Below are 143,649 nucleotides of genomic sequence, written 5' to 3'. Positions count from 1 at the left end.
GGATTTTCTTTTCACATATGAAAAGTTAAGTGTCGGGGCATCAGACAGTCAGGAGAGTGTATTAGTGACACAATGGTAGTGTATTGAAGCCAGCTTGTCTCTGTGGGATTTGTTGGATCTTACAGGTAGAACAAAGACCATGTTATGGTACCCAAATCTGTACTTTCAACTAGACTGTAAATAAGTGTGTCCTGTAAATATCTACTGGTTGAATAGAATTTTTCTAAGTCCTTGTGATGGAGCTTGGGACATTGATATTTCTGGGATCCCTTCAGATACAAAAGGAAGATTTTTTTGGTTATCGTTATAATGTCCCTCCTTTAGATATGCATTTATTTCCATTAAAAACATATTTGCTAATCTGAGCTGGAACCCTTTTAATACAAAATGCGAATGAAATCTTGGAAAGCAGTGGGAGACCTCAGGACTCTGCAGTGAAAGGATTGAACTCTGCCATACACAGCCTCTTATGAATAAAGTTAGCCTTCTAAAGATAAAAGAAAATTCAATTACAAAGCAAGAAGGAGGGTGAAGGGGTGTAATTAAAACACATAATCCTAAAAACAACATGAACAGTGCTTTTTCATGTTATACTCAAAGCAGTCTGCTTTGTGTGTGCAGTTGCTGTTGCTTAAGATTATTGATTTAGTTTCCTAGGGGAAACACTTTTTGAGAGGATGCGAAAAGGATGACGTCTGTTGGTGTAACTGGCAGCATGATTCCACGCAAGCATTGTATTTGTGGGCAGCTCGGTGGAGAGTTTTCCTTTGCAGCTTGCTAATATTTCTTTAAAAAAAAAGGGGGGGCAGAAAATGAAGTGTTGCTTCTGCTTTTTTCTTGCGCTAATGGCAATTGTCATATCAGACAGAGGATGAGTGCTTCAGACAGCAGGAGAAACCAAAGGCAGCATGGGGCCAGCTTGTTCTCTCCTGTTACATCTACACTAGCGGTTGCTTCCCAAAGTTTAGTAGTTTGGACCCTGATTCTCAAAGTGTTTGGAGTCCAACTCCCATTGAAGCAATCAGTGTTGGTGCCTAAAACCTTAGATAGGATATATGGCCTGAGGTCCACATTAATCTGGGAACCTGAAAAATCTCTTCAGAGTTTTGTGATAAATGCTAAGGCTGTGTTGTAGTAAATACATATCTGTTCTGTGTCACTGTTTCTCTGCTAATTAGCTCTAATGGCAGGAGTTGGGTTAGAGCACCTGTCTTCTTGGTAGTGAAGCATTCCCTGGCTGGAGCTAGAAGCATTTCATTATCAGGACTGGCTTTTATGATAAAAATATTCTGATTCCATCTAGCAGCGTGAAGTTGTACATACACACACTGACCTGTTCACCACAGCTCTGTGTTGGAAATGAGTACCTGTCGGCATGCACGAGTAATTGAAGTTGACAGGCTGTCCCTCTTTTGGACCTCATTCCTTCAGGAACTGCAGCTGTTTTGATTTCACAAATATGGATGACATCTGATTTGATGGCGAGGAAGAAGCTGTGGGGAAGAAAAGGTGGGAGGGAGCTGGCAAAAGAAAAATGAAGATGAGTATAGAGATCAGGATTGAACGTGAACTTCACAGAGATTTCGGAATGTCTTTTGCGTGCTCTTCTCTTATGCTCTTAATACTATTCAAAAACCCATCTCTTTCCCAGTACTCTGGAGTTAAGTATTACAATTTCCTTGGGTTATTTAATACTTTAGACTGATAGCTTGATAAAATATTAGTACCATTATTTCATGAGTTATTTTGTGCAAAAAATTTCTCTGTGAAGGAAATATTTTGAATTATTGTAAAGAAAGAGTGCCAATTTCTTGTAGTAGTTGATGTGCATATCTTATTCTCTGCTCAAATATTGTGTGCAAGTTTATAGAAAAATTGCTGCTTGTATTGAGTGAACTTAGTGTAAAAAAAAAAAAAGGCAATGCAAGTTTTGTAATGGATTTTCTTAGTCAAAAAACATTCTTCCCTTGTTTAGTCTTTTGCCTGGTATACCTGATGCCCTGTTTGGCTGCTTTTGTAAAAATAGCTTGTGCTGTCAGTTTAGTTCCTTTGATAAAACTAATAATTAAAAAATACACAATTAGAAACTAAAAGCAGCTATGCTTTTCAGCTGGAGAAAGCAAGTGTGTAATCACACTGCTCGTATGAACAGGTTCCTGGAATCAGATTGCAACCAGTGCATTTACATTTTGAATCTATAAAAAAGGCATAATCCTTTCAGAAAAAGTCACTGAAAGACCTGTTTCTGCAAGAGATGAGCATGCTTGTTTTCTCCTGATCTGGTAGAAAATACAAGTGGAGGAACCTAAACATGTTAATAGTATTTTTCATGAGTTGAAATACTTGTGTGTGACTCAGATTCTTCCCTGAGGACACGTTTCCTGGCGGCTCGCATTGGACAGAGAAGTCCCAGGCTTCAGTTTGAAACTGGCATTTCCCAAACGTATGTCTTGCATTGGAAGTTTCACAGTAGCTTTTAAATGACTTTAAGTGACTGTAGTCTTTTGAGGAACTTAATCTATAATGGGTTTAGTAATTAGCTGTTGGCAATGTGATGGTGTTGCTGGGGAATGGAGCTGGGGTTGGGGGGAAGGTCTTTATGGTGGCTAAACCAACTTTTGGGATGGATTGAATTAATGGTGGAACTGCAGTGCAAATATTTGGGTCTTGAAGACTGTAAGAGTGGTTTTCATGTATTTCATTAAATACCTTAGGGAGAAAGTTGAATATTGGCAGAGAACCACAGCAAGGGGAAGGTAGAGACTTCTAAAAATAAAATATAGAACAAAATTTCCCTGAGTTTAGCAAGTCTCGTGTAATGCTGAATGTTGAAAATCTTTGTGAATCATTGTAATAGCTTGGGACGTTGCTATAGTGTACTATTGTATTGTACAAATGTATTCTAGATGTTTCTGATGCTTCCTCATACAAAAAGTTACAGGGCTCAACAGTTTTCACATGCTGTAGGTGCCAAAGAAGTGTAGAGAATGACCTACAGAACAGATTGAATACAAGGCAGTCGTACATACTCTCAGTTTGCGCACAACAGAAATCTGCCATTTTTACCATTGCCACTTTTATGAGAGTTAGGTACTTTTATAAAAAAACCTAAAGCACCAACACTCTGTCTTACCTTTCCTGCATGTTTGTATCTTCCCATTTTTGACAGTGGGTTGTTAAATCTGAAGACTAGTTATTATTGCCACTGCAATTCTGGGGATAGACTTCTGCCAGCACTTGCTTTCAGTAGTTGTTTTGTTTTCTTAAGCGTTAGGGTGGTTCTGTAACGAACATGCATGTATGTGTTTGCAGGCTGTAGATGTACATTTGAGATGGCTCCCTTGATTGACTTGGTCATAAAATACCTCCTCTGCCAACAGGCTGAATTATTTCATACGCTACTAATATGAAGTTACACAGGGTCCCCAAATGTGCGTGATACTTCTCTTTATCTGCTGTCGAAAGTTTGCTTCAGAGAAGCAAGTGGAAGTTAGTTAATGGAAAGTAAGCCTAATTTCAGTTCATCCACCTGAAAAACTTGAGGAAGGGTGGCCTGAGATTTGGAAGAATTTAAAAAAAAATTATAAACTGCAAAGGCATTGCCTTAACTCTGCTGCAAATATGCTAATACAGAGTTGATCCTTATGGCTTGTTATCCTGTTCCCTTCAATAACCCATCAACTGTAAACCAATAACTTTTAGCAAGATTATTTTAACTTGGACTTTATTTAAACTTCTCTGTATTGTTATTCCCTTACATCAGTCAGTAAGGCTTCATGTGTGGCTGTTCCTTAGCCTGATTTTATCAAAATAACCCAGTTTTAGAAATTGTTTTAAGCCTAAAAAGGTAGTTTTGACAGTCCTCTATAGGAAGCTGCAGTGATAAGTAACATTCTCTGATAATTTTTCGTTATATATTTGTTAACTTTTGTTTAAAAAGCAGAGTGAGCTTAGGCTAAAAGGCTTCCCATCGACGTAGACACTATAATCTTGCTAGATAGATAAAATTTAACATTGGAAAACCAAGCCTTTGCCGGTTTACCTCTATATTCTCTTAGCACCCTCTCCCCTGCGAAATGACAAAGCCTTTGCAGACTTTATATAAATAAAAAAAGGCTGAAACCATTTGTCCCGTCATGAAAATAACACAAAGTCTACAGTAACATTAGTTCAGAGTTGCAGCAGATAAGAGGTGTAATGTGCCTTCTGGGTTTTTGTGGCTTGCCTATCAGGTTTTAAAAACTGAAATGGTATATTGAGTTAGAATAGAGACAAGATCTTATCTACCTGAATACAAGAACCCCTTAAAAATTATACGGAGTGACATGAGGAAAATTAGAGAGTTCATGTTTGCTCGTTCATGCTATCAGTATGCTTTTGGGCAAGAGATGAAGAGTGTTACAGTGAATACAATGGCTGGAAGAAAGATTTTGAATCTTGATCAGAGGAAGGGGAGGTACTAGTGCATGGAAGGACCTCGGCTGTATCTCTGCTTGTCAGGGTTGTGTTGGGGAGTCTTGTGGCCCAGAAATAACAGTATGCCATAGTGAGAAGACCTGGAATGGAGCGGCCTTGGTTTAATGTGCACATAATGCACAAAATGTAATGATCCATTTTCATTACCTGCCAACTCTTTGTTGCTTGAAGACCTTCCATAACAATCTTTACCTTGTGAGAACAAAAAAAGAAAAACATTAAGAAAAATTCTTGGGTTTGGCTGTTGCAGCTTTTCAGTCATTGTTCTAGGGATGTAATTGCAGCGAACATATTTGCCTCTTCTAGTTAAAGCAGAAGGGAAGCATATCTAATTTTTATTCATGTCAGTTAAGCCTGGTTTCTGGCCAACATGAAGAATGCAAGGAGCACATGCGGGCTGTTGTTACTGCCTCATGGTACCTGCCTTACTTCATATTAGGCCGTTATACAGACATCACTTCAATGGTTTTTGACCTTCCAGCTTGAGCTGCCGTCATGCTGGCAGACTGGAGCTTCTTCACGTGCAATGATTTCTCTCTCTATCAAAACTGGTTTAGTAACAGGTTTCCTCTTACACCTTATCTCTGCTCGCCCTTGCTTACCGTGCAGTTCAGCTACAACGGCAGGGGGTGTTCTAAACCTGCATTAAGTGTACATGCAAAATACTTACGCTGATCAAACTGTGGACCAGTTCCTAGGTGAGCTTTAATGTCTTGCAAATCCCTTGAGCCATCCAGCTTTCTCAACATAAACGTGTCAGGTGGCCTTTTCAGCTACTTGACCATGACTGATGATTAGTGTGCGGAAACTTGTATGCTGTGCAAAATTTCTATCTTCCCTTTACTTGATTACAGTTTCTCCCTAGCCATGAGGTTTCCTGTTCTTCTGATGGTGTCTGATTCTCCTCCTAAATTTATATAATCTATTTCTCTGATGTTGTCATTATATATATATCTAAAAAGCTGAAAGATATTTCACTGAGCAGGTGAAAAGCTAGATATTAGGTCTTCTTTAATCTGATATCTAAGGCAAAGCTGTTGATAAATATGTTTTAATAATTTAATAAACATTTTAAGGTTTATCAGTATTACATTTTAATAACTGAGATGTCCAACAGAAAGTTCTGATTGCCTAAGTGCTCCCTGGAGGTCATGTAGAAAAATTGGATAGAAATTTTGAATAAGGAAGGTGTGGTATGAATTACTATAGCGGGATTTCTAAGAAGTGCTGACATGTTCCACATGCTTTAAGCTGCGCTGAAATGTGGTTGTTTTGACCAACCTGAGATCTGCAGTTCCTCCAACTTTTGATTAAATTTTGATTTCCCGTGTGACATGACATCATCATGATGACATGCTGCTGGGCTTCTCTTGCAAGGTCTCGTTCACTCTGTGGCAGAAGTGGCCTGTATGGATTAGCTTTGGTCATGGGAGTCTGCACTGTAGATGGAGATGCTTTTAAAATGAATTAATCTCTTTTAGCTTTCCCTTTTAAAAAATGACCCTTATTATTGTCTCTTTGCAAGAATACCCTTTTTTAGTAAAAGGTTGGTACTGCAAATTACAGTAGTGTTATACAGCAGCAGCACTTCAGGTATTATCACAGAAGTCCCCCGTGACCTTGCACACCTGAGCTGAATTCTCTGTTTTCTATTTGTGTTAGAAGGAGAAGGCTGTTGTGAAGTACAAGTACAATACAAACCAGCGGTAGGCACCTGTCCTCTCTTGGGACATCTGATACAGTTGTTCAGCAATTTACAGTAATATTCTGAGTCTCTAGTAAGTAGAAATTTGATGTGAAGACTCAGATTGTACCTGGGGCATTACCCAGCTCTGCCACCAGATGATTTGACTTCTTTCACAGTTTGCCAGTACACGGTGTAAAGAGTTGCTTCAAATGGGATGCTCGGAAAGCTGCCAGATGTTGTTTTGCTGTCTGCAGACAACACTCCCATATTAAGGCTTTAGCTTGGTGCATCAGAGAAGAAAAAGTACATGCTGTTAAAGTAGGATGTTATTTTCAGCTTTACTGTTTAAAACAGAAGATCTGGAGTGGGAGCCTGGAATCCCATATTGCTAAAACAGTGAAGCGGCAGTGAAGAGTAAGCCCAATTTCTCATTTCCTCTTAACAACTCCCCAAGAGCATTTGATTTCACTAGTTTTTCTTTAGATACTGATAGTGGATTAATTTAGTTATATTATAAATTAATAAGCCTTCATGGCATTTAGCGTAACTCCTACTTTATTTATTCTGATTGCATTTATTGTCTTTAACGTCAGTGCTGCTATAAATTGTTGAAACTAATTTTGTGTGTCCTCTGCCGACAATCTCTTGACAACAAAGTACTACAGGCTGTGCTATAGTGATGACTAAAAATCACTATAATAGAATTGGGATTTTTTTTTTTTTTTTTGGTAGGCATCTATTTAAGATCAAGAGGATGTTTCTGAAAGACACTGTCATTTATGTGCCTTTTGGGTAGTTGTGAATTCTTGGTAATAGATGTTTATGATGTGATCTCTCTGTCTTAACTGACTGTAAATGCACCAGCTATGAAAAAATTAACTTGGGGTTTTGCATTATAAGAAAATGTACTGAGAGCAGAGGCAGACAGCCAGTGTGTGGTTTACTCAAATTGAGAGCATGCCCAATATTGTGCAGTATTGCTAATCTAATCTAAGTTGTCTGTGTTCAGTGACAACTAAAACCAGAACTCATTACACTTTTAGTAATTTGAATTAAAAGAATGAGAAGATTTTATGTTTGCTGAGCAGTTCTGTGGCAGTGCTGGATGTAACCACCTGACTGCTCTGCATTGTACTCTGGCTTGCGGATCAGTTAAACGGAAGCCGGTCATACGCACGCTGCTGAGGCGTCGATGGCATTAGACACGTGGCATTACCACTACTTGCTCGGTTTTATTTGTGTTTGTGGTGACAGTAATGGACGTGACTCTGGAGCGGGGAGGTCAGGCAACTTAAGAGCGGCTCTGAATTTTAACTTAAAGTCCTGAGCAGCATTTGGCTCTAACTTCTTTGATCCCCAGCTGCCTCCTAGGAAGGCAGTGGCCTTTTGGGAAAGCTTTTCTGATCAGCCTCACCTACATATCTGCAGGCAGTGGAACTACCTGGAAACAGCCAGCCTGAGAAAAAAGCCAATGGTAAATTCCAGATTTCCTCATTTTTCTCACCGTGTTGTCGCCCACTTGGGAGAAAGGAAGGATTGCATCCCTCTCTCTGTATTTAGAGGCAGCACTTTCTCTCGGACCTTTCTAATTTGTATTATTTTTGTCTTTTCTCCTGGGTAAGAAGGAAGCCAAGACAAAGTAGACAAACTGGCTGATACACTGTGCGGTTTCATTTCCTTGCTTTTAGAGGAGAATAGTGCTAGGAAAGCAGCACGCTGCAGGAAAGATGGACTATCGCACTCCCATCTCTAGAGCTTGGCCGCATCTAGCAGGCAGCCATCATCTTGCTGCTCTCTAGAGGCAGCAGTCTATCTTGATATGCTGGGCAATAGGAGACCTTTGAACTCGTCATTTACTGCTCTTTAGATCTGTTCTACCTGTGTTACTCTAAGCTCAGGAGAAATCGTATGTGTTCACCAGTCCAAACCAAATCTGGCACCGTAAACCAAAGGCAAATGGAGTAAGCCTCAACTAAAATAAAAGAGCGGTTGCCCAAGGAGAACTATTAAAACACACAAAACAACTTTATCTTGTGTCCTGAGCAATGAGTGAAATGGCCAGGCTGAAGAACCGTCAACTTTCTCAGGTTGAACAACTGGTGCTGTTTGTGCCAGGAGCTGGGAGGCAGCCTGGCTGTGGCTGCTGCGTGGCGTCACAAATTCAGACCACTGATTGCTATGTCTGTGCCAGTCCTTTGGTTTACCAAATGGTTTTTCTGCTTAGCTGGAGCAGAAGGGTCACAGACGATGCTTAAAGGCTGATGGCATTCCCCAGTTGGGGGCTTACTGCTGTGGTGGTCCTGTTGTGATGGATCTGGCATCTTCAACGTAATGTATACTGTGGTTTTCAGGTAGAAGCAAGTAGATTTTTCCTTTTCTGAGTAATCAGCTCCACGAATCTGGTCCAGCTGACTGCATCATGCAGAACAGATGTCCAAAGCTTTTGATAGTTCTAGATAAAGAGTTATTTCCCATTCTTTTCAGCGAGTGCTAAGAGGAGAAAGGAAGATATCCACCGAGCCTAAATCAATAAAAAGTAACACTCAATTATCTTGACAATGGACACTTTTTTTTCATCTGAAGAAAACTTTAGAGGACAGGCGCTCTGTTCTTGACAGTGACTGATGGAAGCAGCTCAGAATCTAAACTGTAAACTGGCTCTCATATTGATTAAAATGTATTTGTGTACCTTGGTGGGGGAGAAGGGAAAAGTTTGATCTGGTAAGCACAGATGAATTTTCATATGATGCTACTGTATGAATGAAACAACTGTTTTCAATATATTTTTGTTTCAGTTTGTATTCGTGGTCCACGGTAAATGAAGTTGTGGTACCTTTAAAAGCAGCTGAAGTAAAGATTTTCATTTAACACAAGAAGCTGAAGTATGTTTCTCCTCTTAACAGTTTTTTTTTTTCCTCCCTTGGAACCAGCATAGTTACTGTTGGATATAAGTTCACTTGAGTTTCGGAGGTACCAGACTGTGCTATAGTGTAAACACAGCTGCTATCGAGTAAAATAGCTTCAGTCTTCTCTAAAGTATACAAGTTCAGTGTTAGTGTAATAATAGATGCTTATTTTATTAACTGTTAGTCTGCCTGTTGGCTTTCTTGGCAAACTAAAACGATGAAGTACACCATATGCCTGGCCTTCCATTAATTGATAAAGGATGCACATGGAGAGTACTGCTGTAGCTTAATTGAGAAAACCTACATCTTCTGGTCACCCAAAGGAATGAATGGAGGGATTCTTTCCTCAGATTGTAGTATGGAAAGAGTACATGTAATGATGTGCAAGCCATGTTATTTATGCTGGTTAAGTTAGTTTATATAACATGCCTGAATGTTGGGTACAGTTGCATGTGCTTTGAATACCAGCATAGGTAAGGTCATCTTGTGTTCAACACTAAATGGGAAACTGGTCAGGAGCAATTAATCAAGTACTAGTGAATGCTGATAGACATAACCCCTCCAAGTGCTTGTCAGTACCACTGTCATCAGGGAAGCAGAGGTAACCATCATCTATATAGAACTTCTAATTTTTTTTTTTTTTGTCGCTGTATGAATGCTTCTATTTCCTGTCGATCTTTTCCCAATTGATGTAAGTTTTCTTTATTTTTTGGCTTATCAAGGACAACTTACCTAATACATAAGTTAAACGGCATAATGATACAACTTGGCTGATGAATGCAAACCCCTGCATGGCTGGTACAGTCTAGAAGCAAACATCTTTTTAAGATACGTTTCCTTGTTCCATGTTGAGGTTGAGCCGTGAGGAGCTGTCATTCTCAAGGAAAGCCTGACCTTTTCTTCCAGGTTCCTCCCCTTTCTGTAACATCAAAGGTTCTCATAGCACATGTTGAGGCAAGAACTTATTTGGACATTAACTGTTAGTGCTTTGATTTTTGCTCTCTTCATTGTTGCTCGCTTGTTTGTGGAGGCATGGTGCAGGTGGAAGATTTTTTGTGGTGCAGACCCAGGGTCGGCATGATGTCCAGTGTTTCTTCACTGAATCCAGGTGCGGAGGTGAACAAAGCAATGACACGAGTGTTGGGGTAGTTTGAATTGGAAGCGTGAGACAGCTCTGCATTTTCACTTCTCTTCACACACTGAAACTCTAAACTCTCTGTTTCATCTTCATCTGAAAGTGAGTGCTAGAATGAAATAAAATTTAGGAGAGGAAGAGGACAGCTCTGAAGAATTTACATTTATTCCAGTTTTCTCCCTCATGCTGATTTCTAAGAGGCAAACTCCCTCTCCTGCTCTTTTCCCCTTTTCTCCTCTTCATAAGCCATCCTTTTCGAGTGCTGGTGCTCAAGAGCTGAAAGCATGAATCGCACTGAGCACGTCCCCAGCCTCGTGGGTTCCCCTAAGCCAGCATAAAGCCATGATGCGTACAACCAATTTGGGCCAGAAACAGCCAGTAGATTTTTTTTTTCTTCTCAGTAACTGAATTTTATCACAGTAACTGACATACTAATGAACCAACTTGTAATTAACGTCAATGAAAATTTAACTCAGTTGTTATTTAAATAATGCAATAATCTCAGTAGCAGCATGTGTGGGGTTTTGTACCATCATGTAGTGAAGACAGAGTGTGGAAAGTTAAAACAGTAAAAATCATTGAAAGCTGACAATTTAGGAGGCTGTGAGAAATACTTACAGTGTTTATTGTAGTAATGAATGCTGTAGAGTTCATGGATGCAGGAAATGAATAAGCTCTTTGGGATGTTGGTCTCAGAGCCTTTTCTCACATCACAGAGGTACGGTGCGATGGATTTGTTTGACTGAAGCGAAGAAAAGCTTCTGGTCCTGAAAGAAACTGAGTAGGTGGACTGGAGGTGGCTGTTGTGTGGGGAAGAGCAAGAGGTTTTGTTTGCTCTTTGTTTTTGCAAAGAGTTTGACAGAATGAGACCTGTATAGGCAACCTGATTTTATTTGTTTTTATTTGTTTTTATTTTATTTTTTCCCTACTTTGTTTAGATCTACAAAGTGCTCACTTTCACCCTGAAGTGCCAGTAAGTGGGCCTTGTAGGGCAGGAATTTTAAATGTAGAAGAGATTTGCTACAACACTGTGTTGTAGGTCAGTAAAATAAATTACCAAGTCTTTTGCTAAAGCATGTGATTTGCTTGGTCCCCAACTCCTTCATGGAAATCTCTGGACCAACTAGTTAAGGTTCGTAAGAGAAAATTTTGTTCCTGAAGCAACTGCATATTTTCTAGGTGTTTATTCTTTCTTTTACCTTTTGTTTCTGTGATCCTTAGGACAACATTGCAGTGATTGCTTTTACTGACTCCCCGTTTTCCCTTTTCCTTCTCTGGCTCCCCCTCTCCCCAATTCTGTGTGTACCAAGGGAAAGAGCCTAACACACTTTCCTTCTTGAGGCTTTTCTTATCAAATTTAAGCTTTTCAGGCATGATACTTCTTTAATATATATGATATAATGCTTTTGCGGTCAGGGAATTGAGTGGTGCTAAAAATGATCTTTTTCTTGTTGTCTGAGCAATATTCTGTTGTTCCCATTTTTGAATCCAAGGAGCACTAAGGACGAGACAGTGCTATTTCAAAAGCAATAGTCAATCTCCACAATCAAAAACGTTGAAAAAGTAACTAGTACCACTAAATGAGCACATGCAGAAGATAATGTTTAAAATCCCATGGTCTGGAAAGAAAAACTGCTCAGAATCTGCCTTGCTCAAGATTTCAGAGTAAGGTTCGAACAAGAAAAGCTCCTGATCTCCCTTACCCGTTGCGTTTACAGCATATGAAGTGCAAATGTACGTTTTTGTATGTTCTGGCCTTCAGCACTGCATTGCTCTGCAAAGCTGCAAGAGCGTTCATTTGTGGGTTTTTTTTTTTAACTAAAGTGCTTTCTTAGTAATACCAGGTCCAAAGCTGCCATATAGACAGGCTCACAGGTGTTAATTTAGCCTTCCAGTTTGTGAATACATCTTTTTGACCTGCTTGGTACAAGCCCAGTCTTCGTGGGGTCCTCCACAAGTTGGTCCTCTTTCTCCTTTGGAAATCCTAGCTCCAGTATAAAGGCTGGTTTGCTGTGATGTCTGATCTCCCTTGCCTCCGCAGCAGTGTTTTCCTCTCCTCATTTTGATAGCTTGCATTTTAGAGAGCTACAAGTTAAAATCTTGTTTTGCTTGGAAGGTGAGGAGCCTTGATGCAGTTCACTGCCATGATAGCCTTACTGTGGCTCATCAGTGTCTTCACCTTTGCCTTCTTGCCTTGAGCACTTAGACTTTGAAAAAATAACCTGTCCTCCTGTGGCCTCCTTTACCTTCACTCCAAGAATTAAAATTAATATGACTCTGGGAATTGGTGGACACTTCTTAAAGTGCAAGGTGCCATTTTTCTGTGGAAAAGAAATAGCTTGCACAGATCATCTACAGCACAAAGCCATGAAATAAGTTCTGCAAAATTAAAATTCAGGTGGGGGTTATGCAGATTGCCTTATTTGAATATTTAAATCTTCTGTAGCTTTTTGATGACTGCTTTATCATTGTTTTCCATATATATGCAATGATGCTCATTTACAGCCTTCCCCAATCAGTTATACAGCAAATACCACTGCTATAAATAAAATGTCATTTGCAGGAGACAGAGTTTTGTAAGTTAAATGAGGAAGAAATGTTCCCTTTGAAGAAATGTTAGCCGTGATCAGTTGGTCAGGATTTTCTCTACAGGATTATTAAAAAGAGTGGTTGAAATGTGCATTTTCCATCCCCCTTCTTCCCTGATACTGGCCAAGGAGTACTTTGGGGTTTTGGGTAGTGTTTCAGAAAGATTGTCCAAAAGGGGAAAAAAAAAAAAAAAAAAAAAGTCTCTGGATGTTGTCTCATGTTGCAGCGCAGTCAACGTAGTGGCTGGCTCTCAAAAAGCAGCAGTGCTGCTTGTCACCGTCCTTGGCCGTGCAGTCGCACCCTCCTCTCTGCAATGGCTGCTGTTTTAATCCTGCAGTCAGCTGTTTCTTCTCTTCAACGGAAAACTAATAGCTGTTGGGGTTTTTTTTCCCCCCTCGTTCTTTTCTTGATCACATCATGCTTTGGCTTGTTTGGTGCTTCTGCACTGTCTACTAAATAATTCAGATATTTCTGTCTAGTTATTCAGTATTACTGGCTTTGCTGTTAGCATTTGAGCAGTGTCAGTAAACTCATATTTGTCACCATTGGGGAAAATACACTTATTTTTGCTGTTACAATCTGAAGCCCCAGTAGTATCTGACAGATACACCACTTTAGCAGCTCATACAGCCACACATTAGACTGCTGAGCTGCTTCTGATCCTGGTTCCACCATGGGCTTTCCTGCACCTGCAGGGAAATCACGTAACCTCGTCTGCAGTTTTATCATTTCTCTTGTGGGAGTGATAGATCCTGCACTAGGCTGGTGAATCTTGTTGAATCAGTTTTAAAGTAACTTAGATTAGATTAGTTCGAGGTGATTATACTCAAGACTTCCTACTTCTGCAGGGACCGTGATATTTCATCAGCGACACTGTCTTTGGAAGATACAGAGCAGCTCAGGTCAGAATGCATCTTACGGTAACAGCACTGTAGTTGTTTAAGAGCGCACAAGAAACCTATGAAACAGGTTGGGGATCAAAGTAAAGCTCTGACTGCCAAACTCAAACTGCAGAGGGCTTTTTTTGAACAGTTGGTGGAAGTTAGGATGTAGGATAACCTGCCCTCAACACTCATTTTGTTAAGGGATCTTTAAATATGCATTGTAGGAAGTTGAATTTTGCCTCATCTAGGATTTCTGACTTGATGTGGCAATTTTTACTCAAATAGTTGAGACAGAAAGCGAGTATATTTAATAAAAATGGAATTAGAAGTTTTTATATTCACATTTGGAGACTTGAGCAAAGGGACATAGCCTTTGAGACACATTCCCCATTGGCTCCCATGCATGGTAGAATCGTGGTTTTGTTTTTGGCTTCCCCTCTGTTGTAAGATGGTAATTCACAGTCATGTTTTTGCTTTTAAATTAGGGAATGCCTGTGAGTCGAAATCGCTGTAGTCCTGTCAAGGTCTAACATTTGGATGGTATACAGGTAGCATGCTTTGAATTGATGCTTGAGCTGGTCTACCAGGGGGAAGGAGAAGAGAACATGTCCTTATGGAAGAAGTAAAACCTGCTACTATTTATTTTTCTGTGCTACTGGTGTTTCTGTACTGTGCTAGTAGTGGGCTTTGTGAAGAGTGGGTCAGTCACAGGTTGCAGGAGCTGCAAGGAGGAGGACGGGGGTGTCCTCACTGCTCGTTGGCCCCAAGCTGACTTAGTGCAGGGCACCGAGAGCTCTCCTTGCAGTGAACTGCAGGGGAAGATGATACCTTCGTGTTCAACTGCTACATACGTCTGCTCCATCCTGTGATGCTGATCCTCTTTCTCCTTGTGTAGTATCATCATGAAATCAGTGACGCTGCACGTGAGGCAGCGCGTGCTTTGCTGGGCCCCAGGGAGGAACAGCAGTGGCTGGAAGGAGGAGTGGAGGTGCAGCCCCTGCTCAGAGCCTGTCCTGCGCTGCGGACCAGGAGGGGTACGTGCACGCTGCTGGCTCCGAGGAGTAGGTGGGGAGAGGGGGATGCGGAGCGGGACTGTTGCAGATGCTGTGGTAGTGCCGGCACCTGCTGTCTGCAGTGCTATTTGGTAGTGTTTCAGTACTTCTGTGGTAATGAGACATCGCCTTTCACGGTAATGAAACAGTGAGATTAAGCTATGAAAATAAAAACCTGAGGCATAGAAGTCCTGAAGTGATGCTGTACTCTGAAACATAGTTTTGTGAAGAAAATGACACAACAGGCCTGGAGTCCTGACTCTTGAAAGTTTGTAGTCTCATTTACTCTCTGGTTTCATCTGAAATGAAAAACTGCTTATTAGCATTTCTGAAAGCAAGGCCTGAGCACTGATGGTCTTGATGATGAGGTGGCTTTGTAGGGTGTGTGAAATGAGTGTTGGGTGTGGTTGTCACTTTTTAAAATCCTTCCGTTTATCACTTCCCAAATGTATTAGCTCCAGCACTTGAATTCACTTGGTAGGTTGAGGCTTACTTCTTGATAGTAGGTAGCACAGAGTCCTTGCTAGGGAAAATGATACTCGGTTTCACTTACCAAAGACAACTTCTACAGCCACAGGCTTTCCCCATTTCATTTCCCTGTTCTGTGACCTGCACTGGCTACCCAGGAGTAAGTTAATTTCTTCATAAGGAAAATTAGGAGTTCTGAGTCTGTTTTGATCCAACTCTATGTGTTGCGATGAGTGCTTTTGATAAAACTGTGTCCTGTTTACTTCTGCAGCTTTTATTTGCAATTGTGGACTTTTTTAGTGCCACTGCTTGTTAAAATAGGTTTTCTGTCTGTTAGACAGCGGTTTGATTCGTGGTTGCATCTGTCTATATACACTATAAGTTCAAGTATCATTAGCGTGCATAAAAACAAATACAGATTTTTCATTCAGTTTTTTTTTAAATTGAAATTATTTGAACTTGAATTATTTAAATTGAAATTATATGGTACCAAACCTACAAACTTTGAAACCGGGTATTTTCCATCTTAATTTTCACTCTAGCCTGCCATTGACAATTTGACTAACAGGGGTTAGTTGTTTGCTCAGGGAAGAAAGCCTGACATTCCATGTCTGTAAAGAAGTATGAATGAGATGCCATTCCCTTTGTTGTCCCCTAATATCAGTGCCAATATTTTAAAAATAGGAACCTAAGGTTAGACCAGCAAGTCTATTTTTAAACCCAAATCTAGGAGATAGGCTATAATTTCACAAGTGATGTGCACTTAAGAGCACCAGTTGAGTTGGAGATGTGTGGGAGTTGCTGCTTGCTCTAGGAAAATGGGATCTATAAGTAGATGTCAATGTGTTGATAAATAGGTTTAGCTCCTAACCTTTAAACTTCTGTATTGGTGGGGTGGAGACTATCCTTGTTGGGAATAAATGTCCTTGATGTTAAGCTGGGCTTTATTGTGGGTCTCAAATGTCTGGAGGTGGTGTGAGCCCTCTCTGGCTGATGGAGTCTGAGTTTGTCCTGTGGTTGTGTTGGCATTCGAGGGAGGGTTGCCCTTTCTGTGTGTAGCTTGTGGTTTAGGAGCTCTTCTGAGAAATGGGTGTAATATATTACATTTTTCTGTATCATGTACTATTTCAATGACATGACAAAGAAAGGAAACAAGTATGAGTATGCTTTTACATATTAAAAGTATTTTATATGATTGACTTTTTTTTAATGTCATATTTGCACAGTACCTTCCTTCCCCCTCCACAGCTTCCCCTTTAATTGTTGTATTGTCTGCAGTGGTGACATCCATTAGGTGGTTCTCTGGAATAGGAGTTCAATTTCAAAAAAGGATTTGGAAGATAGTACAGGGTTTTTTCCCTTTACATGGCTTGAGTGCTGAGCCAAGTTGAGTGTCCCGCTCAGTTTTTATTCAAAGACTTTCCTATAACGTATGCACAGAATATGAGTCGTCAGAGAGGACTTGTTTGAATAAATCGAGCCTCATAGCAGTGTTATGGAGCTATTTATTGTAACTTCATTAAGACTGCATTGACCTTCATACTTTATCTGCAGGACTGACATCCTTCATGCATTGGAATTAGTTTCCAAATCTGGTGTTCTAACAGATGAATTTTTGCAGATTTATCCAGTAATATTTACATTTCAGACACAGATGAATTTGTGTCTTTGTTAATTGCCTAAAATATATATACAATGAATGTACTTTTTGGTTTAAAACACTTTTCTCTCACATAGTGGATAGCTGAGTATTGTATCCTTAATTATGTTCATGCATTGGTGCTTTGTCTTCTACCACTTAGCAATGGAAGTGCTCTTCCTTGAGACCATGGAAAGGGCATGATTTTCTTTTTTCTTTTGGAGCTAATAGTTGTTAAGTGCTTATGCAGTCCGCTTTGCCACCTATAGCTCTCCACAGGTTGCTCTCTAGGGCTCTGTACTGCAGATCTCAAATCTTGGCATTGGCTCAGAGTTGTCTCTTGAACAGCATCCGAGCGAGTTCTGTGCATTTTTGTTTCAAACCAGAAGAACGAGACTGGTGGTGACTGACAAAAAGTTTAGTCATTTCACTTAAAAAGCCTAAACGAGGATACTGTACCCATTTATGTAAAGTAGTTACTGTGAGGAAGCTGAGAAACCAGATATTTCGTAGTGCTGTTTGTGGTGGTGTACATTCCACTTAAGGCTGCTCAAACTAAGTTTAAAGGGTCCCTTAATCTCATAGCTGTTACGTTGCTGCTGGCGGTTTAACTCTTGCGTATCACTTTCTGTTGGGCAGCCATCTGTATTGCGTCATTATGTCATGTGGGATTCAATACTTAAATGCGCTAGTGATTCAGAAGTAGAGGCAGGAATCATTTTCTTTCCATTTGAGCGCTCTATTTTCTCTCACTGTGAATTATGCTACACGTTGCTGGCAGAATATTTACTTGTTCATGCTGCCTGTCTTTATACAGAGGATAAGAAGTTACTGAGCTGTTGTCTGAGACTTGGGAGCAGCAGGAACTTCACATTCTTCCTTCATCTTCTTATCCAACTTGTAACTTTAGGCAATTGTATTTGGGCTATAGGATACATAATAAAAAGTTGACAATCCAAACAGAGCAGTCTGTTCTGTCCAGTTTCTTTATTTGGCTAATAACCCCCAATATTCTTGTAGTCTGTATGCCATAGAAAGTAGATGGAGAAAGCAGAGTAACACTGGAGATTTTGCATTTAAAAAACAAAACCAAACCTGAATGACTTGGCAAAAAACGCCACTTTCTTAAATGTTGAAGAATCAAATTAAGCAATTCTTAATAGCTTCTATTTGCAACCAGTTATATATACAAAGGAACTTTTTGGGACACCCTGTTGCATGTTGTTCCCCTGTCAAGTAAATGCTCTGGCTGTCTGGCTGTCCAGTGGCATCTGAATTAGCTGGGAATGGAGCTGGGACTTCTACATTCTCACCGGGACTTAACGTGTAGTCTCATGGAAATTGCTTTACCAGCTGGGTAGTGCTGCACAAGTTGTAAAGACAGATCTTGTAATTTGTTGGGCTGGACCTGAGTGTTTCAACATTTATTAACCAGGTTTTCCAGTTTTAGGTGTGTTACGTGTATAGTCAGGCATATCCAGGCGGTAAGTCAAGTTCTGGAAGCAACTGGACTTCAGGCAGGGGTTGGGATTGGAAAACTGGCATAACCTAAATGAAAGAAGATAAATGCCACATACTGTATGAGCAGAATTGTGTTAAACAGGTTATTGTTTGTTGTTTTTTCTATGACGTACAAGTAGCTCTAATAAAAGGTTGAGTTAAAGGTATGAGTATTGGTGCCATTTTGTGACAAAACGGATTCTCCTTTTCTCTGGTAAATATTTTTATGCTAATAAAAATGCACATTCACAGACAACATTTCCACATTTTCAAGGCAGAAAGGATTGCCAGGCTGTAACCTTTCAGTCTGCTGCAAGGTTTTTGTTTATTTGTCTGTGTAATGCCAGCAACTTGCTGTATTTAACCTGACGTGAGGGGCTCTGACATAAGTTCACCAGTGAAGCAAGCTGTGTCTGCATCAGCTGTGTGCTGGGCAGGCGGTGACGGGACCCTGCACCCATCCCACAGCTGGCTGTGGTGACCCAACCGCCTCTGTCTGCAGGCTGGGATGCTGCAAATGCATTCCCTTTGCTGCAGGCAGGGTAAGGGCTCTGCTAGAGGGACAAGGAGTGCAGCTGGGGTGCCGCTATGTAAGTGCATTATATGGATACCTGTCTGAGTCCTGAAGGTGTCTGTGCATGAAGAAGCAATGATTTACAAGTCTGTAAATAACTTTGGGGTTTGCTGGTTCAGTGCGAACAGAGCAGTGTGTGCTGGTGTTTTGCCCGCTTTGTTTGTGGGCATTGGGTAAACCCCGGGAAGCTGTCATAAACAGAGACACTTTTTTTAATAAACCCTTGGAATTAAAAAAAAAAATGTTTATTATTGCAATGGACTGCAGTGGTGCAGGCTGGCTAACCTCCCCTGCAGAGGTGCTTGCAGTCCTGTAGTTACTTCCATTTGGAAGGTGTGGAGCGTGCTCCGGAGCCACTTACTGTAAGCCTGGGTTGCTGTTGATGGTTACATTCTGGATTCTCCACAGCAGATCCTTTGCCCCTTTTATATTTTCTGCGAATGTCTTTGGAAATGTAAGAACATAAGGTGTGTTCTTTAAATGCAGTTCTCCTGAGGAGTCTCAGTGTTGCTGTTGCAATGGGAGGGATGAACAACTTAAGAGTTCTCTTCTGCTAAAATGGATTTAATGGAAGTAGCAGGGAAACGGAAGGGTGGAACTGTTATGAGTACTAGTCCATGAGCAGAGATTGCAGTGCAGGTGTGATAGAGAAATATAGTAAGTTTTAATAATTAATCTAACTATGGTGATAATAGTTCCTATTTGCATTTATATACATACATAATCTTCATGTTCAATGGGTTTTGTTCTCAGAGGCCAGACAGAAGCTGTTCAGATAAGAACACTCGAGCATGCTCTTGGCAGGCAAAAAGATGAAAGGGATTGCAGGAATCCTGTGTCATGTCTCCAGGAAAGCTTCCTTTGCAAGGAGCAGGAGTCTAGTGTTAAGACGAACACAATTTTTGTCCTTGCAAGGACAAAGCCCAAGTAAGTTGACAAGAGTAGAGATTTGGTAGAGAGAGATGAGCGGGGTTGAAACTTTAGAAATTTTGACCGCTTTTGATGAACTAACAATTTCTCACGAAGAATAGTTGGTTGTTGGTTACTACTGTGATCCTTGGAACTACGGCTTACATAGCTTGTAACTATGTAAGGTGAAGTCTGCAGCCAGAGCTGCTGAGGAAGGGTCGGTCCCCAGGACGGTGCCCCTGTGCCCTGTTACGAAAGAACAAAATTGTACGATTTGACTGTAAGAGACAGGTCAGAGGGGTGATAGCAAAATGTGGTAAACTCAGACTAGATTTGGTTACAGTTGGTCTAGCAACTGCAAATATGTGGAAACATAGCTGCCCGTTATTTATTTTTTAAATATAGGAACAATATAGGAAGGTTTTGCTTTTGTTTTGGAGCACCCAATATGCTATCAGGATGGCCTAAATGTTGGTGATCATACCTACAATAAAAGGCGATTCAATGATCTGTTTATCTTTGATAAATCCTTACAGAAGCAAGCAAATAAGCTGCTGTTTACAGACCCACTGTTCCATACATGTGTGTAAAAGTAATGCTTTAAAGAACTGCGGGTCAGCCAAGTTTGTTCTCCACGTTGGACAGGATAATTCCTTTGGCAGCTGTGATTTTAATGAAATCGATAGTATTTTTATTACTTTGTTCTAGAAGCATCAAACTTTATTTTGCCTATCTGTAGTCTACTTTCTGGGCTGTCTTGGAAAGATTTGGAGTGTGCTCACAGTGCTGAGCCAAGGCCTTTGTGACAGGTAGTTTTCTTTCCTGCAGAAGCAACTGAAATTGATTTTTGCTTGTCACAGAACAGCGGTTAAAATGGCTTGAAAAATTGGAATTCCAGCATAAATTGGAGATTATGAGAAGTCTTCCACTTTGTCTTTTGTTTGTGGAGGGTCAGATACTAGGAAGGCGTATGCTTGTGAAGTACTTACTTTGTTTATACAACTGAAAGTTAGAAAATACCTTAAGTGTTATCCAGGCTTCCAACTGTTAGTGACTAAATAAGAGAAGACAAAATTACAAGAAAGGTCTTAAACCCTATTTTGACTCTAAAAGGCTTAGAGAACTAGGAGCTTGCAGGAAGTATGGGAGTCTGGAGACGCTTTCTTGGAAAAGTAGGACCTCTGCCAAGGGCTCCAGCAGGGAGAACAACAGGGGGATGGGGCAAGAGGGAAGGGTGTAAAGTAGGTATGTATAATACTTTGCTTCCCAAGAAAATAATTTGAATATCCTGCCTGACAGCTGTGTACTGTCCTTCTGGTGCTGTGGGTACGGAAGAACAGTTAATGGGCACTTAGAGCAGCGTTGATGTGGTTGTTGAATCACAAAACACGAGAAGCGAGAGTCATACCTCATGTGGCAGGTTAGACAGAGGCTGGTTTTGTGCCTGCTCTGCTCTTGCACGGTGTGAATGGAGTTAAAAAATCCTCGAGTGGGGGAGAGGAGAGCGAGCAAAGCATTGGTGGCTTGCACGCTCCTGCGGCAGTGCGGCTTTGTGGGGTTTTGGTGAGTTGCTTATCCAAGTGTAGCAGAAGTGATCATGCACACATTTTCTGATCTGTGAATTTTAAACAGTTCCTTACCATCACAGATATTAAAGATTCTTACACTGAATGCTGTTCTGAATATTTGTTTGCTTTTGCCTCTCTCAGTCCTGATTTCAAGGGTGAGATTTTTGTCAAAGGAGGCAAATATCTGCCATTGCGCCCTGATGGAGATGGTTGCTGATTTGCTATGGCAGGTAATCAGCTGTATCCTTCCACTGAGTTGGCAGCAGTGTCTAGCCAGAGTCTCTGACATTTTCCCCCAAAAGGATATGGCTGTTTTAAGGAAATGTACTGACCCTAATATGAGGAGTTTGGGTGTTTCTGTACGGCAAGTGCATTGCTACAAAAGAGTGAATGAAACTTGCACTAAATAGCTTGAAAGTTAATTTTCTCCGGTGCTGTGGATTTTGGTTCTGATTGAGAAGTTTGCTTACTAGGTATCTTACTTTTTTTGTGCTGAAAATACTAAGTAATGGTGCTCCAAACTACTGTGATACAAAGCTCACCAGTATAGCTGTAATGGATTTCATAAAAATGTTTATGAGGAGTCAAGTACTACACATTGTAAGTGGACCTAAAGTAAAGTTGGTTCCTACCTGAATAGTTTATTACGTTGGGTTCTGTTTGTGCTATAGATTATTTTATTTTTTTCCAAATAAATTCTACTGGAATTTAAAACACTTCAACTTAATTTGTCATCCTAGACAGTCCTTTTTATTCTTTTACTTTCTTCTATCAGTGACAGGTCGGCAGAGACTCAGTCAGGCCGGGCGGAGTCTCTTTGTCCTTGGAGAGGGTGCAAATGTGTGTTCCAAAGGCCTGATGTTCTCCGCCTGGCTTATCTCCTAGGGTAAAGGACCCCGCGCAACTGCATTTTGGCTAGCTTAGATGTGCTTATATGTTGATAAGGTGTGTGGCCTGCAAGTACCCAGTCGCACACAAATCTTGATTCAAACATGCTCCCCTTCTCCCCTGGAGCCACTATCTCATTTTCTTGCAGCAAAAGGGGCAGCTGATGCCTATATTCATGATTAACTGTAGTGCTGTTAGATTAAGAAAAAGGTTAAGAAAAGGTTGAAGTTGTCTTTCGCAGGCTGTGAAAATTGTTTATTTCTGCAGTAATAATAAAAGCAGAGGGCAAGTGAGCATCTGGAACTGGCTGCAGGTTGTAACTGCAATTGTGTGTGGCAGCGTCAGGAGCAAGGCTTGAGAGGGTCTGTGCTCCTGCGTTTCAGAGCTCCGTCCACTGCAATGGCAAGATTGGGCCCACTGGCATGTAGCGTTGGTGCAGAGTCTTCTCTCTGTGAAGGAAAAGTCTTTCCTTCCAGCTAATTTTGTCGTAAGAGTTCTAATCTTAACTACAGAAGAGCTTTTATGATGAACTTGTGCATTAGTAAGATGAATTTGGAATATTCGCTGAAAGGGTCACTGAGTTAAAATGTACGAGGAAGCACAGAACGACTGGTTGTTTCCTGTTTATAACTGTACACTGGGAAAGAGTTGCTGCTGGGTGCTCATCTGTACCTGTTTTGTACTTCGCATTGTTGTTTCTGAATGTTTTTCAGACAGAAGTTTGTAGTAGAGGGGTGCTTTTGTATTGAATAGTTTTTCTTTCTGAAATGCCAACAAGAATCTCCACTGCAAACACTGGACCTGATTAGAAGATGTGCCGAACAGGGCACTGTTCGTGCCATAACTAAGTCCTCCAATAAAGAATTTGTTACAAAAAGTCTTTAGCTGAAGTGCATGTACCATCTCCCCTCATAGGGAACACATAATTAGTATTTCCTTGAAGTGAAAAAGCACAGGTATATGTGTGAATGGGCATAGGGACCAGGAGGACATCTGCCCCGTCTCCTCCCGCTTCCAGGGTATGGTCCAAGAATAACAAAAAGGGCCTTTACCTTTCCTTGTTAGCAGTAGATTTATCTCGGTATTCGGTGGCAGAGTTGTAGGTTTCAGGCACTGAAGAACCCCTTCCCTACTCTGACAGACCTCTGCAACAGGTTTTCTGCCTGCCTGTGCAGAGTGAAGCTCTATATGGTAGACACAGGGTTTTGAAATAGATTTTACTGGATGCCTTTGCATGAAGGAATTTGCTGAAACCTGATCCTTTCTGTAGCTTCTTCCCCAGTCCGTAGGGGTGTCTCCTGTCCCCATTGTCTCATGTGCCTTTGTTTTAAAATAATATTAAGCCTCAGACACCATCTGATTTACTTTAATTCAACATCCAACTTATGTTTGATTTCTTTTCATATTCAAGTGAGCCATCTGGCTTTAATGAACTGTAACTGTTTTTAATGCTGCCTCCAGTTGCTAACATCTGAATATTTCATGTGCTGAAAGGAGGTTTGAAATGCAGAAGTGAGACTGAAGAGTCCAAAGTATTTCCAAATCATCTCTGTACCAGCAGCACTTGTGCTCCCCTCCCCTTGAGATTTATCAAAAGATAATCTTTGGGGTGCCAAACTGTAAGCATCAGCCGTGGTGGGTGCTAATTACAAGTACTCTCAATTTTGTGTATGTGAAACACCAGAGCTGCTTATGAAATCCTGAATAACTACCCAACTTGACTTGAGCAGAATATCAATCAACTTCAACAGGAGCTGCCAGTATTTGGCATCTTTTAAATAAACAGCCTCTTTGGTGTTTGGTTTTGGGTTGTTTTGGGTTTTTTTGGGGGGGGCGGGGGGGGTGTGTGTCTTAAGGATTTCCGTGTTGCAAAAAAAGATGAAGTTAGTTTTACATCACCTGGTTTAGTTATGGAAGTTAATTGAGAGCTGAATCCCATAAACTGAAAATATCTTAATTGCAATTAAATTCTGAGGGTACTTTACCAGGGCTACACTATTAGAAACCAGTGGCATATCCCCAGATTTGTTGGACTACATGCTTTGCTCGGCGTTTTTCACAGCATTGCCTTTGTTTTGGCTTAGCAGTGTGACAGCTGGTAGACTTACGATAGGCCATTACCAAGAAATATTTTGATTAATGATTAAAAAGTATTTTGTTGGTTAGTTCTTCCCTGTGTGCCAAGCATCGTGCAGGTTGCCAGTGACGTCATCTTCCAGCATTACTTCATAAAGGATAGAATAAGTGGAAGCTTAGACCGGCAGTCTGTCTACAGGAGGAAAGCCTTCAGACGGGGTAGGCTGGGAACGTGCGGTTGCGTTAGCTTACCCTGCACTGCCTTGTCCTGAGAGCATGGAAGAAGTACGTAAGGAAACAATGGAGATTGATAGAGATTGGTACCTGTGCTTAATTTCTCAGTAACTTTCTCATAGAGACAGAGCTGAATTGGGAGTTAAGTTGTGACCTTGTAAGTATATGCTGAGCACAGTCTTCTTGAGCTGGAGAGGAGCAGGTTAGAAGCAGTATAGCAGAAATTGGCAGCTGAGTTCCCTTCCACACGCGTTCCTGAAGCTATAATGAATAAAATCATATTAATGTCTTCTACACAGTAGATTTTTGTGTCATTAAGCTACCATTCAATAGGAGCTCTTAATGATACTTCTTGCTACTCTTAAAAATTTTTATTCTCTCATGTAATGAAAATTTTTAAAGTTGGCTGTATTTTTGATTGTACTTGAGAATTTCGTATATCATTGAGCACTGTTGGTGTATATTTCTTTAATTCTATTCGAGTTTGTTGTTTTATTTGTGTGTGAAGGAAGCTACCAGTGTTGTGTAAAGGAGATTTCAGCCAGGCTTTTCAGTGCTTTGCACTGCGATTCCCTAAAATTCATGCCAAAAACTGTAGCTCAGTCTACAGTACAACTTTGGCATCTCACTTTCAGTTGAAGTGTAACTCGAGTTTGGTTTGACTTGTGTGATATTGCCAGCTAGCAAGCCTGGATGGTCCACAGACGTGCTCAGGACATTTGCAGCCTGCTACGCAGCATTTTACAATTAAGCCATGGAAATCCTCCACAAAACGGAATTATGGTACTTTGGGAAGGTTTGGGGGTTTTTTGTTTTCCCTTTTTTTTTCTTTCCAAGTTCTCTGTGTCTAAACGGTGGAGGCATGTCTTGATTAACTTGCTTTGCATGGGGACCGTGGGAGCCTAAAGATACCGCTGTCAGCAGGGACAGTGACACTGCCCTTTCCGGTCCCAGCCACGGGTGTCCGCCCAGCCCTCATGCCTGGGATTACGGGAGCTGCCTTCTCTGTTCACTCTGAGAGACCGCTGAGGAACTGGGCAGGCCAGCTGGCAGAAGCAGAGTCTCCCACCTAAATTTCCCTGTAATAGAACTACTTCTTCAAAATACTTCAATTTTTAACAAATAGACAGATTTTCAAAGGAAAAAACATTTAGTTAGAATTTTTCAGACCAGCTGTAGTTCACAGCCCGCTTATTTGAATGACAATACAAATGCAACTGCAGCCTGCATAAAGCTGCTTACAGTCTGCTTGCAGTTGTGGTGGGATGGAAGGTGCTCTTTCAGAGAGAGAAGAGCTGGATAGTGTCTTAGTCATTTGTAGTTACCGTGTGTCCAGTCCAGTTATACCTTCAGAAGTGAAATCATGGTTGCACCTTTAGAAGCAGTGTCGTATTGGAAAATCTCTCATTTGTGATACTCATTTTGAAGTAAGATTTTTGTGTTTCCATCTGCTAGGCAACTTGCATTTCTTACAGATTTGTCCATGCTGTAGTAGAAAAAAAACCACTTAAAATAGGTTGGTTTCTTTAACCTTAAAAAAACATAGAAAGATCCTCCTGCAAAACCTCTCTAAGGATTATCGGGTAGTCTCCATAGACACTATAGGTATACAAAACTCAAAAGAATGTAAGACTTTTCAAATGTGTAGGGCTTCCCTTTTTTAAACCATAGTTATTCAAAATGTGTTTAGGTGAGAAGTGCAGCCTGTGTTTTTTAAAAGCTGATTTTTAGTCCTCTACATTATTTCTGGTATCTCGCTTAAAAAGAAAAAACAGATGCTTCCCAGACATTCAACAAGAATGCAAAGGGTATTTGAAGATTATCTTTTTTTAACAGGAATTTTTAAGCCAATAATCTTGTTTTTGGGGCCCCCTCATGCTCCATCTCATTGATTTATATAAAGTTGTCAGTCAAGTGGGATATTAATAAACAAACATGTAACCTTGGCTTTTATTTACTATACAACTTTGCTTTAGTGGAGAATTTTGTAAGGGAAAAACACTCGTAGTGCATTGCCAGTGCAGTGAACTAGTGGGCTTGCTTTAGACCTGTCGTCCCTTGGTTTCTGCCATTAATAATGAAATACTGATTTAATTGCTCATAGGAATAGTTTTGAAAGTTATGGCTTCTCATCACAAAATGTCTAGGAGTGTATTTCTGCTCTCTTTGGTTTTTTTTTTTTTTAACCTGGTAGGTTTTTTCTTTTTTTAACCTGGTAGGTTAAAAAAAAGGTTATTTTCCCCTGATACACATTGGGGCAGGAATACCTTCAGCTTGCACAACTATAAAACGCTCTGTGTGTGCACGTGTATGTGTGTAGTAAAACGAAGGTGTGAAAACCAGCCAGTTTCAGGGCATTTTCTTTACGTACGCCATTCTCAGATGTTCTGCAGGGCAATAGTTTCTGGTTTGGGGTAACGGAATAAGACGTTAAACGGTTCAACCGTCTACATTTGTACAGCCTCTGTATTTGTAGGGTGGGTTTGTCAAAACAGACTGCAAAATTTTCTTGTCGCGCTGTCCCCAAAACAATTCAGGGCTCTATTGGCAGAGGTGAGTATTAAGAGAGTAGAGAGGGACTATGTCCCTTGGTGATGAAGGTGATGCCTAAGAAATTTGGTGAGTGGAAGGACTATGTGTTAGGGGTAGGCTGGAGTTCTATCACTTGCTTGTTTTTTCTCATACCACAGGATCATAATTTTAATGTAATGTAGTTAGGAGCAGTCCTCTGCTGTTGTACAGGACTGCTTCTCCCTGAAGAACCATTGGCATGGGTGAAGTCAGTACAGACATCTTTTAAGTAAACAGAATGACAGGTGACTGTGCCTGTACTGAGTGTCTTAAAATATGTTTTACCAGCTAATACACAGTAAAATGAACTGCCATATAAAGCAAAGAAAATTGTAAGACTGGTAAAATATTATAAAATGAAATTAAAATAAAGTACATATCTTGATTGTATCTTGGTATACAGAGTATTAATTGTTTTTTTCCACTATAAGAGACAACATTTTGATAATAATTGAACTACTGTGTCATAGCAGAACAGTTTCGCTGGTGTCTTCAAGTCCTATTAAAGTGATGAAATGATGGCTCCTTGGTTGAATTGTTAAGAATCTAGTAAGTTTAAAATGTATACGTATATTTAAACTTGTCTTATAGCCATTAAAGACCAGAGTTACAAAGTGCCTGAAGGCTTGTGGAAAGCAAATGGCTGAAGTATTAGAAACCCACAGCCTGAGCAGATGTTTTGTAAGGCTTATCGTGCTCCTTCTTTGCCAGTATCAGTTTGGCTTTCTTGTCTTTAGACATTTTCATTGGTCCAGGTGACAAAGGAGCTGGATTCTTGTTTTGTCTGGTTCCTAAGCCATGACTTGGTTAGTTCCTTGCTTCTTTAGCCTTGTGAAGGGTTGAAGGAGCTTTTGAGAGGGGTGGATTTGTTAGGGGGCTGAAGAGATGATGAAAGTCAGCTTTATAACTGACTGATTTAGGGAATTTTTTTTTTTGTAGAATCAGTTTGGTCTGCAGATCAGGGGTGTGGAATAGCTAAACAAACATAAACGCAGTGAGATGCCCTTGTTTGCTTTAAAGTTTTTGGCTTATTGCTGGAGTAATGTTTTTAATGTATCTTAGAAGTATTTAAAATCTGAGAAAGATTTTCTTATCAGTTGTTCCTTTCAGGTTTTTTTCAGGATCCCTTCTTGAATGTCCTGGCTGCCAGTAGAATTGAAGGCAGGAGGCAACTCATGACCACCAAACTGTGACAGCCTCGGATTCCCCTGCTTCTGGCTGCTCGAAATAACCACTGGGCTACTGTGGAGATGAATGGAGAACAGCAGTATGATGCAGGTAGTAGTCCAGCTGAGCTCCCTGGCTAATGATTCTCAAAAAACTTGGCAAGCAAGGTGGAACAAAGATGAGCACAGTGGATGTTTCATAGTGCACGTGTCTGATGCTGTGTACTGTATACAGGGGGAAACTCAAATTTCGGTGACTGTGGGTTAGATTCTGGCTACAGGGCTTATGTTTGTTATTGCTGTATTTCAAAAGCAGGGTTTATCATTGGCTTAAAAGAGAACAAAATCTGACCTATCTTAGTAATTGTGTTTTTAAGAAGCTGTGTCTTTCTTCTTTGTGGTACCACTATGAGATGGGCTTATGAAAAGCTCAGTGGCTTTTCACTACTATTTTAAGGTACTTGTCTGTCAAAGTGGTTAATATTATCTTGTTCTGTCCTTGTGTTCATCTTGTTCTTAATATTTTCACAAGGTTGTGCTGCTGGTTTAAAAAGTCAGATAACTGAAGTTGTTTGCTGCCATTGTAATCTGTCCTGTTTTTCTGATGTGCCTTGCTGTGCCCGCTTTGATAGGCTTGGGATATCAACTCCTAACCTGCTGTAGAGTGGTATATTATGATAAATTAGCTCAGGTTTTGGTTCACCTTGAAACACCAGGCTAGGAAGAGTGTTGGTCTGGGATGGCTGGGGATACTAACAGCTTTCTGAAACAGTTCTAGGATTGTACACTTTTATGGGGGTAGGGACCATCTGTTTTTCTGACTTGCCTGCCATGCTTTGCTCCTTTTCCTTGAGGAGGTCCCTACACTATGGTGTTGGTACAGTTAATATAAAGTAAATTTTAATTTGTACTTACCAGTGTAAACAACTGGATTAGTATTTTATCTGAGTATTCCTTTCCTTTGGTACTTGTCGAACAAGCAGCTCTTCTCATAGGACAATTCACTATTGGTAGTTTTTGTACCTTTACTTTATGAAAGTCTAATTGCTGTCAGTGTTACTGAAGAAATGTTAAACATTATTTTAATCTACAGTGCTTTTAGCAGAATGCTATCATGTGCTTTATGATGCTGAAATATGCTTTTTGATTATTAATTATAGCCAATCAGTCGAGTTGCTGTCAATGTTATATTCTCAAATAAGCAAGAAAAAGCAGCATGCAGACGTATGCAGAATGTCTCCAGGCACATGCAAATACTGTTTCCTCTGCTAGTGGAAACTGCTAACTTCTGTCACATAGTGTAAGAAAGAGAAAAGGCTTTGAGCAGCTGAGAAGAATGGTAAGGAGATGTATACATGGTCAGCAATGGGGTGTTCACAGGCTGATAGCATATCCCTCTGTACTAAAACCTTTATTGACATTTTTCCATCTTCCTCAAAAAGTATCAGAGGTCACACAGTCTTCTCTATGTGCTTTTGGAATAGCTAGGAAGGGTTTGATACTGTCTTGAAATTACTCGACAGCTATTTTCCTCAGCATCCTTTTTGTGCCTGGTTTGAGTACAGGTGGCTGTGAAGAGCAAACAGTAACCAGAGAGCTTTACTTGCTGAGTTCAAAGACAGTTTCCAGCAAATGCTACCCATGTAAGCATAAGCACATTGGTTTTGTTGTGCCTTCTGATATTGTTCCTGAAGTGCTTTGAGTTAGACCAGTCCCAACCACTACTGGAACATTCCCTTCATATTCTTTGATTGGTACCATTTTTTCCACTTGATTTTTAGCAGTTTTTGGAGATTCTCCTCTGTCTTTTTGGTTTTTACATACAGGCTCTCTGCCTACAAGAACCCAGATAGTGGTCAAGGTTGTTGGTTGTGCTGCTCTCCTGCACTATGAGGGGAAAAGACAACTTTCATTCTTGTCACAGTCTTTCTCAGCTGCTGAAATTCCAACTTGTCTTTATTAATTCATGGCCTTGCAGCTGGTATAGATGGAAAAGATTAACTGTTATTAAAATCAGATTGAAATATATCTAAGTTTCAGGGTGAGAAACCTGTAGGTTAGCCTTAATTGAAGGTCTTGCAGACTTCAATGTGATGTACTTAAATGTCCAATATGACAGTCCTCAACTAAATCACATTAAAGATGCATGAAAATTATTTGCAGTGAGAAATTAACTCGAATCCAAAGATCAAAACAGTCTGGTGTAGACTGTTTCCATTGCAGGTATTTTTAAGGGCTAATGTCCTTAATATTTCACTACCTTCTTGTGTCCAAATGGTACAAATCAGTATTCTTTCTCTTCCTGTATGTATCGGAGAGCAGCAGGACATAATTCATGGTAAAATTCAGAAAGGAAGAGTTAGTGTTCACAATAATGCTAGTAGAAATAGTGATAAATGGGAAGTGATATACCTACCTAGGAAAGTTCTAATCTTACAGACAATTGTCTCACCTCCAGAGTGGATAAGCGTTCTCCGCAGAACCTCTGTAGGACACTTCTTAGATTTTACTTGAGAAAATGGTAGCTTGATTTGAAAGCTTTACTGACAAAAACTAGTTGTATGGTGAGGCCACAGAGATGAGAATCGCATCTAGTTTCTTTCCCTGTCTTTGCCAAAGTTGTGCTTTGCCACTGAGCTAATGTGTGGCTCAGTCATCCTGTCTAATATAGAAAAATATGTCTCCATATAGTAGAAAGCTGAATTCATTTAGGACTTGTAGCAATTAAGGATATGGGGAGAAAGAGAACGTACCTATATGTACACCGATGCAGCATTAGATTAATAAATTGTGCTTTAGGATTAAATGGATTAAATATGGTTTTGCTTGTTGTCATCTGTCATACAAATTTGCAAGTTTTCTCACAGTAGTGAGAATTTCTGGTGTAAATATCTGAGGTTTTATTGAGTAGTTTGAACTCGGACTGATCAGGACGTTTAATACAGACATATGGCCCCTCAGGAATGTAGCTTCATTAAACTGGTCCTCTGTGTATCCTGGGATCTGCTAACCCGTGAGGATGGTGCTATGCGATAGAGTCTTGCAAAAAATACCAACAGACTAGATCAAAGGCTTGATTTAAACAGGGCCTGCTCTGCTGCAACTATCCTGCCAATAAAACCAGAAAAGTGATTGGATTCTGACTCTCAAAGATTTCCAGCTAGTGTGAGCCTTACCAGAGAGATGGTCCTTCGCCACACTCTTGGAGTGTTTCTGCATTCAGACGTCAAAAAATAGATACTTGATTTCTGAGATTTTTCATGGTTTATGTAGTCCTACTGCATGCCACAATTAAAAAACTAATTTACTGCTCTCACTATGAAACCTCATACAGCATTTTTGCTTGGAGCTTTATTCAATGAGCTTTTCATGTTCCACATTGATTCAGTAAGTGCTGCGCTAAATAACGTGGAATGCTGTGGCAGGGCCGTACATGAGAAGCAGCAGATAGATTTGTTAAATCCTATCGCTAAGCACAGCCCTCAACTGTGTCAGTCTCCTAAAGGAAGGAAAGCACGTGAACTCTGCAGCTCTACGTGCTCAGTGGTTGAAGTGCGAGGCTGATCACCTCGTCTCATTTAATTATAAAACCTTAGTAAAGTGTAAATGCAAGCCGAGTTGAACTCTTATGAATGAACGGAACAGCAAAAGTTTTGGGTGCTTTTTTAAAAAGTTTAAAAAAAATCCCTCTGACTCAACAAAACTCCCTAAAATAAAGCAGGAAGAGTATTAAATTTGCAAGGAGTGTTGGACAGGAATTTGTGATTTTTCTTATTTTTTCTATGAAAAGTGAGTTGCAAGAGAGCCTCTGGGTGTGCTGGTGAGATTTGGGCACTGTACAGAACAAAGCAATCCAAGCCCTTCTCACCACAGCGCAGACCTGGAAGGAAACAGCTCTTTTGGATATGGAAACATACAGGCTGCAGAGACCACGGATGAGTGGAGTGACAAAGGACCTGTGGTAACTCTGATCCAGTTGGGAACTGGTTTTAACTGTAGTTGGAGGCAAAAGGGTAGCTGGAGCAGCATGCAAACTGGCTTTCTCAGGAGCTCCTTGTAGCAATTAAGTGGCAACATAAGTTACTAATTGACCCTTTCAGTGTGTTAAGTGACCTGTGCCTCATTTAAGGAGCTTAACTGCCCCTTAGACAGTTATCTGATGATAACACGTTATTGAAGACTCGGTGCTGCAAGCGGCTTGGTAAAGAGCACGGCTGGAAAGCCTCAAGATCCGTGTAGTATTCCCAGGACGAGCTGCTTGGCTTTCAAACTTGTTAAAAAGCACAGAGCAGTCATGTTGCTTTATGTTTCTCTTCAAACAGGAATGCGTTAGACATTGCAAGCAGTGCTTTTTACATACAAAGTGCTTTTTGGAGTTGGATGAAAGTGGGATGATTGCTGCTGTTTAGCAACTGGGTGCTTTTAGTTGGGAAAGGGTGAGCTGGCTTTCTCTAGGCAGGAGAAAAATCAAGCAAAGTTCGCTCTTGGTTTTGACTAATCATAGGTGTTATGTTCAAGATGATGTTTCTTCCCACTTTGGTTCTGCAGCTGTAGACTTAAGCATTTTTATGGTTATATTAAAGTAAAATACTGTTTTAATGAGTTAAGAAATCTTAATCTGTTTTAACAACGTTTTGCAATGAAATTATATTTTTCTTAGAATGACTTGCAGCCAAAGCTTTTGATCAACTCCTCTCTAATTTGCAAACAGTGGTGGTCTGTGCCTTAACCTCTTTACTCCCTCAAAATTTTTGTAAATAAAATTACTTACTTCTGCCCTTCTCCAGGTCTATTTCTTCAGTACGGTAAAAATCATCCCCTAAAAGTGATGGTGATATTAAAGCTCTGAACTTTTTTGAGCTCTGAGGCTTATGAAAGGCTAATATAACCAACTGTGGTTGTTTAAAAATAGCAAAATGAAATTGGGTTTGGGAGAATTAAGAGCTGCCTTTAAAACAGATACTGTCATCAGCAAGCAAAAGCTAACTGAATATACATTTCTAAATTTTGGGAAATGATAATGCCTACAATTACAATGAAAAGTCAAAGATGAGCTTAACAATCAGTTAAGATAAAATGAACCTACTTTACGCTCAAGACTTGTAGGTTTTTTAGACGATTTTAACATAGCTCAGACTTTTGGGCAAATATTTGCCCCTCTCTATTTGAGAACTAAGAACTGCTGTGAAGCATACTCAGCAGGTTGTGAGCATGTCCACGCATCTGATAAGGGCATGTAATAGTACTTCATTCATTTTTTTCTGGACATGTAATGTTTCCTACTCAAGCTATTACTCCTTGAAAGAACAGTTACCACCTGTCCTAAGAAAGGCTGAGTGTGTAGGAAATGTTGGTGTCCTATAACCTTTGCTGAGCTCTCCCCGTGCTTGTGATACACAGAGATTTCTCTGTTTTCAAATACAAACAAGGTATCAGGTTTCCTGGTACTGAGAGATGGAAGTCTCTCATATTCATTCATAAAGACAGCTATGGTGCAGACGGTAGAATCAGTCTAAAAGTAAAAATGAAAAGCTTTACTTTTATGCCATGTCACTGCCATCCTGTTTTGCTGCTGAACCTGAAGCTGTAGTCTGTATGTTGAGGTTAAAAATGCCGCTTACATGAGGTGGGACCCTCCGTGGTTATCCCACACTGTGCCTGCAGGAAAAATATAGTGTGGCTGTGTACTGAACTAAATAGGGGACCTGGAATCCAGCCTGTGTTGGTTGTGGTGTTTTTTCAGCAGAGTGGGTTACATGTTGGAGAAAACGAGGAATAGGAGGGGAGCGGGGAAGTGAGCCAACAACTGAAGGGGAGACCGGGGCTGGGGACAGGCTTGACAATAATAATAGAAAATCTGACTGATTTGTAGTGTGGCTCACTACAGCTGCTTGCTTCCCTAACAGCCTGAGTGAGTTTTTGAACTGTGGCTTGAGTGGTTTTAGCACATTTTTGCTTTAAATGCATCCAGAAATGAGATTTTCTTGGTCTAAAGAAGCTGTTACACCTTATGAGCTGGGGTTTTTTTAAGTGACTAATTTGAGTGTTCTTGATTTCAGTTGTGTCTCGAGCTGTTTTCTTTAGAACTACTCTGAATCCTTCTCTGTGCTTTTGGTGTTTTATAACACCTAAATAAATACTAACTTAAAAAAGAGGAGACTCATATTTCAATTTTTTTTTTTTTTCAGTCTTTCTTTTCAAACCTCTTACTATTGGTATTGCTGTTTCCTGGATGGTTTTTAATTTTATACACTGACAGTCCGGTGTGCCCAGAGTTTTGAGTCTCTTATATTTGTTGATACAAATACAGAACTTTTCTGCTTATGTTCTCCTCTCACAAATTGTAAACAATTTATGCTTAACCAAAATCCTCAGGATCTCACTATTTTTCAGATGAGATCCAGCTTAAAGTGCCCTTCACATGCAAAGAAAGGCTAAATAGTGTTGTCTGTGTGTTGAAATGTGTAACTGAAGTTCACTGCACACTTGCATACTCAGTCATCTGGAATTGAAGCAGGTTTTGCTGTAGTTCTTAGTAGCCTGAAACTTAAGCCAACAGGTTGCTAAATAGGAGGTGTTTGGCTTCTCTTCCAGATGCTGGTTCCAGTGTGGAAGAACTGGAATTCAATTGGGATGAGTATCTAGAAGACACAGGAGCAACTGCAGCCCCCCATGGATCTTTTAAACATGTGAGTAAGGGAGTGTATGTTTACTTACCATCTCCTACATTGTTTTTTTGATACACTGAATGTTTAGGGTTTCTTTGAATGAGTTGATGCTTTCAAATCTGGAAGACTAACTAGAATCACGTTTCTTAGAGTAAAGAGAAATGAGGAATTTCACCTTTTTATTATTGTTTCTCGTCTTCCTCTCGGTATGTAGGACAGGGTAATCCCATCCAGAAGTGCTGAAAGTTAAGGGGCTCCTAGTCTTTTCTGCACCAGAAGATAAGCTTGATTTTTCTCATGAAGCCCAAACTGACCAGTCTCGTTCTTCTTTTGGTGATTGCTACTGGACAACTGCTATGGAGGAGCTAGCTTAGGAAGTTGGCGGCATAGTTCTTGAACAGCAGAATTCAAATGTGCTCTCAAAGAAGGTTTTAATGGTGGCTCTCAAGGAGGCCAAGGAGAAAATAATAGCTCTGCCAAACACTTGACTGTAGTAGTTAGAAAACTGATTAGGATAATTGTCAATCACAGTTTTAATGGATAGGATGAAGTCTTGATAAGCCCTTGTCTTTGCCCTTGGATATCTTTAATCAAATGTTTGTTGGTAAAATCCTGGCATGCACTGTCCTGTTGGGTGAGATCAGAATGTGAAGTCTGCCTTCTTGTACTGGGTCATCAGTGAAGGTAAGCTGTATAGAGCTGGTTTCCAAACCTCTTGGATCTCTTCCAACAATTGAAACACGTTCCAGACTGCCAGCCTGTATCCTTATCCAACTCTGTATTAAAGTTACTGTTTAATAGTCTTTCAAAGACTGGCTGTGGGTCTTTTACCATGGCAGTGAGGGTAGTGACTTGTGTGTGGCACATTGCTTGGAAAGCACTCCATGGTGCTAAGGCTTTTGGGTCCAGTGTCACCACTTTCAGTACAGGAGACTTAAATCAGCAGGAAAACAAACTGAGGTCTGTTCCTGAAGAATCACAAAGCATTTTGAGTCCAAAGGTAACCTGCAGAAGTGCAAACCATTAAAGAATCTGTTAAAATATGGCAGTTGTGTTGGTAGTAAAGATACACAGTAAATGTGGACTTTGCAGAGGCTCTTCCATACACTGGGATGTAATTGTAAGCTTTTTGTTCAAAATAAGCATTTAGGTATCTCATTTCTGAAGGGGAGAGGCCTATGCTTGCTTTGTTTTTCCTTAGTGTACTAAGGCTCTAGCAGGAGCAAGCTTACTCAGAGTGGTGGTGTCCATGCAACCCACACTGAGGGAGCAGTATGGAATCGGAGTGATGGCATTTTGCAGTAGTGCAGGGAGCGGTCTGTCTGGTTCTCTGGTGTGGTTTACCTTACTTGATCTCTGTTAAAGAAGCTTGCTGTCATAGCTCGGACATTATACAAACTAATTGTAATGCCAGCTTTACAGTGGTGGCCAACTGAATTAACATTGCAGCTATATTTTGTTAATCGGCAGGAGACACGCTTTCAATGACTTTGTTACCCCTGCACTGCACTCTTTGCCCACTCAGTGGTGTCAAACAACAGGTCTGATTGCTGTGGCCGTGGTCAGTAAAAATACAGCTAGGTTTAAAAAAAAAATCCACATTTCTTATTGTTGTTATTCCCTACGCGTGTAGAAGACGGTGCAGTTTTGCTGGTGCAAGTAACATTGTCGTGGAGAGTGCTTTAGTGAGCAGGTGTGGGCAAAGCCGAGCCGTGTCGCCCAGTCCTTTTCTGCTGCAGTGGGTGCCCTCTTGTGGGCAGCGTGGCGGAGGAGCTGCGCTCGGTGAGCTTGGCTGGCCACGCTCCGCACCCCGGCACGGGGAGCTGGCCTGGGGACTTGGGGTGCCAGGAGCGCTGCGCAGGCGGTCATGAATGAGCATGAGAATAGATGCCTGTGTGTTCAGAAGGGGAACCGGCAGGCGTTTGCTAGCAGAGTTCCCTTAGAATTTGTCAGGAGGCCAGTTTTGATGTTCTCTGTAATAAGCTTGGCATAAAATTTTGGAACGTTAATGCTGACGGCGAATTGACAAGCAGGGAGAGGAGCATATTTACAGCAGTGTCACATCACCTAGATCTTGCTGTTAATAGAAATTCAATAGTGCAAGGTCACATGCTTAGGATTTCTGCTGTTCATTAGAAGGTAAGGGTTTGGAAAAGGTAGAGGAGGAGAACCTCAGTGCCTCTGGGACAGCCTGTCTATGTTATGAAGCCCTAAAAAAATGTTAGTGTGATTCCAAGATACATCAGGTGGGAGATTTTCAGTGGAGAGCCTACAGGCACTGCTGTCTCCGTGCTAGCAACTGGTGGTCCCTCCGGCTGGAATCTGTGCAGTGCTAGTTGCTTGACTTGAAGAATGGCTTATTTTTGTAATCTACCATCAGGAGAGCTAAGGGGGAACTACTTTTGTACTCTCGAAAAAACGGGGGGGGGGACACACGACGACACACACTAAGCTGAAGAATAATATTGGCACAAGAGCAAATGGACATGTATAAATAAATAAATAAATTAGTACAAATAAATTTTAGATGGAAGCTTAAGGTTTTCGTTTGGTTCTTTTTAAATATTGGAGTAGTGAGACTGTGACCAGCCTCCCATTATGAGTGGTGGGTGAGAAATACCTAACCCATGTTGTAGGAGGGTACATGGTCAGGTTAAGAAAGTGTAATCCATGATTACACAGTCTGTGTTAGCAAAGAACTAGACTTGCTGATGGGAGAGAGAACTTTTTTATATTTATATGCTTATATTAATTCTGAAAGTTTTGCTCTTACTATGAGCAAGCTGCATTGGAAAATGTAAGCTACTTCCTCAAATTAAGCGTGTTCTAATGTTAAATTTGTTTGCATTTTAAAAATTAAACAATATTGAGATCAAAGTGACTGTTTTGCCTACAATCTAGCAGGAAAAACAGCTTACCGAAAACCTGGAGTTGCACTGAATGCCAACGTTGTCATCCCCCCCCTAAGTCTTAAATACACTTTCTCTAGAATTGTTGAATGCTCTTTTTTAATTCCTTTCTGCAACTTATATATGTGTGTAACCATATATTAAAAATAAGTTAGTGTTCAGCATCATCTGAACACATGTATTTGCTGTGTGTTCTTGCATGCTCTTAATACTTCTTGTCCGTTCTTTATCATTATCTCCTTCTGAGCTGAAGCGGATCCCCAGGTCTGACCTGTGACATGGCACAAAGCGGAGGGATAGTGCTCGATGGGGAGGAGAGAGAGGCTGGGGGACAGAGCTGCCTAAGCAGTGCTGTCACTAACTGCTCGTGGCCATCTCAGCTTGCCATATGTGCAGCAGGAAGCTGCCACTCTCAGACCCACTGCTCCAAAGAAAATACTCTCGGAGCTTCCACAGCATCTCCTGCTAGCCAGTCTGCTCAGGGAGCCAGCCTAAAGAAACAAAGTTTTGTGCTTTAAACCAGTTAGTGGTGTCGTCTTGCCCAGCTGCCAGGAGAGGGGGCTAACTTCTTGGTCTCTGCTGTATCCACCGGGGGACATAAATTGCAGTGTTAGAAAAACGCACCTGACTTCAGGGAAAGCTCCATCTGTTGCTGTTGGTTTCGTTGAATGCAGCTCTCTCCACTGTGAGGCATTGCCGAAAGTTGGGGTACAGAGAGCTGCACAGATTTCCCAATTCCTCAGGCTTTGTGTCGAGCTCATGGCTTTTCTCTCGGGAATCAGAATATGAAGTCTTTAGTAATATGTTTTCCCAAGACAACTATCTTTTTGAAGAGGTGACCTCTGTAATACCACTTCAAAACACCTGCAGGTATTGGGTCCTGCTGATTTTGTTTTTAAGAAGGGGTTTCTCTAAGTGAAGGATATTAACCTAAAGGATGTGGACAGTTAACAGAGGCATATGCTTTTCTTTCTGATGTGGTTCTCTTAGTTTTATTTTTAGCAAACCAGTATGTGCTGGCTGATGAGACTATAATAGCTATGGCAGTTACTGAACCATCAGCGCAGAACTGGTAATAAATAACCCAGAAAATATCTACTGCATCTACATCATACTGAAAGCCTTTCTTGCAGTTGATTCAAAGAGGAAATGGAACTTGGGACCACTTAAGAAAGAAAACACCAGTTACATTCAGCTGAGAACAGGGGAGCAACATGTTAGATTTTTAATTAAGACTGAGGCCGTGGAATTAAGCATAGCTCAGAAACATACTGTAGCGAGAGCAGAACAGGGTCCTTCTGCTCTTTCAGGAATGTTTGAGCTGGGGGAAGTTAGGGATATGAGAAACTTAATGTTTTGCCTTCTCTTTTTAAGTTTCAGCATCTGAGTACTGTGCAGTCAGATTCCTCACCTGCACACAACACACAAACGCACACACAGAGCGCACACAGTATTTGGCGCTTTATTGTTGTCAAAGCCTGAGTTCACTGAAGAACACATACTGTTTATGTTCTATGCAATTTATGTAATAATGCTACATACAGAATTATTTGGGTTCTTGCATAGAAACATTAAAAATCCTTATTCTGCAATTTGTAGATATCTGTGACTTCTTAAATGAGCATGGTGGAAGAGACAGTGATATCGTTATCTAAAGCACATGTATGTACTTTAAACAGGCTCTTTGTCCAAAGAGGTTGAACGACATAGTTTAACACAAAAAGTCAAAGTTGTGTTGCTGAGTTTGACCTTTAGTTTTGCCTAGCTTGACAGCCCAGCTGTGAGTTGGAAAGCTTTTCAGTGATGGGTAAGGTATTGTGCAGGGTAGGAAGATGAATTGCAAGATATTGATTTAAGGTTGAAAAGATACTCAGAAATGCAAAGGAGATTTCATTAATGATGATTCTGTGTACATTCCAGTTTGGGTCACATAACGTGATGAAGTTGTTTCTCTGAAGAGACTGGACGGCATTTGGCTTGAGGTTTTTTGTTAATGAACATGTCTAAATTGTTCCACAAAGTTTCTGAGAGGTGCTCAAATGTGATGATCTTCTTCATCTTCAGGTGGATACAAGTTTGCAGAATGGTTTTGCCCCTGGTATGAAGCTAGAAGTTGCTGTCAAGTCTGACCAAAACACCTACTGGGTAGCCACCATCATTACTACCTGTGGGCAGCTGCTCCTGTTGCGCTACGATGGTTACGGGGAAGACCGCAAGGCTGACTTTTGGTGTGATATCATGACAGCTGATTTACACCCCATCGGCTGGTGTGAGCAGAACAAGAAGATTCTCAAAGTGCCTGAAGGTATTGGCTCCATATGCAGAAGCGGGGAGTACATACAAAAGTATGCTTTTGTCCTTTCTAAGCCTGGCAGATTATCTTCATAATTGCTGTTATGCGCAGGTGATGTTGCTGTGATAAGAAGTTGAGGTTGTCTGCCATGTTTTTCTGAAATCCCATGACTTACAGTAGGAGATTGCTCTTTCACCAGAGGGGAGTTAGCTTAATTTCAGAACTGGACTTATTTTTACAGAGACTTGTGGTTATCTTAATCATCACCCACCAAATTCTACTGCTTTGTCATTTCCTTTAAAGATTTTGTTGTTGTTTTGTTTCTTCTTTTAAGGTGTTACTGGTGATTGTGTGGCAGATTCTTGTGATTTAGGCAGCACAAGAGTGTGGTAATGTCTTGTTGTCTGAATAATCTTTAACTGGCAGGAAGAACCACAATCTTTCTTCTTCACTTTTCACTTAGGTATCAAGGACAAGATACCTGACCAGGAGGAATTCCTTCAGCGGGTGCTGAAAGGAGCATGCAGTGCTCCTGCTAATCTGCTGGAGGGGGTAAGTGCTGCAATGTGCTGCATCTTGGGTGTTGTCTTGATTTTCCCCTTTGTCATTAAGGGAACTCCTATTCAGATTGTCAGTTCAATTCCTTTTTTAAGTTTAGGGAGCTTTGTGATATGCTGCTGACCTTAAAGTTCCACTCTCTAGTGTTTCCTATTTACAGTATTTAATTTTGATAGTGGTGTCCTGAAACATGTCTGTCACTGCAGGTTTGGGCTGTTTATTAATCCTATCAAAAGAAAGACCTTTTTCAAACTCCCTTAGGTTTCAGTTTTCCTTCTATTCTGTTCCTCCTTCATACAGCTCTAAGGAAATAATCCTTTATTTATCTAGCTTTCCTGTTGTCCCCTTTCTCAGTTGACTCCTTTCGCCTTTTTTTGTTTTTTTAACACTAATGGGCAGGTTATTGTTTCACTTAAATCTTGCATCTTTGCTAGTGAAGAACCAAATTTTTATCCCCTCCTCTGCACTTAAGACAATATTTGCACCTCATATCAGTGTCTGGTTGTAAAGTACAGAACATATTTTTTTTTGAAAATGCCGCTCATGTCATCTTTACAACTAACATTTTTATCTTTGTATGTTTTCTGTCTAGTCATCTTTGTATGCTAGATGACTCAGTTTTAGAAAGATTATGCATGTTTCCTTCAAACCTTGAATATATAAGTGATAATGCTTCTGAAAATGATGATGAGGAGTTAAGTGAAATGTGTGACTATCTACAGGCAGTGCAGAAGCTCTGATGCAAGCACCAGCGATTCTAAACATTGTCATTTCTGTTGTCTTGTGTTAGTAAGGGACCTGTATCTCTTTACTTCTGTATTCATACTTTATTTATGCAAGAAGAATGTGTATAAAGAAGTGGAAGTACGGGATTTGTTTTGTTCTGTTGTACAGAATAATTTGTGTTCTTTTTGTAGCTTCACAGAGGGAAAAATCCATTGGATCTCATTGCGCCAGGCTCCCGACTAGAACTGCAAAATGTCCGGGATTCCCTGGAAGCCTGGATAGTTAATGTGGTAGAAAATGTTGGTGGGAGACTTAAATTGCGATACGAAGGGCTGGAGGATTCTGACAAATTTGACCAATGGCTATTCTACTTGGACCCTTTCCTTCATCAAGTGGGATGGGCAGCTCAACATGGATATAGCCTGCAACCACCTTTAGGTACTTCAAAACATACATCTTTTATATGGTGATCAGAGGCTAGAGAATACTGCTACTGCTTTAGTGCTCTAAATCTGCCTTCTGGATGCATATGGTGGTCACGTAATCAGTGTGTGATCTTGACAAATATTGTACCTAGTAAAATGTAAGTGAAAACACCAGTAAATAGTCCTACAAGACTTTTCACCCACTCATTCAAAAGTTGCTAAATGGTTTTGCCTGTCAAAACTTTCCACCTGTTTGTGGAAGGGAGGAACTGAGGAAGGGATTGCCTTCATGGTTATTTTGGTAGGTTTGTATTCCTGGGGGGGAATAGTCATCTGGTTTTCAAGTACTGCTCAACAGGAGCCTTTGCAGTTGTGGCTCCAAGTCCACTGGGCTAATTAAGGCACTGTCTGAAGAGGTATTACGTAGCTATGAAAATGTCCTTTAAAAATGGGTGCCCAGGGAACGAGTGCGTGGAAGCGGAGGCAGAGGGTGGGACAGATGACCATGTTTTCCAGGCATGTACATGTCAGGGTGGGTCATCAAAGAAGTGGGGCATAAAATGGCTGAAACACAAATGAATTGCTTATGAGCTGAGCAGTGATGTAACGTTTCCTGATAAGGGGAAACCTTGGGATAAAACTGGAAAATGTTGAGCATTTACCCTAAAGCCTTTCTGCAAAGGCAGGTGTACATCTAAGGTTCTGGCACGCTCTGTGCTATTAGTTGGGGAAGTTCAGGTTATTTAGAACAGTTGTTTTTGTTGTGGTTTTTTTTTAATGTTTTCCCCTTACGGCAAGAAGAAATTGTGCTGAGGAAACCAAACCAATTTCTGTGGAAATGACTGAGCGTACTGCTTTTTCTAGTGCTTGACCGATCTCTGCTGAAATCAGGATTGTGAAAAGGGAGATGCCAAATTGCTGACAGAAACTAGATGGGTGGATTCCACAGCACTATTTAAGTGAATAATGTCTTTTAAAAATATTAGTTAGCTACTGGATTTGTTTCCTTTTTATGTTTATGTAAGAGCTTTGATATACTCACAGGGGTCCTTCGTGCGTGATGGCACTGGTACAAGTAGTTCCTCTTCTATGAGAGAGGTGTGTGGTCTGTAATCACAGATGCTAAAAGAGTAACTTACGCAGCTAGGACAGACTTGTGGAACATTTCTTGAACTTTCCGCTTGCTTAAGCATAAAACAAGCTAGCATTATCCAGCTGGGGATTTGTTTTCTGGTCATTCGTTTCTCCAGAAGTTTTCCTCAGTGCTGATGTGATCTCTGTTTTCTCAGAAAAACTAGACTGGGCGGCATATGGGTGATACAGTGTTGCTTAACTTTAGTCCCTTTTTGTAACACATCCAAATGTCGAAGAAAACAGCAAGTTTTTAAGAAGGAAGGTATTTGCACAGATTCTGAACAGATATGAATTTAGCAGTTGGAGGAGCACAAATTAAACTTTTGGCTTTATTGCTATGTGTTCTGAAGGAAAAGAAGGAGGAAGATGACTTCATTCACTGTTTTCCTTTGGTTTTACTCAAGCCATTAGGTCCTTGAAGAGCGAAGCAGATTGGCAAGAGATCCTGAAGAAGGTGAAAGAGGAGGAAGAGGAGTCATCAGTTCCTACAGATGTCTTTAAGGTAAAGACACAATATGTGTAGTTTAATGCTGTGGATGATATCATGAAAATGGTATGTTCCTAAGAAATGATTCAGGGAAGTCAGTTACTGTTGCTTAAAATTCTTTCCCTGTTTTGGTTTGGTTTTTTTAATTTTTTTTTCGTTTCTCCCTCTAGTTTAAAAAAGCAAGAATAATAAAAAACAATCATACTATTATACAATTCTTGTTAAGTTAGACAATGCACCCATCACAAGTATGTGAGCCATTAGTTGTCATACTGGGAATAATTCCTGGTTCTGATCCTTTATAATGGCATCTCCAGTTGTTCACCAGCTGGTCTTGCGGATTACTGTCCGTCTAGAGGAGTGCAGGGTTACTACAGTCCCTCTAATTGTGTGAGTACATTGAAAAGCTTAATGTGTGTAACATCTAATCTGTAACCTGATATAGCTGCACATGGTGTATAAGGTGTCCTGTTATATCCTGAGTGTTAGCAAATATTACTAATTAGTCTGAATTTAAATATATATGAATTGAAATTAAAAAAAAAAAATCTTGACACATTTTGAGAAGTAAGAATGTAAATTTAGTCCTTCAAGTTCTTAGTTCATTTTTCTCAGCTTCGTTTGGACCCATAAGCAGAATAGAAGAGGAGGTGCTGTTGCTCTTGAATGTGTTGGGTCATGTACAGATCAGGATATACATAATTCTGGAGCAGGAGCCCTGTTTTGCAGGTTTTTGTTAGGCTGAAAATGGAGACTTTTTAATAGTTATCTTTTAGTGTAGCTCATGATGAGTGCTAAAGGTTAGGGGAAAAAACCCCAACATTTCTATTGACTTACCAGACCACCCTGTATTGTGAAATCTTGCTTCTGTGTGGAGAATGTCAGAGGAGGAAATCTTGGGGACTCAATTTCCTAGAACTCATAGAAAGCTGTTAGTCTCAGAGGACATAGTTGGCCTTTTCTCTTCATTATAGAGAGGTTGCTGGTACTCTGACATGTTGATTTCTTAGAATGAACTAATAAAAACTCAAGTTATTCTCTTTAGTTGAATTAGGTAAGGTACGTCTTTTTTTGATGGAGAAAGGCAGGTAATGACACTGATACATGATTTTTCAGGATAAACCTGTGATTGGAGTGCATTCGTTCTCTGAAGGCATGAAGTTAGAGGCTGTGGACCCAATGGCTCCTTTTGTAATCTCTCCTGCTACAGTTCTCAAGGTACCAGGGTTCTTTAACTTGTCCTGCTAAGATTCAATTCTATTGCTACTTCTGTTCTTAAATGCTCAGGAAATTCTCATTAACTGATTATCTTAAAATCTTTAACTAGTTTTCAAATTAAGTATTTCATATGTTTCCCTTAGGGGAGAGGTTGCTGTGAAAAATAACTGCTGATGGTGAAGCCATTGGATTTGAATGGAGAGGAAAAGTTCCATAAAGATACAAGCTCAAAAGATCAAATGGCTAAAATTGTCAAACCCAGATTTTTAAAATTAGATATAATCCCTCATAATCTGAGTATCCAGTTGAAGATAGATTTGGGGGTTTTGTTTTTGCAGAAGTTATGTCATTACAATGTACAAGCTCTGATGTTTAGGTCGCTTGATTTTCAAACAAGGGCCTGCACATGAGTTTAAAAGTTGAAATGAAAACTCTCCAACATAATCAGGTTTTGAGCAACTTCTATCTTCCTGTGTTAGTAAGCATGTGAAAGGTTCTAAAGAGACCTAGACTACTTGATGTAGTAAACCAAAATCTTACTGTACAACATAAAACCAGGACATATTTTAAAATCTTTTTTTGGTGTATTTTTCAGGAACTGTTGCTTTTTCTTTAGAACAGATAGTCTCTCAATATAATATCTTACATTTTGATGATCTCTCTCTTTTAAACTCTTAACATACAGTTTCTTCAAATAAGATGCTCGCTTATTACTAAAAGGCGCAACCAGTTCCGAGCAAAGCAAAATCATTTACTATTCTTGATATTTTCTTGTCCTGCTTCTAGTTACTTCAGGAGCGTAGTGGTTTTACTTGTGACAGTCCATCCTGGGACACAGTTCAGCCTTGTTGAAATAAGCAGTTTGTTATTACAGAATGGTAGTAAGACCGCAAACTAATTTCTCTGCATTTTTCATAAGAAAATTTCATCTAGCACTTGATCACCTTATTTTTGAAGTGCTCGTACATTACCTTTTATTATTTATTTTTGTTAAGTTTCCAGATAATGCAGAGGAGTCTGCTGGCTTATGAATCCCATAGAGTCTCTTTTAATTTTTTTTTTTTTTTACCCCTCACAGTATTTCAAGGTAAGGTGTTTTTTTCATGCAGTGTTGCTGTTTAATAAAGTTATGAAAATGGGGAACAGGGAGCAGTAGATCAGAATCTGCTACTTACAAGACCACATGGTTCTCTTTTGTCTAACTACAGGTATACAATGAAAAATATTTCATGATAGAAATTGATGACTTGAGACCAGACCGTACAACGAGCCAGTCTTACATTTGTCATGTCAACAGTGCTGGTATTTTCCCTGTGCAGTGGAGTCTGAAGAATGGCTTGCATCTCAGTCCCCCACCAGGTATGTTTGTGCAAGCTTGTCATGCTCGCTCTCTTTGAAGGAAGTAGATTGCCAATCCCCAGAGCGCTATGTTTAGGACAACGCTTTTGCAAAAGAATTGCATGTAGTAGCACAAGCAAAGAACAAGAAAGATCAAATTCTGAGAAACAGGAGCTTTGAGTTAGTGAAACTGAAGTTTCCTGGGTACGTGCCTGGATTTGAGAAGATGACGGTGGCTGGGGATGCTGGTCATCCATAAAATCCTGAACACTTGAACGAATGGAGTATGTGTTCCAGGGCTGAAGGCGATGTTGATTTCAGCATTAATTAACATGATATCAGAAGCCTATAGTCTTTGCATTGGATTTTTGCTTCTGGTCAGAATGGAACATTGTTATCCAACATTTTATAATATTTTTAGAATATCTTATCACTTAGAAGTTAATGAAGTATTTTTTTTTCCACGGATCTATCAGGCAAGGTAGCAGATTGCTGAAATGTTGCTTCAGGACATAAGGGAATAGGGGAGTGATCCTCAGCTACTGAAATATTCATTAATTTTCTCAAAATGGAAATGTCAATGCTATTGTAAGATCAGGCAGTCAGTACTCTTATTCACCACCACAGAATTCGGAATGTTTTGTTTTAGCTGCTCATGACATCAGAGGAGCAAAGACCGTTGGATGTTTGTCTCTTGCCTTTCCTTGGGTAAGGTACAAAACATGGCTTTGCTTGACCCAGCTTTACCTAGAATTTTGCATGTGAAAGATGAAATCTCACTTTCTAGACATGTGACTGGAGCTGATAAAGATTTTAAGCTTCTCTTCTCATAGTCCCCCTGGAAATGGTAGGCATTCTGAATTGTGTGAGATCTCAAGAGCGCTACTGGCACTGATAAAACTGAGAAAAATAAATAGGTCCTTCTGTAGTTAGGCCCTCTCTGAGGGGTAGTTGAACTTCATGTTTTTAGATTGTCATGCTAATACTATATTCTTAGACTAGGATTAAAATTTTGTTTGATTTCTTAAACCCTTGTCACAGGCGTCCCTTGTAGGGGAGTGTTTCCAAGGTACTACTGGAATAACTGTTGCAGTTGTCTTCTTGCGAATATACTGCCAGCCTCAAACTATCACGGCAGCACACTTCTGCACCTGGTTCCCTTCAGCTGCTTGCTTTTTATTATATCACAGGGAAGCGAAGTATTTCCTCCAAGAAAAATTTAATTTGTCTTTTTCTTGGAAAGATGTTCTGTCTCTTGATGGACTCCATGTTAAGACTCTTCCCTTCAAACATGTATGCAGATTTACAGCTGTTAGCAAACTTGATGAGCCTCTTAGGACGTTTAACTGCTTTCTTTAATGACTTAGTGTTTAACATGTTTTTGAGAGAGTAATATGTTGGTATTATGCACATTTTGAGTGCTCTATTTTAAAAAAAATAAAAGACGTTTCAGAGCTGACGTGACATCAATGAAGGAATCTTGCAGAAACTTTTTCCTGAATTTCATCCGTACCCTGTGAAAAGGGTGCAAACGCTTCCCCGTGTTTCGATTGCTGCCCTTGTCTGCTTAGCAGATGTACTTTATTCACACTTCAGGTTGCTCTCTGTGAAGTCGCTTTTAGTTTGATGCCATTTCAAGTCAAAAATGGGAATCAAGGTGGGGCAGTGCCCAAAGCCCCTCTGCAATGAAAATAAGGAGGGTATCTCAAATACGTGAGAACCATGCTGTGGACTGACCTCAGATGGCTCAGTGAAGCCCTAGTCAGCTGAAAAACTTGAGTGACCCAAACAGATTTCAGTGATCTGTACTTCATGTCAGTTTGAAATGAGTCTCATGCTGTTAAACTAACCCCTTTGCTTTTTCTTCACCTAGGTTATCCTGGGCAGGACTTTGATTGGGCAGACTACCTCAAACAATGTGGTGCTGAGGCAGCTCCCCAGAGCTGCTTCCCTTCGGTAAGATTCTCTTGCAGACAATCTCTCTTCTGTTATGTGAATGACACTCTTGATTCCAGGGAGAAGAACCTTTTGCATGTTTTTGACTTAAATTACCTTTCCAAGTAGAATAGAATAGAATAGTTCAGTTGGAAGGGGCCTACAATGATTATCTAGTCCAACTGCCTGACCTCTTCAGGGCTGACCAAAAGTTAAAGCATATTATTAAAGGCATTGTCCAAATGCCTCTTAAACACTGACAGGGATGGGGCATCGACCACCTCTTTAGGAAGCCTGTTCCAGTGTTTGACCACCCTCTCGGTAAAGAAATGCTTCCTAATGTCAAGTCTGAACCTCCCCTGACACAGCTTTGAACCGTGCCCACGCGACCTATCATTGGATACCAGGGAGAAGAGCTCAGCACCTCCCTCCCCACTTCCCCTCCTCAGGAAGCTGTAGAGAGTGATGAGGTTGCCTCTCAGCCTCCTTTTCTCCAGTCTTGACAAACCCAGAGTCCTTAGCTGCTCCTCAGAGGACATTCCTTCCAGCCCCTTCACCAGCTTTGTTGCCCTCCTCTGGACACATTTGAGTACCTTAACACCTTACCTGTGATAACTGAGGAAACAGAAGAGTTAAGAGAGTACAAATATATGTGAACTGAAGTAGGTGCATGCCAGTTCCCTAGATAAGGAAGTGGTGGACCAAATGCTTCAGTTGTGATAAAGGAGATCGAAAATAAAGGGTTGTTTTGTGAAATTGAGATGTATAAGAGTCTGTGGAATAGTCACAAAGCAGCATCAATCCATTGCACTCCTGTAATTGTGGAAACAGGGCCTTTTAATAGACCTTATTTTCATTTACTTAGTGTACTCTTTCAATCTTCCTTCCTTTCAGCTTGAAAAACTCATTCCATCGTATTAATCAATACCAAGTCATCTTAAATTAGTACCAAATAATCATTTTACATTAATCAGTGCCTGAAGTACTTGCTAGATTTTGGGCTTTTGTTGGTTCAGTGACCCTATTGCTGTCTCCCGAAGCACAATACCTTGTCAAGCAGAAAAGGGTACTATTAACACATGCCTTCCAGTTCCATTTACAATACTTGGACTATTGCAGTGCTTAGGGGAAGAAATTAAAATGAATAATTACCATTTTTTGAAGAGGGTGTTGCTGGCTATGAATTCTTGTTGCCCTTGTTCTGTCTTGTAAGCTGTGGCATCTTAAAACAGGTCATTGAATTTATTATCCCTTTTCTGAGAAGAGTTGATCACTGTAGGCTAGTTCTAGAATTCGTAATGTATTGATCCTGTACTTATGTTGCAGAGTGGCTCTGGGAGGAAGAGTCCTCTGTCTGGCTGTTACTTCTTAATTCAAGAGCTTCAGAGCTGGATAAATATCCATTCTTATGTTTTAGGAATTTTTTTATAAATGTGGACTAAATTGGTGAATGAAGTAAAATCCTCTTTATTCAAAAAATGTAAAATGAAAAGAAAGCTTCCTTTGCTGTCTGCCAGAACTCATTTGGATGAGGCAGGAATGTTATTTGCATACATAAAGTGGATTTCCAAGCTAACATAATAGAATAGAGAGCCTGGTCAGACTATTTGTCAGAGTTATCACTTAGGTAGCAAGCAGCAGAGAATTCCTGGTTGCTTAGAATGCACTCAATCCTTTCAGTGAGTTTCAGCATCCTTATTTTTGAGTACAAACATGTTCTTTTCGAGGTCTGTCTATAGAGCCTTTTTTAACTTAAATTCTTTGTGGTTCGTAATATATCTTACTTGTATTCAATGCAGTAATTATCTGAAATCTTCTCTGACTGCATGAGTATCTTTCTATGTTACTCAGACACTGAGACTTTTGTGTGCTGCTCCTGTTCATGGCTATTCATATCGTATACTGGATATATAGATGGTAGTTTACTGAAGTATTCTGTCTTTTTCCTAGTTAACTTCTGACCATGGATTTAAAGAGAATATGAAACTTGAGGCTGTGAACCCCGTTGATCCTGAAGATGTTTGCATTGCTACAGTCACCAAGTTGAAAGATTCGTACCTCTGGCTTCAGCTGGAGGGTAAGCCTGATGTGGGAGCGGAAAGTAGCACTTGCATCGATTCTTCTGTAGTACCATCATCAAACCTGAAGAGTATCTGGAGCAAACTCACTGCCTGCTGCATATGGGCAGCAAATCACCATTTCCTCGATGAAAACACGGCAAAAACCCATTTGCATTGTCTGTTTCCCAGTTAGCCTTGGATGGCAGTGCTTATTTAAGCCAGGCAAAATGGCATTTGTGCATTGCAGTGTGTCAGTGCTAGGCTAGTGCACTGTGCGAAGTGCTGATCAGTCTCTTTTAGAAGGCAAGGGCCTCGTAACATTTTTACAAATGAGTGACTTGCATTGTGAGCAAGCTTTGATGAGACCTAGGAAGAAAACTTTTAGAGAGGTTCTTCATTAAGATAGAATAGGCTTATGTCAGCCGTTCTCCATTATAATCCCATTTCTTGATTGGAAGTACATCAGCATGCACTTACTATGCACTGTGCATCTCTGCTAAACTGTGGATGGCAAATTCCCATCTCCAGCCTTTAGGAGGAAGCAAATGAGGTCAGGAAAGAATCTGGTCAATAAAAGGGGATGAATAAACAATTGATATTGTGTTCCAGCTATGCCATAAGTATAAGTAGCTTCACTGGCAAACATATAGCAAGCATTAACCAAATGAGGTTTTTTATTTTTATGAGTTGTTTCAATTTTTGCTTCTCTAAACTGAACAGGCTCCAAGAAGCCCGTCCCTGACTGTATAGTGAGCGTGGAATCAATGAATATATTTCCAGTGGGTTGGTGTGAGACGAATGGATATCAGCTCAGACCTCCTCGCAAAGCAATAGGTATCAGTTCTGTTCTATTTGCAGTGGTTAGCTGGGTTGATAGAGATGGCGAGACCTTCAAGAGCAGACTACTGCAGAATTATTGCTGGCACCACTGAATTTGGAAACATTCACTATGTACAGAGAATGCCTTGTGCAACTGTTCCCCTGGCTGTTAGGTCCAGTTGGAATCCATACAACAACTCCAAAACAGGCAGTGTTGGCTTGAGACCCTTGGATGCTGTATGAGTGCCTGGAAATGATGCATTAGTCACAATAAAGAAATCATATCTGTGTGTATGCACACACACCCATGCTATGCATATACTTTTGTCTGAGCTGTTCTTGCCATGTGTCTGACCCCAATACTGATTTTACACTTGCACTTGTGCAAGTGAAATTAATGCCGTGACAAAACAGTGTTGAGTGTGTATACGTTTTGGAGTTGAAGTAAAGGGGACTAGCTTTCTAAATGGGCCAGATGGTTATGATCCCTTAATGACAACATGTTGAAAAGTAAATCCTACCTGTTTTAACTACACTAGTAAGTAGCATAAGATAGTGTCTTCTCTCAACTGGTTAGTGAACTCTGTTTATTAAAGTTTAATGGGAGTTGGAGAAACTGAAGAACTTTCTGAATGTTTATTAAGACAGTAAAATTGTAAGATTGGAATGAGCTGTCATTTGCTGGAAGTCAAAGCAAGAGAAACTTCTCTGAGACATGTCTGCACTGCCAAGGACAGAGGAGGAAGCGGGGGGAACCTGATTAGAGAAAAGATGTTTTAAAAAAAAATCCAGAAGTTTGTTGGGGACAAAGCCTGAAATTGCTGAAGAGGCACGTGTTGCGTTACCTTATTTAATATTATTACCTGATTGTGAAAGCCAGAATTAGCAAGTGGACCCATCACCTGGTTGACTTTCTTAGTTGCAACAGTGTTTTCCTCCATAGCAATTGGCTTAAGTCATATATGTTTCCAACCGGCTAATTTCATTCCATTTCAAAGTAAAACAGTGTTGAAGTTCCGTGTGCCAGTACAATGGCGAGTTAGGCCTATGAACCTAACCTTTGGTTAGGTTTCAGCACCTTTGGGTGCTGAAAAGGAAAGCACATAATTCCTTTTTGGCTGATATTACAGGTAGTTTAGGGGCTATGATGCAAAGAAAGATGCACAAAAGGTGAGATTTCCTAGAAGACTGGGGATACGCATGCCTGATTTAATGAGTTTTTAGTGAAAGTTGAAGTAAACCTTGTGGGTTACTTCAAATTACATGGGCCACCATGTCTCTAGTGCAGACGGATCAGCTATCTAACACTGTGGTGACTTTGAACATAGATTCTTTTTGGCATACAACTTAGAGAAAATGAGTCTAGTGTATATATTGTACTAGAAGTTGCATTTATTTGCCTCCCATACTTTGCTGTTTATATTTTCTTTTTCTTCCTTTTAGTAAACAAGCAGAAAAAAATTGCAGTAGTTCAACCAGAGAAACAGTACGTAACGGTTTTTTGCTTTTATTTTTTGTTGAGGTTTGGGTTTTTTTTTCTTTTTCTAATTGGTAAATCATGTTGTCTTAGGGGAGATTTAGCTTTACAGAAGTGCTATACTGAGGGTTGAGAGATTCCACAATCCATTTATCTTAATGCTGGTAGTTCCTGTTGGTGTTGAAAAAGACCTCTTGCGCTGCTTTAGTAGGAGATAGAAAGCATGGAATTTGTTTTTTAACAATGCTAGTGCAACTCAGCTGAATTATTGAATAGGTCAAGTCATTGAAGTTCTGGGATTGAAATTGTTGATCTTTAATTTTTAAAAGACTGCATTTTCTGTGAGTATTGGAGTACATTTAAGAAAAACTAGCCTGATCTTAAGACTGTGTTTGTAAGTTTGTGCTTGTGCCTTTATTTAAATGGTGATTAATAGGGAAAATTACTGGATTCCCTTTTGGTTGTATTCTCTTCTCAGATAATACAGTTTCTGTAATGTAAACATGCTTAGAAAACGTGGCTGCCTTAACATGTAGCTGTGATTTTGCACAGCTGATTGGAAAATTTGGCTTTAGTGTGAGTCATTTAGTAGATGAACTTCTAGTTGTTCCTTCCCAGATTAAATTTAGCCCAGACTAGCCAAAAAGGAGAGTTCTTCTAATATCCACAATTTGCCTATAAACTCTGTGTCGTGCATATGAAACTCCTTCATGTGAGCCTGCTCAAAAATGCTCAGTAGAATGCCTGACAGTTGGTTTTGTTGACTCTTACAGCTTTACAAACACCAGATCTGTCAGTAGTCCTGCCAATGTTTTCATTGCTCTTAAAATACTGAGCAGACTGTTCTTCCATGTTTTGTAACTGGAATTCTTACCAGAGTACTTGACTCATTTTGGTTGTATTTTGTTTAAAATCCATCTTTTTCAAAATGCCTAAGGTAAGACTGTACACTGCCTTGTGCCATGAAACGTGAGATGAAGTTAAAAGGAGGCAGAAAATGTCAACTGTTGTAGGTGGCTTTGTGTGGTGTGTTTATCAGCATGGTAGCCCATATACTTCAAGCGAGGAAGGATTGCTGCTAGCTGTAGGAGTACAGTAGTCCTTGCCAAACTGAATTTGATAGTCCTTGCATGTTATTATTGTGAAACAGGACGTATAAAAAGCAGATTAATAAGGCTGGACCTGGAGAAAAAAAAAAAATTAATGGTTGGGTTTTAGTAACTGAGAGGTGACTATCCTTACCATCCGTCCGTTTTCCCAATCTTCTTCTTTTCATTTCAGAATTCTGTCTTCAAGGACAGTTCATGATGGACTAAAGAACCAGGAACTGAACTCTTCTGACTCAGGTATTGATCAGAGAGGGCAAGCTAATAAAGACAAAATCCTGTAACAGTTCAGCTGCCTCATTGTTCAGCTGCTCAACACTCTTCTGTTAGGAGAGGGAAGAGGAGGAAGGGGTTTGAAGATTTTCATCCCTTGATGATTTGTTGAACTTCAAAAAAGACTGAAACAAACAAAAACACATTACTTGTGTCCTGCAATTGATATGTGCATTAAACCTGGAAATTAGATTTTTGCGCCAGAACATTCCACCCCCCCCAGCAGAGGATATGTGGAGCCAAATGTGTACTGTGATCTATGCAGATGATTTTTTATTGTCACTTGTTCTGTTTAATAATGTTGGGAGAAACATAACAGGCGCGCTGCATCTGTGCTCTTGAGTTGTTAGATTCTAGCTTTGGGAAGCAGGTTTGTCTGTTTTTTATGGTAACTTCATCAACATGATAAACAAAAGCAATTCAAACAGTAAACTGCTTTGTGTGCCAGATGGTGAAATCTAATAATTTTCTAAACTGTTGCAAGAATGAATATGATGAATAAGTACATCTGCTGGTGAAACAGGCATACAGATCTATCTGTTTGGCAACAAAATGCCTCTTCTGCTGTTTTCTGTACAGTGAAATGCACATCTGAAGCTGCACCAAATGCAAGCTTTGTAGAAATGATTCGTGCTTGTTTAGCATTTTAATTGGCTTTTAATAGAGTCATAATGTAAATTTGACTTCATTTATTTATCTGCCCGTTATCAACTACTGAATGTAATGTCTTTAAGTGGTAGTGTTGCTCAATCAAGAAAAACTACAACACTGCTAGAGTAAAACAATTTTGTATTTATATATAAGTATCTTGCAATACATATTATACATAACTTTAATTTTGAGCAGCATTGAACCATTTAATAGGTTTAGAAAACTTCATGTCACTTCATCAAAGGGCACTTCATCAGTTGCTGCATCTTTTGTTTGTTGATTGAGGGAAAAGAGTCTAAAAATGCAAAGCAATGCGATATTGCAGTTTAGGATAAACAGTGGAGAATGACTTTACCAGCTTCTCTGGTGGCAGAAGTTTAGGGGAGGGAGAATTGTGTGACTGGAAAATTTATCCAGAATTGCTGTGTAGGAAGTGCTTCTGCTACCAAAACGTTGGGATTGTCTTCTTGCCTGTTCTCACTGGTGTAATACCATGAAGCATGAGACAAGCCCGGAAGAAATGTTTCTTTTCTCATAAATGACCAATTTATTTCCTATAGTTTGACAATTTGCAAGTATGTGTGTGAAGTATGAAGAATATTTTGGCAACATCGAATAACTAATGCTGTCATTGCAAATGTGACACTGAAGCTACCCCAAATTAATGTCATTCAAGACTGTTTCCCCTCCTTTTTTACAGCAGGCAAAATATTACATATTGCAAGAAGTCATTCTTTGCTGGGGAGGTTGTAGTGTGTGATGTAAATCTTTGCTTTCTTATTTCTCAGTGGTAATTAATGGAAAGTACTGCTGCCCAAAGATCTACTTCAACCACCGGTGCTTCTCAGGGCCTTACCTTAACAAAGGCAGGATTGCAGAGCTTCCTCAGTCTGTGGGACCTGGGAACTGCGTCCTTGTTCTGAAAGAGGTGAGGTGGTTGTACATAGTGGACCTGCATATAGCAGTGTATCATAAACGCTAGCGTGTCTCTCTAATTATAGATGGGTAATTAATAAATTTAAGCTGATAATGAGTAAAGAGGGTTTTTTCCATAAAATCAAGTATAAATCATGGACTGTTTCATGAATGGCTGGAAAGAGTAAAAGCCTGTCATTTATCTGAGTTACAGTCAGCCTTCTACTGCTAAACTTTATTTTAGGTTAAAACAGAGTAACCTGTAATTTCCACAATCAAAGGAGTTAGTATCTTTTTATAGCTGTAATAAATGCTTCAATTTTAATTAACAGAATTTAGCTTCAGATAATCCCAAAATTCCTTTACAGTTTGCACTGTTGATGTTAAAACAGAGGAAATCCAGATTTTCTTGGTAGAAATGGCAAACTATTTTCGGTAATTGGAAAATTAAAAGAATTCTCTGTCGTTTGTAAGTTGGATATGATTTGCAAAGATCAGATGAAACTGTGGTTTTGCTTTCTAACATAACTGAGGGAGGGGAAGAGGGAGGAAGAGGCCATTCTTTAATGCCAAAGAGCCTCTTCTCCAGAAGGTGTTTCACAGCAAATTTACAGATACTTCAATGCAATAATTATTTTTCTGAAATCTCCAAAAAGGTCATGGGGTGGTGGTTATCTGACCTGAGAGGCTGAAAGTTTCCCAAGGCATAACTATATGTGTACACTTGAGCTCTCATGAAACGATCACTTTAAATGCAGGAATTGGCTCAACATCTCTGGAATTTTTACCTTCCTTAGCACGTATCATAACTGGGAGAGACCTTAAGAAAGACTTTCTGGCAGACATGCTGTAAAACAAGAGGCCGGTGGACAAGAGTCAAGCTGATTATTGAAAAAGTTCCATTTTTGCATACAGAAAAGTACCCCATCCTTTCTGCAGGTTTCAGTACTGTGATGTAAGCACTCCAAAAAAGCAGGTTGGAAATTCTGTGGCAGCCTCATTTAACCTTGAAGGTTTAACCTGCTTCACTGCCTGAAAGCATAAAGTATGCACAAATCCTGCTGATGTACGGATGCTGAGTGTTGCTAAAAGTTCAACCAATATGCTTAGTTGTATTCATTTCAATTATTACTCTTGCTCAATGTATGAATCCTAGAGTGAGGTTGGTACTTGCATTATATTTAATACTCTTCTCTTGAACTGTGGACTTCTGGACTGCTACCATAGTAGGAATGAAGCTGCACGTTTGTTATGTCAAGGTTCTGATGCACCCAATTTGGCAATGATTTGGAATCAGCACATACTGAAAATAAGAAATACAGTTTGAATGCACATTTTGTACTATCCCTTACTAACTTCAGGTTCTTCACAACTTTGAGTTACTTTACAGCACCAGAGAAATTCTCATTTTATTATAGTACAGGCCTTATCATGGTTCATGAAAGCAAAACAGAGGAGAGCTTAAGATTCTGCAGTATGGTTTCGTAGCAAGTAGAGGGTTGGCAGACAGTAAAATCCTGCAGCATTTTTTGGCGCATCTTCACATGTCAAACAATCTCTAAGATAATCACTTAGATTTACCAAGGTATGCAAGTTTTGTAGTATTCAGCCCCAGGGTTTAATTTAGTGATGTATAATTCAAGGGCAATGACTTGGAAACTTCTAGATACACTCATGACTCTGCAGACAAATTCTGAAGGTTTGGCAAGGCCCAAAGTGTCGACTGCTCTCAGTTTTCATTTTGGCAGTATCAGGAGGTATCTGTAATCCTGGTGTGAATGAGTGCTTTGATGCTAGATAATTTGGATGAATAGAAGTTAATTTCCTATTCTACCCTGGCACTTTAAAACAGATTTATTGTACAAATAACTTAAACATATTTTCTCCTCTTCCCTCTCGCGCTGTAGGTTCTCACTTTATTGATCAATGCAGCTTACAAACCTAGCCGTGTCCTGCGAGAACTGCAGTTGGATGAAGAGGCTGCATGGCATGGGCATGGAGAGACCCTAAAAGCCAAGTAAATTCTTGTCCTGTTCCCTGCTTAGTTGATCCCAATAGCAATGTCCTCTGCAGTCTATGCTTTAACTTCTCATATTTCAGAGAAGGAAAAATTGCTTATAGCATATCAAGATGCTGACAGCCATTAAACTTCCAAACCTTTATAAACTTCTTTATGAATGTCTGGTGAAGTGCATCTGATTTTAATGCTCCTTAATATGCCAGGTGTGCTCTGCTACTGGCGTATAAGCAGCTAGTGGTCAAGTAAAAATGGTATGGTACTTGTACAACATAGCATATACACTGGCAGACCTGCAGGTGAGGTTTAAGATAATTTAATTCACCTGAAGATAATTGTCAGTATTTTAAAGCAGAAGCACATACTGCTTAGGAAGCTTCTCAGACTTCTGTGGCATTTCCACAAAAATTTCTCAGTGGAAGAAGATTCCTCTGAAATTAAGTTATAGCAGTGCTCTGAGATGGCCTGGCATGAAAGTCTTTCTACAACAGCCTACCCTAAAGCACTCCCTAGTTTTCCTGCTGAGCTTTTTGGGTTGGAGCTTCTTTGCAAGATTATTTTGTGGCTAGGAAAAAAGCAGTGATCATATTTGCATATATTTGATAATTCCAGATATTCCTTCATAGTCTAGTGATGGTCATGTAATTAGGTCACTGTGTTTGCATACTAGAGATTAGATTTTCCCAATGTGCCATAGCACAGTTTCCTACATAGTTTTGAACATGTCAGTAATTCTTGTGCTGGATCAGTTTCATGTGTAAAAAGACACCTTTCCATGTATTGAAGGATTGCTCTGGATTTGGACAATAGGAAGATCATATGAAAGGTTAATGTAAATAGAAGATGTGGCTGAAGAACAGAGAAAAAAAAATTTTTTTTGGTTTCACTGAAGTTGCTGTGTGCTTTCTTTTGTCACAGTAGTGACACCAGGGGTATCTGGACTGTGATGATACAGCTCTTTTTTTCAATGCATTGACTAGATACTTGCAGGCCTGAGACATTCCTAATAGATATCAGCACATGCCAGTAGCCGTGCTGGGAGAACAAAGCAGAAATGATGAATGACTCTGGCAGATATTTCACAGTGCGGCTCTGTCAGCGTCATGGCAAGGCTGATGAACAAAAAGAAATCTTTTCTTAATTTAAATCAAACAGGAGCAATGTGTGGAGTCATGGCAAGTGACTGTCCTGATGAATTGTTCAGCAATTAGATGAAAGCTGATTGGAAATGTGACAGTAGTTCATTTGTTTGCCATAGTATGTGCATAGAATGGCTCACTGAAAGCTGTCTGCTGTTACCTTTATTAGCTGAATTGGTGCACTCTGTCTTTGTTTTAGGGACCAGCTGTCCACATCACAGTGGACACTTCTGCAGTCCCATAAAAACAAAGAAAGAACAAACCATCTGTGAACAAAGAAAACAAAACATCTAAACTCCGGGATAGTCCTTTCAGATGGTATTTTACAGTCGCTGGCAGGGCAGTGTTGCTGCGTTTGATACTGCAGGCATCTCTCTGGTGCTGGCTTTTTTTCTTTGCTTGAGGATCTGTCATAAGAGACAGGACTACCTGTTTCCTGGACTTGTCAGTCCATAAAGTTCCTCATTGCTCAGATTTTCTCTCTGTTTGATCTCAAAGCAGTATTCTAGTACACCTCTGAATGAAGTACTTTTATCCTGATAATTAGGGGGTTCCTGAATTATGACCATATTTTCAATACCAGGTACAAAGGGAAGAGCTACCGTGCAACTGTGGAAGTTGTGAGGACAGCAGATCGGGTGGCAGATTTCTGTAGAAAAACATGCATCAAGCTGGAATGTTGTCCAAACCTCTTCGGCCCTCAGATGGTGCTGGATAAGTGTTCAGAGAACTGCTCTGTCCTGACAAAGACTAAATACAGTGAGTAGGTCACTGATCTCAAACCAAGGTGGGGCTTGGGGTGTTATATTCTGGTTTCTTCTGGCTTCGGCTCCAGAAGGAATCCAAAATACATTGCTTTGCTTATACAAGGAGCAGCTCAAGCTCTACATACACAGGGCTACAAAATATCCATGTGCCAGTGTGTAGGGGAGAAAAAATTAATTCTATATTAAGTGGTAGAAGCATGGCTTAACTTTTTGTTGTGTGCTTAAAGCTTTATCTTCTTAAGACAACTTTGGGGACAAGAACTGACTCTAATATTGTAATTTAAGTGGCATTGTAGTTGCTTTCTGCAGTTTTAAAAAAACCAATTTGTTGTGGAACAAAATAAAACGCCTTCAAGCTCTTTTCTTAGCTTTTAGGTTTTTTAGGTTTTTAGGGTTTTTTTAAACTAACTTTAACCATTTGACACTGTGAGAACAAACAGTGCATTAAGGCCACGTTTAAAAACTACAGAACATCACAAAAATATAGACATACTCATTTTGAAGTTTTGCAGAATTGGGATTTCTATTGGGAAGTGTCCTTCTACTGATCTTCCAGTCCTGATGACGGACAAACATAACGAGTGACATTGGAGGTGCATTTCAACATGGTGCTCCTTTCTTCTGTCCTGGTAGCACACTATTATGGAAAGCGGAAAAACAAGCGGATAGGTAGGCCTCCGGGTGGCCACAGTAACCTGGAAGTAGCCATGAAGAAACCAAATAAAAGACGGAAGAGACGAAAACATTTTTTTGTTCATAAGAAAAAACGTTCTTCCGCTTCAGTGGATAACACTCCAGCTGGATCTCCTCAGGTATGAGACTGCCAACAACTTTAATAGATACGATATGTGATCTTTGACCAGCTTCATTTGAAACCACAAACTGTTAGTTCCTTGTAACCTCAGGTTACAGCTGACAAATGGGTGGCAATTGTAGCTTTTGTCCTAAACTTCCCATTTTTTTTATTTAATCACTTTTTTCTTTTTTTCCCCCCTACCTCTTCAGGGCAGTGGGGGAGAAGAGGAGGATGACCAGGACGAGGTAGATGAAGAATCTCTGACTGAGGATAGCACCTCAGAGCACCAAGACGAATTGCTTGAGGAATCAGAGGTATCAGAGAAGAAATCACTGTCATCCTCTCCTACACAGAGTGAACTGTCTCATTCCCTGGCTCAGGACCGAGACAAGCGGAAGAGGAAGCTCAGGACCTTTTCCTTTTCTGATGATGAAAATAAACCTCCTTCGCCAAAGGTAACTTCGAATGTAGATTTCTGTTCTAGCTTGCTCACTGTTGGGCAAGCACAAATATCTTGGGAGTATTAACCATCATACATGTGTTCTTATAAAATACTTTGTTACACCATAAAGGGCATTGTGAAGACACTACAGAATAATTAAAAATCATGATTTTTATTACAGTCGTATTACAGGACTGTAATAAAGACTGAACAGAAAGCTGTAGATAGAATGGTGAGCTTTCCGTTTCCCAGCTGTTAACGTTCCTCTTGGTTCAACTGGAGCAGTGATGTGGTGTCGACCAAATCCTGGTTTTAGATCCCTGCTTACTGGCTCTAACGGTGTTATAGCCTCCACCCTCAGCACAATGCTGTTCTGCACATCTCTGCTAACCAAGAAACCTCTACAATTTGAGCTCTCATTAGAGCTTTATTTGGCAGCTGAATGTTTGAGTGGGGGGGAGTAGAGGGCAGTGTTGGTCCATTGCATATGTAATATTTTGGGAATTCTTTTTGTGCTGGGTGGCTTGTCTAGGACATAAAGATGGAAGTTGCTGAAAAGCTGCAGCTGGACAGTAACCCTCTGGAATGGAGCGTGGCTGACGTTGTACGATTCCTCAAATCCACGGACTGTGCACCACTGGCGAGAATTTTCCTTGATCAGGTATCATTTTCTGTCTGTTAAAATGTTGAATCTGTCACTTTGCTTCTTATCCTCTAATGAATCACAAAAAGAAGCTAGTTTAAATTTTATAATAGGGTTTTGAGGAAACAAACGCATGCACAACCTTCTGCAGTTTGGGAGAGGAGAGTTAAGGGAATGACCAGAAGTTTTCAGGTTTCTTAGTACTCGGTGGAGAACGTTTTGGTCTGTGGGGCATCTGAATCCCAAAACTATAGAGAATGCCTACAACCAAGCACCATGAAGACAGGAGCCTGTTTTCTAGGAGATAGAGTTTTGCCACTTGTGTTGACTTTTCCAAATGATAAATATTTTCTATTTTGCAGACTAACTGCAGGTATCACTGTGTTGTACAGCTGCATAACAAGTGACCATTTTTGTGTTAAAATATGACAACTAGAGTACAAACATGAGTCAGGTTAGCATTGTACTTGCATCTTGGCTAAAATTTGCCATAAAAAACCATAGTCCATCAAAACTGTAGTAGTAGAACTAATGATGAGTATGGTTTGTGGTAGATGTTCCAGAAGATGTACTTTTCCTTGTAGAACCTCTGTTTCTGTAGAAAGATGCAGAGGTTAGGTAAAATGACTTTCTGCTTGAAATTTCCTTGGTTACTATTGTTAGGTTGATTTTTTACAATAGCATCTCATGAGATTCTGTTCCATAGCCAGTGAATTTGAGCTGACATTTAAGAAAGGAGTTAATTTGTTGTGAGAAAGAGAGATTTTTAAGCTGCCTGGAGTAGCGTGAAAGAAACGTCTAATTCACAAACAGTCATGAATGTGAAATTACAGCAAGTCAAACCTGAAGGAGCGGGGAAAATAAAAACGCAAAGTCACTATGGAGTTTTTGTCTTCTGACAGGAAATTGATGGCCAGGCACTGCTGCTGCTAACCCTGCCCACCGTTCAGGAGTGTATGGACTTGAAGCTTGGGCCAGCTATTAAACTTTGCCATCACATTGAGAGGGTCAAACTTGCCTTTTACCAGCAGTTTGCTAACTGAGGAGCAGCCAAGTTGAAGTGGACCTTTGAAGCACAACTACAAAAACATGCTCCTTTCTCTCTAGCAAGGAAAGCCAAATGAAGTTAAACTGAGGTCCTGGTGACCTAAGAGCATCTGTCAGCCTCAGTTTTTCATTTTGACAAAAGAAAGACAACATCTGGAGCAAAATGCCAATGCAAACACAGGGGCTACTCTACCAGCTGCCAGCTCGGGAACACAATAGTCTCTTGCTCTATGGTTCCCTTTTTTTTAATGTATTTTTTAATGATTACAGAAAAGTCTCCTCTGGTGGGAAATGACATTTCAATAGTTCTGTTGGCACGGAACTTTAAAAGGAGAAACGGATCCTGTTTACGTTAGCATGTGGGCTGCCAGAAATAACCTTTTTCTGTTCCTGATGATTCACAGAATCCCCTTCCCTCCCTGTGGACAAACACTTGCTTTACCACAGCACTGGCTTTGGAATGTGCTCTTTGCACATTCGTGTGTTAATGTTGAGTTTTTTAATGAATTTGTTCATTGTTAGGACAACAACGTGGCCACAGGGTTCTGAATGTACAGTATAGCAAGAGTGTGGTTCCTTTTGGGGTTATTTTGTTTGTCATTTTGTTTCATTGTTGTTGGGGTTTTGTTTTGTTTTGTTTTTACTACCTCTGTAGCCTGAACAGTAGAAGTGATGAACTAAAAAGGGAGGGAACTACTTCTTCTGGACAAATCGTCTGTAGCTGCACAGCAGTCTCTCTTCTGTAGGCATGTCAGGAGTACAAACCAATATCAGCATACAGAGCTTCTGTTCCAAAGCTTTAGCTGAAACCTGTGTAGACTTAACCTGGATATTACCTTTTTCTCAGATGTCAGAAAACTTAATTATTTTGCACTTCTCTTACAGACAGGCTGTAGGAAAAAAGGAAGGAAAGAGAAAGTGCCTCTGCATTTTCTATATTTTGGTTGTCAGATAATTTTTTTTTTAATTGTGTGAAGTTATTTCCTTTTTCTTATAGCAAACAATTGGGCCATGTACACAGAGCCTGTCAGCAGACTTTTGCTTTGCTGCCTGAACATCTTTTTAGAGAATACACTAAGGAAACGGCGATCAATAGAGGACTGCAACTTAGCTCTGCCAGTGTTTGCATACTGGAAACTATCTTATGAGCATGACTTTGTGTTTTTAACTATTTACAGCTGCTCAGGATCAGACTTGATGAAAATGTGGGCGATTGGGAAGGGGGTTCGTGTGCTTTTTTTAGAGAAAAGGAAAAGGACCAGAGGGACATCTAGTTCCATCAGTAGACCCACAGTAGGATGAACTGCTGATTTTAATTTTCCAGGGTAATAAAACCCAATCAGCCACTTGCTGTAGACCTGTGCTTTACACTTTAAGTAACAGGGCTTACATTACTTTCCATTAAAGATGTGGGGAAACTTGCATCAGGCTCAAGATCTGCATCAAATAAGCATTAGGTTTCAGATGGCTTGCATTCATTCACTCTGCCTGTTCTCAGAGTATTTGGAGGAGCACAGCCAAGAGCTTTACGTGTGCAGCCCTGGTCCTTTACCTCCTACTCATTTTTTTGCAGAAAGCCCCTGGCATACTAAGGCGCTTGAGGTAGGAAGGTGCTCACTGCAGGAATTTGTTTAGGAAAGATGCAGTTGCTGGTTTCTGATAAACACTGGTTACTCTGGTCAAATGAATTGATTCAAGCATCTCTTAGGCCTAATGTGCTCGGTTACTCTGGTGCTGTGAGCTGTAGGATTCAGTGAGGAGGTAGTCTGTAAACTAAGAGCTGAGTTTGCACAGTCTGTGTCTGTATCTGCCACATAGGTGTTGAGGGAGAGCTACCTCCAATGAACACTGTTTAGAGTAAGCAAAGCTAAATAACTGGGGTTTATTTCTTTTGCCCCTTAGAATAACTGCCTAGTCAAGGCAGAACTATTTACAGAAGTGCTAAAATCAGTTGGGTTTTTTCTATTCCAGAAGCAAAATGTAAATGTCAGACAGACTGTTTACTAGCTGAGTATTCTTGAGGGAGGGAGGGCAGTGTGTAGCTAGGACAATTTTTTTCTCCCAAGTGTAAGCAGAGTCTGAAAACGTAATTAAATTGAAATCAAAGTGCCCCTTCTTCCTCACACCAGATACGTGGCCAATAAATGGATGTTTTGGCTCTTCATAGTGTGCTTAGGTCATCCGCCTGTACTCCATTCCCTTAGGACAAGCTCAGTGATAAGCCATTAGGCCTGAAAAAATTTTTGAAAGAAACACTGCTGCTTTGCTGTCAGCGTCTTGAGAAATTTGACCAGCAGAGAACTTCTGGGCTGGAAGATGATGCTTTTGGATCATATCTGTCATTCTTCAGAGTTTCCAGAATTCTATTGCACTGATGCCCAGCAGAATTGACCTGTATAACCAAGAGATATTGCTTCCACCTTTCCCCATGGACAGATAGATGTCTTTTTAAGTAGTTGTCAGGAGAGAACAGAGCTTAAAGGGTAATTTAGTGAACCTGTTAACATGGTGCCTAGGGTTTTAAATACAAATGTCATACTTCTTTTTCTCAGTAAATAAAGCAGTCAGCAATTTCAGAGGTTAGTGGCATACTTACTGGTCACCTTTGGCATGTTTTATAGGCTGGATTTTTCTGCCTTGTTTTGGGAGGCACTGGCAGTCTGGTCCCAATGGGATCTATTTTTGTTGAGATTTTCAAAAGGGATGTTTTCATTATTTGTGAAATGTTTTTATGCTGCACACGGGTACTGTACACTCTGTTTCCTGGAAAAAATGCACTCTGTTTTATTGCTGGATTTAAAAGGGATAATTGGGGCTTTATCTTGATGGATGGTGTTTCTACTTGACTCTGTTTCAAATTCCTCTTTCTTTATGCGTGGCAGATGACACAACTGCACTTATATTTGTTCATCTTATTCCAACTTGACTTGAAATCAGCTCACGCACTGCTTTAGTTGCTCTGTTTCTTCAAAACTGGATTTTGGGTAGCTGATGGCTGAATCTTGGCTTTGGGTGACACCGATGTTTCACCAGCAGGAGTTGCTGGGACTGCAGTAATTTAGGCTTCAGGGATTTGTGCTGTCGTCTACCACATCATTCACCATAAGATACGACAAAGCTGGAGTCCAGGAAAAAGGCAATGATGTCTTGCAAATGCCTTCAGTACAAGCAAATGAGCCCTCCACTGGGCCTCGTGTACTGTTTATGTGGATGGTAAAAGGAGATTACCCTTGGCTGACCGATTGGGGGTTTGTATTCTTGCTTGTCTTATTTTCATATGCATTGTACAGTCTTGATTTTGCACATCATAGCTTTAGAAACCTGGTGGTGCCTCCATATGGCACTCGTACTGTGCTAAGCTTAGCCTTGTTAGGCAGATTTTGTTGAGTTACTATAGCGTGCTTTCTGCACCAACACAAGGATTCCATAATAGAGAAATATTTGACCTCCAAAAATGTCATGGAAGGTTAATGTGGTAGAATTATCCCCCAAAGCATGAGCAACTTGCTGTCCGTCCTAAACTGAAAGCAATCCTTCCAGAAGAGGAGAGGTACAGCACTGATCTTGATGCATGAAGACTACTTTTTTCTAATGCTAAACATTTCTGAAAGTTGCTCTTTGAGGAATGAAATAAAAGGCAGATTCATTTGTGTGTTGTATAGAACTCCAGGAGTGTTTGCAGTCTCTCCTGGGATGAATGGAAACAGTACATACAGAGTTCGAGAGTGGTTGTTAAGATTACTTTCTCTTGTCACAACTTTCAGCAGTATTTTGTCGTTGCTTTAGGATTTGCTAGTGTTTATTCTTGATTCCAATGATGCTTTAAAGGAGGGAAGGAGTATTTAGCTGTAGGTCCATAGAAGTGTAAATATTTTTACAGTTGATGGGACTGAGCACTCCATTCTTCTGTATAAAGTACAAAGACTTGGTACATTGTTAGCAAAAGGCAAAGTGGCTTGCGAGATTTTTTGAATGTAATGGAATAGACTTCAAAACTATCAAGCTCAAATTGGAGACTGGATACCTTTGGACCAAATCTGTTGTTGGAGGAGAAGTTACTAGATGAAGTAGCCTTACCAGAAAGCCAAAAATACGATGATCCTATACATAGCTACTCCTTAACCAGTCCTGTCACATAGTGGCAGACTGGTTACTGCCTACTGTGAGCTCAAATTACCTAAAAGTAACTAAGCACAAAGACATAGGCTCTGTCAGGAGACTTCAAATGTTGGCTGAAGGCTCCATTTTAAAGGGATTGTGTGCTGAACCCCATTTCAGAGTGCTGCCGACCTTCCCCAAACATGCATGTAGCCTTGTTTTCAAAGGCAGCCTTTTGGGTGAAGGATTAGAATAGGACTTTGGAACACCAAATACAACAAGCCTCTTTTATTGTTACGTGTTTTTCTAAAAAAAAAAAAAAAAAAAATCTGTATGAAATATAGCAAAAAGGAGTTAAGGTTAGTGACACTTTGTCTCCATGGTCATTTCTAGCTTCCTCAACATCACATCTGTTGTTCTGAAATGCACCAGACATATAAATGGACTTTTTGATGAGAAGACAAAGTTATTCTATTAGGTGCAAAGCCAGCAGTGTTTGGCTCAGCTTTAAGCCATGGAAGCGAGCAGGTCTTGCGCTGACAAAATTCAGAGGCAGTAGGTGTAACTGACTTAGCACAAACATGGGCACAGAGCCTGTGGAAGTCCTCTAGCCTTGCACAGTTCAAGAGGAACAGGCCTTCTGCTTGAGACACGGGGACGGCTCACTCAAGTTGCGTGAATGAACAAGGAGGTCCGGGCACAAATGAATTCCTGCCCACTCTGAAAGCTGTTGAGCACCAGTTTCCAAGAAACCTCGTGGAAAAAAAAATTCTGGAGGTGTCATGTTTCTCCTCTCCTCTTTCATTTCTTTTTTTTTTTTTATTTCTGTTTTTAAAATAAATTTTAAATAATCTTTGTAGACAATCAGAGGTCTTCTAGGAGACTCTACCCTAAAGGGTACCTGCTCTCCACCTGTGGGCCTCTTTCTTATACTAACTCGTTGGAACTGATGCACTTTTCCTGTATTTTGCCTTTTTTAATTAGCTGCTTGTTCTTAAACAAAGATTTAAATGCATATTATGTTGTGTCCGTTCTGCTTGTTGTTTTATCTTTCTTTAACTTTTAAAATATATATACATATGCAGTGAGACTGAAGTACTACATGGAAGAGAAACATGCACAAGAAAATATGCCTATTAAGTCCCACCATTGTTTGAGCAGGTGTAACAATTTAATCAGAGGATTTTTTAAAAAATATTTTGGATGGATATTTTGCTTGTTTTGTCTGTAAATAGTGTACATAAGTTTGTGGTATATGACAGTTTTAAGTGGTTGTAAGAAAATTAAAAAAGATACTTAAACCGTTACTGATGGCTTTGGTGTTAATGTAATGATAAATACTACTGCTTACCATGAGCAATTTTCCATCTTACAAAAGTGTGGGGAAAACTGTATAGCACGTTCCATTACTTGCATGGAAGGTAAACGCAGACCACGTAAATAGCACCTGGACGGGCTTCACGTTAAGACCTTGATTGGGTTGTATACAGTTCCCTCAGATGCAGGAGTCCTACTTATGTAAGCCTTCTCTAAGGTAACAGATTTTGTTTCACAGGATGCTGAAGCTAATATACAGGAGCCGAGGACAGAACCTGCGAATCAGCGTAATTTATTGCTTTATTTGAACATAAGGAGCTGCTTGGTACGATCCAAAGCAAACCTTGCAGAATGCTGCTGCTCCTTCTGGATGGTTTTGTAAAGGTTTATGTTATCCCAGCAAGTCGAAATTTTTAAAAGAGCTGCCTTTGCTTTCTCTGAATAACGTGAGGGTCCACAGGATGTTTCAGAAACAGGTCAGCCTTGTAAAGTTCTTGTTTCCTTACTTGGCATTTGAACAGATTGTACTTGTGTGCTCCTCAGCACTTGTTTCTTGGCTGCACTTCGGTTGTCTTGAACTAATTTTATACTGGGTGCAGAAATTGCATAGGAGTGGGATGAAACTGATTTGCTTAACGCTGTCTTTAGACATCTATAAATATGTAGGATTTAACGTAAATCTTTTACTTGCCTTCACAGAGCATTGTCTACTTGAGAGAAATCTGAAGCCTTGTGAGTAGCACGTATTAGGAGGCAGTGTCTTGTTGTCTGCCACAGGTTTCAGAAGGGCTTATAGGCGTCATGAGGAGCTGAAAACCCTTGAAGAAGTATTTTGGGGGAATGATCTATTTAAAGCATGGAATATGGAGCAACATGAGGTATAAGCCTTTCAAGTTATGTTTCCAGATTCATGTCTGAAACATAAATTTTGTGTGTAAAAAGCATTAGGTAAATCTTTAACCAGTATAAGTGTCCAGGTCAGGTATGTGTGTGGAACATCTAATGTTCAGCAGCAGCTGTGAAAGCTTAAAAACTACTCTCGGGCCACAGGTAAGTCGGTCAGGTCCACGTTTGAAGTGCAGTGCTTGATGCTGTGATCCCTGTGTGGAAGGGGGAGAACAAGCCTACTTTGGTCCTTGCCCTTTTCTTTTAGGTAACTCTATTTGCATTCCTGAACTCCTGCTTTTGATACAGCTCAAAGCAGAGGAGCATTGACTTGGGGTGCAGAGGCACTGGACAGTGCATTTTGGCTGTGTGCTCTGTAAGTCAGAAAATTGAGAGCATTTCTTTTTCTAGCTGCAACTTCCAGACGTTTATGGCTGTCCTGGTTTCGGCTGGGACAGAGTTAACTCTCTTAGTAGCTGGTACGGTGCTGTGTTTTGGATTTAGTGTGGAATAATGTTGATAACACTCTGATGTTTTAGTTGTTGCCAAGTAGCGCTTATCTTAAGCCAAGGACTTTTCAGTTTCCCATGCTCTGCCAGCAAGCAGGTGTGCAAGAAGCTGGGAGGGAGCAGAGCCGGGGCAGCTGACCGAACTAGCCAAAGGGGTATTCCATACCATGGAACGTCATGAGTATATAAACTGGGGGGAGTTAGCCGGGAGGGGCGGATCGCGGCTCTGGCATCGGTCAGCGGGTGGTGAGCAACTGCATTGTGCATCACTGTGGTTTTTTTTCCTCCCCCCCCTCCTTTTTTTTGTTATATTCTTTTCATTATTATATTTCATTATTACTGTTGTTAGTATTATTTTACTTTAGTTACTAAACTGTTCTTCTCTCAACCCATGAGTTTTACTTTTTTTCCTTTCCTCCTCCTCACCCCACTGGGAGGAGGGAGGGGGAAGCGGCTGCACGGTGCTTCGTTGCTGGCTGGGGTTAAACCATGACAATGGCGCGGCCTAAATATCAGAGAAATCATTGCTGTGTGCCAGTACTGTTCAGCATCGCCTGCCGGGAAGGACGGTCACGTAGGTGGGTTTGCAGATAGATGCAACAAACGTCATTATTTGAACAACTATTGCTTCATGTGCTCGGCTTGGTTTTCTGATAGACTTAAACATGTTGTACTTTCTGGGTCGTACTTGTAAGTGAATTCATATTTAGACTGAGATTTTAATTATTTAAAGAAATTCAAGAGTGTAAGAAAAAACTACAATGCAACGTGACCTAGGCTGGTCCCGCAGTAAAACTAAGAATCTAAACTTGAGTGCAGTTCTGCCTTGTGATTAAGAGGGTACGGTGTGATGGGGTCAGTCAGACTCACTGCTCAACAAGTAGATTTTCTAAACGAAAGTGCTGACGTGTTACGTTTTATCCATTGTGCCATTGGTTGCCCTTTTAAAAGAACAAACATTTTTGCTAAAGAGTACAGGTCATAATTTTTTCTTTCTAGTTTGATGTCAAACTCGCCTGACGTGTGGGTCTGAGCTGTGGCTGTTGGGCAAGCAGCACCTCGGATGGGTGCAGTTCCGACCCAGGGTCTCGCCTGTTAGGGCTGCGGTGCAATTCAGACATCCGTTTGGATGCTGGAGCCGAGTAGCGGTTTGCGGCTGCCCGGAGTATTCAGACGCTCTGGTGAATGAAGCCCCGGCGCGCCAGGAGCTGCCTGGCTGGCTGCCGGCCCTTACCCAACAGCAGCCCGGAGCCTGGGGGAGTGTTAATGGGACTGAAGTCAGTGTTTTGACCGAAGCCCGCGACAGCTCTCCTCTCCCTCCTCTCGCAAAGCTGCGCGGCGGGAAGGAACCCTCTTCTGGTGCCGTTGCCGGCCAGAGCGTTTGGTTTGGGGATTGTGCTGGTTTTCCCTTGAGGGGGAGCCGGCCGTGGAAGACGGCCAGACGCCTCCCGTCCTCCTCCGGCCGGTGCCACCCCCCTGGCCCTGGTGCGGCCTGACCCGCTGTGGCCTGCCGGCCGCCGACCCCGCTGCTCCGGCGCAGGCAGAAACGGCAGCGCGCGGGGAGGGGGGGGGGGGGGGGGGGGGGGGGGTGTGGCTCCGCAGGGGGCGGGGCTCGGCCAATGGGAGAGCGGCGCGGTCCGTGACGCGACGGGGCGGGCGGCTCGGCGCAGGAAGCGGGGCGGGGGGCGTGGCCTCGCCCGCCGGTCGCGACGTCGTCGTCGCCGCCGCCGCCGCCATGCGCCGCTGAGGCGGGCGCTGGCCGGGCCTCGCCATGGGGGCGCCGCTGCCCAACGGCAGCCTCGGCCTCACCGACAGCCCCCGCAGCCGGGCGGGGGGGCGGCGGCGGCGGCTGGGCCGGGAGACCGCGGCTGCGAGAACGGGGCCCTCATGGACAGCTTCGGCATCTTTCTGCAGGGGCTCCTGGGCGTCGTGGCCTTCAGCACCCTCATGCGTGAGTGGCGGCGGGGGCGGGCCGCGGTCTCCGGGCCTCGCCGGCTCCGCGCGGCCTGGCAGCGGCGGGCGGGCCGCGGCCGGACGGGTCCCTTTCTCCTCGAGGGGCTCGGGCTTGGTTAATGGTGCCGCGACCTCGCTGCAGCGTCCCGAGGCCGTCCCGGGAAGAGCGTCGTGCTGTCCCGGGCTCCCGGCCGAGCCGGGCCGTGAAGGGCCGCGGCGGCCTCGGGGAAGTGCAGCCGCGTCCGGGGCTTTGTTGGTGCCAGGCGAGCTGAAGCGGGGCCGTGAGGTGAGGCTGCGGGACACGGCCCGGCAGCTCGGGGAGGCCTCCCCGCTGTTCGCCGCGCTCCCCTGGCGGGGTCTGTGCCCCTGCAGGGCTGGAGTGGGGCGCTAGCAGCAGCCGTGCTGCCTGAGGGAGCAGCTGACAGGCTTCGAAGGCAGATGTTCAGGATGAACAGCGTTGCTTCTGAGAGACTGTGTTTCAAGTACTTCAGGCAAATGCACTTTCTGAAACTTGCTTTCCTAATATTTGCACCCATGCTGATACGGTTTGTCACTTTGGGGGTGGGCATGTATTCTGCTTTGAATACAACCGGCAAGATGTGGTGGTGTGTGCAGAGTCACTTGGGTTTAGAATATACAAAAGAAGAGGGTTAGGCTGTATCAGTTTTACTGCGAGTGTACCTTGTCATATTATCAATAGCAAAGTAAGACACACTTGTTTAAGTCACAGTGCACTATGCCACACTTGCTTAGAGCGCTATACCTTGGACTTGGAGCAGCCGGTGAGTTCATGTGGCTGTTTACAGCAGCTCAGCTGATGAGCAGTAACTTGTTATGCTGCTCATTTAAGTTTGGTAGAAAGGCTGGAGGCCATAATGACTCCAACCCTGCCTGCTCTGAGGGAATCACAACAACATGGAACAGTTCTGGTAGATTTTTCTCTTTATCCCATACTGTAGTTAGCGTCCTTTCGGTTGAGGAGTGAAAAAGAAGCCTGGTGCCATTACTCAGCTGACCATGGAGTTGCTGTTAACACAGTGTGGGGGAGGGAGAAGGGAACGTCAGCTACAAGTATTTTACAGTTTGACTGATCTAAAGACCAAGATCCTGTTTATGTTAGAATTTTTCATGCTAGCATCATACTATTATGGTTAAGTCAGAAGTTTGCTAACACGCTGTATTTGCATACTTTAGCGTTTCAGTCACAGTTAACAATTGTATTGCTCTTATAAAAGCCATGTATGTAGCATTCATCATTATGTTACTGAATGACAACGGTAGTCACTGGTGTAACATTTGGTCAGTCTGAGCATCCTCATAATTAGATGTTTTAGCAGTTTCCAAACAAAAGTACCTCTCTAAGAAGATGATGTGTACACATTGTTGGTTTTAGAATTAGGAGCTACAAATAGATAATTCTTATGGATTGTGCATCAAAAGATGAAGAACTACAGATGTTCTTTGTCAGGATAGTATCTTTTTTCTGGAAAAGGTATCACTTCCTTTATGCATTTTACAGTAATACTGCAATACTCAGTGAAGACAAGAAAAAGTGAATACAAGAAGTATGGACTAGGAAATAAAAGCCTAGTTGTTAGCTGCACTTCCTAACTTTGGTTAGATATTTTTAAACCGTGATCTATTAGAAGGAGACTGTCAATGAAATGCTTACAGTTGTGGAAGAAGGGAGTGGAAGGAAGGTAGCCAGTACTTGCAATGGTACTGGTGAGAAAAGGAATCTGTTTCCAAAGGAGGTGAGAGCAAAAAAGTAGCAACTTGTCATGCTTACAAGTGCTTACCTTTAAAAACGGGAAGGATAGGTATGTTTGTCCCAGTTTTGGCAGCCACGTTCTCTTCCGCTTTATTTTGGGCCTCTCCCCTAGCAGGAGGAGAAGCCGGGCCCACCCCGTGGACCAGTTATACTGATAAAAGAGCAGTTGTCTCTCGGTTAAGTGCTGTGCTGTGCTGGAGGGGTGGTTCTGTTCTGCCTGCTAGTTTTATCTGAATGTTTCTGTCCTTTTTATATCATATGCAAAACATCTGGTGTGTTGTTCCAAAACCTTTAAAAGTTGCCTCAACAAGTAGGACTTCTTGTGTTCCACGTGACAGATCTGATATGACAGAGAAGCAGGAACTTGTGGCTGAGAACGGGAGGGAGAGCGTGACCTCTCCTAAGCAGTCGCCTCGGCACCTACACAGTTGTTCCTGTCCCTGAGCTGCTGTAGCAGAAGGGATGACACAATTTCTGGAGCTGGATCACAGAACCGATACAGCAAGAAAAATAACCAGGGAGAGGTGGTTATTTTTAAGCTGGAGTATTTCTGTGCTCTGGTCCTCTAGCTGTCTGGCACAACAGAGGGGGTAGCGCTGAGGGAGAAACAAGTGGCTGTAGGCAGGGACTGCTTGAGAAGTGGCACCGCTCTCAGGTCAGAGGTGGGCCTCCCTTTTGAACAGCATTAATTCTCTGTATGCAGCTGTATCACTTCTCCAGCTCTCCTCAGAGAACTGAAGACACATGACTGGCTGGTATTTAAATTTAACTAAGGAGATACTCTAATACTTTGGTTGTGATTAATGGTGCAGAACCCTCTGTAGAAAAAGAAATTAAAGTAACTGCAACATTGTACAATTGCTCTTTATGCACAGAGGCTGTTTCCCTTTGAAAAATATTTGATTTGGCAGGTAAAGAATAAGATTTTTTGGTAAGTGGCTAAATCAAAGCTTGACCCGGACTTGCTCTTTTCTAGATAAATCTTGCCATGCTTAAGTTCAGTGGAACAAAGAAAATTTTTTTCATTTTTTTTCTGGTTGTAGTAACTAGCTGTAAGAGGAGGAGGACCTTTTCTGTCCCTCATTAGTAGATGTTCATCTACAAATGACTGAAGGAGTATCGTTAAAGCAAAATGGTTAAAATGTGACACTGCGGCTTGCCACCTTCTTGTGTGTGCACCTGTCCAATTGCTGTGCAGTTATGCTGTCAACTGACCTGCCAGTGACATCGGTTGAACTTCATCTTTTAAGGGCTAAACTGTGGTTAAATGTCAGGTTTGTAATTTGTTGAAGGTGTGGAGACTCTGACAGAGAGTCACTGATTGCTGTGACTATTTTCTAATACTTCAAATATTTTCTAATACTTCAAAGAAAGGTTTTTACCCCAGTCATATTATCAGCCTATTTTGTGTGTCCCCTCACTACTAATTCTGCACAACCAAGAAGTGACAGAGACAATTTCTCACTTTGAGTTGACAAAATGATCATTTGACATTTAATCTGAAGTGTCCTTTTCTCTGTAGCTTTTGCCTCTTTGTTCTGTCACACAGGGAATGAAGGAACAGTTTAACTTACTGTCTTACCTCACAGTAGCTTTTTAAAGGATTGGCTTTGTTCTATTGTCTTCAGATTCAAATATACAACCTGTTGTAAACCCCTAATCTTTTTCTCATAGAAGATAGTTTAGTTGTCATCTATCCTGGGCTTATACAGGAGACTCCCTGACCCCCTTAACCAAAGAGTAGAAGTTTGCATTTGTTTTTATTGCTGGAAGTCATTCAAGGCCCCCCAAATCATATCCTCCCGCTCTCCATGTAAAGCATTGTCCACAGACTAGAGAAGTGAGGTCCTCTTCTGTTGTCTGAATCAGTAGTGAATACACTTAATACTATCAGAGCCCACCAGTGTGTTGTCTTTAATCACTGTGAATTAATCTTTACTGCTCTGAGTTCAGCTCTCTGCTGCGAGAGGCGTGTTGAAACAGTTTCGCCCAGACACTGCAGATGTTCTAGTACATCTGAAGTTGTACTGAAGTTGGGCTAGATGACTTCTGTTGCTTCTCACCTGACCACAGGCTCTAACTCCCTATCAAAGGGAACTAACTGATTAAAAACTACCCTTTTTGGCAAATCTGCTTGGACTGGCAGCCCTTTTGGATTCTGACCGCTAATTCTCAAGTCTATTGGCCTGCTCTTTTTGAAGTCTGTTGCTTAATTTTGCTCTTGTCCCTCCTGCTTAAGTATGCATTATTTTCCACCCTAGTTTATTTAAGCTAAGCCACTTCATAACAGGAAGTCTTAATGGGTTTCCCTTGATGGCAGAGATGTGTGTTTATGCTTCAGGTCAGTAAGCCAAAGATAGTATTTTTTCAAAGTTTGCCATTATAACGTTTGTATCTTGTTTCATGGGGATCTCGATTTAAAATAACAGGTTTGCTTCTTAGGTGTTTGGGGGTTTTTGGTGCAATAGTTAGGTGTTTTATTACTGATGCCACAAAACTGGTTTGAAATATTTTTGTGTAAAATGATGTGTTTTGTCAGTAATCCCAAGCACCTTCTGAGCGTTCTCTGGTTAGGCTTTTATTGGTAATGAATGATTAGAGAGGGGTGGTACAACAGTATTGCCACACGTGTACAATGTAGGCATAGTTGTAAATAATACCGTTTTTATTAGCCAAACCTGCAGAAAGGTATGGAGGAAAAAACCCATTGCCAATCCCTTTACGCTGTCTGACACAAACTCTTTCAAGTACTTCATCTTGAATATGTAGTTTATTTACTGAGCTTGTTTGTCAGAAGATTGATACCTTATCAGAGTGTGGCTATGTTTGTTTTGGGATACTTAGGAACAGCTAAGAAATTAGATGTGAGTCATATTAATGAATTATTGACATAGAAGAGTCATTTGATCCTCTGCAGGTAGAAGGTTTGTGTCCGTCTGTGGAGAATACATATATATATATATATATATGTATATGCAGTAAAGGAGACCAAAGTACATGGGACTTACTTTTTTACAGCTTTATTGCAGTTTGTGTCTGTATTCACACTGAGAAGGGTAAAAGCTTCTCTGTTAACAAAAGTGAAATTACTGGGTACAGGCACGGTGGATAAGCGAGTAGGTAGGTTTGCCATTGAGAGTCACAGCTAAAAAAAAAATTAATATAATTTCTTTTATCATAATTGTTTCTGTTCTTTAAGGTCCTCTCTTTGCTTACAGTGTCATGAAGGAAGTACCTCAAAAACTGCATACTTAAAGTCCGTTTACTTTACAGCAAGATTTTTCCCACCTGATAAGCCATGCAAGGAAAATGAATGTTTATTTGTATAATAAGCTATCTTAGCAGGTAGTTTAGTAGAATTAAAAATGCTTTAGCAAAAATATGCTTTTCAGAGGAATGATTTCATATTTTCGTCAAGATAGGGGAGTATTATTATGGGGAATAATGTTCTAGGGAGCAGGGAATTGAGAAGAAATTAAGTCATTTCAGTGGCCTTTCAAAAAAAAAAAAGCTTAAAGAAAACTATTAGATACAAAAGAACTAAAGCATATGATTTTCAGTTGTTTTCCACAGAAGTTTTCTTTCTGCTTGAGCAGATTTAAAAAATGAGAAAACGGCGGGGGGTTGACTTTGATACCCTGTACTATCAGCAGTGGAATACAGGCTTCTGAGTAGCAGTAACAGGTTTATTCTACATGGCAGTTTCGTAAGGTGTAGGGCAGTGGCCTGCTAACAAGGTGGTGGTTTATTAATAAAAGCATTATTTAAAAAGACTTGATATTATCTCGACTTGATAATATCCCATCCTTGTATGTATTCACTCTGAGTGACGCAGTACATGTTCACGTGAATTGCTGAGGACCACCTCGGAAATGTTCTTTGTGCGACTGATTTTAAAGCTTTGCTCGTACAGAAGTTTCAAATCACAAATAGGATATTTTATATTTATGAAAATACGAACAGTATACACAGTGGATCACACTTGGTAGAACGCACTTTATTCTTTTTCCTAGAACCCTTCACAAGTGCAAATTCCGGGTGAATTGCCAGATATATGCAGAACTTGCATTCCAATGTGTATTTGGGGATTACCTAGTATTAGGCAGTCTGAAATGACTTTAAGGACCACTTTCAGGTATCATAGCAATGGGGATGAATCCCTCTTAGGGTGAAGGAAGACTAGTAAGATATGCTATTGAACTACCCTAAAAAGCAAGATCTGGGGAGGGAGCGAAGGGAGAGCAAAACTTTAAAAAGGAGGAGGTGAAAAAAAAAACAACACGGAAGTAGCAGGACTTTTTCATCGGAAAGCAAGCGGGTTGCTGGGCTGCGGGGCGGGCACCCGGCGCGGTCCTGCCCCGGGGTGCAGGCGAGCCCCCGGGGGGGGGGGGAAGGACGCCGGGCGGGGGAGGACGACCCTGGGGAGGGAGGACCCTGGACAGCTCCGCCGCGCCTGCCGGCGGTGAGCGGCGAGCGCCCCGCGCCCCCGGCTGCGGGCAGCGCTGGCGGCCAAACCTCGTCCAGCCTCACCTTGCCCGGGGGAGCTTTCCCTTGGATTCAGGGTTGGGTTTTAGTTAAGTATTGCATATGTAAAGTAAACAATATTCTTACCTGACAGTCAGTCTGCAGGCTTGGCTGACTGGCTGGCTGACGTGAAGGGGTGATGCAATCCCCTCCTGTCTGGCTGGGGGTCAAGGAGGAAACAGGATGGGGTGATGATAGTAGAAAGAAGGTGTTTTATCCTCTTGCTCCTTTGGGCCCGATCCATGGTAATTAGTAATGATCAGTATCTTAGTGGGCTATAGTAGCTATTATTCTGCAGGTTAAGTGTCTGCTTGTGGCTGCAGAACTCGGAAAAGCCCTGTGAGGTCACTTTGGTCACGGCCAAGTAAATTATGCCTTACAATGATAAACTGTTTTGTTATCCCCAGATGGTGAGGTATCGCTTGCATCTATGTTACATGGCCGCTTCTTGTTTGTTTTAAATAAATCATCAGTCCTTTCAGTGTCTCTGACATCCTTATCTGTGTTTGAGACAAAAATGAGAGATGCACTATGAGCCATAGCAGAGGGGGGAAAAAAAATGCAACCACATGGGTAAATTAGCTAAGTAAATTGCTTTCTTTTACTGTGCTAACATTGTAGTACTCTTTAATATATGAAATATCTAGTTGGGATAAATTCTGTTCATTGCGAGCTCTCCAGAAAAAGGCAAATCTTGCTGACAAATTTCATGTTGTACAAAAGAGAGTAATAACAGTGTTGGGAACTGCTCAGCTGATCCTTTAAGTGAAGCAAATAACCTGAAATGAATGTAGGAATAACAATTTTGGAATTGTTTTCTATTTTGAAAACAGAAGACCAATCTTGTTTTGTAGCATAGGTGTGTGTCTGCATTTACTGACAATAGGAGAAACATGTTTTCATAATGTTTAGTCCTGCTTAAACTACATTTCCTTGGGTTTTTGATTAAAACTGCTTGCAAGATGTCTGATTCTTTGTTGGATATAGATTGTAATAGCACTTTATTGGGTGGCTTAATGTCCTGATCATGTCAGGTCATTAATATTTTAGTGTCACTAAATGCAGCAACTATTCTTGAAATGCCATGCCAGGAAAAGTTAAGGGGGGAAAAAAAAAGGTACCAAGTTAGACAAATAATCTGAAATCTGTAAGGAAGTTGCACTTTTCATTAACAGTTGTCTGATGACCTTCTTTGTCTTGTTGGCTCAGAACATATTGCATTTTCTTATTACTCAGCTGATTGCTGGATATAATTGTACTCCAGATAATAAGATTGTTCTAAGTATAATTATGCATGTCATTCACGTTATGAAATGTTTAGGGAAAAGGATAAGTTATGGTGACATTTGTAAACTATTAAAATGATAAATTATCCAGAAACTCTGAAGCTGTGTTTAATTAGAACTAACTTCTGGACTGTTAGCTAGGCTGTTGTTTAACTGTAAACTGCATAATGAATGTGTTCTTGACTAGTGTTTTATAATTAAATTTGTAAGGAGCTGATTTGTACAAATACGCAGTGTGCATTTTTGTGTTCTGCAGTGATATTTCATGGTTAATGAAGTTTGCATTCTTAAACTGGTATTTAACAAGGTCTTATCTGTGTGGATTTTGTTTGATGAAATGAAAAATCAGGTCTGCTTTCTCATGCCTGCTGGTAGGAAATGCTTCGCATTCTCAAAGATTTCTTGATCACAGCAAAATGTGTTCCCTACGAAACTTTGTGTGTTAAATTTCACTGGCGGACTGAATATAAGCTTGGAGCTTGCATGAGACTGCCTTTGCAGGTGGTATGATACAGAGATGAAATTTTAGGGTTTAATCAGGAATAATTAAACTTGTTTGTACTGTTGCTCAAGATACTGAAGACCTGTTTTTCTACCACTGACCCTGAATCACACATTTTATATACATTTGTTGTCATAACCTCGTACATATGTTATCATATGTAATGAATGTTGAGGATGAAAATGTGCTAAAATGGATTCACAGTTCAAATTCCTCATAGCTTGCATTCATGGTTCAGATTCGTAGTTCCAGGTATAAGTTAGTTCACAGGCTGAGCTAAAGTAGGGAAAAGTCATCCCAAGGAAGGTACTAAACTTGTTTTTTCTATTGTTCATGATGTTTTTTTCTCTAGATGCTGCTATTTTTTTTAATAATCAAATGTTTTTGTAACTTGAAATGCTTTGACTTTGGTCATCTTAACTTCTGTCATATTTTTGGCTACCCCAGATTCTAAGACCAGTCATTCCTCCTCTTGTAGTGATTAATATGTGCTGGCTCACCTGAGAGAAGAGGAACACAGTACTACGTTTCCTTATTTTATCTCGTCATAGGGCATTAAATAATGCTCAGGAGGACTTGGGAAGCAGCTGGCCTGTAAGCTGCAAAGTGCTCAGGATGTGAAGATTTGCGACAAGTTTATTTGTATACCTCTTCTGTTTGAGAGGTCTCTCCATTGCTGTGCTCCGCTGACACTGTTGAAAGAGATGAACTGATGGAAGCAACTAGAAATTGTCGGTGAGAGGTGTACTAGAGAGAGGAGTTCCTGAATTTTTAAGAGTTTCAAATGTAACACTAAGTTTTATAGGACTGACGTCAGTTTGGTAACTGGTAAAACTTAAGAAATCATTGTCCTGGGCTTGAATGCTCAGAACTTGGCCAAATACTGTTTTTTAGGGTTCATCTTAGCGATTTTGGACAGGCTAGCCAGTCATCTTGAATGAGTACTTACAGAAACAAACTTTGCTTGCTTTTTGTTGTTCTTCTCTAGTTATTTTTTTTCCATTTGTCAAAAATACAGATTTTTTTCCATGGATCAAAAATGACCTTAAAATTATAAACAACTATTCACAACTAACAACATATATCCTCTGTCTCTAATAATTTTTGAAGATAGGTTCTAAAATTTTAATTCCTTTTTAGAACAATTGCTCTTACTTTATTACTTGTGCTGGAAAAGCTACTATGCAACGTCTTCCAGCATACCTTTCTTATTTTGAGGCGGATGGTGTGACTAGCAGCATGTATTTTATATGCACAGGGTTTTAATGCTTTCTTTGCAAGCTAATTGTAATGTTAGAAGATGAAATGGTCTAAGGAGCTTTAAAATTAAACGGGGAAAAAAAACCCACCCTCCTCCATCTGATCTTAAAAACTGGAGCTTTCTTATGGCAGTATGTTTTTAGTGCTGGCATTAGGTTTTGGTGTTGTGAAGCTTTTATGAAACTTACACAAATGTTAAGTATGAAGCTTCATCATTAAAAAGAATGCTCATGCACATGGAAATTATTACGTGTTTTCATCTTGATTTCAGAAATTTAATTTATGCAGTGAATACCTAGTTGTTAGATACGTTGTATGAAAGAAGTCTGCATAATTGGCCGTTGACTCTCCTTTCATGATATTTGGTTGTGTATAAAGAGAATGTATGAAAGTGGGTTGTGTATCTTTTGTTCTTTTTAAAAGAGTTGGTGTTACGTGAAATGTGTCTTGCTTGCGATTCAATGCTTTGATAGATTCAGCAGCCTAGGAAGAATGAACCTGGTAAGCAAAGCTATTTAGAATTTAAATGGACTCTAAACATGTAGTGTATGTCTGCCTTTGGCCTCCTTAATTTAATATATTTGCTGTTTATCATTTTCTACAAATGGAAACAGTTTTCCTTTTACATTCTTTTATATTTTGGGTTTGCTTTCTGCTTTTAAAACTGCTACAGTTACTAGCTTAATTAATATTTTAATGAATGATGAGTGAGTTTGTAGCTGTGCTTTGGCAGTTCTGTCAGTTCCCAAGAGCTGATTTAAAACAACCGGCTTGAATGACTTAAAGTTCATTGATACCTGTTGTCGTACTAATAACGTTAGGAAAGCTTCATGTATTATTGAGTGATCTTGTGAATGCTGTACGTGAAAATGGTGTTGTGAATCATAAATTGCTGCTTAGTGCACATTAATATGGATTGATTGTTTGTTTTGCGCTAAATAATTCATGCTTCCCAAATGGTTCTTATTTTTAATAGAAAAAAAAATCCACTTGAACACAGCAGACTGTATTTTTCAGCTCTTACTAGGTGTATGTATCACATGGTAGGAATGGTATGTCTGTTTCTCTAGCAACCTATTTTTTTTGGTAGTTGTTTAATAACACCTGGCTCAGAGTATAAAAGTGTTTGCAAGAGGACTGTGTATTAAACTTCTAAAGCCAATCTTACAGGCACTTTTAGTACTGGAAGCTCAGATTTTCTTTGCTTTAACTATTTCATACCTGTTGAAGAAACAGAGTAGCGTATGCTTCTGTCTCTGAAAGTGCTGGGAAATTGTGATTTATTATGACCTTTCAAATAGAGCACACCTTGACCAAACAGTGCTACGTATGCTAAATGCAAAGATAACAAATGCCTGTCTCTAAGATCAAATCTTGTCTCATAACTTTAATATTTGGACAAATATTTCCTAAGCTACTTGTGCTGTTTACCGTAGAGTTCTTAAAGCAGTTACTTGCAACCCTTTATTTTTAGTATTGCTATAGTGTTGGCATGTCTTTCAGGAAGTAAAGGGCTGAATGCTCTTGTTTACATAGTGCATATTACATGCACTTTCTGACTTCTGAAGTGCTGCTCTCTCTGGGGAGATAGCAAATAGGTTAGCAATTGAGAGTGAGAACTTGTGTCTAATTCTTTGTCTGCTGAGTTAGTTTAGCTATTTTAAAAGTAAGCTTTACCTTTAAAAAAAAAAGGAAAAAAGCTCAATTACAGTGGCTATTGATGTGGTATGTCTGGGCTGCATGCTCTACTAAGACACATTTGTTTCCTTTATTGACAGCCATGTTAATGCTTCTGTCAGAACCACACTATCATGTGCTACCAGGATGCATGAGATCAGCCTTGGTGAAATTGTCTTAGACTGAGTTGTATGTGACAGGTAATATGACTTATTTGTGTCTCCTCCAGCCAATCTTTACAAGCTAAGCATTTGGAAAATTTTTTTTTTAGCTTAAAATATGTATGTGTTAGGAATAAAAAGCTCACTAATCTCATGTAACACATTTGGCTGCACTTCCTGAAGAAGCAACATTGTCTGTTTTATTCCAAAGCTCAGGTAGCAGTTGTTTGGTTTGGTTTGGTTTTTTGGTTTGTTTTTTTTCCTGATAGTGATTTGTCCTCTACTCCCCTGCACTGTGAAGGGGAGCTTCACTTTGTGATAGACATTGCCTTAGCTATCACAAAACCTTTGTAGGGACAAAGCTTACAGGTATGTTTTTAGCTGGGTGTGGAAGCAGGTAGGAAGTAAATGTTTTTACAGAGGTAACTTCCAATAACTGTAATTCTCCAGTGTTTATCCAGCAAGCACTGCTGCCCATTTGATAAATTATGTGAAATCCAGTGTTGGCACATCATTTTCCATCATCTTATGTCATCTGTGTTGAGACAAAAGAGTCCTGGTCATGAGATAGCTGGGCTTGGCTGATGCTTGGCACTAGTGTATTTAACTTTGCAGTAAAACAAAGTCCCTCGTTCTCTGCTCTAACAAGAGTGCCAGTCAAACCTGTTTAACTGTCGCAAAGTTTTTGCTGCCTAAAAACTGTAGCCACATTATTCTAACTGCTGCCATTGCACCAAAGAGACTGGGATAAGATCTGCAGTTTTGCAGGTACCACATGGCTGTCCAGACACTGCATCGTTAGTCTTACGATGTCACTGAAGAACTAACTAGCTGGGTCATTAAACTGTGTCCAGCATATCTATAAAGTTTCTCCCTGGGTGACCATCTTTAATGGACAAGTTCTTAATTACACACGTATCTCTACAGAACCATTGAGGCCAAGGACGCAGTGGAATTAAGAAAAGAGGCAGGGTACTTGCATGGCTAATGCTGTTTTCTGTCTTACAGAAGTTTTAAAAATCCTTTTTGCAGGGGAGCAAAGCTGGTGAGCTCATGCACTTCATAGTATGTCAGTCTTTAACATCAACTAGAAAAAATTTTCCTTTGAGTGAGTTATTCCATAACTTTCTTCATCATGAAGAAACCATGGTTCCTGGTATCTTTCTCCAATGCAGCTGTATCACTGAATGTAGCTGGAAATCAGTTGCTCTAGTCTAGTATAATTTCTGCTTTAGTATAATTGGTGTCCAAGAGCGTTGACAGTCTAAGTCATTAAGCAAAAATATAATGAAGAATTTTGGGGTTCTTATGTAGGGAAATAAGCAGTAGACTTTCAGAGTGTTCTGTATTTGAGCATCTCAGTTGTAGTTAATGGGGCACAGGACAAGAAGGAAGAATTGCAGTAGGGCAAAAGTTTAATTACCAAGAACATAGTGCATTTTCTTTTTTGTCTGGAGAAATGAGCAGCAAGCCAAAAACACTGGTTCTCTTGGTTTTTTGCAATCACATTTATTATGTCTCTTTAAACACACGCACACACTCCGTGTTCGTATTTTTTTTTTGAAACTATGAATATAGGGAGATGCTGAGCTCATAGGTGTCTCAAAAGCTTTTGGCAATCAAGTGATGTGTGGTTTATGCACTTGCATACCTTTTTGTAAGGCATCATTTTAGCCCATTCTCATTAGGCATGTTGTTTCTTGCGAAGTTAATTTAAAAAGGAAAAATTCTATTTTGGGGAAATCTGTAATTTTTTATTCCCTCTTTGCTGCTACCAAGAAAATAATGGGGGGATAAAGTGAAACTGCAAGACAAGCCTCTTAAAAGCTTTGCTTTAGTGGGAAAGAGAGGTAAGTTCAAACGTATGATAAAGATCACAGGTAACATAAAATTCACCAATAGTTCTCATTCCATGGTGGCGTGAATTTTCAGGAATTATTAGTGTGCATGTGCCTATTTGTAGCAGACATGGTTCGCACTGTTGTGGGAAAAGTGTTGATACTAACAAGCAGAACGGTGGTTTTGACAGTCTTCCTAAATAGAATTTTAAAAAATTGAAGTCTGGCCTGCATATGTAGTTGATTTTACAAGTTTTTTACAGGGTTAGAAATTGCAGGATCAAATTTATGATGCATATGTTCTCCTGATAACCAAATGTTCTGAAAATAGTTCAGTTGTCTGAGAGTAGCCATATGAAATTCTGCATCCGATTCCGAGTTTGTGATGCTAATGCTTGGTTTAACTCTTCAGCTGTTACTCCATACATAGTTAGCAAAACAGCGTTCTACTGGAAACTTTAATACTTGTCTTGAATGTTGGAAACAATGTGAATTAATATCAAAGTAACCCTGCAGATCACAACAGTCTTGCACTATGAGGGCTGTGTTGGAGGGTCTGTCTGGTTGCAACACGTTATTCAGGAAGCCCAGCAAAGCCAACCTGCTGGAGGAGATTCAGCACTCTCGTGATGTGACACTGTATGGAAGCTCAAACTGCAGCAGACTTCTCACTATTAAATTCTGTGCATATATACGTGTGTGTGCGTATGGGTTTTAGTTAGCCATACTTTGGTCCTTGCTAATTGGCTCAAATCTTGGAGCTTTTAAGCATCATGTCACAGAAAGATGATTTTTAGACTTACAGACCAATTTTTGTTGGAAGGGGCCCCAAATGTCACCTGCTCCCACCTCCTGCTCAGAGCAGGGCCAGCCTATGTCCCCTTGCTCGGAGCATCATCCAGGTGAATTTTCAAGGTCTGTGAGACTGAAGTCACTGCACCCTCTCTGGGCAACTTTTTGCAGAGTTTAATTACTCTCACTGGAAATTTTTTTACTTCTGTCATGCTGGAATTTCCCTGGCTGCACTTGTGGCTGTTTCCTCATGCCCGTTGCCTGTGCACCTGCAAGAAGGGTCTGATTCTGTCCTCGCTGACACTGCCCACGCGTGTTAATAGGTTTACATGTGTGATGTGCGAATGTGATCTTATCCTCGCTAACCTTTCCTCCTTTTGGTTTTCTTCTTCTGTTTGGCTAGCTCAGCTGTCGCTTTGCTGAGGTCTGACAGAAATGTGTAGGAGGTTTATGAAATGCAACATTTTGTCACATGCTTTGTCTTTGACCTATTTTTGAAAAAGTCTTGAGAAGCACTGGAAATACAGGTGAAATACCCAATTCTCTCCTCAGAAGAGTAGTGTTATTGTAGTACAGCTGCAGAGGACATCGAACATGTTGAATATTCTTTAGCTTATTTTCCTTTTTTTGAATTTCAAATTAATGAGCTAGAGAAATCTTCTTAGATCTTTACTGGAATCAGAAAGATGCTTATTGTGAACTGCCAGAACGTGTGTCTAAGAAATGCAATAATACGTGATATGTAGACACATTTCAAACTTGAGTTGGGCCTGTTTTGTGCTGCTACAAGAGCAGCCATCGGGGAAACTTGGAGTTCTTAAATGCATGTTGAAGTTACTTCACATCAGCAAAATATTTCCTGTGCGACTTCTTGAGGAGGTGAAGGAGGGAGAGGAGGAAAGGCTGAATTTCAAGTACAGATTCAAGTGTTGCTTTTCATATTGACACTTTGGAGAGGTTTTACTTGGTTTCTTGTCTCTTCTTATATATGGCCTTTATTCTTACCTATGAGTCTTCAGTTTTCTGAAATACTGATTGCAAAACTCCTGTGTTAAAGTAACTGTTAGAAAACCTTCCACAGTACTCTGGCATGAATTATTCCTAGATTTTCAGTGAAATGGGAAGACAATTTAATGAACTTGAATTTTGCATTAGTGATACTCTGCCTTATATGCTTATCTATTATCTGTCCATCTGGCAGCTCACATGCTTGTTGGCAGAAGTGCTTTTATTTCCTTTCCTGAAAAATTCTGGCATTGAATGTGTAAACAAGCAGCACTTCTTTCTTCATTTATAATTCAGCATGAAATTCTGAACATTATTAGTTAATTAATATTAAATATGGTGAATTCTTGCTAGTGCGAGTGTAACGCTCCGAATTGAAGCATATGGCATGGTACCACCTCCTCACCGTGAGAAGCTGGCAGATTGAGATCCATCTGTCAGCTGACACACGCACCAGTGCACGTCTCTGAGTTTGTGGTGAGGCACTGCAGACTGCCAAGAGAAACTGTGAGCGAGGCTGAGAGCATGTACAATCGTGACATATTTTGGGGGAGGGCAAGTGGAAGAATTGCTTTCCCCTCCCCAATTTGATAGATGCTTAAAAAATTTACAGAATCTTTATTTGAAAAAATGTGCTGGCTTTTGGTTGCAAAATTAAGTTGTTAATAGCAAACATGCTACGGACCCTGAGCTTACCAGTGTGGTTATCTACAGCCTGTTGGGTTTTTGCTCAGTTTACTTATTGGGAAGGCCCCAGCTGTCTACAGCCATACAGAAAACACGCTCCCTTGCTAGGGGAGAAGTTAAATTGCTCTCGGCTTGAACCACTCTGATGTGATAGTATATTGTGCTGGGTAGGCAGCGTAACCCGGACACTGCATCAGGGGTATGTAGGAAAATACCTGGCAATATCTGTGTATGTCAGAAATAAGTGATGTTCACAGACATAGAGCTGCAAGAAACTAGGCTGAGAAAACAACCCTGTTTCATATGGATCTACTGGGCTTTCAAGTGTACAGGTACATATTCATCAGGTAGCAACTCCTAAAGCATTTAAACAGATTGTCTCATTTCATTTGGGGGGGTTTGTGGCGTGATCAGCCATTTAATACATTCCCGAAAGACATCTGTAGAGGCTTTCAAAGTTAACTCTCCTGTTTAATGTTAACTCAAATGAAATGTTATGTTTTCAGAATTGGCTAGAGAAACATGGACTTGCTGAAGTCTTTTTCTCAGTATGGATACAATTTGAAATGGTGTTAGTTGAATTGGTTTTGAATATCCTCTTCCAAAATGATTTTTTTGTGAATACCTTAGAGAAAGAAATGAATCCACAGGTTTATACAACTTCTTCATAGTAACAATAGACAAAAGCCTAAGCTTGGAATTCCTCCCCTCCCCCCAAAGTATGCACATCTTACCAGTTTAATTTCTATTTTGTCTGCAGAAAAGCATCTTTCACAAACTTCACAGTAATTTCTGTTTCTTGCATTTTTTTTGTGATGCTTTGTGGCTTCCTGTTGTTGTGGAAAAGTTGATACTAATTAGTCCATAGTAATCCATAGTGTGACTGGGGAGGACTTGTCATAAACAGCAGACTAGTTAACTTAGCTGGGTGTTGCTCATTTTTAACAGAAGTTTTATTTTTATGGCATGCTGTTCACAGAGAGAACTGCTGGCAAATGTTGCTATTACAAATTTAGTGTAAATGTACGGTTTTTTCCTCTTGTCACTTTTTAATTTCTAATGGTCGTATTATATGGAGGTGAAACACAGTTTCTCTCTCTGCTGTCAGAAGCAATGACAGACAGGAAAATGGCAAGTTGTTAGCTTGGTGCTCCCTGCAAATGCTGCCCCTCCACCTTGGAGGTGAATTTTTATTTGTTTGTTTATTTTAAAGCATCCGGGTAATTATATTAATGCTGTATTGTATGAGGATGGTTGGCTTTGGGGAAAATTGCCTTACTTGTGAAAAAGTTGCGATTGGTTCCTAAACCAAAATGTGTTTTAAAGGCTTGTAAGCTAGGTAAGCATAACTTATATACAGCTTCCTATTTGAAACTTAAATTCATCGCTAATACCTGGAGAAGGAGGTTAAAATACCTGTTGATGTTTTGCCTGACCTATACCTGCTATGGTTTGTGCCTTTTAAGATAGAATCTCTGCAAGTTGAAGGGGAGGAGGGGAATCAGGGCTTAAATTTTTTTTAAGAGATAATTTCTGAAATAAGAGCCTAAGTAATTATTTTTCGAGACTTATGTTGAAGGAGCTGGTGAGTGACACTGAACCTTGGACAGAAGAAAGAAGTAAAACCCTTATATAAACCCCATCCTTAGTGGAAAGGTTTTCCATTACCCTGTTATCTTTGGTCTGTCTTTGGGATATATAAGGAATTAGTATCTTGGAGCTGTAACAGAAGATAAATCTGTGTTACGGCATTAGGCCAGATCCGGCAGAGGCACGGCTGCCGGTAGAGGCAGGGCTGAGCATGTGTTCCCAGTAGAGAAAAGGGTTTTCTTGCCCAGAAAGAGTTAGAAATGGAATTTCCTAAGAAGATAGGACAAACTGCAGATCAGACAGTACAAGTGTATGGACCAGCCACTGTTTACATATGAGCGACTGTTTTTATCCCCTTATCTCTCTGTTTTCCAACACTTGTTCCTCCATGAGTCATCTAGATCCTCCCCTTTCCCTGCCTTTGGTTCCTCCCCTAAATAACCCATAGTAAGTCTTGTGCAAACACAAAACGCTCTTCCCCTGCATCGCATACCTGTCCCGTATCCTGATGCACTGACCACCTCCCTCCCAAAGATGCTCCGGTGCTGGCTTCCTAGGATGGGTGTCACCCCTGGCCAGTGGGGCTGAGGCTCTCCTGGGACAGCCATCCCTTCCTCTGAGTCTGCAATTTGTGTTCCCCAAGCTGCCTTTGGGCTTCTGCTCCTCGACTTGTCGAGATGGACCTGGGATGGGCTGATGGCTCCTGGGATGGACCTGGGAGTAGCTGGGCAGGGTGTGAGAGGACCTTTCTATCAAATACCCAAACAATTTGTATTATAAACTGTGTCAAGATTGAAATAGTCAAATTTATCTTTTTTTTGCCTTTGTACAGTTGGCATTAATTTTAATACTGGATTTTTTGAGTTTTTAATATGTTAACAAGTATTAACCTTCTTTTGAAGGGATTATCTGACTAAAAAGTCTGTCTTGCTTTCCTTTTGCAATTCAGTTTGCCCATAAAAGTCTTATTTGTCATCCATAAAATAAATATACTTTGTCAGAGAATATATTTGTCTTGTTACTAATTCACTTGATTTATTTCTGATATTATAGATTGCCCCTATATTGCGAGAATACTTTCCAATTTGACTTTTCATCTCCAGTCAGCAAAAGAAACGGCTTTTTCTAATACCTGCTTTCCTATCGGAAATTAAATTTTCTGGATGGGCGATCATAAAAGCTAAGGCCAATGAAATGGTCGTCAGTAATAGATTATTTTTTTCACGTGAGGTATATTGGCAGTCAGACGATGGATCTGTAGGAACTTGAGGGTGACGGAAGGGAGCCAGTTTCTTTAAAAATGTATCCGTAGAGATTGATAAAGTGAAATGCAGTTGTGTAAGATCTAATTTATCAAAGAATGTAACATTTCTGCAAGATTATTTGCTTTCACTTTTCTATATTTTTGTTGCTTTGGTAGTTGCTGATTGTCTTCATTTTTTTTTTATTTTTTTTTTTTCCCCCCCCCCCCTCCTTCTTAGTAAAACGCTTCAGAGAACCAAAGCATGAAAGACGTCCCTGGAGGATATGGTATGTTTCTGCATGCTTTATTCTTAAATTTTTTGTTTCTTGTGTGTTTTAGAAATTGAAGGAATGATTTGCATATGATGATTAAAAAAAAGAAAAGCGATGACAAGAAACTGGTGACTGACAGTGAGGAACAAAAAAGTTACCAAAATACATGAGTCAATGAAAAGTTATCTTCTGTGTGTTTCCCTGATAGTTCTTTCTTACTAAACACTTCCAGGAATCTCTACAAAGATGTGCATTTAGACATAAAGCTTGAAGTTGTGCTTCCTCCTGAAGATGGAAACTTACAGTTGCCCTAAGATACACCTGAACATCCACAAACTTACATAAGCTTACAAGAAGCTCTCAGCTGGGCTTGAACAAAATTCCATGTTCTGTAGCTATCCTACTATGTATAAGACAGAAAACAGTATGGTAAAAGATATAAATATGTAAGCCATAAAAGAATACAAGGTATAAAAAGTGTGTTTGTTTTTATTCCTTTTTAAAAGTTGTTGGATTGTAGCAATGCCAACATAACCTGTACTAGTTTTGAGACTGGTATAAATGTTAAGCTGTCATGCCAGTTGTTGAAGACTTCAGTGGTTTAAATCCATCTCATACAATGCTGCTTTTCAAAACTAATCCTGACCTTTATTTTATTGAAAAAATAAATACAAAATCTTCTTGTACTATAGTCTACCTCAGCCTGAAATTCTGAGAAGTGCGGTGATAGCCCTTAATTTTTAGGCAAAGAATCTTGTAAGCAAAGAATCTTGTTCTGGGACTTGAGTATTGTTATTTATAGTATGGTGTACTGATTAGATAAGTAACTCACTGGCTTCCTGCCTCATCTCCGACACTCTGCTTTCTATGTTGTGCAATGAATGCAAGAGAATAAAGTTTAAGACAAAGTTGTCAGGGAGAGGAGATGAATTCAGGCATAAAATGTTGTTTGGATCTGTTGGGGTGTTTGGATCTTTTTAGACATGGAAACAACAGGCAAAATGGGTGTTGGTCTGTATAAAGAACACACTCTTGCCTACAGAATACTTTTGACACGATTCCTCTATTTAACATTTAATAAAACATCCACTGGAAGTTTTGGGTTTGTGCAAAGGATGATAAAAGAATGGTAAGGGCTAGAGTCAAGAGTTGAATCAGTACTTAAGGGTTTATTTATATTTTCCCTGTAAGTAGCAAACTATTTTCTCTCTAACTCTGTCATCTGCTTTAGAGATAATGCGTTCAAGGTTGGAATTCTTTTGCAGTGTGGTCTAAGCTGTTGTACTACAGATAAAATTCAGTGAGACCACTTCCTGCTTTCAGGTGAAAAGTATGTTGGCTTTTTAGCAAAATACTATAGATAAAGGACTCATTAGCCAGCTATTAAATTGTTCACCAATGAGCACACAATGAGGATTTTATTTTTGTCTGTGCCATAAACTTGCTAAAAATGCATAAACATAAAAGGACTGAAATATCTAGCAAGGCTGGGATACTCATTGTTTACAGCAGGTTATTAAAGACTTAGCTAGGTTTAGTGAGGTTAGCTCTTGGATAATGCATATGATACCAAGAGGATATCCCTAGACTTTAAATTTACAGTGGTAAGGTTTCAAGTTAGTATTATGTGGTTTATTGTTAGCAATAGTCAAGAAAAAAAAGGGGCAGAGTTTAAAATGGAACATTGTTAAACAAGCTAAATACCATGACACTTTATCATTCTGGTGTTCTCATTTGAAGAAAAAAATGAATAATTGAGATAGAATTTTAATTAAAATAAATTTGCAATGTCTGACTGCGGTGTAAACAGTTTTGTGTGTCTTAAAAACTGTTTTTACTCTATACAGGTTTTTAGATACTTCCAAGCAAGCCATAGGGATGTTGTTCATCCACTTCGCAAATGTCTATTTATCAGACCTTACAGAAGAAGACCCTTGTTCACTGTGAGTGTTTAATTTCAGAATAATTGGTCTTTATGGAAGTTCTGCAGTGGAGTTTGATGGTGTACGTGGACAATAATGCAAGATAGAGCTGAGAAACCAATTTTCATGGTAAAAGTCAATCACTTTCAAAAACCTGTGGTTTAAGCTTAGTTAATCAAGGATCAGAATTCTGCTCTTTTAGTTCATGGCAGGACCTGGGAAAGTTTTTTCTGGGCTGTATATAGATATTTTAGACCGAGGGTAAACTCTTACTACTTCTCCCTCTCCAGTTAATGAGTGAGGACTTAAGATGCACATTGTAATATGAGGCTGTTTACTGAAGGAGGTGCTAGGGACCAAAGGAAATGAATATAAAGTTGTGTACACTGACCTCCAACTGCACTGTTCACTGCAGCAAGGCTTTAATATAAAGTCAGGTTACTTTCAGGGATATTTAGCAAAAATCATTCATGCTTGTATTTTCTTCTAAAACCTACATTAGCTACTGCAGTATTATTTTCATTTTGTTAAAAGCAGGAAATTCTGCTCGATACCCGGGCAGTTAGTACAAAAATTAATTTTGCAATGTCACGCTTGGAGCAGTGTGACTAAGTAGATAAGCATTTCACTGTAGTATATTAAACCTGAAGATTTTATGACGAAGACCCTGTCGGGCTCTTTACAGGAGCTCCTGAAGCAAACGGTAATTGTTTGGGTTTGTTCTTGATAGGGCTCATGCTCAAAGAAGCTTACACATTCCTGGTAATGGAAGCTGTGAAATTACTTTTAAAAGCCTAGTAATTTGCCCTTTAAAACCAATCCAGTTCCTTCAATGGCATCTGCTCGCTGTTGTCCTTTGGTAAACAAAGGAGCTACACAGCTCAAGGAATATGCTTGTGTTGCTTCACAAGCCTGTTTTATTTCCCTTATTCCTCCTTGGTTTCTTTTGTGTTCCTACATGCTATAAATGTGCAAGAAAAACACTGCCCACCACAAAGCATTTTGGTAGGGAAAATGCATTTATTTCAACACACTAACTGTAAAGTTTAAGTTATAATTATGACAGTTTCAATAAAACCAGGCATCATTGTAGGATTTTCCTTGCTTACTGATTTAAGAATTTCCTGATAGATTTAAAAACTGGCAGGTGCAAATTGCTTTCATTCCATTTTTATATATTAAAGTAATATTCAAGTAAGCTAACCAAAGCATGTCTAAAATTGACAGTGTTTAAAGCTAAGGCTCAATAGTTTATTACAGTAGTTTAAAATTAAAAATAACTTTGTGCTGTGTACTGAGTTTTCAAAATAAAAGGTTTACTAACATGTGTGTTCTCTTCTACATGTTTTAATATAGTCTGCATAACTTTATTTTCAAATACCACTTTTCATGTAAGTGTAACATGACACAAAACAAGTAAGAAGGTGAGGTAAAGAACTGTTACTCACTGTTCTCAGGATAACAAAAATTACAATGTGGAGCTGTATAATTTCTCAGACAAAGGTGCAGGTCCTCCTTGTTAGCAGAAAAAATAGCATGCAGTATTAACCAAAGCCACTTGTCCTTTCTTGGGAAAAATATATCTTAAGCGTGCAAGTGGGTCAAAATTAGTGAGTAAAAGCAACGTTTCTGTCTGTGACTTTAAATAATAATAATTTTACTCAGCAAATTCAAACATGGGTAGTTTTCTGTTCTTCCTGTTTTGTAGTTTGTGGGTTATTTTCAGAACAAAACCAGAAAATGTAGTTTTAGAAAACATTGTGGTTCAAAGCTTGGAAAGAGCTACAATTGGAAGTTGCCATTTGTTAGTTTGGGAATGTAGTGCTGTAATTCAGGCAGGTGTGTGATAATATCAAAGCTGATAAAACATCTGTTAAAACACCTCGACAGATGGGTGGTTGTTTGAAGAATTTTAAATAGAAAAAGCAAAGAGCACTCTTCTTCTGTAGTGCAGGGTACTGAGCTGGCTGTATGCGGTACACCGGGAAGTTTGTATGAACCCCAGCCTTTTACTCGCTGAACTCTCAGCCAAATGCATTTATCTGATAGTGGCAGCAAGTTGTTCTGTTGTTTGTGCTGGTGCACCAGTTACCTGTGAGCAGGGTTAACGCAGTGCATCACAGAATGAGCATGTTGCCTACATGTAGTGAGCCTGATATGCTTGGGAATATCAGGCATACCTGGCCTGTGCTGTGAGCTGTAATTTGATGTGAAATAGGTGTTGGCACATCTCTTCTCGCTGCTCCCGATGGCTGCCTTCCTGCTACGGACTTACAGCAGCCCCTTGTGGCCTTAAAATGACTTGTGTAGGCTTGTACTTGCTGAGTTCCCCCTGCCAAACACTAAACCTTGATTTTAATGTTTGTCTAATACGAAGTTCATTAAAACTCTGATTTGACGCAGAACTATTAGAAAATTACTATTTTTTGGAAAGTTTATGGGTAAGTCTTGGCTGAAGCAAGGCATGTCTGCTTCATTTTTATTTTTGAGCTGCTCTAGAATGGCATTTTGAGGGTCAGAACAGCTCCTCCTTTACTGTTTTGAATGCATGTATTCTGTCTTTGCTTTCTACTTTCTGATACTATTTTGTACACATGGATTTGTCTCTGCAGCCAGCAGAAGCCCACAGGTCTCTGATTTGCTATTTTTATCCCTGCAGATAAGTTCCAGTAGACTCTAGAGTTTACCTGAAGTATTTGGAATTACTAAATAAGAATCTCAGTAACAGGGATTTACTGTATGTCTTATAGCTGGCTCTTTCTCAGCTGCTGTTTTGTTCAGCTAGAATCAGTGATAGTAAATAAACCAAACTTACTTACAAAAGGCTCTGAATTTCAGCTGCACCATTTAATGAACCTAAGAATTAATTTGAAACCCATAGTAATCTCTAGTTTCTTGAAGCATAGGTAAGATCCCAGAAGCTCTTCTTGAAACAATAAAATCAGTAGTGCAGCAGTTGTGTGGCCATTGAGGGGTGGTTTGGTTTGGGGTTTTCTTTCTGGGAAGACTTGTTCCTGATTATTTCAAATGGTTATTGGACAAGAAGTGAAGTGCAAGAAAGTAAATCACTTTTCTTCCACTAAGTGAGTTGAAATTTGGCCTCGATAGTGACTGTACTCTCTAAGGCATGGTATTCCGCTGCTCCTTGCTCCTTGTTGAGAGTAGGAGGGGGCTCCCTTGAGCAAGACAAACTGTCCAGTTATGGTGTCTTTCCCCCTCGGAATGAAGTGTTTTGGGTTGGTTTTTTACCTTCAAATTCCTTGAGGTGTCTTTAAGATAACTTCTCTTTTTATTCCTTTTCCTTTTATTCCTTTGGTTTTATTCAAATACAGGTTTTCCATGCAGAGTGAACTGAGCAATGATAAAAAGGAAATCTGGTTTTAATTTAAAGGAGTAAAATGAATATTGGATTTTATATAGAGTATGCACATGCACACACCAGAGTTCACGAAAATAAAAGTTGGAGCTCAACTTTAAGGACAGAACTGAAATATTGAAAGTATTCTAAAACTATTTAAATTTTAGGCTAACTATGTAATTGCAGAAGTGGGTAAATGATTATTCTCAACACTCTGGCTTCTCAACATATATACAGATCTTTTATCAGTTGTGGTGTTAAAATACACTGAACTTGTAGAAAATGGACCCTTGCTCCTTGTTTTCTTTTACATTTTTCCTTTCAGGTACCTTATCAACTTCTTGTTAGATGCCACATTAGGAATGCTGTTAATCTACATTGGTATACGTGCAGTCAGCAGCATTGTGGAATGGCAGCAGTGGGAGTCCCTTCGCTTTGGTGAATATGGTAAATGTTTCTGTTCCTGCACTGAAATGACTTTCAGGATAGAATCTCAGAATATTTCAGCTAGTGGTTAACTCATCTTAAAATCATTATACAATGATTATAGTGGTCGTTTTAATATTTCACTTGTCTCGAGGGTTCTTTTAAGTTCTGTATCTCGGCATGCATCTTCTGTGTTAGAAAGCTCAACAAGTCTCTAAGCATTTAGTGAGTTTGGAACAACTGCTCGAATATTTATTTTTTTAGGAGTGATTGAACAAATTACGATATTGGCTAATCTCATGGAAAAAATAACAGTATGATAAATTTACTCTGAAACACTTTTAAATAAAAGATAGCTGGAAGGTCGTTTCCTATTAAAGCTTTCACTGAACCACATGCCATTGTCTGAAGATACCAGCTAAGAGTTCTGCCAGCCCTCTTTAAAGTAAACAACCACATACCTTCAGTGAAGAGAATGGCAAGATGGCCTGTGCTTGTCCTCAAGTAATGATCACTTGAACTCCTGCACGTAGGGCTTGTATCATTGATGAAAAATGCATATGTCTTTTGTACAGGCTAAGGGATAGAGTAGTGAAATCACTTTCACATGAAGTTGTGGGTTTTATCTTCCATTATGTTAGCCACAGAAGTCCGCTGATCTGCAGAAATTGTGGATTTGCAGATGCAGTTGAGTATCATACATACTCAACATCAACATTTAATTTTGTTCAACCTGTCATTTTCAGATTGCTTAGTCTGACTGGTTGGGAATGGAAGTTCTGTATAGATGCTAAAAATTACATTTGAAGCTCCTTGAGATAGGAATGGGGGGAGAGGTTGCCTTATAAGAGAGCTGTGGCTCTTCATCAAAGGGAAGAACAAACAAACAAAACCTATGGTTTGGGGAAAAAAAAAGTTAATGTTTGCCTAATAAAGTAAAAGCTTTCATAGCAGTTTCATAATTATCATTGGTAGGTTTTTTGGTTTTCTAGGTTTCTTTGTTTTTAATGATCCTAAATGGCTGACAGAATTAAGAATAAATAAATAAAGGCCTTGCCAAGTTGAAGTACTTTAAAAGCTTGGGAAGTTTGCAATTAAATCAAATAGCATTAATTGCTATTTGCTTTAATGTCAGAGGTTTAAAATAGAGATGACGACAAGCATCTATCTTAGGAGAAATAACTGCCTATACCATGAGGGCATTTTTTGTTAGATTTGTGTAGATTTAATGTGTATCTTTTAGGGTAGAGTTTATGACCATTTAAGCTGTTTAAATCAGCACTGCCACAACCCTGTTTATCGGCTTTTTTCCCGCATGCCACAGTCCAATATTTCCACTCTTTTCCTTGGACTGGTGCACATCCGACTCTTCAGGGAACTGATTCAGAGAGCTAAACCATCAGAAAATTCACCACATGTAGAAAAGTAAATAGTTCCTCCAGATCAGTCCTCAGACTTGGGTCTCTAAGGGATTAGGTAAGCACCAACGCCCAGGGAAGGGAAAAGGGCAAGGAAAGAGCTGAGACATTGCTGAGCTACGCCTTCTGACTGAGCTTTGAGGTCTATTGCCAAAAGTCCTTTTTTCTAATTGTTGATTTGGCTTGAAGCCATTGAAAGATGTTTTAACAGCTTTCAGCCCATATAAAATTGGCTTTCCACTGAGAGCAAAAAAACTTGGTGTATCTATTACAATTACAGGTAGGTACTTGTAATCATGTCAAATAATAGATTTTATTTCTTCCTAATAGCATTCTCTTTTTTCTTGTGTAATCTGTTTTCCTCTCCCATTTTAATGTCCTTTTAAAATAAGCAGTCTGTGTGGATGGGAAGATGTGGGGAGTATATTCATGCTCCTGAAACTTGTCTCCATCTCTTATTGACTTCCAAAATGAACCTGTTCTCGTTTTTAGTTAGTTGTGAGGCATCTGTGACTGCAGTAACTAAGCTCTTAAAATCAACAAATGAACTTGTTACTTGTGTTCTGCTGCAAAGGTGGTCTGCGACTGATCAATTATTGTCATTTTGAGTTAGGGGACCTGAGATGCCTAAACTTGTTTATCAAGTATTTCTTCTCTGTGTGTGTATAAGCGATGTATGAAATTACGTAAGTAATTATATAAGTCCTCTTTACTTAGTAGTTCTTTCCAATATGAGATCATTTTATTAGTGACTAACTTTTTTTCCTGTATCTTCATTAATGTGCTGGCCTGACCTTAGTGTGTTGTTTTTTTTAATCAAGCCATCGTAAGGACTATTAAAAAGCATATTGTAAATCTGTGTTTCCATTAATCATGTGGGAGAGGCTTCTGGTACAAAGAGAACTAGATAGCAGATGGGAAGTTACTAGTAAAGGCTGTGCAGTAAGGTTAGACCCTGTGTAAGAAATCCGTCTAAAAAGGACAAGTTGCATTGGATTGTTTGCTGCCTTCTTCTGTTAAGTACTACTGTTGTTTCTGAAGTGAAAACCCTCATATCACCATTTTATTTAAAATTTTTCATTTTGGCCCCAAGAAAACTCTTGTCTTATTTTTCATAAGATTATTTAAAATAATTAAGTAGGGTAGAAGAGGGGACTAAAATGCAGTGCTGTGGGGTCGCAAGTGTGTTTAGACTTAGTATTTTGAAGTTAAATATGGATGTTTAGCATACATGGGTGGTGAGGTGTCTGCTCATTGAAAGGCATCGGAGACTTGCAGCATTTTATCTGAAGTAGTAAAGTCAAGTCCTCAGCTTGGAGATCAGTGTGATTTCAGTTTGTTTGCAAGTGTGGGAAAACAAACAAGAGGTCCCCCCCCAAAAAACCAAGTCTTTTCTTGTGATTGAGCGATGTTGTTTGTGTTTCTAGAGCCTAAATAATCATTTGTCTCAAGTTAATTCTCACTGAGCTCATTTCCCTTCTTAGCGCTATTACTTGATCCCTGGTGATTCATTACTTGAAGCTGTCACAAAAATATCAGTGTCCTGCTGGTTTTAAAAGCCTCTTCTTTATATGGAAGATAGTTTTTAAGCATAAATGCCTCAAGGAAAGAATAGATACCAAAATATCAGCATTCATAAATGGTTGCTGTTCGTACAGCAAAACAGCACTGCCCGCTGATTTACGTACAAAGTAGCATGACGCTCCCTCAAGGGCTTTTTTGTCAGAATTTTTAAGTTTATTAGATTTGTCTTCATATTTCCAGTTTTGTATTTTCAGATTCATTACATCAGTAGCTGGATTTTAATAGAAGTGCAGAACCAGTTAATATATTTGAGTATGTAAAGAGGAGAAGAGCAGTCATGATCTGTACTGAAAAGAATGTTCCCTGCGTTCTCCTTCCCTTCTTGTCTTAGGCTACTTTAGCTGCTGCGAGTAGAAAACAGGTGACTAAATCCCTCTTGGTGACAATGAACTCTATTGGCAACTAAATCGTGCTGTTTTTCATTGCCCAGCATTTTCAAAAAATGCTGCTAGTTGTCACTGCTGAGGATTCAAAATTTTTCAGTTTCAGTCTTAATGCACTTTTCTTGCAGTAACAAGATTTCTACTGATTTGCTAGTTTATTCTAGACATGTAATTTATACATGACAGGTATAAAAATCAGAATTCAAGAGAGACTGTTAGAGACTTTAAAAATTAAATTAGAGCTTTATGGCTTCAACATTAACTTTAAAGTTCTAATTAGAGTTTGTGTACTGAATCTTTGAATGTACAAATGTCCCAAATATTCTTCGGAACTCCTCCTGGATGTGGTGATGCTATTAACTTCTACTTTTTCCCTTGAATTGCATAGTTTATAAAATCATAGAAAAAGTTTGGTTGGAAAGGATCTCCAGAGGTCATATAATCCAACTTCTTGCTCAAAGCAGGGTTAACTTCAAAGCTAAAGCGGGTTGCTCAGGGTGTGGTCCAGTCCAGTTTTTGATTTATCCATGGTTTGAGATTTAAGAACCCCCTTTGAACAGCCTACTCCAGTGCTTAACCACTCTCATGGTGAAAGGTTTTTTCCTTTGTCAGAATTGTACGTCTACCCATCCAGTCTATATCTCCCCAACTTTTCTACAAGGATGTTATTGGGAGACTGTCAAAAGACTTGGTAAATTCAAAGTAGACAGCATCCTTGTTCTTCCCACTTGTAATTAGAGCTGAGAGATAATTTTGTAGATGCAGTAGGGCGCACAAAAATCTTCAAGTAGAATTTAATATACACAACTTCTCATTTCAGTCATGTACCAAAAAAAACCCCCCCAAAACCAGCGGCCCTCCCCGCAAAAACATCATGGGTGTTAGTGCACCCATCATCATTGGTGATGGTGCACAACACTCTTAATACAGAGTTTCACAATTTTTGGACATACAAAATCTCATGGACAGAGTTGGAATAGATGCAAAATTGCTATAGCTGTCTTTGCTTTTAGGAATTAAATACAGATTGGAAAAGAGCTTAGAATAAACTGGTGAAGTTTCAATGGTAAGTCTGTAGCTAAAGCTAGATTTTTTTTTTTTCATATTTGCTAGTTAATGAAGAAAACTAAAGAATGCTAATAAAAATGTGGAGTATAGAAATAAATTGATAAAATTTAATTCTCAAATCTAATTCAGGCCTTGTATCTTCAGAAGAATCACAGTTGCTCAACTTTGAATTACTGATGTTTCTCCTTTCAAATTTTCTAACTTTTAACAACAGAAGCCATAAACTGCAGTATATAATTGTAAAACTTGAGCATTTTAACCAGTTTCCTCTTGGACTGTTGAGTGTTGATCACAAGCTCTTACTGTAAAACTTGTTTAGGAAGTTTTCTTTGTTTTGGACTCCAGTTTGATTTATCAGTTTCTCTCAGTAGCATTTAAGCAGCAAACAGTAAGTCTCAAGACTATTACCAAGTATTAGTACTGACAGCCTTTCAGAAATGGTCCAGAAAAGGCAGTAGCAACTATCCATTATGCATTACAAATATATAAAGGCATCTGAATTTCCATTGCCCATTATTCATCCCCCGGCTAAAAGTTTTAAGCTGCCTTTGAAGATGTTACAGAGGCTATTGTGAAGACTAAAGAGCTAACCCACCCCCCACCCCCCAAGCTTCCTTTTGGTTTCCAGTGAAGCGCTGCTTTAAGCTCACCTGCAAAGCTTATTAGGCATACCAGTCCTCTTTTTCATTTTTTTTTTTCTTTTTTTCCTCTCCTTGCTTTCATACAGTATAATAGTCTACATAAGTTTTTGTGTTCAGATATTTGTGGTCTTCATTCTGTCCTGGCAGGTAACTTAATGCACTCAGGTTTTCACTCTGCCACAATGGGGTGCAGCAGAATTTCAAACCCTTTCAGACTGAAACTAAAATATGATCTTAATTTTTTGTTCAAATAAATTTTTCATAGCAGCTCTGGCACCTATTGCTTTAATTATGATTGGTTAGTTATGGTAACTAAGTTTGTAGAGAGGAAAAATATGTTTAAGGTAGCCTGGGGAGAATGGCAGAAATAATCATGTGTCTACTTAGACTGAAGGGAAATATGTTTTTCCCCAGCTATGTTTCCCTTAAGTTTTCCCTTTTAAGAAACTTAATACTTCATGATAGAGGGTCAAAAATAACAATTTTATGAGAAACAAATGTAATGCAACTATATTTGTCTTACTTTCATCAGATTACATAAAACAGCATATAACCAGGTACTGCTGAATCGGATAAAGTCCTGTTATATTCAGTTTCTAACTGATACTTTTTGAAAGTTGGGGTGAGGCTGAGGGAGGGGAAGGAGAAGCACTAAGGGAATTGGAGAAGGCACTTTAAGAGGATACAGCTGCCCTGCTTCTTCTAATACTGCTTTTCTAAAATGTTTACTGTGAAGTAAAATCAACCCTACGCATACATTGAACCTTTCTTCTTTCTTGCAGGTGACCCACTGCAGTGCAGTGCTTGGATGGGCCAATGTGCTCTGTACATAATGATTATGATATTTGAGAAAACCATCATCATTATAGTGCTTCTTATACCTCAGTGGAAAGAGGTTTGTATTTTTGCAACACTTTACAGACAAATGGATTTCAGGTGGAAGCTGTAAAGCAGTAGACTTCTAATAGTGTTTATTGGTTTGGCTCAAGCATCATAACTGTCTACAGTCAATGCTGTTTAACTTTGGTAGTGGTATGTTCTTTTAGTTTGATTAGGATATTGCTAATTAGCCTTTCTGGTATCCATTGCCAGGAATATCCTATCATGTTTTGGAGGTTTTTTTATATACGGCAATATATAAAATTTTATTCTATCTCCTTGTCTGAGTGCTCTTGAAGCTACTAAGTGGTTCTTCCTTTTCTTAATTCTTTAACCCTTCCTTACAGCTATTTTGTATTGCTTCTTGTAGTATTTTAAAGAATTTTCTTTGCCTGACCTTGTTGATAGATCTAAACTGTAGAATTTTAGAAATTTGCAATGGACTAGTGAAGCCATTGCTGATGACTGGATAAATATTTATTTTGATAGAATCTGTGCAATGTAATATTCAAAGTGATGGTGCATGTTGTTATAGCCCATTAAAACTGGTTAGTCCCTATTGTATGCTCTGGACTACTTTGGGAACTCTCTTCTCCTTACTGTGTATTTTGTAAAACTCTGCTCTGTTTAAATTTCCTAAAGATGGAACTTAAAATATGTTCCTGGGGAGCATGCAGCTCTAAAATGTTCAAGATGATTCTAACACAGCTCTTCAGACTTCTGTAAACAAAAATGACAGAGATAAGTTTCTTCCCAGCCGCGCTTACTTATCTGTGGTAATTTATAAGCTGTCCTAAATACTTTCCTTTTCTACAAAGCTGTTCTTTTTTGGTTCATATGAATTATTTCTGTAGCGTTAGCTAGTACATGAACAGTTGCACTTACTAATCCAGTTATGTGCACATGCTGCCATGATCTGAACTTAATCCTTTTCTTTTCACAGGTAGCTTTATTGAATCCTATAGAGAACCCCCAGTTGGAGCTGGCTATCGTCATGCTGATAGTTCCCTTCTTTGTTAATGTTAGTACAACTTGCACGCTTCTGTGAGATGTTTACTTGGATATCTGTCTGCCATGTGTTAATTAACGTTAGTCCTTAAAGCACAGGGTACCTTGGTGCTTAAGTTAATTTTTAAAGAGGAAGGATGTTAAAGAATGGATAAAATGTCTGGATATGTAGATATTACAAAGCTGAAATCCATATTGAGCTAAGTAACCAGGCTCAGGAGAGGTGCAGAAATGCCTCATAGACCTCTTTGGGCTGATGACTTCAGTAGATTGAATGTAATACTGAAATACTGACATAGATTATAAAATTACAACGAAATTTGCTTTAGGAAACAGTTGGTCTAAGGATAGCTGTACTGTGAAGTATCCTGTGTCTGACCATAGCTAATAGAGGCTGGCCTATGATGGAGCAGAGGAAAAGGGCAAGTGCGCAATCATCCTTCCCAAAGTATACTCTTCCAGGAATCTGGGATTTAGGGACTAGAGCCAGAGATGGTGGGTGTCCTTGGCATTTAATAACTGCTGGTGATTTTTTTTTTTTTCATTAGTTTGTTTAGGCATGGATTTTATCCTTTGAGAACCAAAAGTCTGTTGCACTAAGATGCCTGCCTAAACCATTCACATTTCTACATGAAGAGTTAGTACGTGATCACTCTGAATAGCAGCTACTTTTCTTATTTTCTTCTCTTCTACAAAGCAATAAAGTAGCTATGTTCTAGAGCATTCATACAATGCGTAATAAGCCATGTGACAAGATTTTACCTGTTCGGCCAATTCAGAATTATTGTCAAGTTTTCCTAATTCTGTCGAAATACTGACCGAATGAACATATGCTACTCTGAGGAAAACTGAACTGTCACTTCCCCCTTCTCTTTAACAGGCATTAATGTTCTGGGTAGTAGATAATTTTCTTATGAAGAAAGGGAAGACAAAAGCTAAACTTGAAGAAAAGGAAGCAGGACAAGATTCAAGAAATGGAAGTAAAGTCCGATACAGGAGAGCAGCATCACATGAAGAGTCCGAGTCAGAAGTATGTAGAGTTAATTATTGCAATTAATGCAAAATCAATCCAGTTCATCCCTCATGCATTGATTTCATTGTAACACTGTCAGCTTAGTTTTGATTTTCTTTGCATGTACCTCTAACAGTAGTTCCTAGCACTTGCAGTTGAAAACCAGTTAAGAATAATAGTACTGTTGCACCACTCATGGTAGTTAATTTCCTTCTAGATGGGCAGGAAGACATAATATATTTAAATGTCACAGGTGAACTGTGTTACAAATGCTTCTAAAAAAAACCACGCGGAATACAAAACTAATAGGCAATTCTAATTCGAAGAGAGGTTAATAGCTTAAAGTGAGAGGAAGCTGGTGGAGGCAACTGGCCTGATTTTGGAGAAGTATTTACATCCTTGCCTTAGCATAATTTTATTCTAAATTATATTAAGAGGGCAGTTTTCAGTTCAGCTGAAGGATGGGTGGTATCTTTGAAGGTAAGTTGGTTTAGCTTTAGTTGGTTAATGTAACTTTTCTGCGTTATAGACAGTACTATTTATATGGGGTTTTCTTTAATAAAATGACTGCCATATTACCAATGTGGATAGAGAGCTTATATATTCTCTCTCACTTTAACGGCAAGCCGCCCCCACTGTTCTGGAGGTGCTGGAATTACTTCTTTGGGTTTAGAGTCAGTGATTGTAGTAGAGATTAATACGCATGCATCCTTCTTCAAAACGTACTGGAGGTTCCAGATAGGATGTGTGACGTTTTGATAGTACTGGCAGTAAATCCAAACTGTGTTCTGTAAGCTCTTTCTTGAGCAAATAATAAGGTGCTTTGCAAGCACAAAAAAAAGTAAAAGGTTAAAAGTAGAATGAAGAAAGAGTGTGACTTTGATCCATGTTACTCAGAAGCCATTATTTGTTTTTAGATCCTTATTTCAGCAGATGATGAGATGGAGGAATCAGACGCTGAAGAGGACCTGCGTAGACTGACCAACTTAAAGCCCATTAAGAAAAAGAAGCATCGTTTTGGTCTGCCTGTATGACACATTCCCTGACCTGTGTATTTGCAGGTTTCGTGGCAAAAACTTCAGTCAGTGGGTTTTAATGTTGCAATTGCATCTCCCTTTTCATACAAACTGACTTAAAAGCAAGGTCTACCAACAGAATGCAAACGATTGGAAGACTTCCAGTTCAGTTGCACTACAGACACACTGACCAATTATGCAAGAATGTCTTTTCATCACGTGTGAAAAACACAGCGTTGTTAAGGACTAGTCGCTAAGGGGATTTGTATCTGGCATTTCAGAGAAGATCATAGAAAACAGATACAGCAATCTTTCACTTATGGTTACTGATGATACAGTTTAAGATGTTCTCAAAAAGGCATCAGAATCAACTAAGTTAAAGGAGTGTGTTTTATTACTAAAACTGGCTTTTGCAGCATAATTCCTAGAGCAGAATAGTTTATGGTTACAAGCTGTAACTTAACATTATTTTTTTAAGTACAAATGTTTACTTGCTACCGGGTACCTATGGAACTAATAGGTGGAACAAAGATTTTTTTCCAAGTCTCCTTGAATCTATTTGACTATTTTATATTTAAGTTATATTTTCATACAGTTGTATTTAAAGATTCTCTTTGTCAGAGAAAAGGGTGCAGTTTCCTTTTTTGTGCAGAACAGGTCAAAAGATTTGTAGTGAAAATCTTATTTATCCTTGTGTCCTGGTTTAAGACGAAGCGATTGCAAAGGGAAAAGCTCTCTGTCACTGCTGAAGTCACCAAATATCACTACAAATGCAGTCCTAAGTGTGCTTTTGACCACATAATTTGAAAATACCTTTTTTAATAGGAGGTGGTGTTTGCATATTTGACAAATGTGCACTTTAGTGTATAACAAAAATCTGTTGTGATAGGTTACTTATTTGTGAAATGAATATCTATGGATGACTCTAATTATTTCTGTTTCTGCAAGTCTCTTGTGCATACCTCTCAAATGACCCAAAAGAGAGAGAACATTTCTTATACTTTTCCTTATGTAGGCCCTGCTCTACAGGACCGTGATCTGATTGAAGCAGTTGCGCTACAATATTGCAAATAATTCTGTCCCTTGTTTTTTGTTGGAAAAGCAATCTTCTATTTAATGTGCTTTAAAAAAAAAAGATTTCTCTTGCTTAATTTCCATAAAGTCTGGTTATCCTTTAGTATTTAAAAAAAAAAAAACAACCAAGAGGTATAACGCAGTTGTTACTACAGAATTTTTGTGATTTTTTTTTCAGTGTCTGACTTCTGATAATTGACAACACGTGCTGATCTGAAACCTAGCAGACATGTTTTCAGTGACATCCTTTTGCTTTGCATATTTTCTAAATGATTGTTTCTGACAGCTTTCCTTGCTTAGTTAAACCTTGTGCAGGACAAGACGATGTGTCAAAGAGGTGACAACAGACCTTAATTGCAAATCTGTTGTAGTATCTGGACATCAGAAATGTTCCAAGCCTTAAACCAAACAGTTTCATCGGAAAACTGCTCAGAACTTTTTAAGATTTTTTACATTTTTTATAGATTTACTAGGTCTTAATGTGATTTATTATCCAGACCACTTAAATGGGGTTCTTGGGCCTTAGTTAATACTGAACTGTGCGCTCTCGTACTTATTTTCACTATTCCAGCACTCCTTTTCACTGCTTGGCTGCCGAGGTGAACACAATGTTCTAAGACTTCAGGTACACCTCAGCGTGTCCAGCCGGCTAGAAGGGACATTTTACCAAACCTAACATTTGCGAGTTTAGTTGAGCCACTGACCTCTGTTACTGTGCACTGAAATGTAATAACTGCAATAAGTTTAAGTACTAGTGTTTCTCTTAAACTAAATCTAGAAACTAATGACACCGGAAGCTTAATTGAGTTATTCTGAAATGGGGGGGGGGGGGAATGTCCCTAATCAGTGTTGCCTCTGTTTTAGGTTTTTTGGTTTTTTTTCATTGTGTGACTTGCATCTTCTCTTGACTACGACTGGGCAGGCGCATATCTCTAAAAGCACAGTACTTCAAGGAATTCATTTTCATCAACAGAATAGTCTCATACAGCTCACTTTTCCAAAGGGGTTTAAGAGCTAGGACTGGCTCTTGTCACAAATGTCAGCACTTATTTTCTTAGCATAGGATTTGTTCTATTTCAGATAGTGAAATAAAGCTATTCGACATGGGCTACATACCACTGCACAGCCATAACTATCCTCATCAACCATCAGAGATAACTGAGCAGCGCACACAAATTTAACTGTACAAGCTTTCATTTTATCTTCCTTTTCCCTCCTTTTCTCCAGTTACTTAAATTATCAGAATTATTTCTATTTCAAGTCTCATGTTTAGTCTGTGAAGCGTCAGTATAAAATTATGGCCTTAATCACGTAAAACATTTGTTTTGAGCAGACCTCAAACTTATTGACCAAGTACAAAACAGTATAAAGCGCTATGGAGCAGTTTCTTGAAGGTGGTTATAGCAAAGGTATATGAATGCCTAATTTTTCCTGTCTTAAGTGCTTAACTGTCACTTGGTTTGAGATTTTGATATGCCTAGCAAGATGATGTAGTAAAGCACTATGAGCCAAAGAGACAGAAGTATTTCAGATACCACGGTAGTAACAGGAGGAGCATATCTTCGGAGGGGAAAAAACAGCTCTAACTTTCTCTACTAACATAAAAATTTTATTCACAACCTTAGCCAAATAACAAAAACTGGAGGTTTTTTCTATTCATTCTTTGTTATCACGTGAAAGAGATAGAAAATATAAAATTGGCAGTTTTCCTCTTTGTAAGATAAAAATTGGAATTCTTGCAGTAGGTACAAGTAGGACAAGTGCTCTTGTCTGAAGAGCTTGTATGTGTGAGAAGGAAGTATGTGCCTAGTGCTTCACTATGTCTTACTGTTCGTTGAAATGTATTGGCAGTACAGTCTGAAATAATAAATTTTTCTTAAAGAGTTGATCCAGTAATAATATTACAACGTGATGATGTTTGCATTATCCTCAAATTGGCGGTCTAAATTTATTTCTGGTAAACGTACTTCAGGACAACTCGTAGCAAAGGTTTAATTCAGGCTGTGCTTAAAAAAATGTGATTCTGTTTAATGAAAATAAGCTATGTAGTATATGCCAAAGTAAGAGAAAGGGATTGTAACTTACAGAAGAGACACAGAAGTATTGGTGGAGATCGAATTTACCACGAATGGTCAACCTAAATGTATTAACTGTTCCTAGTATCTGACCTTTGACACATCTGCATAAATTTTAAACACTGGTGTTGTCTAATATGTGGTTTTCAAGTTCTGGCTTTAATATGTTCAGGTCCCCTTGTCTTACTTTAAGTAGGTAAATGCTGTATGTTAATGTTGCTAACTAAAATGTACTATAGCTTTTCTTCAGGGAAAAACTCAGAAATTGAGTTGCAAATTAGAGCAATGCAAAGTGATCCCCTCCCAGGTGTCTGCTCCGATCCAGCTGTGCCTGGGGAGGGAGGCGTGGGCTCTCACGCTCTGCTGAGAGCTGAGCATCACAAGGAATTTCTGCCACTGTGCTTGACTAACCCATGTTTGCAACTTTGCTGTGCTTTTTACAGGAGAAAACAGTAATGAAAGCAAATAAATTCAGCCACATCGAGTCAGAGTAGATCTACAGCATAGGCGTGCAAACTTTTTTAGGTAAAGTTTCCAGTTCAATTACTGAAAATGACTACTATGGTTTTACAAAGTAAAACTGCAGTATCTTTAAAAAAGGGACTCTTTTGTAGGTGTTTTTGTCTTGCGTGGGTATCCATCTCAAACTGAATGTTGGGTTTGTTTGTAAGTAAATTCAGAGTATAGCCTATGTGAGCAAAACCAACAGCTGTATTCTGCTGCCCTCTGTTTGGACCGTATTGTTTAATCAGTGGTGTTACCTTAAACTTCTAAGGGTATCTGATGTAATTACATTGTATAATGGTTTACAATAAAGTTTGACTTATTACAGATTTGTACACTTGTTTTATACTTGTTCTGTTTAAAAGTGCGCGTTTCAACGTTTATAATGTGCTGTTGTGGGAAGCAGGTTTTGCTACTGGAGTTCAACTTCAGAACTGCAGATCTAATTTTTTGCGGTCTCATGTTGGTATTAATTTCAATATATTCATTTACCTTAATAGCAAGTCCCAATTCAGTTGGAGGGACCGCTATTCTTAAGTAGCGAATTTTGTTTACGACTAAGAATCCTTGCAAGCCCTTCTCGGATCTGTTCCCTGAGGAGGGTTTTTGCCCTGTGCGTGTGCACACATGGAGAATAACCATCTGTGTTTTCATATTGAAAATAAAACCTTTAATGTGCAACCTGAGAACTCCTGAGATTGCAGAACGTTGACCCAAGGCCTTCTGGAGTGTAGGATGTTGTTAAGATGCTTTAACCACACAGCTGATCATCACAGCCTGCTCTCAGCTTTTCAAGCAAAGCCAGACCTTTTGGTTGTGGGCGACAAGAACATGTAAACTTGGAGGTAAATTCAGAAATTTCTAATGTCCTGCCCCTTGGCAGAGGCATGGCCTAATTCAATAACTTGTTAACCTGTTTTATCTTCTGTTCCCCTTCTGATTTGTTTGCAGCAGGCAGTAGAAATGCAAGCTGAGGGAAGATGTCTGAGGATCCTGTTGAGAAGTTTGCTTGTGCAGTGCCTTTTATCACAGAACTCATGTAGTACCTCCTCGGAGACAGGGAAGGGCCACGTGGGGATGTCTGGTTGTAGGACCCAGTAGTCTGTCTGTCCCCTGTCTCCGGAGGGCAACATGCTGGAGATGACCAATGTCCCTCTTGCTTACTTTAGTCTCTGCTACTTCCCAAAAGCATGCAAAAGGGGAAGGGGGAAGCAGCGCTGACTCTTTTCTGTCTGACAAAGACATCGCTCCTACATACTATCTGTGTAGTGCAGAGTTGTCTCTTAAGCTCCAGGGAAGCAGCTTCTTTGATTACCAAATTGTCTGCAGCAAGCACTTGGACTTCCCTTATTATACCCAACAAAATGAGTGTAGCCTAGCTTGGGATTTTTTCTGTTTTGTTGGGCAGAAAGATGCCATCTTACTCTCCAGGTTCCCTGAAGGTATGGCAAGGTATCTACCATCAATTTTCCAGAGTGCTGGAGGAACGAGGAGCACCGTGTAGGACGAGAGCTGGCTCACTGTGAAGCTGTAACGTGACCATGTGCAGGTGATTTATTTTTATTTTTTTTAGGCTGCAAATGGTGAGAAGTTGATACCTTTATGCCAGAATAGAGCAGAAATCCTGTTCTTGGTGAGCTGCTGTTGCTATCACCCCTTCCTGTCTTGGTGGGAGTGGTTCAGTGTGTTCTGCTGGGCTGGACCTGCACAGTATCGATCCACTACTACCTCTGTAACTCCTCTATAATGTTTTCCCATTACTTTCATTACTTCCCACCTACTACACACAAGCAGCCCCATACCCACTGCATCCTTAGAGGGAATTCAGAGAATAATCTTCAACCTATCAAGCCTGTTGTCGTGGTTTAACCCCAGCAATTGCTCACCACCTGCTGACCGATGCCTGAGCAGTGATCCACTCCTCCTGGACAACTCCCCTCAGTTTATATACCGAGCATGACGTTCCATGGTATGGCATACCCCTTTGGCTAGTTCGGGTCAGCTGCCCCGGCTCTGCTCCCTCCCAGCTCCTTGCACACCTGCTTGCTGGCAGAGCATGGGAAACTGAAAAGTCCTTGGCTTAGGATAAGCGCTACTTGGCAACAACTAAAACATCAGCGTGTTATCAACATTATTCTCACACTAAATCCAAAACACAGCAATGTGCCAGCTACTAAGAAGAAAATTAACTCTATCCCAGCCGAAACCAGGTCACCTGTCAGTCCGCTGAGGGATGTTAGCAGTTTCCTGGAGGAGAAGTCAAATCTTCTGTAAGATCTGTGTCTCCTGGAGATCACAGTGGCCAGATGTGTGTACATTCACTAAATTCTCCGTGGTCATCGCAATATTTTAGCTGCAACCGTTCCTCAGCAAAGGAGTTTTCCACACTTCCTGTTGCAGTGGAAGATGAAAGAGGATTAACTTGCCGTTTTAATAGCCACTATTAAATAAATGAGCCTGTCTTGTTTCATTGTCATTTATGTCCCATTTAACAGATCTCAGGACTTCAACCAGGTGAACAGGATTTCTACTCTGAAATGTAAGTAACTGTAGATTTAGGTTGGTTTTTTGTAAGGAAAAATTAGCCCGTGATCTATAAGAGGAAATGGTTGTGCTTGTTGTTCAGCATTGGTTTAGGAAATATATAATCAAAGAGAACAGAATTGTCCAGGCTATGGAGGATGTCTTAAACTTCAGGATATGCTGCCTGCCTCTGTAGGTGCCTCATCTCCTACCCCCAAATGGCATGCAAGCTGAAGGTGGTTTAATTTTATTTGTATAATGATTTTGTTTGTATAAATTAAGTTGTCATGAAAGCATAACTCTGCTTTTGAGTGAGGAATACATAGTACTAATTAAATGAAGCAATTTTGAAAGCTGAAGGGAAAAAACAGTGTCTTGAATTCTAAATATTTGCTTTAAACATGCAGAATGTTACTTTCCTGTTGTAATAGATAGCATCAGAATAGACGCTTAATGGGATTGTATAGAAAGATCTGAGTGGAGAAGGAGAGGTGTTACATTGTACAACAGAAAAAAAAAAATCTGCTGTTTTTCCTACAGTCAATGTTTTTTTTCTTCTGCTTTGTTAGCCCACTAAAAGGTACTGCTGGTCTGCAGAAACATTTCCTCTAGTTTACTAAGCTGTGGGTTTAAAACAAATTCAACATAAGGAATGGCTAAGTATGTAACATCCAAACTGCTTCTTAACCCACAAATAATTCCCCCAGTAGTCACGTAAAGGAAAGCATCTTCTCAGGCCTGGAAAGAGTTCAGCTTGAAGGCAAAATGGGCACCCAGAGGCCTGGGGGATAGTTCACAACCGACAAATCCCATAGTCCTGATCGTATGGCGCTACTGCTGCGGTATTCATGTAATGTTTTTGTAATGAAAAAGACCAATTTTATTTTACCTCCCGTGCTTCTCTCTGTAGCCTAAACGAAAGAGGCGGAGCTCGAGAAAAGGCCAGGGCAGATTTCTACCACTACAACGGCTGATCTTTCTAGCAAAAGATGTTTGGAGGTCTGCCACGTCTGCCTTTCTCATATTAACATACCTGGCTGGAGTCTCGGTTCTTTGTAGGTGTTGAGTGCAGTCACAGAAGCTGATTTTTTTTCAGGATGCAAAGAATTAATGTAAAAAAAAATTTAAAAAAGAAAAGGGAAACAACCCCCCACCCAACTCTCTTCCAGTAATAAATAGAATTTATGCTTAGAGTTGTTTGTTTTTTTTTATTTAATTAAAAAATTGTTTAGAGAACAAATGTTAAAAGTTCTGGAAAAGGTTTTACTACTGTCAGCATGTACAGTGGGGAACACGGAATTTATTCATGTCTGAGTAAGCTATTCCTATACAGATGACAGGTGAAATGATTAAACTTACAAATACCACCGTAAGTAGAAAGTGATTTTACTCCCGCAGTTGTCTAAGAGCCAGCATCAGAGCAAGCTCAGCAATAGAACTGTAAGGGTAAAACCATATCCTATTTTATTAACTCCAAAACGCACAAAACACTCTTCTGTTAAAGATCCCTGTGCAAAAGCGATTTAGGGCACAATATTATGCTTCGGATGTTAGGTTTAGATAATCTTTAGAGAACGCATGTTTTGTTATGCTGGGAAAAAACCCACAAACTCTCTTCCCCGCCCACCCCCCCATCAAGAGGATTCAGAGTCAATTTTGTGTCCCTAACAAAGTTTTGCCTTTTAAAGTTATAACCGGAGCCCCAGCGGACTCCCCGGGCAGTCGTTTTGTCGCGGATCGGGCCGCCCCGCCGCCGCAGCTGTCTGCTCTCATCAGTCCCCGGCTCCATCCCTCCCCAGGCACAGGGCGCAGTAAATACTGCAAGCCCTAGTCATCGCTAAGAATAAACCTTTCAACAGCAACGGCCTCTGTCAACCTGAATCATCCTGGGTTCTGGTTTGGGAAAATGACCCAGCTAATGACTTCATGTTAGATGCTCTATATAAGCCGAGATAAAAAACAGACGTTCGCAGAGTGCACAGGCCGGATTTAATCAAAGCCGGGAAACGACCTCGGAAGGGCTTACGGTCGAGTGAGCACCGCAGTTATGTCACAGGTATGGGGAGATCTGTATGAGGCTGGCTCTTGTGAGAGCAAGGTGCCCGACAAATGTGTTTGCTGTTTTAGATGTTTGTTTGGAACAGCTTAGTAGCAAGTTACTCTCATTAACCAGTGAATTCGGCTTTTCTGCTCTATGTGACTTGTTTATGTTGAAATATTTAAATGCTCTGCTTATATATTTTAATAAGTAAGTTGTTAGGGGGGATTATTTGATGAAGAAGGAAAGCAGCTGCCCTCTACATGGTTAATTAATTTAGTTTTAAAATGCCCTGTTTTACCATAAGTATTTTTATGTAGGAAGGGAAAAAACATTTCCACTGCTCTGGTTTGGGATGTTTTACAGGAGTGATTTCTGCTTTTGCAACATGCTTTTGTCAGACAATGATTTGAAATTTGGGCAGTAGTTTTGAAAAGACGTGGCTATACTGAAGCGTGCTGCTGTGTAAAGCTTAATGTATTAACATGCAGGAAAATAGAGAGCGTGACTGAAAATTATAACCGTTAGGATACGATATTTGAGACTGAAATTTTGTATTACACACTTATGTTCGTTTTGTAACTAATGGTTTGTCTTCACTGTGTTCCCCAATAATCAGCGTTTCAAAGTGATCTTAAAATTAGCTCAGAAATTTTGAGGTTTTCACATAAGTGTTATGTTTTCAACACAAGCTACGCATGCCTGGCAGAGTTCTCCCCAGCGTGAGAGTTCTGTGTCGTGGGTGGGATGGAGAGTAAGAACATGGGGAGGGTAGAAGAGCACAATCCTTCGACCACATAGAGTAACTCAGTTCGGCATATTTTCTTTACTCCAAAGAAAGAGACTTAAAAAAAAAAAACAGTCATATGTCTTGTAAACCAACACTTTTTGACTTGTGACAGGAGGAGATAAAGCGCAGGCTGCACTGCTGTGCCAGCTGGGAATGGCTCCTGGCAAACCCCGCTTACAAATGCACTTGCGTTGGGAGCGATTAGCAGTTATGCGGCTGCGACACTGGCAGCTGCTGGTGCTGGCGGGCCCAGGGCTCACCTCTGGCTCACAGTAACCTTTCTGTGCAGCTTTTTTGCTTTTTAGCTGGGGTCCAACTAATCCACAGCAGCTGGCCTGCTGGAAAATCCACCTGTAATCAAAGCATGAGAGGTTTTATTTTAAAATAACTGGGTGAAATTCAACAGTTCTGCTCAGCCTGGCTGTGTCTCGGTGCATCTCAAGTGCCTCCTTTCCTTACCCTGTCCCCAAGAAGTCCCTTGTCCTGGTGGAAAGAAGCCTCGCAGTTATTGTCTCTTGCCAATAATGGGTGAAGGACCTTAGCAGGTTTTGTATTCCTGTTAACAAAACAAAGGGGTTTTCTCCCTTTCTGTGTTGGAGCCAACACAGGTCTGTACTGGTTGCCTGTGGACCATGCCGTGGGCATGGGGGACCGTTCCCATCTCATGCCAATTTTCATTACAGAGGGACAAATGAAACCCTGGCTGTAGGGATGTTTGGTTAACCAGCTAACCCACCAAAAGCTGTTGTGAATTTTGAAGGGTTTGCTACCACCCTTTCCCCTTGCTTGCTTTGGCTACTCGTAGAGTGTTTTCCCCAGAGGTCTTGTGAATGTTTTGTTTCCCACAACACATGCAAATGGGATTGACAGCGAGCTATTCTGAGCGTTCCCGGGAATTTACAGCCGGCAGGAAACATGCCGAAGGCTCCAGTGCAGCCAGCCCGCCCTGCCCGGAGCCCGGCATGCATGCGCTGTCTCTGCAAGCTCCCTGGGACTCGCTGCTCCAGCCATTCGCAGGCCTTGAGGGATTTGTTTCTCTCCACAACTGTTTTTAGCTTTACAGGCAGTGCCTAGAAATGTGTAAGTGGGCTCCACGGCTCCCAGAACCCGAATGTCAGAAGCCCTGTGTTTGTAGCAATGGTCAGAGAAGCTTCTCCTTGATGGTTCAGTGTACAAATCTGTTAGAGTTGGAGTGTGTGGGTCTTTTATTCTTTTTAATCGTATCTCCTCTGCCCCTGCACCCTGCCGTAAGGTCTGCCTGGTGGGACCTTGGCAATCTGTCCTTGAAATAGTAAACTGGAGAGAGAATGCTGATGGTGCCGACTGCTGCTGATTGACATTGTGTCTGACTTTGGAGTGCTAATTTAAAGATAGGGATAAGCTGATGTGAACCAATGTTATCCTGATTTTCTTCTAGCAAGATAAACTGTAAACAGTTTAGTACTCGGACATTGCAGTGCACCACCTGATGATGCATCTGTTTCCATATCAGATTTCCTTCTCCTTCTTTGGGTTCCGAGTCCAGTGTTTCACAAGTGTTCAGTACATGCTTGTAGAAAACCCTGTTGAGTGCTCAGATACTTTTGTTCCCTAAATTTAAGATCAATAACTATGGGTCAAGTGTTAAGTTTATTCCAACTAAATCAAGCCAGACTTCAGAATCTCTCTGACCAATTTCCCAGAGAAGCAATGAGCAGACTGAGGCACAAGCACAATTTAGTAATGAAGTTTTTTTCCTTCCCAAATATTGGACAGATTCTTGATTTACCAGTCTGTACTTGCAGAATGACCAGGCAGGGCTGGACAGAGAAAATTTAAAAATAAATTTAAAAAAACCCAAATAAATTAAGCAATCCATTGTCTCTTTCAAAGGCTGTACAATCAGAAGACAATTTCAGAACAGAATAGTAGTAGTGGCAACAGATTTTGGGAAGGGCAGTGAAATCATGGTTGTGGAAAGATCTGGAGTAGCTGAGTGTATGGTCTCAGAGTTGAAATAGGTGGAATATTATACTAGCAACTCTGTATGTTGTAGCCTTTGGGTTAAGGCAGCTTTGTTGCCTATGCTTCTAAACATGAAATACTGATGTGTGGGCAATACGTCTGTTTCTTAGCCAGCCCCTGTGAAAAAGAAGCGTCCTCCAGTGAAGGAGGAAGACCTCAAAGGAGCCAGAGGAAAGCTGTCCAAAAACCAGGAAATTAAATCCAAAACCTACCAAGTGATGAAGCAGTGTGGTAAGTCTCCTTGATGGAAACGATTAAGCAGTCTTCCAAAGTAAAACATCAACTTAATTGCTCTTTTCACGTGAAAGGGTGCGCCTCTGAAACAGCAGCCAGCAGTGTGCTCACCCGACGCTGGCCTGGCTGTGCAGGCACTTTGCATCCATCATCTTGACGGCACCAAGAGGAGCCAACAGGGCTCTGCTTGGTGTGATTGTTCTCCTTGTCTGGACAAAGCGGGAGGGAGAGCCCTGACTTTGCCTTCTGAACCAGGGTTCAAACCAAGCCCTGGCACCATAGTCAATGTCAATGACTGCCCAAATTGAAGACTGGCGGGTTGGTCATAGATTAGGGGATTTCTGGCCTCTCAATTGGATGAATTTGATGTATTTGAGATGAAGCAAAAAATTGGAGGGGATAACGGACAGAAGGTGAGCGAGAAGAGAGTGACTGCTCGCACTGAACACCCCTGGTGCTCTGGTTTTGTGTTGCTTTTCCACCACCAGTGGGAGCGTATAAGGAAAAATGGTGAATTTTAACCCCTTTTCAGCATAATAGCCTGGCCCTCAGTAGTTTCCAAGTTTCTAAAGCACCTGCAGGGATTTGGGGCCAGTCAACGGTAGCAACCACCTACAGGTGCTGTCAGCTGCCCCATGCTTGGGATGGAAGCGCTCTGCTTTAAGGTTTGGGAAGCTGATGGACGGATGAAATATTTATCAAATGTATATATATGTATTTTGGCAGCACTAGTTTTACTCCCCGAATTTGGTGTGCTACTTCACTGATTGCCTCTCTTGGTTTTCTTTTTCAAGAACAAATGGGCTCTGTAGCACCCTCCATATTCAGCCGGGATCGGACAGGGGGTGAAACAGTCTTTGAGAAACCGAAAGAAGAGCCGGCCAAGAGCGTCTTTGGCTGATGGTGGAGCTGCATATGTCTCACCCACATGATTGTTGTAATGTTTCCCAAATTTCTGCCCTTTACACTGAAGTCACTGTAGACCTAAGTAGCTAATTTCTACTGTAAGTCATTAGGGAATAGACTCATGTCAAAGGGTACAACTTCCATGTTAATTTTTATGTGCTTTCTTTCTATGTGTTGAACGGTGTTTGCTATAATGGTTTAATAAAAAAAGGTTGTTGGACACAGCTTGGCACACTCTGGTGACTAATTTCAACTTAGATTAATTCTGTGGACACTTTGGCGTTACAAGCTATGATCTAGTCTGTCAAACGCAAAGAATAAACATCCAGATGACACAGCTTTAGTGTCAGTGCAATTTCTTCACACTGTGCCCTCGCCAAGAGGGAGCCGAGGAGGAGCTGGTCGAAGGGGCGTCGCAGAAACCTCGAGACTTCACCCAAATCTGTGCTGACCGCAGCGGTGCCCTGGCGAGGCCCCTCAGGTCTGGGGCGTGCCACAGGGCGGTGCCCCCCACCCCACCCCCCCCCGCCTCCCTCCCTCCCTCCCGGCTCCCCCGGGCAGCAGCGCCATGTTTTGCCTACAAGCGGCTCTGCTGGGAGGCAAGATGCCGGGCTGTCAGTGTACCCCAGCGCCAAGGGAGGGCTTTCAGCCCCTTCCCCAATGGCTTTTTTCCTCACGTCCTCGAGGTTCTGTTGGATCAAGTGAGAAGTGGGGTGACAGACCGGCAGCACGGGCACCATGTCCCTCCTGACTGAAGAGCCAAGCGACCTGCTGAGCGTCTCTGTACAACAGCAAACCCACTCTGAGTGGAAGCTGGTTTTTTTGCAACTCTGTTTTACATCTTGATTTGCTGCATTAAGCATCAAACCTATTTTCCCCTGAGGTTATAAATTGGAGTATTTCCCCTCAGCTGGATCTTTGTGCTCAAACATGGATGATCCTCTGCTTTGTTGGCAGCTGCCGCGCTTCTCTCTCACGCCGAGTCCCTGTCAGCACATTCGGGGATGGTAAGGTAGGTGCCACCTTTATTTAAAGAATTACTTTAATTTTGCACAGGCTAGACCTGATTAAGAGGTGAAAGTGATATCGAAGGTCTCTGTGCACCGTGAAGAATAGCATCTTTACCTTTTGTGTCCCAAACGCTTGACGGATAAAACATGCCGACGTCCACGAAGCTCCCAGAGAGGCTGCGGAGTGGGATGTGCATAAGGCAGCAGAAAATCCTTTGGGTTTAAGGGGGAGGTTTCCTTAAACAATTAAAGATATCTCTGGTGTGTTGCCCTGCCCCATTTTTTTCACTTTCAAAGATTATTATTTGCAGCCAAGACCCTGCCTTGTCTCTCTGCTGGACACTATTTCTCCATGGGGCCCGGGCTCCTCACAGGTAACTCAGCACAGCCTCTGAGAAAGACCTCTTACAGAGCTTTGAAGATAAAAACAAAACACGATCGGAAAAAAAGTTCCCACCCTGATAACACTGGAGCTGTCCCTGCATCAGGTTTAACAAACCCTCCTTAATTAAGCTGTGATGAGAAGTTGGCAGGAGGTTGCTTAATAATTAGAAAAATGATGGAGAGGGACAAGTGGGCCAAAATGTTGTTATCGCTTTCTTTTGTATGATGTAAGTGACTGAATGTTGCAAATTTGCTAGACTGGATAGCAGGAAGGAGAGGTGCTGTATTTCAGGCCTGGCTTCACATATGTTGGTGCCAATTTAGCAAAGCACAGAAGCCACTGTGTCCCACAGACTTGCAGCACAGATGCGGCAGGGAAGCAAAGTAAGTTATCTACCAGAAACGTGGGATTTTGCTAACAGCTTTATTGCCAGGATGTCCTCAGGTTCAGTTATTTGTGATGCTTCCCAGTGTGACCGTAAGTGTTCAGGACCAGGGATCATTTTTTCTTTTTCTGTCTTTTAAGATGGACCTCATCTTAAAAAATATGCATTGCAGGTAAAAGCGTATTCCTGGGACAAAGTCGCTCCCCATTTGTGACAGCAAGGTCTGTGCTCTCCTGTATGAACAGCAGGAATCCTCCCCTGTCCCCAGCCTTGCTGCTGTGCTGGAAAAGTTACTGGCTGCTGCTGCAGGACAGGAGATACTTGTAGGTGAGAGGAACAAATATAAAGCTGCCTAAAGAAATTTTTGTCATCTTTTGTTTCATCCTTACGAATCTAGTAAGTCCAATCATGGAAAATGTGTTTTCTTCCTTTTATTCCTCATTTTCATAATGAGAAATAGTGACACAGAAGTGCATGAACAAAGCCCCAGGGTTTGAGTTTTTTAGGTCATTTTGCACTCAAAAGTATCTCCTGTTGTGACGGTGGATTTAGATCCTTCCTCCAAGGTGATCTGAAGTCATTTCACAGCACGTTCGTTCCTCAGAGTAAGAAGCACCGGGTGCTGCAGGATTGGTGCCCCATGCACCAGCAGCAATGAGCACGGGACATCAGCAGGGATGGCTGTCGCTGGCGGTTTGCACAGAAACAGGGCAAGGTGCTCGAGTCTGGGGACAAGGCTGAGCATGAGATTTTCCTGTAGCTGCTTCAGCAAGCCACAAAGGGATGCGGGGAGGGATTTCACAGCTTCCCCGGGTGCTGGCCAGCTCCGTGCACCCAGGAGCGGGGCAGAGCCAACCACGCAGCCTAAATCTGTAGAGTTAAAGCAGCTCTTTAACGTCCGTGTGATTTTACACTTGGGTATTAGAAAACCGATGACAGATCCACTTAATTAAAGCTAAAGCTTTGGCTCTTGGGGATCTTAGGCCACTAAGTGTATAATCCTGTGTATTTTAAGGGATTAAAGCATACACGAGTTGTAGAAGTTAACCAAATGTATAGCGGTTTTAATTTTTCTCTATTAGAATATGCATATTTACATGTCCTGCTATAAACAATACAGTATTTGCAAGTAGTATAAACAGTCTGCCTGGAAGAAGTGAAGTTTATTTTTTAAAAAAGTTACTTAAAGCACAAGCCTTGTAAGACCAGGCTGTGCTCAACAGACTCTTTACGGTGAACTTGTAAATGTCTGTCGAAATGATAAATTATTGAGCCCTGCATTAGCGTCTCCTCGCAAATCCGAGGCCACTGGAAGCATGCTCTCTACCTGGAGGCTTTGTCTGTAAAATAGCAATGAAGCAAACACAGATGCATATATTTCCACAGGATCTTTGTGTTAATTTAGGACAATTAATGGCATCACCTACCATGGAGTTATAAGGGGAAAAATGCTGCCAAAAAGCAATACGAAAAAGTGGTTTTGTGTGGACAGACTGCAGGTTTAGTTGAGAAAGGGCTGTCTGCTATCCTGGAGCTGCCAGAGCAGAGCAGACAGGCAGGGAAATCATGGTGGCGAGGGCAGGATTCAGCCTTCTCTTGCTCAGGGCTGAGGGGAGAGGGGGTCTTCCCAGATCGCATCTCTCCACAGCACCAGTTGGTTATACGTTAACATACCCGTATATGTGTGTTCGTATAAATACATACAGGAACCGGGGGCTGACGCAATAGCTGCATGTGCCCAAGAGATCCTCTGAACTATAGCCCCGAGAGATATTATTTTTCCTGTCCTGTTGATGTTTTCAAGATTTCAAATGTTTTATTTTCTTGCACTGGGAATGAATGAACAAATGAAGCCCTCTGAAAGCTTTCCAATAAACCAAGCAAGCCCTGGAGAGGCACCCCGGACACGTGGGGCAGCAATGGCTCATGACAGTGTGCTGCCCGACCCCCATTTCTCACCTTGTTTTCCCCAGATGTAGAGCTCAGGAGACGAACTTTTGAAGTGGGTTCTGCCCAGGGTCTGTTTACCCCCATGCCTAAAAAAAAAATTATTTCTCCACAATGTGTTTAAAACGCTTTGTAGAAGTGGCAGATTTTACAACTACTTGGAGAAATATGTTTTAAGTAGTCATGCCATCTGTCTTGCGTTAGGAGGCTACCTAAACACTACATAAGTGAGCATGTATTTTAGGAATTATGTTAGTATAATACTGTCCATAATTATTTATGTATAAAACTGTGGACTTGCAAGAGAATTTCTTTTTACAGGGCTACAAGCCAGCCCTTGACCAACAAAAACTTCACAAGAACTGCTCAAAGTCCCTATTGGATGAAGATTTTATGATAAAATAGGAGGTGAAAATAGTCTTCCCACTCAGTTTCCAGGTAAATTCAGGTGCAGAGCTGTGCCAGCACTAAGCTTTTGTGCAAGCAGCCCTGCTGAGTGCGCGGGTTAAAGGCAGCTTTGCAGAATCCCTGGCTGGATACGTTGCAGCTGTGTTGGGGCCGGACAAGACCAGATGTGCTCCCATGCACGGCTGTTGTTGCACTGGTTTTTGGGTGGTTTGTGCCTTCTTCGTACACTTAGTCGCATACATACAGGCACTGACTTAGCACCTCTCTCCCTAGGGAGTCCAGGCAAGGTCTGATTACTTTTTTTTTATTGTTTAGCTAAAGACAAGCCACAGCTGACTTTGCTATTTGACAAACGAGGATTATGACTTGTCAGAGGAAGCAAAAAGGGATGTTTCAAGAGGCCCGCTCCACACCTCTCATGGGCCGGTTGGGCAGGGAGGCACAAGGTTTGAAGAAGTCACCAGCTGTAAAATCTCACGTGGATGTTGTGTGTCTTCGCCATCTCCAAATCTCTGATGTGCTTGAGATAACGTTAAGGATGTGCCTTTTCAAATTATAACTGTTGGATATGGTAGAGACTCAGACATCCAAAAATACAGCTTGTTGCACAGACCTGTTCATCTTCCTGTGGGAGTTCATGTGCCACAGTGAGACCTAAGTTTAAAAAGAAAACCTAAAGATTTCTTAACTTTATGCTTTATGAAACATTACAATTCTAATGTGTAACAGCAAAGATCTGCTGGAAAAATAAACTTTAACCGAGTCCAAGTTTTACGTATGTTTAACATGTAAATATTAAGTTTCTGGGTCTCTTCAAAGTCTACATAATATCCCCAAGTACAAGTTACTCATTAACTGATTAAGATAAACCGAGTTTTCATTTTAAAATCTGATCTTTCCAAAATGGAGGAGAGAACGTTGCTCGCTTTGATGGTCTTTTCCTCACTCGTAGTGTTAGCAGAAACTATTGCTCAAAAGGTATTTGCTCTATTTTTTTTTTTTTTTTTTTTTAACATTATCTTGTTTGCTCATTTGGTGATCCGGTGGTATCGTGGTAGCTGGCCAGGTAATGCAGGTAACTCCTCTGGTAACCACCACGTGTGGAGCCTCGGATGTATTGTGTTGTGATTTCAGAGCTTTGGGTCCTTTTAATGCCTTTTTGGTTGTTTGGGCTGTTATAGGATAAATGTGGTGGGAGAGTATTTGCAGATGCATCTGATCACACTCCTCCCCAGGGATGTAAAATATCAAATTTGAGGGATCAATGGGTCTCCCTCGGCTACCAGATGAGGTTTGGATCATCACAGTGCCATTACAGCAGGACCAAACGAGGACCGTTGCAGTGCCAGGTGATTTCTGACAGGCGTTTAACAATTTATATGGAATGGAAAAGAGGGGAGTAGACAGTTATTTGTACTGTCTGGAGGAGCAAGCTGTGTTTTGTAACATCTCAGGGTGCGTGCAACTGGTCTTATTTTAAAAATATCAATATTAGAGAAATGGAGGAAGCCTTATGTTTGAAGTTTTTTATTTCCATCATGCCTATTCAGAAAAGTGTGAAATGCAACTGAAATGCAGGCAGGTTTCTGGGAGGCAGGGACAGGTCCGGTGGCTGCTGCAGGGGCGGCCAAGGGCTCTGCAAGAAGCCATGGATGTGGTGTATGGGCCTGTGGCACCTCGGGGAGTGGCCACAAGTTGCTCCCCGATGCTTTTGGGTACACAACCGGGGCTGGTTCTCTCTTGCCTCCTTCACTAAGGGCACAGGGATGCCCCTCGCCATGCTGCACCTCGCTGCGTGCTCGTTTGTGCTGGTCACAGCCTAAAATGCTGCTGGGGCTGGCCAAGCGCAGGGGATGCAGATCCCTATCCCCTCGTCCCTGTGGCATCCCTTCGGCACATGGCGGCAGGGTGGATTTTGCACAGAGTAAGTTTTGCACAGGGCAAGCTCCTCCTGTGCCAGAAGGATGCTCCATGGGCAGCGATGGCCACCACGTGCCTGCGCTGCGCCAATGAGCCATGACTCGGGGCTCAGGGCTCCTCAGTCATGGCAAAACCTCCCCTCTGAACGTGCAACGGGCAGGTTTGAGCATGGCAGGGCAGCAAATATGAGCAGAGGTGCTCAGGGATACTCGGAAAACCTTTGGGAAGAGACACTTCTGGGAGAGACAGCCCCAGGCTGGGCAGGGAGGCCTCCAGCTGCGGGTGGGCAGCAGGGTGGCATGGGCAGGGAGAGGCACCCAAACTGCCAGGATCAGGAAATTGTTCTCTCGATGAATATTTTTGAATTTATCCCCTTGTCCTGGATTGTCAGTAGGCATCAGGAGATGGAACACGCTCTGGCAACATATAATGAAAGAAGAAACAGCCATCCGTTACTCACATGGCATTGGCTGTGGCACCTCCTGCTCTGATGCCCAAGCACAAAGCCGTGGTCACAGCTTTGTATTGAATGGCCATATTTAGCTTGATTAAACTTTTGAATTTCGGCCAGTGCCCTAACTAAGAAGAGGCCAGTGGATGCTATTAATCGGTGAGCAAAGTACAGGAGATAAATTATCAAAATAACTAAAGATCGATTAGCCGTTCAAAAGAGTTGTGAGGCTGGAAAATGAAAAATAGAAGTGCAATGATCTGCTTTGATGCTGAGCTTTTTTATTTTAATAAACTATTGGACTATTGTGAGGCTGGTGATGTCCAGATCAGCCCTTCTTAGTGTCACTGCTGAAACACAGGTAGGGCCTTTAAAACAGACATCCCAAATGCAAAAGGAGGGTGTTTACAGAGGCAGGTGCTCCAGGCAATTCCCAGTCCAGCCACCCTGTGGGGTGTTCCCGGGCAGCTCCAGGACAGTGCCCTCCTCCCTCGAGCATTGGGGGCCCTGGAAGCACCAGACCAGGAGAAACACAAGCGCTCAAAGGGCATCCCTGCTTGTGCAACCAGCGAGGGGTTGGAGGCCCACGCGGGATTTCAAACCTGCTAAACATTGTACATGACACAAGGCACTGAGCTGAAAAACATGCAGCAAAGTCAACAGCTAGGAGAGCAAATAAATAGTCGCGCAAAAAGCTAGCAGGTCTCTTTCCATGGGTCGAGCGCTTTAAAGAGGCATCTGCTTTTTCTGAGGTTAATCTTAGGTGGTGTATTGGGGTGACACAGCAGCTGCTTCAGAGTACCCCAAGGAGAGAAGACCACAGAAAAAGGCTCAACAGAAGCATTCAGTGGAAAGACAACTTGCAGATGTAGCTGCAGATTTTGCACGGGGCTGGGGTCGCAGCTGCAGAGATGTGAATAAGCAGATGGCCAGTCTGGTCATGAACAATTCCCCCTTCCCAGTTCTGGCCGGACCTTCTAACAGTTCATTCCTTCACCAAACTTTTCCAATAACATCACCCAGGTAAGGCCTGCTTAGGAGCAAAAACTGAGTGTTTCTGTTTCAGCCTGTTTATTTTTTTTTTTCCAGCATGCTATTGAAATTTACAGCCTCCATGTGGACTGCAAGGTCACATCACGATTTGCTCACACTGTCATCACCAGCAAAATTGTCAACCGAGCTAATGCGTCCAGAGAGGCGACCTTTGAAGTGGAGTTACCCAAGACAGCCTTCATCACCAACTTCTCCATGTAGGACCAGTCCTTACCTGTGGTGTGAAGGAGGCAGCTCTGGGGGCTGGGGTGGTTGTGTGTTCATCTTTCTTCTCAGGAGGTGCTGAGCAAAAAGCACAAAGAGCTGAGCTCTGGAGGGTCCTGCACGAAATGCTCTGGGGGGGAAAGTAGTAGGCAGCCAAATAGAAAGAAGGTGGCCAGGGCGAGGCTGCCTCTGCTGCACAGGGTGGGTGACAAATGTGCTTGGTGGTGGTGTTTCTCCTGCTCCAGCGTCCCCGAGACCCTGCAAGGAGGAGGGCTGTGTTGTGGTGGTGGCTCCTGGCATCCTCCTGGACAGGGAGGGATGTGGGAGCCAAACAGTGTGCCCTGCTCATGCCCCGAGGGCCATGAAGTGCAGCATTCCTCTTGTTTCTTTCCCCAGTGCTTTCCTTCTAATATTAATTAATTCTTATGGAAACCAAACAGGTCCATCGATGGTAAAGTATACCCAGGAATAATAAAGGAGAAAGCTTCTGCTCAAAAGGAATATGACACTGCGGTCTCACATGGGCAGAGCGCCGGCCTTATCAAGTACGTTGCCGTCTTGAGTAAGGCTGCTCCCACGCTCTTCCTCGGCTTCTCGTTTGGCTGGGGGCGGGTTAAACCCTGGAGCCAGCCACGTCTCAGTGGGGATAAATGTGAAAAGCAGCCTTGGGCTCTTGTTTGGAGGGACGGGGTGTGTGTACATATATATATTCACATACATATGATTTACATCTGGTCCTGCAATGGGCTTCAGTGCGAGGTGTCACTGTTTAGTGTTGCCCTGGGACTTGTTGTCATGCAGGAGCACCTTTCTGGGCTGGGATGATGCTCAGTCATTGAGTCTGCTTCCCCGCAAGTACAGAGGACCATGGTACTTGAGCAGACATCACGCTTTTGGGCTATATTTAATCTGTGCTGCCCATGTATTCAGTCCTAGTTCTGCTTGATCCCAGTCTGAGGCACGCAGAGGTTTCTGCTCCATTTCTCAGCTTGCATATGCAGCACCCGTGGCATGCTAGTGTAATATATGTGATGTATATAATACTACCTGCAGTGTAAAAAAACTTCTCTATGATGAATAAGATTTACTGCTACTCTTTTTTTATTATTCCACGCGGCCCCTTGGCCATTATTTAGCACACAAACTTTGGCCACCACAAGCAAACCTTCCCTGCCGGAGGTAAATCTCTGTTCTCCCCCCCTCAGAATCACAGGCAGAAAACTGGAGCAATTTCACGTGTCTGTCAGCATTGCAGCCGCCAGCAAAGTCACTTTTGAGCTGACCTACGAGGAGCTGTTGAAGCGGCAGCTGGGGAAGTTTGAGCTGTTGATCAAGGTCCGACCGAAGCAGCTTGTTAAGCACTTCCAGGTGAGCTGCCCCAGCGAGGGCTGGGCAGGGAGCAGCGCGGTGGTTTTCGGGCACGGCTGTGTTCCTTCTCAGATGCTGATGCCGACTTCTTCTCTGCTGTCAGATTGATGTGCACATCTTCGAGCCCCAAGGCATACGCTTCTTGGAGACAGACAGCACGTTCATGACAAATGAGTTAACTGAGGCGCTCACAAAAGTGCAGAACGAAACCAAGGTAAAGCAGCAGCTGCCAGATGTTACTGCTGGTGGCAGCTTTAAGTTATGTTGCTTTAAATCTTTTCTTCTGATTGCTTTGCAGGCTCATATTTTATTTAAGCCAACTGTAGATCAACAGAAGATAAATCCTGAACTCGATGAAACCCTCCTCAATGGTGATTTTGTTGTGCGTTATGATGTTAAGAGAGGTGCCACTGCAGGTGATATACAGGTAAAAAAGAAATAGAAATAAAAACGCTTTCAGATCATAGATATGTCTGAATGTGAAGTGCAATCAGCAAAACAGCAACATTTACTTTGAAACACCAAGAGTGACAGGAAAAGCTATTTCCATTAATCCAGGGTCAGCAGGAACTGATGGCGATGTTCAGTAAATCCCCAGAGGCACCAGACACATTGCAAGAATGGATCATCCGTGAAAAAAAAAAAATCAATCTTTCAAATTTTGTTTCAATACCACATCTGTATTGCCACTTTATAGATGTCTCTTTACATTCTTTTTTTTTATTATTTTGGCTGATCTAAGGTGTATTTGTGGCTTCTTGTAAATGAAGTTGAGAGGAATGTGATTTATATAACTATTAAAATGACTGCTTGGTTTTCTTTTATTTTTTGTGACAACTGAGGCATAACTAAAGAGAGTAGGAACTTAAAAATATTTATGGACCAATGCATATCCTAGTACATAAAGTACATTATTTTCCATACCATTTCATTAATGAAGTACACATGGATGTGCTAAAAGATGGCAGTCACAGTCAACGAGCAGAGATGTGCTCATAGGTGATAATAAAGAGGTAATGTAATATACAGTGATAATACAGATATATCATACATATGGCACTGAGGCGTATAAAATATATATATATATATGCTGTTCTCTTGTAATTTGCTCTCTACAGATAGTCTGAATTCCAGCTAGGAAATACATTTTAATAGTTCTTTGATTTGGGCTTATCTAGAAGAACAGAATGCTGAGCGTGCACCCCCCTTCTTGCTATGCCAGAACGTTAAGATGCAATATTTATTTATTTAGATGTAATTTTATACATGATTTCACATTCTGTATTTCAGATTGTCAATGGGTACTTTGTGCATTACTTTGCACCCCGTGAAATGCCAGTGTTTCCCAAAAATGTCATCTTCGTTATAGATCGAAGTGGCTCCATGGCAGGCAGAAAAATTGAACAGGTAACTTACCTCAAAGTACTGACCTCTGCTTGCGTCCGTCACACACACCAGCCTTTCGAGGAAGTGACTGTGAATTTCACTTGTGAAACACATGCTGGTTTTGTACACAGCAAAATTTTCAGACATATAGAAATGCTTGAAAATACGTGTGCACAGATTTAAGCTATTAAAGAGCATCACTTTTCTGATATGGCTATTCTCACAGGTATCAAAAATTAAGGCAGAGAGCACTTTTGCTGTCTCTATCTTTGCAGAACATTTCGCTTCTAATTTTTTTCTTTAATGAAGTTTAAAGAATTAATTTGTCTGTTTTACCTTTATTGATGACTGTGTATGTAGCTTTGCTAGAGAGCAGACAAGCCCGCTACAGCCCTCATAGGTGTTTTTTTGTGTCTAAGTTAAGTGAATTGGCCATTTCTGACGGTCTCAACCTGAAAAATACCATTAGGACTAAATAAGGGCATTGGGCTGCATCTTAAATAGTGCTGTAGAAAAACCCCCTTATTTACACTGCAATTCCAATCCCAGTTCTGGCAGAGAGGTAGAAACATTCAAAGTGATTGTTTTCTCCTTGGAACAGACGAGGGATGCCCTGCTGAAGATTTTGCAAGACCTCCGCCCAGAAGATCATTTCAGCTTTATCACCTTTAACAGCAAAGTGGTGGAGTGGAAGAGCTCTTTGCTGCAAGCCACTGCAGAGAATGTGGCGAGTGCTGCAGGATTTGTGCAAGCTCTTTCTGCTAGTGGAGGTACAAGGCACCACCTAGATGCTTGTAACCGCAAACATGCACCCAATATAATATATTGCTTAGGGAAAAAAAAAAATATTTTTATTAGTCGTATACTAACGCAGAACTACCATCAGTGCTCACAAAGAAAGTAAGTTTTTAATACTTATGAGTGATGAGTGGGATAGAAAGGCTGGTTATGGCAGTGGACAGATTGGTGATTACATTATGATATGGATATATAGAGAGATGGTTACATCACATCTGTGAATCATACAAACCACAAAGTTTTGTTTCAGATTTTTGTAACAGAGAAGGCTGGAAGATTTCCCAGTAGTACATTTTTTCTACAGAAAAATGGCAATTCACTCAACATTTGACAGCAATTTGCTCATTTTTTTAATATCAAGTGTCCACTTGCAAAATATCCTGTGTACGCCACACTACAGAAACAAAATAGTCATGAAGCATTTCAATTGCTGCATCACTCAGTGCACTTTGGTTTATTATTTAGTTTTAAGCACGTCTAAAAGGCTATATCTCTTATTAATGTTATGCTGTTAGTATTAACATAGGTTTTCTTATCCCAGGTGCTAACACCAATAAAGCCCACCTGTGCCCAGCTCTTTTCTTTGACTTCTCAAGTAAGGCTAGGAGACATTTCTTAAATGTAGGTTAACAGGTGACATTGGGTTTATTTAAGCACTTTTTAATGGCTCTAAACATGTTTGTATTTCCCATGACATATGTGTGGAAAATGGTCCCAAAAGAATACTCCAGAATTGCCATTGCAATATAATACACCGTAATTAAACCCAGTAGGCTGAACCCCTAATTCCTCATCTCTCTGAAGGATTACTTCCTGCAGAAAACCTTAAACAACTCTGCAGGGCCTCTGCAGATGAAGTGCACTGATTTCTTCAGATGATTACCCTTTTTAGGTGAGTGATGCCTGCTTTCTCATTATAGGCACAGATATCAATCGTGCCCTGCTGACTGCCGTGAACGTGCTGGATACAGCCGAGAGGCTACCAGAACGGAGCGTCTCCATGATTATTTTGCTGACAGATGGCCAGCCCACTTCTGGTGAGTAAATACTAGCCTCAGTCCTCTCTCTCCTTGATTTTTTTTATCTTTTACACTTGCATCCCAGATGTTGATAGACGTAGTCTGTGTTTCAGAAGAGCTTTGGTGTAAGCAGGCTGGGCTATCACTGGATCTGCGTCGGAGAGAGGATGATTATGAGAGGGATCTGGAACGGGCTGTAAGAAGTGATGGCAGAGCCTGCCTGCCCATGACTACGTGTCCTTTAGCTGGGAACTGTTTTACTAAATACCATTGGCTTCCCAGTTTATAAACTTGAGGGAATTGTTGGAGATACTCCAGGCACAGCTGAAACGTGAAAGTAAAATACTTAGAGCTGAAACATGGACATTTTGCATATATTATGTACGGTCCCATTTGAGAGGTATTGCTTATATTTCTTCATTCTCCTTGCCCCAAACTTGAGATATTTTCAAGGTGCCTCTTGTTTTGTATTCTTTTCCATGTCTAGCTCTTATCTAGTGATCAGCTGTGATAGCACAAACCAGAGGGCTGAGATGATAGAAATGTTGGGTTAAATAAACAGTAACTCCCAATGCAATGGCACAAACATCACTTTTTCTGAACAGGATTTTGTCCAAGTTTTGTGTGGCACCAGCATCTGTCCGAGGCCAGCAATATTAATGCAGCTGTAAGCCCTTTAATAAGATCGGTCTGCCTTTCAGATCGTGTGATCCGTACTGCTTTGGGGTTGGTTTATTTGTTTGGGTTTTTTAATAAAATTCAGCTCACGATGCTGCCTGCTCAGCACAGCCACAGTGAGGCTCAAACATCCCTGAGCACAGTGCACATCCACAAGTTGGCTAGAAATCAGGCTGGGATGGAGTGCCAGGTGAATGCATGCAGCGGTATTGCATACGCTGCCTTCCCTGGCAAAGCAGGCTGAAAGGGGAAAATTTGAGCTGCTCCCATGATATTGCTACAGGCAGTGACAATTCCTGCCTGGAAATGCTGATAGAGAAGCTCTCCGTACAGGGCCATCAGGGGCTCTTCAAATGGGATAAGATGATGGTGTGAAAATCTTTTGCCTTTGTCACGCAAAGGGGCTGGGAGAGAAGCATAGCTGAGTTAATTTGCAGTTTGTCTGAATTACACCATTAACCAATCATCCATTCTTCTCTGAATTGACACACATAATTTTTATGGATGGTACTTGTCTTCCCTAGGCTTGATCAAGTGTTTCCATCTCTTGCACCGTTAACTTGTAGTGTGTGTCCCTTTTGTCCTAAAAACCTCCTCTGGCCCCCGTAATCTTGTAAAATATTTTGCACTTAGCCATGACGACATGAGTAGAAGTTAGTGAAAGTCATTAAGGGAGAGAATCAGGTTCTGGCACTCCATATGCAGAGTGGTGCTTTCATCTCCAATTCAATTAACAGAATTCTGTCCCATATATATTTAATATTTTTTTCTGAATTATTTTTAAAAGACTTCAGCAGAATTTTCCATTAAACCCACTGCTTGTCTTTTTGTACTTTAATAAAACAAACAACCAAGAGTATGTTTTTGTTTCAATTACAGGTGAGAGTAATGTGGAAGTAATTCAAGAAAACATTCAGAAAGCAGTCAATGGGAAATACGCTCTTTTCTGCCTTGGCTTTGGGTTTGATGTCAGTTATAAGTTCCTGGAGAAAATGGCCCTAAGCAATGGGGGAATAGCACGTCGTATATATGAAAACGCTGATGCAGCCTTGCAGCTCCAGGTCAGGACTGACGAATATGCCAGAAAAGCCATCTATCAGCTACAGCTTATGTCTAGTCTTAGCAGCAAAACCACAGATTTTCTGAGACGAAGAGTTGGTTTTAAGTTTATCTGTTAATTTTGGGGAGGAAGGAAGGCCATTTGGAGGTATCTGAGGGTTCGTACCCTAACCATGACTCAAAGTTGAAGTGTTCCTCAAATCAGCTGCATCTGGACAAACCTGGAAACTCACACGTTTCTGTACCTCTGCAAAGAGACAAATTGTCCAGGGGAGGTGATGGTGGAAAAACTTCTGTTCTTGGGTCTGATTTCAAACCACTTGAAGTACCACCATTGGAAGCTGTTTGTTATGGTTTCCCCAAAAATCAGCGGGTTGTTCGAGGCACCTGCAGGCAAGCTGGCTTTGCAGTACCACCCGCCTGGGTCTTTTCTGTCTATCTGGAGAGGGGTTATAATTTTCGGGACATTCTCTTTTTTGGGAAGCCACTTCTACGTGTTTTGGCTGGGTGTGCAGAGACTGGATTTGCTTAACACCAGCCCCAGTCCAGAAAGAGAAAGATTAATCCTCAGGATTAGCCAAATTTAAAAAATCAGATGTGAAAAGTGGCTAAAGCAAAACCCCTGGGTGGGATGGTGATAATGGGGATGCTGCTTGGGTACTTGAATTACCATGGGAAATACAGTTTCTGTGGCATCAGCAGCCTGGCTGGAGAAGGTGTGCTGAACCTTGGGAAGAAACGTTTATTTTTTTTCTAGGTTTGCAGCAGTCTTACACTGCTGAAGAGAAAGCTTTGCTCCCTTCTTTTTAAGGGGGTTGTAGACATTCAACTTACTGCTTTGCATAATTTTGCAGTCATTTGTGCATGCTCTCTCTCTCTCTGCTTCTCTTCAGGGCTTTTATCAAGAGGTGGCTACCCCAATATTAATGAAAATTGAAATGCAGTATCCAGAAAATGCCGTTGAGGGATTAACCAAGAACAATTTCAAGCTGTTTTTTGAAGGATCTGAAATTATAGTATCTGGGAAAATTAGCAATGAGCTTGATCTTCTGCCAGTAGAAATTAAAGCTCAGTCAGTAAGTGTTTAGTTTACTAACTGTGAAAAACATATCTCCCTTCTGTCTTTTATGGTGCAATAGGAGACTTCAAGAAGTCTTTTGTGTGCAATGTATATTCTCTACATTTGGGCATTCAACTGTTTTCCCATTTTAGGAAAATATTTGAGAATTCAAACAATTTTCCCCTCCTGATTTTGCTACAAAAGAAAAGCCTTGAAGTATATCCACAAATAAGCAAATAGCAATTTTAATCCTTTCAAAACCATAATATTTTGGCCTTTCAAGCGTTTTTAGGAAACTGGTTTGTATTTTTAGAATGAAGAAGGAAATCTGAATTATTCATCTCAAAAATGTTGAAATAGAACAATTTCATTACCTCCTTTTTTCAACATTGTTTCGAGTCCAGAAATATATATCCAAAATACATGCTTCTTTGGTAGTTTGGAGTTGCATTTTCCAATGGGAAAGGACAAAATTGAAGGACAAAAAGGGCACTTTGGTACTGAAAGACGTTCTTTTAAGTCTAATAATGGGACTGTAAAAGAAGTCTGGAACTGTTCTTTTGATGGTCAGTTTTCTCCCACTTCAGCATGCTAGTGACTTGACTCTTAAAGAAGAAGCAAATGTCAAAGAGAAGGAGCAAGTATTTCAAAATCAAAGTTACATCTTTGGAAATTTCATAGAGAGACTGTGGGCTTACTTAACCATTCAACAGCTTCTGGAAAAATCGTAAGCTATTTTAATGTTTCATATTACAAATTTCTAACTTCTTAAAACACAAATTCCTTATTCACAAATTATATGATCAGAAAACACGAAGAAACAGAAATATTTCTGCAGGTAGTATTAAAAACATAGTTTACTGGAAGAATACTACATTACTGTATGAGGAACATGGGGTGCCTTTCAGTTTATGATAGCACTGTATCATTAAATGTGTATACATACATGTATATACACATATGAAAACATAATATAAAATATTCTTTGACATTACTATGAAATAGATTTTAATTGCATGGATTGTGTTGAGCTGTTGTTACACATGCAGAAATATTGTCTGTAGGTAAGTGAATGGCAATAGCTAGTACAAGGAACGATAAGTATGTCCATAAGACATTTCATAGAACATGTATCTATTATGTTTATGTATTTGAACCATACATAGGCTCCAGTGTTGCAAACAATTAAACATCTCCATAATTTCAAGCACGTGAACAGCTGAGTTATCCCAATAAGACTACTCACCCTTCAATAATAAAAAATATCTGTTAAGACACAGCTAATATAAAAAAAGAATCTGAAGACGACCTGCTCATAGTCTCTATACGTTATTTCTTCATCATTAACACAGACTTTAGTATTTCAGCACAAGAAGAGGACCAGAAAACCCTGGAGGCGCAAGCCTTAGAGCTGTCTCTGCGGTACAGCTTCGTTACGCCCCTCACTTCCATGGTGGTCACCAAACCCGCTGCCCAGCAGCAGACAGAGCTGGCGAACAAACCCACCGAAGCTGGTAAATGGGGCATCGAACAGCCCCCCTGAAATATGCTGCTGTTATTCATGATTTGTTGTTGACCTCCAGTATAGGTTCATTTTATAGTGGTGAGGCACGGTAATAAGCCACATCGGAGGCAGGAGTTCAGGGATTAGCTTCCTTTCAAAATAAAACATACAGGAATTTTTTAAAAGGTGAAGTGGTGAAATGGGCACTACTATTGAAATGGAAAATGATTTGTTTAAATATTAACTAAAAGTAATTTAACAGTTGTTACTCATCATTCCTGACACTCCAAAGGGATTCTGCACTTTTCTCTGTAGCATTAAAGTGGAAAAATGAATGCAGGGGAGGAAAGCCCAACACCCACTTGTCCCAGTTTTCTGGTTTGCACGTGGGTAAAGTCATTTAGTGTTGACTGTATGACACTAATCTGTCCCTCTTCCTTCTGTTAGATAATGAGAAGCGCAGCAGTTTTCCAGTAGGAGGTAAATGTTTTCTTCTTTTCCGGTAGCATATTGCCATAATAGTCTCTAATGAAAAAAAAAAAGAGTTTGTGGTGGTTGTTCTATAGAGGGAAGTATCTGAGATTTGGAAAAATAAGTGAAGCAAAATGTAAGCAATGACTGCCAAGGTCTGTGCAGTGTTTGGGTGGATAACATGGTCAAAGGGAGAAAATCTTCCATTCAGAAAGTCTCAAAAGGCCAAAATTTTCTTTACTCATGAGGAAAAGTAGTTCTTCAAGTGAACGGTGCTAATGATGTTTTCTGCTTCTTCCTACCATGTGCGAAGCATCTGTCAAAAAATTAAGTTCAGGATACTTTGGAAGGACTTCTGAGGATGATTTAGGTATTTTTTTTTCTCTCTTTCTGGAAATAATAGATCTGTTTGAATATTAATTTTAAACTTCCAGCATTATTAATCTGATAATCTCAGCTATGATAATACATCATAATAGCAATACGTTCATAGATGAAGAGCCCTGGTTTTGCTCTAGTTCTTTCACAGAAATGTATTGAGGGAATTATAACGCTGCCCCGTTCTCTGAAGGTTACCTGCTTCAAAGTGGCGCTGGGGAATTTAATAGCAGAAAACTCCCTGACCAGAAGCACGGCCCAGCAACCGTCCTGCCCTGCTCAGAGGGCACGCAGGGCTTGGCGCTGCCCTTCCCTCAAAGCTCCCTTTGGCTGCAAGAGGAGAAGTGTTTGGGGCCACCTCTGCAGCAGGACCTGTTTCCGTAGCAGGTGCTGAGCCCTGCATCGGTGTGATGGTCAGGCAGGCACGGCTGCTCGAGGGCACAGGGATGTCCCCACTGGATCTGGGGTTGGTGCCCGCCAGAGCATCGCTGAGCACCGTTGCTCTCCGTCGTGACGGACCAGCATGGCTGGAGCGGCCGGGGAGGAGAAGGGGCAAACAGGGTGCTGGGCTACTGGAACCAAGGGAGGTTTTGATGTGCTTTTTTGGGCGTTGTTGCAATTTCTCATGTTAAGCTCATCTGATTTTTAGCTGCCAGTAACAGCTCTTGTCTGGGGCTGCAGTGCTCCAGAGGGACCACGTTGTGAGCCTGTGCTGGTGCTGTAGCTCCGCATGGAGCCAGTCCCTTTGCAGAGCCTCCCGTGCTGGGTGCCCCCTTCCACCAGAAGCACCCACCCTCGCACCGGGGACGGGCAACTCTGCTGCACCGGCACCACCACTCCCCCCCTCCTCGTCCCCATGTGCAGGGCGGCTGAGGCCCCAGGCATCTAGCAGACAATTAAATCCCTTCTTGGAAATCCCTTCCTCCCAAAGTTCTTAGTGGTTTTTGTCCATTTCCATCCTTTGGCTGGAAATACTTTCCAGGGATCAGTGCTCATGTTCTGTGGACTTCATTACTGCAGATAGCTTACTTTGGGAAAGGAAGACAGATGCAGCTGGAGAATTACAGATTTGATGTTTGAAACACTTCTGTAAGGTATGTAATACAGTCATGAATAAAATACAGATACTCTCTTTTCTTTCTCCAGATGCTTATAGACTGAGGAGTGGATCACCTCCTGGTAAGTGCTCCTCCTTTGTTTTTATTCAGAGTAATTTTATAAAGTTCATTTCATAGGTAGGTTCATAGCAACATTACTTTAATAAATACACTTTGATTGTGGTGCCCACTTGATATACAATTTAGCTTTTATTATATGTGTTTCAGTCCACAGATATTTTATAATGAACTATAAACTTTTGAAAACAATCTTGGTCCCTTTTCAGAAATACAAAATTATTATACCTCCTGAAAATAAATGTGAAAGATCTGGAAAAGCATATATTAGTAAGCTGAAGGAAATGGGTGTAAAAAACCATAATTTACCAGTCCTGGGGTTTGCTGCGTGAAGCCAATGTGGGGCACAGCCATCTGCGCGATGACAATGCTTGTCCTGCAAGGAGGAAATCCCAGGGCACTGCAGAGACAGAGCTTGGCATCGCTGAGAGCTCCCACAGCGCCGAGCAGAGAAGGTGCTGGCTGCTGCCTGCATAGGATCCGCACACGTGCACTCGTGGCTGTATCCAAAAAAGCCAGTGGGCAACGAGCGGGAGGGATTCTCTGTTTTAAAGGGTGGGGAGGGAGATGCAAGGCACAACCCCAAACCAATGAAACATTGGAAAAACCTTTTATTTCAGGTCGAAGGCGCTCTGAGCCCCAGTCTGGCAGCAACAAGAAGCTGTTGTCAGTAGGTAGTTACTCACAGTCGCGTGCGAGAGGAGCTGGGGTGGGCGTGCTGGGTTCAATGCTGTGTAGCAGCCGTTGAAAACGCAGCTCTAAACCCTCCCACAGCTCATGCTGAGCATGCCCCAGTGGCACGGTCGACCCTAAGAGAAATAGGCACTGGACGTTGTGCCTTTTTTCCCCAACGGGACACCTTTTTTTAAGCAAAGCTCTCTGTAGAAGTCAATGAAGAGCTCTGCTAAAAAGGCTTCTGTCGCAGTATTCTTCCTGGTTAGTTAGCTGACTTAGAGAAAAATGTTTCATTAAACTCTTCTTACTAATTTTAAGTATTTCAGTTGCCAGGCTAAGAGACAAAATGAGAGCACAACCTCTTGGTAAGTAATACATATACTAGTCCCATTTTAATAATTAATATAACTGTAAAGTACAGTTTTTCATACAATCATTTTTTTTCTGACTGCATCAACTCTGTGAAAACTCTTTACCTCTTCTTGCAAACCTTGGCTGGTTCTTTCCACATAAGTGAAAAATATCCCTGCATCCCATGAGAGAGCCTCTCTGGCTCAAGGATATAACCACCAACAGAAATGTAGTACAACAGATCTTCAGCCTCAGCTTTTTTAAGGACTCATTGTCCTTAATAAACTCTAAGTTTAAAAATCTGTTGTCTTCATTCATATCAAGATGCTGTGTCTGGGTGTGCTTTTCAATAATTATTACTGTGTTGATTTTAATCATTCTGTTCTATAAAAGCTATAGCTAGTATGTTAGGTATAAGTTGCTTAAGTAATTTTGCTGTGCCTATCCAAAGGGCGCAGGCTAGATTTTTCTTTGCATCCTAACATTGTTCTTCTGGCTTTTCAGCCGACGAATATCCACAGCTTCTCTTGCAATTACCCAAACAAAATGAAATAATCTGCTTAAATACTGATGGAAAAGCGCAGCCCTCTGTCCACCTGCTGTCAGATCCGGAGCAAGGTGAGTGAGCCAGATTATTCCTGATACCAAGGACAAGGAGAGTCACTTTGGTCTATGAGAGCAGTTGGTGTCTTTGGGAATAACCCCCCTTCGTGAAGGGCCATCTCATACCTGCTGCCTTGCAGTGACCAGAGAAGCTGTGGTTAATGCTGTGGTTAATTTTTCCTTTCTATCAGGCAATATTAACTTCCACTGTGCAACAGCTGAGGGCACTTCTCACAGCTCTGGTTGTGGGTCAGCTCCTCCTCCTCCTCGTGTCACATCCCGGGGGCTTTAGGCTTTTCCCCTGCCCAGCCCTTGGGGGCTTCTGAGGATGCAGAGACCTTAAACCCCATGGTCCCTACATGCTAACAGAAAGATGCATGCTTTTAAAGCACTGCACTTTTCCTGTGGTCCTGTACTCAGAGAAGTCGTGGCCCCAAGTGCCAGTTGTCAGCTGCTCTGATTACGGAGCTGAGCCACCTCTGTGAGAGAAGGTGGCAACATGGGGGTAAACAGGCTCTGGTGACCCCACTGCAGCCTTGGGGGCATGTGGATCTGAAACCCAGGGTACTGTGCCTGCCAAAACTAGATTTAAGACCCTTAAGTTGCTTTAGCAACAAAGCTGAAGCACTTTTATTAAGATCATTCATACCTTATAAACATGGTCACTTGACAAATTCGTGTCAATGTTATTAAAGGACTCACTGTGACGGGGAAACTTGGGGACAGAATAAATCACTTTGTGCAGTTTGAAATTACCTATGTGAATCCCCCTGCGCGAATCCACGTCTCCACGGATGAGATTGTCCTAAGCCACAATAACGGGAGCACTCGGCTGCCATGGACAGAGTCAGCCACCTCCACCGTCCAGGGGTAAGAAACGTTGCCCTGTCCTTTCCCAGACTTGAAAATGCGAGTCAGATCTTTTTGCATCCAGGCCTCTAGTTTCACATTTGCTTCAAGTGCTTCCAAATGTCATCCGGTGAGTAACTCAACGTGAGCAGAAGCAGGGTACCTTCACAATCCCCCATTTCAAATACGGAGAACAAAAAGGGTTTGATTTTATTTCTCCATGCCTGTGTAAGAGAACCAAAACAACTGCACCACCAGCCTGCCTTTCTGCTTCGGCATCAGAGGCAGAACATTTATCTTCCAAAGAAAAGGACCTGCTGCGGCACATAGCAGCCCCTGTGCCACCGCCATGCTGGCTGCCACCAGGCACTTTGTGTTCCTCCAGCCGCAGAGCCAGTATTGCGAAGTGATGGCTTTGACAGTTACTGTCTCTTTTATACATCAGTTGGCTCCACACAGGCTGAAGTTTTCTTTCTCCTCAGTTTTAGCAATAACTCACATCTGGGCAGCTGACACTTTTTATGGGAAGGCATAAAGTGTTTGAATAGCTGTCTGTAACTAAATGCCCGCTGTTGGAGAAAGGGTACTTTAAATGTAGACTTCATTTGTCGGACTAATTAGAGCAGGATCCTTCGCTACCACAAGAAAGAGCTGAATGCATTGCCAGCTTTTTTGCATTGCCAGAATAAACCTCTGGGAGGATCTGCTGTTGGTCTGGGGCAGACAGGACACACAGCACTCCCTCCCTTATAGGCAGTTCTAGACAATAACAGAAGTCCTAAAACAACTGCTTTCAATTATTTTTGTAATCCAAACGGAGCCAAGAACATGTTGGATTTATGCCCCTCTCTAATTTGTTGTCTGCCAAGCAGAATGATCCTCCTGCTTCAAACCAGCACCCAAGCCCTTGCAACCGCAGCGCTTTGTACACCAGCGCGTGTGGGTGTGGTTTTGTCTAACCTGAGCTGCAAGGGAGAAGAATGACAGGGGATGTTTGCATTCTGCAAGCCCACCTGGGGTCAAAATAAAATCAATGGGTTAGAAGGAAGGCAGGGTCTGAAAAACTTGTGAAATATCCAAGAAAAAAGTATTTGACTTTTTCATAAAAATAGATTGAGTTATTTTATCTAGTCTACCTTTTTTCTCATTAAAATGATTGAAAAATATTCTTTTTTTTTTTCCATCCAAGCATTTCTCGTCATTATGGATAATCGGGTGTTTTCATCAGCAAAAAGTTCTTCTCTGTTGGTGTATTTGCATGTAACCTGATATGGGAAAGATCTGTTGTGCAGCATAGAGAGAAAAGATATGCTACTGAAGATTTTCTAGCTTAAAAAGAACCACCAACAGACCATGGGAAAACGCAATTGCAAACAGACAAAAGGCAAACATTAAATTATTGTAATTAATTAAAGTCAGCTAGTTAAGTACATATTCTTTCTTCATATTCTTCTTGGAAATAACGTCATAATTTACTTCCTAGGCTGAAAGTCTCAGTTGAAAAGGAAAGGAGCGTTACAGCATCATTGTCTGATACGGTCACAGTTAAAATTTCCTTTGTAAAGTTTCCAGATTATTTCCTTGGGCTGTATTTCCTGAACACCGACCGTTTTTCCGACAAAGTCAGTGGAGTTCTGGGTATGTATCATTACGGATGTATGCAGCAAAGAAGGACGATCTTGTAACTAAGCTCCTGAAATGAGAATACAGTGGGGGTTTTTTTCAGCCACATCATAAGCCTTTACTCAGATTTTACTTCCCTGGGTCCTGACAAGCTCTCATGAAAAGCAGTGGGCAGGCAAGGCAGCAGGAATGCTGTAATTCAGGGGGTTCTAGGGAAACTTTACCTTTAATTTATTCTTTTCAGACATCTAACGTCACTTTTTACTGCACAGCAATCCAGACCCTACTGTGCGAAGAGGGGAGGTCTTAGCCTGGGAGCGTAACATAAAGCTTTTCTGCTCACTGGTGGTACAACCCTAAATAGACTATTATGGGTTTAGAAAACATTAAAGTAAGACTAAAATAATAGTTGGGCTTAACCTCAACAGTGCTGTGGAATGACATAATTTATGCAGCAAATTCATTTGATGTCAAATAATGAACTATAAATAATGGACATAAAATTGTAAACAATCAGGGTTACAAAATGAAAGCCAGCTGGTCCTGAACATCTCAGCTCCACAAATCCTGACGGGACAAAAGTTGAAGTTGTTTCAAAAACTTTGCAAATGGAGAGGCTGCATATTCTAAAACCACACACACGCACAAAAAAGTGAAAACCCATCAGAGCAAGGCTGAATCTCTCTGCGGAGCAGTGTTAGGGTTAACAGGAGATCACAGCTGAAACATGGGAATTTTCTTAACTTACCAAGGAAGCTTCCATCTTTGTTTGTTTGCTTTCTGAGGCAGATGGCTGCTGTCCTAGTGCTATAGCTGCCATTTGGGTTAAATGAACAACAAATTCAGATGTTTTGTATTTTTAAATAATTTGTGTGTCTGTTGCTTAGGTCAATTTTATTCAAAAGCACAATTTGAGAATAATTCCAACATCAATCAGAGAGCTGACGAAAGACTCCTAAGTGTGTCTGGCGCTGAGCACAAAGTTACCAGGTAATAGACACGGGATAGGGGTGAGTGATGTATATGCTTTAAGATGTATTTTATCAGCTAATACCGGAGATCAAAAGAAATTACACTAAGGGAGCGTTTGTCTGTAAGAATACACCTCTTCGGTGTAAATAATAGGAACCTGTGATTGAATTTTTCCCTAACAGCCTGAATTTGTTGCTTGTTAAGCGATGCTACAGGGCTCAAGGCTCCTGTTTCATGGGGGGAGGGAGGGGAATCATACCCTGGGGCTACAGTTTGCATAAAAAAATGCCAAATGCAGTAAGGTTCTGCTACCTTGCTTACGTGGATAAGGGAGGGTTTTTCCTCAGTTGGATTTACCACGAGAAAAACATTTTTACACTTCAATTGCTTTTACTCAGCACCTGTGATGTGGAAGAAATGTAGTGAGTGTGCAGCTTCTGCTTGCTGTCCCTGGGTGTCCCCATCATGGCTGCCTCCAGCTCTGGGAGCGGAGAGCTGCCCGCTCTGCCCAGGCACAGTCCCCCTGACTCTTGGTACCATCCGCAGCCATAAGGTCGATTCTTTGCCCTTTGGTTATTTTATCACAAATTTTTCTTGTTTTGTTTCAGGCAATACAAGAAAGATTACAGGCTTGAGTCCAGCAATGATCCTGTTTCCTGCTGGTCAATAGATGTAACTCCCTAGAAAAGAGTATTCTGGGAAAGAAAACTATGCAAATGATGCTCTTCCAAATATTTTGATACTTTCTCTCATCAAGAAAACCACACAGTTCAAGCCTTCCCTGTTACTACATATAAATGTCACAAATCTTTTAACTCAAAATAATTATACGTTCAAGATGAGAACGTGGTTGCTTGTAGTTTGTTGTTTTAAAATGGTTTCTAATACTCAGTGTGGTTATGTTGTTGGAGATTTATGTGAATGAACTAAATAAAATTGACATTATCAGCTCGCAGTTTGATATGGACACCCAGACTTAGGTCTCCGAATAAAAATAAGTAGTGGCATCACCCAGTCCAACACGTGTCATGCAAACAATAATAGATTTCTAAAACTTATACCCTCTATCCAGTTACAAATGACAGTGTTCTTGAACTACGTGTTTTGTAAAAAGAGTATGAAGTTTAAAGCAGTATTAGTTTAACGTTTCTCTTGTGTTTTATTTTATGGAGGAAAAAAAACCCCGGTCCTGCTGTATTAGAGTTCTTTTGGAGGTCGTTCTGTAACAACGTTCAAAGCTGATGAAATTAGCAACAGGACCCTGAGCGGGGCCGGCAGCCCGCACTGGCTGCAGTCCCCTTCATTGTTGCAAAGTTTCGGAGGCTCTGTTTTAAAAACATCTGCAAAACAGACATTGACTTCTTGCAAAACAGACCTCTGACTTGTTGCAAAAGCCAGCATTTCAACCCTGAAATTTAGCAGGTTTCTTTGGCACGGTTTCATACAACGTTTTGCAAACATTGGAAGATGTTTTACAAATAATGAACAGCTCGCAACAACATGTGGTGCACGGAGGCGACATTTCAGAGGAAACGTACACACAGAAGCCTCTGCCTGTGGAATCCCAGTTGCAGTTTTAGTCCTCAGGTTTTTTCATAAATTTTAATTCCAAAATTATTTTGTGTTTTAGAATTTCAGTTCCTATGTATCTTTGAACCCATAAATATGCCAGCATCCTAGAAGGTTTAACAAAAGTTGCTTTCTATCATGCCAATAATATATAACTAGAAAAACCTTAGTATTTTAAAGCAATGTACTAAAAGAGAAGCAATTTCTCACCGAAGTCAGTAAGATAAAGCAAACTATGTAATTAGAAGCCTGTTTTTTAAAAGAACTGTGTAGCCATGACGCCAACATATGTTTGTGTGAATTGCTTGTGCCTCCAAGATGCAGATTTGGAGATGCAGATTTGGCTGGACAAATTACACGACAGACAATGTGGAATTTGGAAACCGGAAACACCAGAGTGCTTGCTTCGCCACATCAAAAACAGGCTTACCGATTTGAAAAGCAGATTATTTCCATTATAAATGAACTTGGTATTTGAATTACATGCTGTTGATGCTGGGTTTTATCAGTGGACTTACTGCAAATTAAAAATTCCCTGCTTTCAGTTATCGGGTGTCTACGCGTTGCCTCCTCCACCTGCCGGCTAAGTGTGGGGAGAGCAAACAGCACTGAACGCCGGGAGCAGTGAGGCACGGCTGGAGGCATCTTTCACCTGGTCCCCTCCGCTTTAAGCGAGGCTCAAGCGTGCACAGAACATTCCTGAGAGCCGCTCTTCTAACCCAGCCACTAAACCCTGCAGTGGCGGAGGTTCCCCAAACGCCCCAGGCAGCCTGCTGCCCTGTCAATGCAATTCTCCCTTGCTGCGAAGCAGCAGATCCTGCACAGCAGCAGATCCTGCTAACCTTGCTAGATGGGAAGAAAACCAGCTGCCTGCCTGCCTCACAGCAGCTTTGTACATCGTTGGGGTTTCCCCCCCGCCCCCCTCTTTCTACAACTTCTCTGCAAAGCTGTTCCTGTCCTCTGGGCTGCATCCAATTTGTCTACGCTGCGTTGAGGTGCCGTGCCCAGAGCTGCACAGGGGACTGCACCCATGGCCGCCCCCGGCTGATGGAGCCTCTCGGGTCTTAAAAGAGGTGCTCGCCGGCTGTACCCACAGGGATGTCTGTCTTCTCTGCAGCAGCCCTGTGTCGCTGGTGTGCCTGGCTACTCCGACTCCCAAATCCTTTCTGTAGCGCTTCTTCCCCTCTGCACATGTGCTTTCCGTTCCGTAAGTATGTTCCATGCCGCTCTTTTTCACTTGGATTGTGTCTTAATTTGTTGTTTAGTCGCTCTCCTCCTGTCCTTTCCAAGCCCCAGAGTGAGTTCTGATGGGCTTCTGATTGATTTCCTGTGCTCCCCTCCCTTGCTCTATGAGCTGAAGGCAGACACAGCAATGAATATTTTGCATTCTATAATTTCTGATGCAGAATCTCACACTTTTATCTTTTAACCAGCATCGTACCAGTTGGCAGTAGGAGTAAAATTTTTATCTAACTGTAAGCATCTGTCTGCTACTTCTCTCTCCCCTTATTGTCCCCTTTAGCTACATTTGCAGTTATCTCCTATGTTGCAGGAATCTTGGAAGAACTGCATATTAAAAAGGGGATTTTTCTATCTCCACCAGTGTGAGTGGGAGTTTCTCAGGCTGCCACAGAAGCCACGCAAAAGCAGACTAGAGCCCACGAGGTCAACTTCTGGCTGACAATTCAGTCACGGCTGACAAGACTCCTGCCACCTCCAGAGATTTGCCTCATCCTCATAAATTAAAGAGGAAAGCTCTGGCTGAGGCTATGCCCCGTATTGCCTTGCGCCTCAACTTTGCCAACCAGGTAGGTCAAGATCTGCTGTCCACTGCCATCGATTTTTGTTTTAATAGAGCACGTGAGTATGGGACCAGCCCGGATGGGCAGTCCCACAGCTTGATTTTTCTGTTGCATTTTTGTTCCCCTCCACCTTTGTTCTTTCAATTTA

General features: G+C 40.9%; 4 protein-coding genes across 4 annotated transcripts; all 4 read left to right on the top strand.

Annotated features, from left to right (window-relative positions):
- The first annotated feature begins 28,399 nt into the window (after positions 1-28,399).
- On the top strand, positions 28,400-62,161 carry SFMBT1 (Scm like with four mbt domains 1). The gene is made up of 20 exons (XM_050904712.1): positions 28,400-28,434; positions 34,917-35,011; positions 39,964-40,204; positions 40,656-40,744; positions 41,668-41,914; positions 43,440-43,537; positions 44,639-44,740; positions 45,949-46,099; positions 47,952-48,034; positions 49,964-50,090; positions 50,794-50,907; positions 52,336-52,378; positions 53,651-53,715; positions 55,188-55,327; positions 57,222-57,331; positions 59,054-59,229; positions 59,871-60,049; positions 60,243-60,488; positions 61,008-61,136; positions 62,021-62,161. Exons 1-20 carry the CDS (start codon positions 28,407-28,409, stop codon positions 62,159-62,161), a joined length of 2,604 nt encoding a protein of 867 aa, XP_050760669.1. The 5' UTR covers positions 28,400-28,406.
- Positions 62,162-70,745: 8,584 nt separating this feature from the next.
- STIMATE (STIM activating enhancer) lies at positions 70,746-106,141 on the top strand. The gene is given in 9 exon segments (XM_050904521.1): positions 70,746-70,790; positions 70,793-70,925; positions 89,502-89,550; positions 91,383-91,478; positions 95,141-95,262; positions 101,118-101,230; positions 102,158-102,235; positions 103,103-103,252; positions 104,152-106,141. Coding segments are annotated over 9 exon segments (903 nt in total). The 3' UTR covers positions 104,269-106,141.
- Positions 106,142-112,341: 6,200 nt separating this feature from the next.
- MUSTN1 (musculoskeletal, embryonic nuclear protein 1) lies at positions 112,342-116,622 on the top strand. The gene is made up of 3 exons (XM_050904522.1): positions 112,342-112,482; positions 115,369-115,489; positions 116,287-116,622. Exons 1-3 carry the CDS (start codon positions 112,474-112,476, stop codon positions 116,391-116,393), a joined length of 237 nt encoding a protein of 78 aa, XP_050760479.1. The 5' UTR covers positions 112,342-112,473; the 3' UTR covers positions 116,394-116,622.
- Positions 116,623-121,436: 4,814 nt separating this feature from the next.
- ITIH4 (inter-alpha-trypsin inhibitor heavy chain 4) lies at positions 121,437-140,814 on the top strand. The gene is made up of 22 exons (XM_050904629.1): positions 121,437-121,511; positions 123,994-124,154; positions 124,602-124,706; positions 125,367-125,529; positions 125,633-125,743; positions 125,828-125,956; positions 126,820-126,936; positions 127,517-127,685; positions 128,634-128,750; positions 130,290-130,471; positions 131,363-131,545; positions 132,117-132,256; positions 132,889-133,043; positions 133,481-133,513; positions 135,029-135,061; positions 135,678-135,731; positions 136,059-136,097; positions 136,588-136,701; positions 137,382-137,556; positions 139,019-139,173; positions 140,046-140,148; positions 140,739-140,814. Exons 1-22 carry the CDS (start codon positions 121,437-121,439, stop codon positions 140,812-140,814), a joined length of 2,589 nt encoding a protein of 862 aa, XP_050760586.1.
- Positions 140,815-143,649: the final 2,835 nt, after the last annotated feature.

This window comes from Gymnogyps californianus, chromosome 13 (genome assembly GCF_018139145.2).
Source record: "Gymnogyps californianus isolate 813 chromosome 13, ASM1813914v2, whole genome shotgun sequence".
In the NCBI taxonomy this organism is placed as follows: Eukaryota; Metazoa; Chordata; class Aves; order Accipitriformes; family Cathartidae; genus Gymnogyps; species Gymnogyps californianus.
The sequence above is the reverse complement of the archived record's forward strand: the minus strand, read 5'-3'. Positions and strand labels throughout refer to the sequence as shown.

Excerpts from the sequence above, each read along its gene's own strand:
- SFMBT1 (XM_050904712.1), top strand. The coding sequence starts at position 28,407 with ATGAATGGAGAACAGCAGTATGATGCAG. Across the intron at positions 50,091-50,793 it reads CCTCTGGCTTCAGCTGGAGG|GCTCCAAGAAGCCCGTCCCT; the intron begins GTAAGCCTGATG and ends TAAACTGAACAG. Across the intron at positions 55,328-57,221 it reads GCGTCCTTGTTCTGAAAGAG|GTTCTCACTTTATTGATCAA; the intron begins GTGAGGTGGTTG and ends CTCGCGCTGTAG.
- MUSTN1 (XM_050904522.1), top strand. Across the intron at positions 115,490-116,286 it reads CCAAGTGATGAAGCAGTGTG|AACAAATGGGCTCTGTAGCA; the intron begins GTAAGTCTCCTT and ends TTCTTTTTCAAG.
- ITIH4 (XM_050904629.1), top strand. The coding sequence starts at position 121,437 with ATGGAGGAGAGAACGTTGCTCGCTTTGATGGTCTTTTCCTCACTCGTA. Across the intron at positions 124,155-124,601 it reads TTCATCACCAACTTCTCCAT|GTCCATCGATGGTAAAGTAT; the intron begins GTAGGACCAGTC and ends GAAACCAAACAG. Across the intron at positions 130,472-131,362 it reads ATGCAGCCTTGCAGCTCCAG|GGCTTTTATCAAGAGGTGGC; the intron begins GTCAGGACTGAC and ends GCTTCTCTTCAG.